This window comes from Ceratotherium simum, chromosome 13 (assembly GCF_057802395.1).
Source record: "Ceratotherium simum simum isolate JZ-2026a chromosome 13, ASM5780239v1, whole genome shotgun sequence".
Classification (NCBI taxonomy): Eukaryota; Metazoa; Chordata; class Mammalia; order Perissodactyla; family Rhinocerotidae; genus Ceratotherium; species Ceratotherium simum.
In genome coordinates, this window is record NC_141912.1 from 35,669,628 (window position 1) to 35,802,449 (window position 132,822).

Sequence of the window (132,822 nt, forward strand, 5' to 3'; positions counted from 1 at the left end):
GGGTGTGCCAGAATTAGGGGGAAGAAGGTTCCACGGGGGAAGAACAACCACAGCGTTTGGGAAGAGTGGGGAGGCCCACGCGGCTGCCATGAGAGAGGGAAAGAAAGGAAGGACGTGAGGCTGGGGAAAGCCCCGGGGCCGCCCCACAGGTCCCACAGGCCTCACCAGATTCCAGAGGGTTATTTTAAGTGTGATGAGAAACTGTGGAGGGTTTGAAGCAGGAGTGTGAAAGGATTCGATTTACATCTTCACAAGATTCCTCTGGCTGCTGCATGGGAACTGAGTGAGGGGGCAATGGAGCAGGACCACTTAGAAGGGCGTCTGAATACCCCAGGCCAGGGGTGATGGGGGTTTGCGCCCGGTGGGAAGGAGCAGTTGGATTCTGAGGCATCCTCAAGGTGAGCAACGGGAGGTACTGACACGTTGGAGGAGGGCGGGGGTGAGGGGTCAAGGTTGAGCCCAGGGTTCTGACCACGAGGATGGTGAGGCCTTCTATTGAGACAGGAGAGGAGCGGGGAGCAGGTGGTGCTGCATCTGCACGCACTAAGGTGGGGGTGCCTGGTGATGGGGTTCGAGAAATGCTGCCCGAAATATGGCACCTTTGCTCATTGACTATTTTAAGCTGAACGTGTTTGAGAAAACAGCAGAAGCAGGACGATCGCTCTGACCTTCCTCCCACCCTTCTCCCCTGAAACAGGTCATGACACCCTCTCGTGAGAGCTGCCCTCCTATTACCCAGAGGACAGGAGCCTCCTTCTCCCTGAAGACAAAGCGACAGCAGAAGAATCCTAACAAACGGGCCTCGGAGTTGCCCAGCTTACGGCACTTCCCTCACACTCGCTGACCTCATGTTTCCACTGAGTGTCCACGCTTCGTCAGCCCTGGCGTAAAAATACTCAGGGCTAACCGTTTCTGCGGCTCTTCATTTCCTTGTGAGGGCTCCCATGTCACGTAAAACTGACATGAAATAAATGTGTATGCTTTTCTCGTGTTAATCTGTCTTTGTCAGTTTCATTTTCCGGCCCAGCCAGGGACCCCGAGAGCGTCCAGGAAGACTTTTCCCTCCCCACACTGGCGGAGCTGGGGAGTAGGCAGGGGCCCCACAGGTCAAGTTCAGGTGCAAGAACGGGGCTGGAGATGCACGTTTGGGACTCAAAGCCACAAGACCTGGTGAGCGTCCCCAGGGAGCGAGCACAGTTGCAGAAGCAAAGGAACCTGTGGCCTGAGCCCTGGATGCACAGGCATCGCAGAGGTCATTAGAGGTCATTAGAGGTCATTAGAGGCACGCGTCATGCCCCACCTGCCTAGAGCTTTCCAGCGGCCCTCCGGCTGCATGCTGCCAGGTGCTGGTGATCGCGCCTCTGGGCCTCTCCACACTCACCCCCCAACACAACCCCCATCCCCCTGCACAGGACTCAGCCTCCTTCAGGGGCTTTTTCTTTCTTTTTTTTCCAAGGAACAGTGGCCCTGAGCTAACATCTGTTGCCAATCTTCCTTTTTTTTTTTTCTTTTTTCTCCCCAAAGCCCCAGGACATAGTTGTATATCCTAGTTGTAGGTCGTTCTAGTTCTTCTATGTGGGACACCACCTCAACATGGCTTGATGAGTGGTGAGTAGGTCTGCGCCCAGGATCCAAACCTGCAAACCCCAGGCCACCAAAGCGGAGCACAAACTTAACCACTATGCCACCGGGCCGGCCCCCTCCTTCAGTTTCTTAAACTTGCCAGACACCTAACCACCTCAGTGCCTTTGCACATGCTGTTCCCTTTGCCTAAAAAGCTCTTCCCCCCACTCTTCCCCTGACTTCTTCCTTTTTCTTTAGGTCTCATCACAAAGGCAGCTTCCTCAGAGAGGCCTTCCCTGACTCTCCGCTCTAATGTAGAAAAGCACACACGCATACACACACCATTATCCTCTTCCGTGGGACCCTGTTCTTTCCTTTCACAGCACTTATTCCAAACTATAATTGTTTATCTATGAGTGTGTTGATTTGAGAAATGTCTGTCCCTCTTCCCCCACTTGACCATAAGCTCCATGAGACAAGGAACATTACCTGTCTTTCACCCCTGTATACAGTGAGATACATGTTGAGTGATGAGTGACTGGGGAACAGAGACAAACACTGATTGATCTTGTGCTACGTTCTCAATCTTGTACCAGACCTTGTACCTACCCGATTGTGGTAGACATCATCACTGCCAACCAATATTTCCAGTTCTCATCCCCTTCTGGGCAAATAGGATTACATGTCCTCATCCTCTGAAGTTAGATGGGGTTGTAGAACTTGCTTTGGCCATTGCAAATGAGCAGAAAAGTGTGTCACTTCCAGGTGAAAGCATCTAAGAGCTGGTATGCAATTCTCCACATTCTCTTCCTCTGCCAAGAAAGCCTTGTGTGGAGGTGATGACGTCATAAGATGGCGGTCCCTCCATCATCTGCGGTCCCTGAGTAACTATGATGAGCAGAGCCCTCTCCCCCTGACCCGCAAGGATAGATATTGTGAGCAAGGAACAAAATCTTCGTGGTTTTAAGCCACCGAGAATTTGTGATCATTTGTTACACAGCATAACCTAGCCCACCTGTCTAATCCAGGGAGCTCAGTGGATTCTCCCAACAGCCCCATGATGTGCTCTTCATGTCCACTTCTCAGATTCATTCAACTATCATGTATTGATTGAGTCCCCAGTAGAAGGAGGTGCTGGCTACACAAAGAGGAATAAGATATGGCCAGTCCTTGGGAAGCTTGTGGTCTTGGATGCAGAAATGGCCAAGGAAGTGTAGTGTTGTGGAGGCACAGCGGAAGAAATACCAAGATAGAATCTTGACCTGATGGTACCCATTGTCCAAGCAGGTGCAGGTGGAGGTGCCAGAAGGGATGGCATCCCTGGCACAGGGACATGTAGGCAAAGGTCAAGGTGGAAGTAGAAAGGTCAAAACAGCATGGTGGAGAAATCAGTGGAATATAGATGTATTAGTTCAAGTATATGCTAAGTTGCCGTTACAGAGACTGCACAACATAATGGCTTAAACAAGATAGAAGTTGAGTTCTCCCACACCTACCAGTCCAGAGATGGGTGCTCCTAGGCTGTAATGTGGCTCTGCCATCCCTTAAACTTGGCTTCAATCTCTGAGTTCACGATGGCCACTCCAGCTCCTGCCATCACATCTGCATCCCAGCCAGAGGGAAGGGGAGAGTATTAAATGGAGTGCATGCCCATTCCTTTTAAAGATAGAATAGAGAATGGAGTGCGTGCCCGTTCCTTTAAAAGATAGAACAGGAAAGCACAAGTCTTCGCTCTCCCCTTCCAGCTGCTCCACCATCCAGTCATCCAAGCCAGCCTCATCCCCAACTCTTTCCCCTCAGTTACCCTCTACATCCAACCAAGTCTCTCCTCTCTAGTCCTCACCTCCCACCAGGCCCATGGCAGTCGCCTCCTAACAGGTCTTCCAGCCTCCAGACCAGGCCCTTCCAATCTATCACCTACAGAGCGACCATCCCAATTGGCAGCTCTGACCAGGTCACTCCCTCTTTAGAAGAAAGTCCAGGCCACTGGGCAGAGCCCACAAGACCCACAAGGCCCTCCTTCCCTCACCCTTGCCCACCTCTCCAGATTCATCTCCCACCCTGGAGTGCTCATCTCCATCTTCCCAATGTCCCTCCTGGTCTCCTTTTCCCAAATATCACATTGTTTGTCACCTCTATCCCTTCATGCATCCCTGAAATAGCCTTTCCCATCTCCACCTTGCAGACCCTTCTTCCTTTAGGGATCAGCTCAGGTGTTACTCCTTCAGGAAATGGACTCAGAGACCCTTGCGAGATCCAGGTGCAGGCACCCGCTCTCCACTGCTCCATTATTTCATAATTGTTTCTTCAAGCTAGCTGCTCCACATCTCTAGTGACCAGCAGTGGACCTGGGCACACAGTAGTGCCTGAAAAGCAATTGAATGGAGAAATGAATGGGGAGGCAGAGCCAATCGGAGTGTCTTAGAGAAGCAGTGTGGAGTGGCACCGGACTGCCTGGATTCAAATCTCAGCTGCACTGCCTCCTGGCTTTGTGCACCCAAGCAAGCTGTTTAACCTCTCTGAGCCTCAGTGTCTCCATCTGTAAAATGAGAACAAAAACAGTACTTCCCTCACATAGTTGTTACAAAGATGGAACGATTCAGTGCATGTTGAACCTAGAATAGTGCCTGGCACTGAGTTAGCCCTTCTCGTGATGAGGCCAAGGTCACTGAGGAAACTCTGATGGAAATGAGCAAGGAATAGCCTGAGCAGACTTGCATCTTAGAAGGACAGGAGGACACTTCCACTTCCAAGGAAAATGAAGTAGCAGGGACCAGATTTACCTTCCTTTCTGAAACAACCACCACAAAATGGATAAATACATGAAACCATGGTTCTCAAATATCGGACATTAAGCACAAATGACAGTGGTCCTGAGACACTGGAAACAAATGAGGTAAGCCCTACAATCATCCCCCGTAGTGTCCAGAGAGAGTGTCCAGGCTCTGGTGCAGGGAGAGGGGACCCAGGCAGAGCCCGGAGTCTCCCCTAATTGAGGAGACAGAGCTGGAGGCCAGGGAGGCCGGGGCAGGTAGAGTTCACAGGCCAGAGGCCAGAGAGGAGAGAGCTCAGCAGAGAGAAGCCCAGAGAGGCTCCCCTTAGAGGGCTCAGCTGAATGCTGATCAGATTCCACTAGGAAGCGAGCTGAGGCTGGTTACAGGGCACAATCACCGGGTCACACATGATCCACCAGCCAGAGCAGAAAACCCCATGGTTCACAGGGCACAGACTCGAGGGCTCGTAAAGGTTTTGCCTCACCAGTGGGGCAAAATGAGCACTGACTAAATGCTGCTCTGGTCCCATCTAACAAAGCTTGAAAGCAAGACCTGGAAGGATTGAACCATTTCCAAGTAACTTAACCACATTCTGGACAAGGCTCAAGAATGTTATGTACACAAAAATAACCAGTACCCTATGAAGTAAAATTCACAATATCTGGCATCCAATAAGAAATTACCAGGTATATAAAGAAAGAGGAAAATGTGGCCCATAATAAGTAGAAAAATCAATCAACTGAAACCAACCCAGAAAGGACACAGATGACAGAATCAGTAGACAAGGATATTCAAACAGTTATTATAACTGTATTCCATGTGTTCAAGAAGCTAGAGGAAAAATAGAACATTTAACTAGAGACATGAAAGATATAAAAGAGACCCAATCAAGCTTCCAGAGGTGAGAGCTACAGCGCTGGGATTAAAAATGTGCCGGATACAATTAGCAGCAGATTGGATGTCACAGAAGAAAAGGTTCATGAACTTGAAGACATAGCAATAGAAACTATACAAAATGAAACACAAAGAGAAAAAAGACCCAAAATAATAGAATAGAGCATCACTGACTTATTGGACAACTTTGAGGCCTAATATATGTGTATAGAAGTCGCTGAAGGAGAGAAGACAGAGGGGAGAACAGAGTTTTGAAGAAATAATGGCCAAAATTTTTCCAAATATAATGAAAACTGTAAACCCACGGATGCAAGAAGCTCAACAAAACCTGAGTACAAGAAACATGAAGAAACCACACACGGCACGTCATAATCAACTTGCTTAAAACAGTGATAAAGAGAAAACCTTAAAAGCAGCCAGACGAAAGAGACGTTATATACAAAGGGGCAAAGATAAGGAAATCCAAGGAGATTTCTCCTTGGAAACAATACAAGCCAGAGACAGGGAGCAACATCTTTCAAGCACTGAGATAAAGGCTGGAAGCTGGGAGAGGAGCGGGGAGACTGTGTCTGCCAGCCAGAGGCCAGAGGAGGAGAGGGCACGAAGTCCAGAGGCAGCAGTGAGCATGGAGGAGAGGGCAGAGAGAACGGTGGGGAGAGGTGGGAAGCAGGGACATCTAGGGGAAAGCACAGGTTTCTGGCTCGGGTGGCTGCTGATCATCAAAATGGGGACCATGTAAGAGGAACAAATTTAGTGGAAGACTCTAGGTTCCACCATGGGCGATTCTGAGTAGCCAGTGGGGAGTGCAGAAGGAGGTTTGAAGGCTGGCAGAGATATAAATTTGGCACTTATCTGATGATATATTAGTCGGGTTAGGAAAAGCTATAACTTAGAAACAAATAAATCCTGAAATCTCAGCATCTTAGCATAAAAGAAGTTTATTTCTTGTTCATACAAAGTTCATCGTGGGTTGGCAGAGGCTGTCCTCCAGCCAGTGACTCAGAGACCCAGGTGCCCTCCATCTTACGTGCCACCGTCTCAACACGTGACTTCCAAGCTTGCCCTAGCAGGAGAAGAGAGGCCGGAGGAGGTAGACCCGTGCCTCCATCCAGAAGTGACGAGCATAGTCACTCCCCACAGCTCACTGGCCAGAACTGGTCCCAGGACTTCAACCCAGCGGCAAGGGAGGCTGGGACATGGAGGCGGAGGGCACGGAATACTGGGAAAGCACTGAAGCCACGAGTTTAGATGAGAGAGGCCATGGAACTTTTGAGATGGAAGAAGGAAAGAGCGAATGGACACCGGCCTGGAGCCCCAGAGGGAGCCCTAGCATTTGAGAAGTGGGCAGAAGAAAAGAAGCCCAAAACCACAGAAGAGGGCGAGTCGTGTGGGGAAGGAGGAGAGGAGAGCATACTGTGCCGGAGGGTAAGGTGGATTCAAGGGCAGGCTCAGGTTCCCTCCTGATCTCCTGTGTTCTTACGATGATTTTGTAGTCTTGAAATCATCTTCAGTAGATATTATTATCTCCGTTTCACAGATGCAGAAATTGCAGTTCAGAGAGCTGAGTGACTCGGGTGGCCAAGTCACAGAGACCAAAGCCAGGGTTCTAACCCCAGACCCCTCAGTCAGCCGCTCTGCCTACCCCCCCACACCCGGTCTGTGGCCATCAGGTGTGGGCACAGCTGTGTGGATTGGATGCACAGGTGGGTCCCTCCCTCCAAGCTCGGCTCCCTGCTCTCCCCAGAGCTCAGAAGGGACAGTGTTTACCAGGGCCCTCTGAAAACCATGCTCCCCTTTCTAGGCTGATCAGGATGGTGGTGGGGAGGCTCTTTCTGGGGCCTCTCAAGTCTTGACACAAAGCCTCTTGACTCTCTGGGCCTCAGTTTCCTCCTCTGCTATTGTGTGTGTGAGAGGGGCCAGTGGATGGTCCTTGGGGTCCCGTCCAGCTTGGACATCTAGTTCTACGCTTTCTTCACTGACAAGCCCGTCTACCACACTGTAGCGGAGTGCAGGGGTGGCAGGCCCATCCTGGACTGGTCGCGTGCTCCCCAACAACCCCCACCATTTCTCCATCCTCTTCCACTGCCCCACGATATTAACAAGCCTCTTGCTCCCATCACAGCCAGCCAGGGCTGAGGAAACCGAAGGAAGGGCCTGATTTCCATACCCAAGCCCCTCCCCCACCCTTAGTGTGTGCACCGTTGCCATGGCAACTGGCCCCAAAAGACTTCTTTGCAGTCCCCTCCCCTTCTGTACTGCTGGAATGCTGCCTGCTTACCCAGGCTCTGAGGGCTCAGAGCTCAATCCCTCATTCTACGGATGAAAACACCGAGGCTGAGAGGGAAACCCACTTGCCCAAGGGCACACAGCGAGTTATTGGCAGAGATTTACTTAGAATCCAGGTCTCCTGATTCCAACTCCAGATGCCTGTCATCCTGTAAGGGAGGTGGGGGTCAGTTCCCTACCCAGTGCCCAGCGTGCTATATCCACGCTCTCCTCAGGCCTCTAGGGAAGGCCTTGGGAAGCTCCAAGGAAGAAATGACCCATTGGACTGGACAGAAACTCAGAGGTAGAGCTGAGCATGGATACAGCTAAATAGGTCCCTCTACTTCTCCAGTCCAGCCCCGTCCCCCCATTCATTCAATCAACACACATTTATTATACGCCTGCTGCCTGCCAGGTACGGTTCTAAGTCCAGGATTCAGCAGTGATCAGACAGACAGAAATCGCCAGCCCTGGTGGGCTGACATCCTGGAGGGAGGATGAAGATAATGAACAAGCCAGCATGGACGTACTATGATGTCCGGGCTGAATGGTATTCAGAAAGTGCTGGAGGGGCTGCTTGCTACTTGAGTTAAGGTAATCTGGAAGTTCTTTGAAACTTACCTGTGCCCTGTTCCACACCTTCAGGGCAGCTGGTGCCTTGACACCTGACTCCAACATGGTTGCCAACCAGTTGATGTGTTTTGGGAGAACGTGCCTTGGCCTAGAAGCCTGAGGCTTTAACGGTAGGTGGTGTAGGTGGCAGCTGGGAAGATGTTCTGGGGCAGTGGGCTCCCTAAAATGACGTGGGCAGCGGCCCTGCCTGTTCCCAGCGTGACCTGCAGGCTCAGAGAGTCCGATTTCAGATGACCAGGAAGGATTGCCCACCACTACTTGTCAGCACCGAAATAATGACTGAAATGCCGTTCCTGGTGCATAAAGACAGCCCTTCACCCCACAGTTAGAAAGAACATCGGGGCTGGCCCCATGGTGTAGCGGTTAAGTGCACTACGCTGCTGGCGGCCCGGGTTCGGATCCCAGGCGTGCACCGATGCACCGCTTGTCAGGCCATGCTGTGGCGGCGTCCCACATAAAAAAAAGTGGAGGAAGATAGGCACGGATGTTAGCTCAGAGCCGGTCTTCCTCAGCAAAAAAAGAGGAGGATTGGCATGGATGTTAGCTCAGGGCTGATCTTTCTCATAAAAAAAAAAAAAAAGAAAGAACATCAACTCACAAGTGCCCCTGAGAGCAGATACTAGGCGCCAAGCTCTGTGAGCAGACTCCTTCCTGGGAGGGGAGTGTAACTATTTATTATGGAAATTCTCAAACGTGTGTAACGGGAGAATAGTCTAAAGAACTCCCAGGTGCCGTGCGCAGCTCAAGAATCATCAACTCGTGGCTACTCTGGTTTCAGCTCCGTGGCTTCCTGCCCACTGCCACACTCGGAAGCAAGCAGGGGCTGGTTTCACAGGGACGGGGGAAGAACAGGGAGGCCCTCCCAGCCAAACTGGAGGAGGACTCCAGAAGTGTGGGCAAGGGAAGCCAACAAGGAGGGGTCTTGGGCAGGAAGTACCTGGCCAGACCCTGAGGTTAAGGAGGTCCCAGGGGAAGCTGCACTCAGAATGGGGGCTCCTGGTTCTGCTGATGGAGGAGAGGAGCCTGGCTAAGGGAGCCAAGCCCCATTTCCTGCCCCAACTCCACCTCTCTTTGTTTTCTTTCCCTCCTCTTTTCCCCCCTCACTCGCAATAAAAACATAATTACAGGCTTCGTAAAAAAAAAAAAAAAAAAAGGCAAATTATGGTGACATGCTTTAATTATCTGCCGAGCAATGGCGGGCTGAATTACACAGGCAGGGCCTTGGAGGTTACCTAAAAATAAAGCAAGAAGCCTCATTAGATGCTAATTGCTGCTTTTGCCAACTGAAGTGAGATTGTGGCGCTGAGTGCCATTCGGTGCCAGGGTGTGTGCAGGGAGGTCCAAGCCCTGGGAAGCTCAGAGCCAGGGCCAAGCCCTGCGGGGTGGCCAGGGCAGTGTGGGGCAGGCAGGGGGGCAGAGAGGAGCTCTAGGTGCCAAGGAGAGCACCTCAGTCTCCCCTCGATGTTCATTGGGCAGATGGAAACCCCAGGCTGGGAGGAGGGAGCAGCAGGCCCCAGTGAGACCATCAAAAAGAAAGAGTCCACAGCCTGTCCTCGGGCTGGAGAGGGGCCACACAGCCTCCTGGAAGCTAGGTATCTCCTGTGGGCTCCCGAGGACCTCTCCCTGGGCCTGGAGGCTGAGGTGGGGTGGGGCACCTGGCCTGGTGTAACAGGCCGCCTTTGCCTCTGCTCCAAGACCTGAGAAGGCAGGATGGGAGAAACAGACCATGGGACACTGGAACTCAGAACCAGCCCATCTGAGCTGGAAGGGACCTGAGCTCTTATACTCCTTCTGAAGCTGAGTCCCCAGGGTCCCAGGGGTTCCACAAAAGTGTCCTGTGTGCCCAGCCGGCCTGGTAGCAGCCTGGTCTTGGCTCTGAGCCCCAACAAGCTCTCGAGTGGGCATTGATCCCTCTGGGCTGCAGAAACCCCAGGCTCTGGTACCACGCCTGTCTCGTTCACCACGGCGCACCTGGACCTGGCCTGTGGCGGGTACTTAATACCTGTTGAACGAATGAGCACAGAAGGGAATCTGACAGGGGGGCCGATTTATCTAGTTTTTCCGGGACTTCCCTGGTTTTAGCACTGAAAGTCCTGCATCCTAGGAAGTCCGCCCCCTCCGGTCCCTGGTGACCCTAGGCCCGAACCCCACCCCTTCCCACCCCCCAAACACAATTCAGTCACACGCCTTGGCCTTTCAACAGGTTTAGGCGTGGTTCTCAAACTTGGCCTTGCATCCAGTGACCTGGACGGCCTATAAGAGGGACAGCGGGACCCCACGCCCAGAGCTTCCGGTTCAGCAGGTCTGGGATGGGGCCATAATTTGCTTTTCTAACGAGAGTTTCCAGGGATGCTGACGCTGATTTAAAGAAAGGTTCTGCTGCCAGAACAGTCTGAAAACCAGTGATCCACTTGGCCCCCAGGGCTGCACAGCAGGTCCCCTGGGGAGCTTGTAAAAGGACTCCAGCCGCCCCGCCAGCAGGCTTCAGACCCATCCTTCTGGGGTGGGGCCCAGTGCATGTACGATCTAAAGGGGGAGGGGATAGTATCTTTACTAGCCCAATCCTTTCACACCACCCTGAGGAGAGTGCAGTCCTAGGGACCGCCACTGGTAGCACCTCTGGGCGCTGGGAGGCCGAGGCCCAAGGGAGGGGTGAGCACAGGGCCTGTGGAGACCCCATCACCCCTCCTGCAAAGCAAAGGTCTCTGGAGACTGCCAGCTCTCTGTCCAGGGAGCCAGGGACACTGTCACGCCCCATCTTATTGAAATATACAATTCTGAAGATACTGAGCATCTGTCCACCTTTCCTGGGTCTCCCACATGAGCCCCCTTTCCTGGGTCTCCCACATGAGCCCTGGGAATTAATAATATGGGATGGAGAGCAAAGGTGAGCAGCCACCTGGCCCAGGAGGACCCACGGGTCTTCCCCTGCACACATCAGAGCAGGTCCCACCCAGGCCACCTGTGGGGTCCCACCCTGGCTTCACTGGCCTGTGCCTTCTAGATGCTGGGTGGCGCCCTCCCCCCCTCCCCACTGCTGCAGCAGGACTGACCTCTAAGAGTCCTGCTGGAGACTGCCCCCCTCTCCACCTCAGGCCCATGGAGCCCACACACCTCTCCTCTGTTCCCCAGACTCAGCTGCTTGGAATTCACACCCGCCTCCAGGCTTCCCCACTTAACCCACTCCACTCCCATTATTACCTTAAGACCCTCAGCATTTCTAGGCTGTTTGGCTCCCTGAGGGCTGTGTCTCCCCCATCAGTCTAGAAGCTCCCTGAGGGCAAGGCTGTGTTTCTCCCCTCGGACAGGGCAGTCTCTGAAGGTGGGGCTATGTCCCGTCCATCTGACTGGCAGCCCCCTGAGGGCAGGGCCAGGATGCCCCCTCCTACCTGCCCCTTCTCAGAGCCCCAGCAGGCTGGGCCAGGCCAAGCCTCAGGGCTGCCTGATGGGTCTAGGCCCCACTAAGAGGCGGCCCTTGCTCTGACCCTCAGCCACCTCATCTTCCCCCCAGGAGGCCTTGAAGGCTGAGGTGCCCCCCACCCGCTTTGAGCACCAAGGGGAGCAGAGGGGGCAGCAACCCCCTGGGAAAGAAGGTGATTCTCCCCCCTGGAACCTAGAAGGGGGGCTCCACAGATGTGGGGGCACCTGAGAAATTCCTGGGCTGAGCATCAAACCTTTGGGTTCCAGGCACGCCCTCTGCCTAGCCTTAGCCTTGGCCTTGGTGCAGCAACCACATTGAGAGAGAAGTGGGCCAGAGAGGGGACAAGGTGCCAGGCTGGGGGCACCATCAGAGGACTGGCTGCACTCCCCTCTGCATCCAGCTCCCCCACCACACACACACACACACACACACCCCCCGCCCCGGGAGCTTCTGGCTAACACCCTTGGTCTGACAACCTAGTCTTGCCCGATTAGACTGGGGCCCTGGGTACAGTCCATTCTGGGTGGCAGTCTTAGGGACCATCCTGCGAAAGCAAGACGATCAGGCAGACACCCCCTTCCCCCTCCCTCCCTTACACAGATACTTATCGGGCATAGAGTTGGTGCTGCACAGTTTCTCACAGACACTCCAGGGAGAACAGATTTCCCGAGCACACGTGTGTGCGAGACCAGCCCTCCTCCGAGGAGTAAGATGGGCTCACCGCGGGGGCACTAACGTGTAGCAGTAATGCCACAGGCTCACCTCTACACACACTCCCACACCGGGCCCCGCCTGGCCCCACCCAGGGTCCCTCCAGGCCCTCGGCCACCGTGCCCCACACCCCAGTCAGCTGGCTGTTGGGGGGGTGGGGGGCCTGGGGGCGGGCGGGGGCGGGGTAGGAAGGGGCAGCACAGGCCGCCTGGGCGCCAGCTGCTGCTGGTGGCCTCATTGTGTCACTGGCTCTATAATTTACCGCCACCCCCACCCCGGCAGGGCCCAGCCCCTAAGCTGCTCCCCACTCCCTATCTCCCCACCTGCCACGGAAGCCAGCTGCCATGAACACACACTCACACACTTGCTGCCGGCCGGGGACAGGCAGCCTCACGACGTGGGTGCAACATGGACTCACCCCCACTTGGGCTTAAACAGACACTCACACAAGACAAGCATGCACATGGAGGAGCCAGAGGCACACGGACATGGGCCAGACAGACATACGCACACACGGACCTGTGCTGTGCACCCGACCCACGTGGACACGCGCCACACACTGATCTCCAGGACAGACACGCATCATCTTAGCACCTGTGACCTGGAGACAGGACAGGCAGGAGAGGAAGGCTGTGGGTGCCGGAAGCCAGTTTCTCAAGAGGAGAATTTCCTGGCTGGACGGAGATGGGCGGGGGGGGGGGGGTCCCAGGTATGAGGGACATGAGCCAGAGGAGAGGCAAGGCAGAAATGGTAGCTTCCTTAGGGGCAGCAGGGCGGACAGAGACAGAATATCTTCTTTAGGGGACCACCAGAGGCTGATTTCTGGACTCTGCAGCAATGTTCTGGCGCCTCCCTACCCCAGGCCTCTCCATGCCCTTGGAGGAGCCTCCACCGCCCCCAAGTCTCCATCGGCCAGTTCCTCCTTCCCTCCAACTCCAGGCCCTCCAGCTGTGGGCTGAGCCTGGGGTCCCACCGCAGGACCCTCAGTGGATGTGGAGCCGGGGTGCAAAACCATGTGTTTATTTTTATTAGAAATGTTCTTGGTATAAAAACAATCATGCGCTACACATTGTCATCAGTAACCATCACCAGACACCCAGGCACTGAACTCCGTGTCATCGGCAGGAGGGGCAGGCGGGCAGGACACACGGCAGACGGGCGGGGGCAGGCGGGCAGGCTGCGGGCCACGGGGACACACACAGAGGCCACCAGGAGGACGCAGCACTTTGCAACACACTTGAGATTTTTGTTTTGGCTTTTTTGTGTTTTGATTTTTTTTTTTCCTTTTTTCTCTTTTGTGACATGTACGATTTGGTGAATTAGGAAAGGATGGCCGGGAAAGGGAGCAAAGGCTGGATGTAAGTGAAGGCGAGGAGGGGGCCGAGGACAGGAAGAAAAATGCACAAGAGGAGAGACCCAGGTGGATCACAAGAGAAAAACGGGAGAGACCTGGAGATGGAGACTGAGGGGAGGCAGAAGCAGAAAGAAGACGACGCAGAAAAAGCAGAGAGTGCAGAGGGACAGAGACACACAGAGAAAAAAGGCAGCGACACAAAGAAATGAGAAAATGAAGATGGGGATGGAGACAGACTGAGAGGTCACCAGTGGGGCAGGCAGAGACGGAGGGAGACAGAAAACCAGCACTTGGGCCCTCACACCCTGAGCCCCTGTGGTTTGGGGCTGGGAGGGGCCGTGGTCCAAGACGCGGGCTCCTGGGGTGGCGTGAAGCTACCCCGCCCCTCATCCTCCTCTGTCACCTGCCCAGCTTGCCCAGGCTGCCCAGCAGTGACCGCCGGGGCTCTGCTGTCCTCAGCACCAAGCCACGTCCGTGGGCGCCCACGGGCAGGCAGGACATCAGCTAGGCCCCTGGGAGTGGCCCTGGCCCGACATGCCATCCACAAGGGCCTCGGTTCCTCCTCCTCCTGGTCGGCTCCGGCGGCCCAGCTAGATTGCATGGTTGGTGTAGCTGACGTAGGTCTGTTTGGTGGCCAGCGCTGGAAGGAGAGAGACCAGGGGTACCCAGGAGTCAGGGGCTGGCTTCTTTAAATGCCCTGCCCATGGCATCGAGAACTAAGCAGTCCACATCCCCCCCAGACTGTGGGCGGGCCCCGCCCAGCCCACCCCACCCCACTGCTTCCTGCGCTGTTCCCCCCACTTCCCAACTGGGCCCAGCCTCCCAGCACCTCCTCCCCACCCCACACCTTTGCTCGGGCTGGGCTGCTGGCCTGGCGTGCCCTTCCCTCTCCACTTTGTCGCTCCAGATACGACCCCCACTTTGAGCACTCCCTCTCAACCCCTACCCGCTGTGAGGGTCTCCCCGCCACGGGGCCCCTGCCACCTCCTGACCCCACCACACCTTAAGAGAATCATTGTTATCTGTGATATAATTATATAACCTTCAAGTTTTATCAAAGGGAAGTTTTTCAGAAGTTCAACACATTCTGGAGGAGCTCTTCATTCATGAAGAGTAGACGTGAAATACACTAGACTGGCAGTCCGGGGGAAGGGAGAGGCGGATGGGGCCAGAGAGAACCAGAGGGGCCTCGCCAAGACTAGAAACTCCTCTCCCCATACCCAAGGGAAATGGAAGTCCTCCGGGCCCCTTCAGCTCTCCACACAGCTACCCTTCTCGTTTCTGGGTATCCCCCTCCCGCCTCAGCCTGAGCCTCCCTTATCTGCACCCATCATTCTGGCCTTCGCTCACCCACCACTGGGACCAGGGTTGCAGGTCTGGGTATCTCCCGTTTCCCTGCTACAGCCTCCCTGGGACCAGTCCCCCACCCACAGCTGGGTGACAGCATCAGCCCCCACGGGCAACATGAGTGTCCCCCCTCCACCTCCAACCCACCAGGGTTCAGACCTCACTGCAGCCTAGTGAGGTCAGATTAGCGTCACCCCCATTTGAAAAATGAGGGACTGAGGTGATAGGAGTGAGGAGCCCAGCCAGGTCCTTGGTTTTGTCTCTCCAGGGCCTGGGGGACAGCTCAGTGGAGAGTAATCAACAGCAGAACTGCTGCCTGAAGTGGAGGCTGGTCTGTTGGCGCAGAAAAAGGAGGCTGGATGGGAGAAAATCATGGTGCCGTTTGTCATAAAGCCGCCCTGACCCAGAGAAGGAGGCGCATCTGCCAGGCTGAGCCAGGGGCGCCTGGCCTGGAGAAGAGGCCATGAGGGGAGCAGTGTGGTGGGCTGCATGCTGTCCCCCTCAATCCTCTCTCCATTTCTGCTGGGCTCATAACTGCCAAGTTAAGGATTACATTTCCCGGGTTCCCTTGCAGCGAAGTGTGGCCCTGCGTGACGACATTCCTGCTAATGACATGTGAGGGGAAGGGCTGTGTGCAATTTCCATGTCATGTTAATTAAAATAGATTGTTTCTCCTGTACTTCCTCTCTTTTGCCTTCCGTGGGCAGAAAAGACATGGAGGGCAACCAGCCTCAGCCATGAGGACAATGACAACCCCCTAGGAGCTGACGGAGCAACAAGATGGAAGGAACCCAGGTCCCTGCTTCTGCCCAGCCACTGGGCACTATTCTATCAGAGACAAATAAACATCTGCCTGATTTGAGCCACTCTGTTCTGGGGCCCCTCCGTCACAGCAGTGTAACCGGAAGCCCAGTAATACAGGCAGGATTGCTGTGTCCAACTCTCAGGGGGTCCATCGAGCAAACTTGTTGGGGGTGGGGTGAGCAGAGGGGCACACTGGGAGACCAGTGGGAAGGCAGGAGGGTCAGTGCACAGTTGAGCTAAAGGAAGAACTTTCTCCTGGCCAGAGCTGAGCATGGAGTGGTAGCCTTATGTGGGAGCTGAGCTCCCTGCCAGCAGAAAGATTCAAGCAGATGATGAACAATCGCTTGGCTGGCACTGGCAGGGAACTCTCAAGTTTTAGGTGCCACTGGCTCAGGTGCTAATGGAAGGAAATGGTGCCCACAACTTCCTGGAAGAGAATAAGAGCACAGCACCTTACAGTGTAGAAACAAGTCCCACCTTCATCTCTAAAATGACCCATGTTGGGCCGGCCCCGTGGCTTAGCGGTTAAGTGCGTGTGCTCCGCTGCTGGCAGCCCGGGTTCGGATCCCAGGCGGGCACCGACGCACCAATTCTCCAGCCACGATGAGGCCGCATCCCACATACAGCAACTAGAAGGCTGTGCAACTATGACATACAACTATCTACTGGGGCTTTGGGGGGAAAAACATAAAATAAATAAAAATTAAAATGACCCATGTCCCTCCAGGGTGCTGGCTGACCACAAGGGCGGGTCAGCTTGATGGGGCAGCATCTAGGCGGGGCCGGACGGGGTGCACTTGGGGAAGGGAGCTGAGTGACTGGAGGCAGGGCCCCGGGGATGGCAGAGGTGCTGAAAGGGAGGTGAGGGGACACACTGATCAGCCCTGGAGACAGGAGCCCCAGACTCCCTCTGTGACCTCAGGCAGCTCCTTCCCTGCCCTGCTAGGCCTCAGTTTCCCCACCTGTAACACGAGAGGGGTGGTGTGGCCTTTTTTGCCTAGGCTTCTTCTCCTGAGGGGCTCCCCCAACCCCCACATCTCCACCCCACTCTGTCCCCCCTTCAGAAAAAGAGCCAGCAGCTGGCTCTGTGCGTCATGCACCTGCAGGCCAGGCTGGGGAGAATCAGTTCCCCAGGGCTCCATCACCCCCGGGGTGAACTGATAAAATTGAGTTTCCAAACCTGTAAAGCCGTCAGCAACTCTGGCTCAGAGATGAAGGAAAACCTCAGCTGGCAGCAAAATCTCCACTAACTGCAGGGAAATGGACACCTGAGGGCGGTTGCGGGGCCCCGAGGGCCGGTGAGGGGATGAGAGAAGGTGGTGGGGAGGTGAGGGACAGCTGGTGAGGGACCCCTGGTGTCCCTCTAAGACCAGAGCTGTCTCCTCTAGAAAATCCAATCCATGGGTTCCGGAACCGGGAAGCGCATTCAGCCCTCAGCTACAAGCCTGGGGCCCCAGAGCCCTTCAGCTGAGTCTCAGTCTCACCACCTGGAAAACGGGAGCAGTGAGTCTGCCCGGGGCCCCAGGAGCTAACTGTGAGGCTCAAAAGGAAGAGCTCTGGCCAGGAGTCAGGAGACTTGGGGTCCGGTCCTGCCCTCACAGTACAAGGGAGCTCAGCACCTGCCATGCGCTCCTTCCGACAAACTGAACCTCTCAGAGCCTCAATTCCCTCATCCGTAAGATGGGGTGACAGTAAACCCTTGGCTGGCTCTCAGCCACAGGGTAGATGGAAATACTCTTTAAACCCTGCAAAATGGTGGGCAAAGGGGCTGAAATGACTGCAGTGGTGGGGACAGGATGGGGACAGCGACACTCCAGGGGCATCCTCAGTAGAGGAGGAAGGGACCAGGGCATGTGGGTGGAGGGCCCCAAACCCATCCCTTGCTGATGACAGGCCCTTGCTGCTGGTTTCCAGTCTCCGCGGCCTCAGATAACAATTAGCCGGGCAGCGGCAGGCACGAGCTGACAGCCCCCATTTGTCGCCCCCGTGTCTCAGCGCCCAATCTGCCTCCAGTTGGGCCCCTGAATTATTTATTCTGTTGTTTGTTTAAAGATACGTGGCCTACCAGTGACAGAGTGAAAAATGTCCCTGCCTCACAGGAGTGACACCTCCCCATTCCTCCCACTCACACTCCCTCAGTCTGACTGTCCCCAGAATTAATCAGCTGGCTCCCGCCCAGCTCCTCCATAGTCCCTGTTGTCACCGAGCTGAGAGATGCTGGGGGCAAGGGACACTGGCCTCTGGCCCCCTCTGTGGGGGTCAGGGGGAGTGGGCAGCTCTCCTCCTTCCCCTGCAGGAAGCAGGGGGCTGGGGATGCTGCGTCTCCCCTCACCATGCCTCCACACCCCTGTCTGACAGGGGTGGGCCATTGTAGCCTGTCCCCAGGTGACCAGCCTGAGCAGAGGCAGAGGCAACAGTGTCAGTGAGGTGTCATCAGAGCTCTCTGTGGCCCCCTCTGGCCTGTGGCAGCACCATGAGTGTCAGCCTTTGGGGTCAGGGTGTCATCTCCAGTTAGACACTCGCCCACGGTCTAATGCCCCACTCGCTCTCACAAGCCCTGGAGCAGAGCTGGTTTGACAGACCCGCTCCTGCACCAGCAGAGTACAGCCTTGAGGGATGGGACACAGGAAAGTCAGGAGTGTGGGGCCAGAGCCCCAAGGTGGGGAGGCTGTACGAGGTGCTGCCCCCAGCCCAACACATCAGGGAGGGAAGGTCTCCTCTTTCTCCTGATCTCTTAGTGGATGACAAAGGGGCTCCTCGCAGGAGCCTGTGCTCTGGGCCTTCCTGCAGTCTAGCCTGTATCCCTCCTACTGCCATCGACAATGTTCACTCTGGCCCTTCCCCTAGTACTAGAGGGAAAAAGCAGAGTGCTAACTCCCAGGTCCCATCAGGATCTGAAACTCTCCTGGGGAAAGGGGCTCTTCTCCTCCTCACCCACCAATGGAAGCCCCGCAAGACTTTCAGAGAAGGGGGGGGGGGGCAGGAGGAGCTACCATTTAAACCACTTGGGCACTTCCAGGGTGTCCAGGGAGGGAGCCAAGGTCTTCAGTGATGGGGGTGACCACAGTGACCCTTTGATCTCTCCCCCACCTGGAGCAGCTGGACACAACATCCATGGAGGCCCACCCACAAGCGGAAGACTTCATGGCTCACCCCAGGGCAGAGGCCTCGGTCTATCCAAGGAGACATCAGGTAGTGGGGATACCCCAGCGGAGGTCAGATCTGGCCTTGCCACCTGCTGTTGGCTATGTGACCTGGGTGAGTCCCTTGCCCTTCTGAACCTCCCCTTCCTCATCTGTGTTACTGCCTTTCAAGGCTGCTGTGAGGATGACAACTGGTACATGGTAGGTGTGGCACAGTTAGGGGTCAAGAGATGGTCACCACTAGTACTGGTTCCCCTGAGGCCTAACCTGTCTCTCACATGCCCTGCCCCTCTCTCCTCCTCTTGGTCTCTTCTCCTCACACAGAGGGCTGGCTCCATGGGGACCAGGGAAGTTGGCAAAGATGGTGGCCCTGCTCCCTTGGGTGCACATTCCTTACCCCACCCTGAGGGACCTGTCCGGCCCAGGCCTGGACCTTGGGCCTGCCCCTCAGATGCCAAGGTGCCTGCCTCCTTCCCTCCCCTGTCCCCGATCCCCTCAAAGCATGACCCTCTACTGCTGAGGTCTCCTTGGACTATCCCTTGGGGACACCTGCCACCTGAAAACTGTGGCCTCTGGAGGCCCTCTACCCCACCACACCTACTCACTTACCCGACCTGGGAGCCCATGTCCTAAGTCCCCATCTCTCAGGGCCCTGCTAGGGGGTGGCCAGGCTGGCATCAGATAGCAGCAGCTTCCAGGTTACCAAAGGGCCAGAGAGCAGAGGCCCTACAGACAACCCCTTCTCCCAGAGGGCACAGGCTCAGATGTGGGCGCCAGGGCAGAGAGAGCCCAGGGTCTCCCGGCCACCTGCATGAACCAGGCCCCCCATGGCCTCACCCTAGGAGGGGAAGAGATCCCTGGAAGGGCATGGCTAGGGCGGGGTGGGGTGGGACCCCGCGGTTCTCTCCTGCCTAACCTGGTGCCTCAAGGGTCTCCTGGAACTGCCTCTGGGCGGGCACTCACCCGCAGCCTCAGGGTTCTCCCAGTGCTCCCCAGGACCTGGCTAGGGGTGGCGCATAGCCAGTATCTAGGATGGGGGCCTGGGAGGGCCCAGCTGGAGGTGGGCGGGGCCGGGCGGGCCCAGCGGGAGGGGCGGGCCAGGCACTCACCCGGGGCCTCGAGGTTCTCGCAGAGCTCGGACTTGGCCTCGCCATTGGGCCGGAAGCCGCCCTTCTGCGTGAACTTGTTGGACATAGTGGCAGCGGTGACGACGGCTTTGAGGCTGCGCTTGCGCTTGGGCACGTTCTGCTCCGGGTGGAAGAGGATGATGTAGACCTTGGGCATGTAGAGCATCCCCAGGGACACCGAGGCGCTCAGACTCACCGAGACCGTCAGCGTCGTTGTCTGGATGTACAGCTGGGAGCGGGCCGGGGGCGGGTCAGAGCAGGCTCCGCCCCCGCCGCGGGCCCTGACACCCCACCCCACCCCCCACCCCCCGCCAAGAGACAGACACAGGAGGACAGACCCCGGCTGCCCTGTGTCCCGCTGGCTTCCAGCAGAAGGGAGTCGTGATATAGAACTGGGGCTTTAGACCAGACAGCCCTCCACCAGGCCCCCCACTCAGTGACTGCCCCCCACATGCCACCCTGTGCAGAGCGGGCCGTTGGCACGGGAGCCACAGCGCCCAGCGCAATACGCGGTGGCAGCACAGTCAAGCTCATTTCATGCTCGCTCGCCAGCACTAACGGTGACAGATGTTTAGCAAAATGCAAGTCCATTAATCTGGGTGTCGGATAATCCATTCTTCAATGGTGGGGCCTTCTGGGCAGGGCCTGACAATTCCCACCGCCCTGCCTAGGATCCCCTCCTCCCCTCCTCCCTCCCTCCCCATCCGTCGGGCCTCAGCTGCCCCTCTGGCCGCCCTCAGCCAGGGCGGAGCCAGGGGAGACCCAGGCTGCGGCCCCCAGGTGCTCTGCCCCCTAAATCTGCTGTTTCTGGGTCCAGGTCCCCTCCCCTGAGGCCTGGCTGATGTGCCACCTCCTCCAGGAAGCTCTCCCTGACTCCCAGCTCTATCCAATCCCCACAGACCTCCCTCTTTCCCTGCACCCAGCCCAGTAGTGGACACGGGTCTGGACTTGCTTCCTGAGGTCACAGGGGCCCTAGCTTCATCTGGTAGCCCCCTGGAAAGGAGGAGCCAGGTCTTCCCATTCTCATATGCTCCCCACCTCCTGCCTCTTTCCACAAATGCCTCATGCCCTGGATCTGAAGGCTTTCATTCCAGCCACCCTTCCCCAAGTTTTCCTACCTTCGGGACAGGGACTGGAGAAGCTCTAAGGTCTGAGAGGAGAGAGGTGTGTGACCCTGGGGAAGTCTTGTCTGCTCTCTGGCCCTCAATTTTCTCATCAGTGCAATGGGATGACAGCACCCATCTCCCACAAACTGTGTGGCTGCCCAAGCACAGACTGTGAAGCCCCATGAAACTTGCACAGCACCATGCAGAAGGAGGCTGGGAGTGTGGAGAGGCTGTCTCACTGGCCACCATTCAGGAAAATGTCACAGGCCAGGGAAACAAGAGCCTGGTCCCCAGTGAGCACACACCCCTCTGAACACAGACAGTCATCCCCAGTCCTCACCCACGACCCACACTCTCACCCATGGGTACAGAGCTGCCTCCCAGCATGTAGACCAGGAAAGGCCATGATAGGCCAGTGGGAGGGTGCTGGCCACCCCTGACCCCCTGAGATAGGGCTGGTGGCCAGGGGGGAAGGCAGGGGACACAGGCTGCAGAGTATCATAGCAGACCCTAGGAGAACAGAGGGGAGGTCTGGGCTAATTAAGAACAGGGTTGGGGGGCTTGCCCCATGGCCTAGTGGTTAAGTTCAGTGTGCTCCACTTCAGCATCCGGGGTTTGGTTCCCGGGCGCAGACCTACACCACTCATCAGCAGCTATGTTTTGGCAGTGACCCACACACAAAATAGAGGACGACTGCCACAGATGTTAGCTCAGGGTGAATCTTCCTCAGCAAAAAACAATGAACAGGCTTGTTCCTGGATCTTCGCCCCCAGACTAGGAGTTCCTGGGGACAGGGCTGTCTCCCTCATTAGATTGGGGTTCCCTGAGGGCAGAGGCTGTCTCTCCTTTCACACTGGGGGTTCTTGGGGATAGGGGTTGTGTTTCCAGGTCAGACATCTATCTTAGGCCCTGACCCCTGTCTTGTTGATGGGGGGTGCCATTGGGCCCACATGGAGCTGGTGGGACGGGGATAGAGGCTCCCCTCTCTGGGCAGAGTGAGCCCTGCAGTGGACACAGCCCTGTGTTGGGGGCCAGGGGCCCGAGTTCCAGATTCCACTCTGCCCTGACCACGGTGGGATGCTGGGCCCCTCCACTAACAAAGGCAGAGTTGGCCCCATGAGCATGTGCACTTGGTTTAATGTCCTGCTGCTGACGTCTTGAATCCTGAATAATTTTGAACAAGGAGCCTTCGTTTCCATTTTGCACTGGGCCCTGAAAACTACGGGGCCAGCCCTGAGCACAGGCACGAGCACAGTCCTTGGTGTTCTGTTCTATTTTGGTTTTCAGCCTAGGAGTCCTTCTGCAAACAAAATACAAGGAGGGGTGTAAATAGATCAAATCTGAGCAAAGCTGCCCCCATGTGCTGGGGCCCCTCCCTCTCAGCACGAGCCCTGGGGGCTCCTCTAGCCATCCCCAGGCTGGGGGGGCCAGCCCTGTGCAAGCAGAAGTGGGGCTGTGCACCCAATCCCTCTCCTTGCCCCAGGGTCTGGAGTTCTCACCCCACCACTGGCTCAGGCATTGTTCTGGAGCCCCCATGTAAAGATGCACATCGTCACTGGGATGCGGTAGCCTGCTGATCCTACAGGAGACACAGTGGTCCCCTAGAAGCTCTAGGACCCAGCAGGCACCCCTACAGGGATGGGGCTCAGGCCCGAATGCGGGTCTTAAAGGCAGGCAGAGTGAGAGGCAGCTTTCAAGATGCCACCTCGCCTTGTCTCCCATCCCCCCATCTCCCAGCCTGGAGGTGCCTGACCCACCACCATTGCGGCTCCTCTCTTCAGTCAGGCCCTTGCTACACTCCTGTCCTCTGCGAGGAATCCTCATTAGCCTCACGAGCCACTGCTCTCCAGAGCAAAGGAGGTGTCAGGGCTGGGTTTGATGGGGGAGGACAGAGGTCACCTTGGGGGGCAGCAAAGGGAACAGAAAGGAGCTGCTGTGGAGGCAGGTGATGAATTTCCAGGTTTTGTGCTAGGCCTGGTGGGTTCAAGGTGAGAGGGCCCGTGGTGGGGGCACCAAGTAGTTCTGCCTGCTCTGTGCTTCTGCTCAGGCTGAGCATGGTGGGACTGAGATCCTCCGACTCTGCATAAACCAGACAAATGAACTTGCCCACAACCTGGCTGGCCTCTGCGGCCTCATCCCACCCAAGCCTGGCTGCCTAGTAACCCCACGCGGCGGGGAATCTGCACTTCGGACGGCTCAGGGTGACGCCACGGGGCTGCGGTGGTGAGTCCCGGAAATCCTGGCTCACGCTGGGAACCCATCCACCTGCTCACAGAGCGGCACAGACAGCTTCACTCTGCACCAGCGCCTGCACCCTGGGGGATGGCGCAGCTGAGCATGTGGAAGTGCGTGTGCACACACACCTGGGCACACATGCATGCCCGCAGATACACACCTATGTACATGTGCATATCTGCATTCACACACACCTGAACTCACTTACACCTGACTCAGACACACATGAGCTCACCCACACACCCCTTCCCGCACCTGCGGACACACACATGCATACACCTGGATGCATTCACTCATATGAACACACACGCATCTGCACACACCTGCACTTACACTGCTGGGCACACACACCTAATCTGCACACCCATACACACACCAGCAGGCATGAACCCCTCAGCACATACACCTGCCCATCCCCACTCGATGTGCACACATACACACACTGCCCATTCACTGCTGAACACGCACAGGAAGGCACACACACACTGTACACACGCACTTCTGGACACATCCGACAACTCCCCACAACAGCCCTACCCCACTCCATTCACACACACACACACCCGGCAGTCAGGCCTGCAGCTTCCACCGGAGCATTCTGTAGCTGTGACATGACACAGCACAGAGACAGCCCCAGGGTCACCTGCGACTGTAAGAAGCCTGGTGGTCTGAGCAGGCAGGGCCCTCAGAGCTCATCTCCTCCACCCCTCCTCACTCAGAAGCCCAGAGGGGAGAAGGGCATAACCCACGTTCCACACCATCAGGGGCAGAGCTGGGTCTTATCACCACATGCTGGTGCGAGGCCAGCCTGCTGTGTGACCCTGGGCAAGTCCTTGCCCCTCTCTGGGCCTCAGAAGAGACCTCTGAGGCTCCTTTTCATAATCAGTGCTGAGGGGAGCCTCCTAAAAAGGGAGAAATCAGAGGCAGCTGGGGTTGCCTGAGAGATGGGGGTGGCTGAAAGGGGGGGCTTGGCACCAGCACCTCAGGTTGGAGGGTCTGACACCCCGGGATGGCAGAGACCCACTGGGAAGCAGTGTGCTGGCAGGCAGCCAGAGGAAATTACGGGAAGGCAGAGCAAGGGGCCCACCCACCAGGCTGTGTGTACCTTTACTCCCTGAGGAGGCGTGGGAAGGGGCCTCCTGGTATCGTGGAGGGTAATTTCTCAAGCTGCCAGCTTCCCGGAGTGTGGGGCAGGCTCCCCTGCCGGCTTCGTGGGCACCCTGGGCCCTGGAGGTGTGGGGGCCTCTGCCTGCACCTGCCCTCAGCAGGGAGGGCCTCCGCAGGCCTGGTGGGGGCTGGAGACCCGGCTCACAGTGCCAGCTGTGCGCTGTGGCTGCTCAGGTGCACGGGGTGGCCTGCAGCCGGGCCCGATCTCAGACCTCAGGGCACTCACTGTCAGCCTCAAGATCTGCTTCTTGGAACTCCCTGCCCACAGGGCCACCACTGAAGACAGGCCACAGGCCTCCATTCAGAGTGGAGGGCACACCTCCTGCCCGTGAGGAGCTGTTGGAGAAGAGGTGGGCACCTACCAAGGAAGCCCAGGGCAGGGGAGGTGTCTCACACCTGCAGGGGGCAGTGTGGGCTGGGGTGGGGGCTCCTGAGTTAGACAGAGCAAAGTCCAGCCATGCCATCTACTGGCTGTGTGACCTCAGACAAGTCACTTTACCTCTCTGTGCCTCCCTGTCCCCATCTGTAAATAGGGATGGTGATATCTACCCTCTCCCACTGCTGTGGGGTCTGCTGGCTATCAGGTAAAGTGTCTGGCACATGACAAGCATCCCATCTGTGGGGGCTGTGGCCACAGCCTCACTGAAGCCAAGCATCCCTCGGAGCTCGCACTCGGGCTCACGGCTTTCAATGCCATCCACGGGCTGACGACTCCCCCAGTTACATCTCCAGCACAGCCCTCACCCCTGAACTCCAGACTCACAGTTCTTCCCCTCTACTGTCTTCCCCACCTGAGCACAGACACTTCTTCCTTCCAATCCTCACACCGAAACCCACAGAGTCACCCTGACTCTCCTCTGTGTTTCTCACTCCATGCACAATCCATCAGAAATCTGCCGGCCCCACTCCAGACACAGCAGAATCCCCTCCTCACCACTCCTGCTGCCAGCAGCCTCCTGTGGGATAGTTACGGTGACTCCGCACTGCCATCCTGCCCCGGCTCACCCTCCTGGGGCTCCACCCGGCAGCCAGAGGGACCCTTTTAAACCTACATCACAGGACGTCCCTCACGGTTCAGACCCCTGCAGTGGCCCCCTTCTCACCCTCGGTAAAAGCCAGCATGCTTCCCACAGCCCCTGGGTCCTACGCCATCTGCCCTGTCACCTCTCTGACCTCATCCCCACTACCCTCCTCCAGACCCCTCAGCTCCAGCCTCCTTACAGAGGGTGAACTGCTTTACACCCTCGTGTTGTGATTGTTACAACACGTGTAAGGACTTCAGGGGAAGGATCATGGCTCCAATCTACTGATGAAAAAACTGAGGCCGAGAGCCAGCCTGCTTGCTCAGGATCCCACAGGTAGACACGAAGCTCGGACCAGGAGCTGGGTTCCTCCGTCTCCACAATCCTCCCCGTCTCTGGCCTCTGTTTTCAGCGACTCCTAATCCTTCAAGATAACCCCACTACCACCACCAAGCACCCAGGCAGCACTGGGGCTGGGATGTGGGCAGAGTCACAGGGCCTTGTGGGTATGTCCAGACCCTCAGGCCAGGCCCACAGGATGTCCTGACAGAGCAGGCAGAAGGCGGCCCCTGTGCAGCCCCAGCCGTGCAGGGAAGAGCCCTCAGCTGACACGGCCAGGCCCCAGGCCCCTGGGCTTCGGGGCGGCTTGGGGCCAGGGAGAAAGGGAGCAAGTGCCCAATACATCTGCCACCGCAGGGACCCATGGGGATCCTGTGAGGGCAGAGAGAGGGGTGGACAGAGGAGCAAGGAGAAAGGACTGGACAGATGGGAAGATGGGCTGAGTAGCGAGAGACATAAGGGAAATGAGAGTCTAGAAAAGAAGGAAGCATGAAAGAGCGTGCAGCATCCTAGGCTGACGGAGAGGAGAGACGAAGGAGGGAGATGGGACAGAGAGAGAGAAAAGGGAGAGAAGGCAAGAAAAGAGAAAGGGAGGGAGACCAGAGAAAGCTCAGAACGTGGAGAAAAACTCGAGACAGAGAGAGAGGGCTGAAAGGCGGCATTTCCGGAGCAGGGTGAGAGGCCAGCCCCAGGAGGCTGCCCCGTCCTCACCCCGTCCACCACTCCCAGTCCCCGCCACTCACCTTGTCTGCTGACTGCGAGGTGCCGAAGAAGATGGGGATGAAGGCGAGCCAGACGATGCAGGTGGTGTACATGGTGAAGCCAATGGGCTTGGCCTCGTTGAAGGTCTCGGGCACACCGCGTGTCTTGATGGCGTACACAGTGCACGTGACCATGAGCAGCATGCTGTAGCCCAGCAGGCAGATGAGCGACAGGTCCGAGATGTCGCACTTGAGCACACCCCTGGCGAAGCGGGGGTCGAGCGTCCGCTGGTCCTGGAAGTCCACCACCGAGTGGGAGGGGTCCACCACAAACCACACGCAGATGCCCAGCAGCTGCAGGGAGATGAGGCTGAAGGTGATGGCCAGCTGCGAGGCGGGGCTGATGAAGCGCGGGGCGCTGACCGACCGCTTGCCCTGCTCGAAGATGCGGTAGATGCGGTTGGTCTTGGTGAGCAGGGCCGCGTAGCTGATGCTCATGCCCAGCCCCAGGAAGATGCGGCGCAGAGAGCAGGTGCCCAGATCGGGCTCAGCGATCATGAGGAAGGTGGTGGTGTAGCACAGGAAGATGCCCGCCAGCAGCACATAGCTCAGCTCGCGGCCCGAGGCCTTGACGATGGGCGTGTCATTGTAGCGCACGAAGGTGACCACCACGAAGAGCGTGGCAGCGATGCCCACCACGGCCAGGAAGAGGGGTAGCACGGCCCAGGGTGAGTCCCACTCAAGCTTGATGATGGGGATGGGCCGGCAGCCCGTGCGGTTCTCTGTGGGCCGCATGTCGTAGGGACACGTCTTACAGGTGTAGCGGTCCACCTGGTACTGGTACCCAGTGCAGGGCTCGCAGTGCCAGCAGCAGGGCATGCCCTTCACCGTCTTCTTCCGCTCGCCCGGCTGGCAGGGCAGGCTGCAGATGGAGCGGGGCAGCTGCTGCCCACTCCCCGGCCAGTGCATCCGCTCTATCTGGCAACAACAGCACAGAGGAGCGGGCCTCAGGACACGCCACCCAGTGCCCGGGACCACCCCGCTGACTGGCACCCTGTAGCCCCACGCCTGAATCACCAGTTGGACGGCTAAAGTCCAGCTGCCCGGGCCCCACCCGGACCTGCTGAATCCAAGAGCTGGATTTAAATAAGCTCCCCAGCACGACTCAGACACGGCTGACACATGGGGAATCCCAATCAAATCCAAAACTCTCAAGGGCTGTGTGGAGAAACTGAGCCCAGAGAACAGCAGTGACAACCTAGTCACACAGCAGAGAGAACTCAGAAGTCCTGACTCCCAGCCCCGTAAGGCCTTGCTCTTCACAGTGGTCCCCAGACCAGCAGCATCACCCAGGAGCTGGCTGGACATGCAAAATGTTAGCCCTACCCAAGACCTACTGACCCAGAATCTGAGCTTTCACAAGCACCCAGGCGACTCAAGTGCCCACTGGAATGGGGGATATGCTCCCTCTGGCTCAGCCCACGGGGCCTCCTCCAGGCGGCACAGGGAGTTGAGTTCAGCAGAGAGCAATGAACAGAGGTTTAATCAGAGGATGCTTAATGTGTGCCCAGGGGTTAGCGTTTACTTACATCTTGCTCTAAATTAGTGCTAGTCACAGTTACTGTCCCTGAAGACACGACTGCTGTGAGAAAAGGAACCACAGGAGTGTCGGCACGAACAACTGAATGTGTTACAAAATTCTGGCAAGTAAGCGAGAGGCCCAGGAGAGCTGCAGCCACCAGGAAAAGGGAGCTGACTACACTTGGGGCCAAATTCAGGCATCTGTTCTAAATAAAACGGCTCTTAGGAAGAGTTTATGTTTAGAGAGCACGGGCCTGGCCAGACTGGTGCCACCTTTGCACCAGGTGCTCACCTCTGGAGAAAGAATAACTGGTTGGTTCTGGGCTGGGTTTCAGAGCTGAGGAAAGGGGTGGGTGGGGAATCCAAAGATGGTCCCACAGTAGGAGGGAAAGAACCCTTAAGGAAGAAGCTTGTCCTGTGGCTCTGGGCATGACAGGATTGTGTGGTCCTCTGGAAGCCAAAGAGCACAGCAATGACCAGAGCCACCATCCTGCAGGAACAACGAGGCAGGACAATCCCTGTGTACCGGAGCTGTGAGACTGCAGGGGGACGCAGTGATGGTGAGTGTTCTGGAAAACTCTGTGGCTCCAGTGGAAAGAGCAGCAATGTGGTCAAATCTTGGGATCACAGTTCTGTTGCTAGCTGGCTGTGTGCTCTCGAGCAAATGCCTCGACCTCTCTGAGCCTTTGTTTTCCCACCTGATCTAATGATAGCAGATATGAAGCCGCTTTGCCCTTTGTTACTCATCGTGGCTTCCATTAGAAGTCATAATGGAAATGCCTTCTATTAAGGGCTTTGTGTTTGTCTCCCTGCTGCGTCTGCAGCCCCAGCACAGGGCTGGCCACGGTGGGGGCCCCATGAGTCTCTGTGGAATCTATAAAAGAAGTGGTGAAGTCCAGACAGGGGCCATGAGAAGCCGCCTCACTTTCAGACCCTAGAGGAAGGCAGTGGCAGGCAGGGTGGGACCTTGTCCTCGGCCCTTGAGCCTTGGCTGCTCTGTGACCCCACAGCACACCCCAAACTGAGCACTCAGGAGGAAGTGGGGAAGGTGTGATGGTTGAGGTCCAGTCCCTCCTCACCTCCTCCTGTCCCCCACTCCATGCTGGTAGAGGGGCCTGTATTACTGGGGAGGGGACCTTCAGGGTAGAGTCCACTGCCATGCCACACTCCCAAGCCAGGCCTTTACTTACCACATCTGTGGAATGGGGTAATAACAGTGCCTGCTCACAGGGCTGTGGTCCTCACAGTGAGGCCAGTGCTTACAACAGCAGCTGGACACAGCAGGTGCTCAGTGAGGATCAGCTGTGCTGCTACGAGTAACTGAGTCACTGCCCCACCCCCACTCCACCCACTGCACCAGGACGAGGCACGCCTCCATCTGGGTATTGTCCCACTTCACCAAGTGCTCCTACCCGCCCTGTTCTGTCTGTCTCCACTCAGCAACCCGAGGAGCATGACCACAGGAATGGGCTCTGCCCCCTGTGCGGTGTGGCCTTCGGAGCATCCCTCAGGCTGGGTTTTCCACGATATTTTCTCTGACTTAGAAGATTGTCGGGGCTAAATGAGATCATGGGTGGAAAGCGCTTTCAAGAGCTTGAGGGGCACACTGCAAGGAGAGATTCTTACAAGAGGGGACGGTGGGGACAGGATGCGATTCTGCCAGGATCCGGAACAAGGACAGCCGAGGCCCAACATGGACCTGGGCCCCCGGAGTCTCTCTGGTCCATCTTGATGTCACACTGTGCCCTCCCCAAGCACAGCTCACCCCTTCACTTTGCAAGGGACCAAGTCCATAGGCCCTTCCCTCCAAAACCATGGCTCTATTCACAGCTGGGGACACTGAGGGCCAGAGAGGGAAAGCCACCACATCCTGGGACAACCATGAGCTGGGAAAGTGTGGCTAGGAGGACCCAGAAGTCCCCCCCATAATACCCAGAAAAATGATGGCCTTCCAGTGTGGTTTGACGTGATGACAATCTCACTCTCAAACAGCTCCCCACCACCAGGCAGAACCCCACCATCTGACTGTGCCCTTCACCTCAAGACGTCGTCCTCCTTTGTCCAAACGCAGCCCTCCCTCCTCACCTTACTTCCCGCCACCCGCCAGGCCTTTGAGCATTTCTCTGCAGTGTAAATTCTTCTATCCAGAAGTTTTGGCCCTACGAGTGGGCAGCAGGCAGGAAGGCCCCAGGGCAAGGGCAAGGGCAGGGGCAGACAGGCAGCAGAAGTCCAGCTGCCCTGTTCTTCTGTTTGCGGGGGGCTCAGGACCCTTTGATGTCTGGGGTGGGGCATAGAAGGAAGCCCCAACTTGGCCCCAGCAAACCCGGGGGTCAGGGTGGTCAGCAGCTGCCTCCCCTGGCCCCCCTCCCAGGGGTTGGGATGGCGTGAGTGACTCTCCCCACCGCACCCCCCAGGCCCCGCCCTCCTGCCAGGCACTCACTCTGAGGTGCAGGTGGTCAGTCCAGGAGCCGATGACCTTGTACTCGGCAGAGCCGTTGCGCAACTGGTACTGGTAGATGTCGTAGCGCCCGGGCGCGTCTCCATTCTCATTGAAGGTCACGGGGTTCCCCGCAATGCCTGTGGGGCCGGTGGTGTCACACACTCAGTTTCTTTACTGAGCCTTTACCCAGAGGTGGGGAGGATTATGAGCCCAGGGCAGAGACACCTCCGGGGAGCCGCCTGCATAGAACCCCTTGGAGATGTCTGAAGAGATCCCCCCGACTCCCACCCCCCGGAACCCCAGGACCCCTCCCCTGGCTGCACAGCCCAGGACTCCTGGGCTGGGTGGCGGCCCGCACCGTGTGCCCACCTGAGAAGTTGACACTGCGGATGTACTTGAGCAGCTGGGTGCCATCCACAGGGTCCATGCGTGGGCAGAGCCCCACACGGCCTGGACACAGGTCGCGGTGCATGGCGTGCAGCGCGTGGCCCATGGCGTACACGGCATCGATCACAAACTGCACCTTCCCCTCCTGCTCGTATGCTGAGTCCTGCCCGATTCGCTCGCGGTCTGCCACAGAACACCCAGAGTGGGGCACCCATGAGGCCCACCATGCTCCAGACCGCGTGATGGGAACCAGAGCAGCCCCCGGGGCCCAGAGAGGTGGCACAGCTCGTCTGTGCCCACCTAGGTCTCCCAGCTCCTAGCCCAGTGCTGCTCTACCACCCTAGGGGATGGTCTTGTGGAGGCGCCTGGGGGACTGCCCCCAAGGTGAAGAGAAGGGCCCACTGCCTTGGCCACCATACCGCTGCTCCCCGTGCCCTCAAGGCCCCAGAACAGCCAGGGCAGGGCCCCTCATCACCATCGCCCTCGGGAGGCAGTGACGCAGGGGTCCCCTGTGGCTGTGGTGCCTGTCTGCCCTCCCCAGCCTGGCCTGGACTCATCACGGAAGCAGCTGTCTCTTGCACAGGCTGGGCGCTGTGTCTGTCAACAGGGGCAGCGGCACCCAGAGAGCTGCTCGCCCAGGGCAGCCACTCCAGCCAGAGGATGCTGCCCCCACAACAGGGTATAGGTTGGGAAACTGAGGCCCAGAGAGGGTGAGAAACTGGCCACAGTCCCTCAGGGTTCAGGACCCAGGCCTCCTGATGACCTCCATGGCCTCCCCTTGTCCCATCGTCTCCACCTACTCCTCTCCCACGTCACTGACGACCCCCCCACAACAGCCAGGGTGACTGAGCTTTGCAAAATGGGGAACTCACCTCTACCCACTTCTCATCGCAAACTGCAGTGGCTCCCCGGGACGCCGTGGGCTCGGGGCTCTGGCCTCCCATCCTCACCCCCTGGGCTCGGGGCACCCCAACCCCTCTGCTCTGGGGCCCTGTGCAAGCTGCTGGGCTGCCTGAGGCCCTGGTGTTCTCTGGGTATAAAGGGATCAAAATCCTAACTCATAGAGGGGCTGTAAGGCTTAAATGAGTTGAGGAACAGGAAACACTGGGCACAGAGGAGAGGACTGAGCCACGTTATTATTGTGCTAAGTGGTCAGAATGGGGGGTTTCTGAGGTGGGTGACAGAGGTCCCTGGGCCGGAGCAGGCCAGGAAGGCTTTCTGGAGGAAGAGGAGCTTCCTGGCCTGAGCCCTGGGTAATAATGATCACAAAGAATAAGGGCTGCTGACTTCTATTTAGCACCTACTCTGTGCCAGGCGTGGTTCTAAGCTCTTTATATGTATATTAACTCATTGAATTCTCACAAGGGTGCTCTGAGGTGAGGAATTATCCCCATTAGAGAGATGAAGACACTAAGGCACAGAAAAGCTCACTGGAGTTCCAGGACCATGCAGACTGGATCTGAACCCAGGCACTCTGGCTCCAAGCCTGTGCACCACACTACACCTGAGGGATGGTATGAGCCGGGGCCAGGATGGGGGGGTGGGGCGCGGCGGGTAGGATGGCAGGGGAGAGGAAGGGAGAGGCTGCACAGAGCGCTAGAGAAGCCCAGCTTCCCCTCCCAAGGCCACAGCCCCCGCACACAGCTTGACCTGCAGCCTCCCCCTCAAGGCCAAGGAAATCAACCCTCACAACAAACCGCCCCCCACCCCCCGCCCCTGCAACAGCTCCCTGCGAGAGGGCCAGTGCCACACCTTGCAGAGGTCATTTCCCAGCGGGCAGCAGGGTGAGTGGCTGCACCTGTGCCCAGCCGCGTGGCCACGGGCCTGAGCCTCTCATGTCTGTCACGCGGGGGCCAGGTTGAGGCCCCAGGAGTCTGCAGCTCACCCCCTGGGTTCCTGAATTTTTAGCCAGTGGATGGTCACTGTGCCCTGCCTGCCCAGGGAGCCCACGGAGCTGGCGGCACGTCTCATATCGCTGCCTCGGCCACCAAGACTCTGACCAAAGTCAGAACGGGGCTCCAGTTACCCCAGGGTCAGAGATCAAAGTTCACTGGTCCTCAGACTGGGTAGTTTGGGGGCAGATGTCCAGTTGGCTCTGGGGGCACTGTTGGTCCAGACAGAGCCCACAGCTTCTACGGTGAGGCCTCAGGGCTGGAGACCGGGTAGGCTTCCAGGCTGCCTACCGGCCTCTCCCGGCGGTCAGCTAACCCCCAGCTACCTGCTCTCACTGCCCTGCACTTGCACAGGAGTGTCTGGGCTCAACCCCCCGCTCCACCAACCGCTCTAGCTCTGTGACCTTGGACCTGTCACTTCCTCCCTCCAGCTTCAGTTTCCTCCTCTGCAAAATGAGGATAATGACGGCACCTACCTCGTAGGGTCAGACTAGGGTCCCTGTGAGGATTGCTGGGTTAATATTCACAACAGGTCATAAAGAGAGGCCTGGTGCTTGCCAAGCGCTTTGGAAGTTTGTTAAGCATGGAGGGCCCAAAGAGGTGTAAGCCTGGCCCTGCCCTGAGCTCCTGGACCAGCAGAGCCTTGCTCACAGGCAAAGCTATCTCTAGGCCAAGGCACAGAGATGGGGATGAACAGGAAAAGCAAATGCTCCAGCTACACCAGCCTGCCCTCTTGTCTGAGGCTTCTGATCATAAGGTTCTGAGAGCCAGGAGAGAAGCATAAGGGACAATCCTATCCCCAAAGGGCAACAGAGGGGGCCGGGACAGGGTCATCTGGAAAGCCCCAGCCCTGGACCCCACCCTCACTGCCCCCACCCCCCAGGTCCTGCCCTCTACAGGAGAAGAACCTAAAACACCCTCAACTCCCCTGCAGCTCCCATCACACCCTCGTTCCATATAAATGAGAAAGAGACTGAATTATTAATCAGGACGGAGTGGGAGGCTGCGGCCACAGCAGAGAGGAGGCAGCTCTGTCCCCAGGCCAAGGATACACCAGGCCGACAGACCCCGGCTGCACCTCTCAGCAGCTAAGCTGGCCCTCAGCCTCTCTCCCCTCCCTGCCTCCCTAGGGGTCCCTCCCCAGCGGTCTGGCTGAAGCATCCATTCCTGGGCTCTCACTGGGGTCACGAAGCTGCCTGCACCGACGCTGGAGTGCGGACGACGCCACAGGAGCACCCTCACCAGGGAAGCCCACCTCTGCCTGGGGAGCCCCCAAGGGAGGGGCTCTGGGGTCCTGTGTGCTGTCAGTGACCCTTGAGCACTGCCCCTCCAGAATCTCCACCCCAGAGTTATTACGGCACCAGCCAGAGACTTCTAGAGACTTCTCAACACACTTTCCTGTCCTTGATTTTTGTCTCAAGTCCAGCCGCAATTAGAGGAGAAAACGCTGTGAGGCGACCTGCAAAGAACTTTTATTTACAAGGGAGCACGAGGCCTTGAGTGTGCCTTCTACACACACACACACACGCACACACACCCCTCAAACCCCAGGGGCCTTTCCCCGAGCCCCAAAGGAAGCAACAATGACAGAGCCCAAGTGTGCTCACATGGCGGGGAGCAGGAATCACAAATTCAAGTTAAACGAGGACAGATGCTCTGTCTTAAATGTCTGAAGCTGCGCCCATCACTAGCGGGGGCGGGGGGCGGGGGGTCTCTGCACAGCAAATAACCCCGCAGCAGGGCCTGCGCATGCCAGGCATTTTCTCTTCCCGGAGGCTCTGGGGGGTAGGCTGCACTGGCCCCCGTCAGAGAGGAGGTAACTGGGGTTTGCAGGTGGTCGAGTGACAACCCCAGGGTCTCGCAGGCACCCTGGCACCCAGCAGGTGTTCATACATACCTGGGGACTGGCCTGGCTGGGAAGTGGCAGAGCTGGGATGTGAACCTGGATCTCGCTGGCTCCAAAAGAGTTTTCCCCGCCCTGAACTGTCCCTGCCCCTCTCCCCCCATCCAGCCCGACTTGCCTCCCTTCTTGTTCTCCGGGAGCCCAGGCCCTGCCCCAATTGTTTGGCCAGGCCCAGCCAGGAGTTAAGGATCCCTGTCTGCAGGGCTAGAGGAGGGGGGTGGCCGTGGAGGGAAGCTGGGTCAGAAAATCCCCTCTGGTGGGTGGGCGGACCCCCCCAGGCAGGGCCACCGCGTTCTGGGAGGAAGCAAGACGCACATTTCTGAGAGCTACTGGAGGAGATAAATTCCAGCCACATGGCGGCAATGACAGCAGCAACAGTTTGAAGATGTCCTAATTGTGTCCCGGGGCACAGTGAGCCAGAGATGCGCTTGGCTCTGCCACGGGTGACAGCCAGCCCGAGAACCATCAGCAAGGGGATTTTCTCCATCAAAACCCCGCAGCTGTGGTTACTACAGCGACTGCAGCCTTTGTGTGCAGGTTGTAAATTGTAATTGAAATGAGTTTTCAAGGTTGACATAATCAGAGTTCCTCCTTGTCTCCCGCCTCGCCTCTCCACAACGCACCCCGCCCAGCCGAGACCCTCCTGAGTTCTTCACTGTGTACACACACACACACACACTCTTGAGGCGGCTCCCACAAACAAAGGTATACAAAACCAACCATATACACACTCACGTTATTCTCACATCTACACATGTAGAGGAGAAACACGCAAACCTGCGTGCATTTATATACACGTCCATACACATCTCCGGTTCAAACATATACAAACACAAATGTACATATAAACGCACAATGTATACACACCTAGACACTTAGCATGACACGCACACAAGCATGCGGTCACTCGGATTTACCCGCTGTCAGGCGAGAAGCCGCACAGGCAGGTCCTGACAAGGATCTGCGTGTAAGGGTTTTATCTGGGAGGCAATGCCCGCAAGCACTTGTGGGGGAAGGGGAGTGGGACGGGGCAGGAGGCAGTAACCCCGGGCGGGTGTGGGGCTCAGTCCCCCTGGGGACCTCCAGCAGACTGCCTAGGGTCATCCCACCTGAGAGGACACGCACCCCAGCTCCCACCGGTCTTAGGCTGAGGGCTGCTCCCAGGGGTATGATCTCCACTGGCAAAGGCAGGGATGGTAAGCGCCGAGGGGACCCCGGGGCCCGGGCAGTGTCTGCATCCAAAGGTGCAGTCCACACGTGTAACCCCGCATAGGTGTGTGTACATACCACACACGTGCACACATATATAAACTTGCATTTACACACACACCAGTTTTCGTTCCTTGGCAAACTCCCAGGAAGAGGACCAGAGGTCCCAGGATCCCTCCAGGGAGAGCTGCCTGGTGTGGTGGCCCGGGCAAACACAGCTGGCCCTGACGCCTGGCTCTGCCACGGACCAGCTATAGGACCCAGTCAAGTAACTGCGTCTCCCAGAGCCTCGGTTTGCTCAGATGTAAATTCAGGAGAATAGTACTTACACGCTGAGGAGCCACTGGAGGATTCAAGGAGGGGCAGATGTCAAACACGCAGCATCTGACCTTGTACGTGCACGTGCTCCATAAGCCCCAGTTTTCCTCTGTTCCCTGACACTTCTCCGCTGCATAACTCTCCACTCCAGAGGCCTCCACAGCCCGGGGCCTCCCCCGGTCCTGTCTGCAGCCTGGCATGCACTGGCTCCCCCACCCCCATGAGATGAGCAGGGGATGCCCACCCCACGCAGACAGGCCAGGTCAGCTCGGCTGCCCACACACAGATGGGGAGGGAGCTGCCACGCTGCGCTCCCTGCCACTCCCCTTCTTTCTTGACTCCACCTGTGGTTGAGTCATTTTCTCCGTCACCTCCCTGAAACAAGCAGGGCTTTCTGAGGGTCCCCAAATCCTGCTCCCAAGGCCTCCACCACCCTGGGCCCTGCACAGCATTCCCAGAAGCCACATGACAGGCTCTCCCTGGCCTGGAGTCACACTCTTGTTCTTCAGACCCCTGTCACGGCCACTGCTGGCCCCTCCCCGTGAATTTTCAACCTCCATCAAGTCACCTGCTCTCCAGTCTGGGCTATCTCTAAACACAGCCTGGTCCCCTCCATCCCTGGGTCTGTTGCCCAAAACTCGGCCTCAGCTCTCCGCCAACCCCTGTCCCAGGGACCCCGGAGCCAGCCCGGGTGTCTTGGGGATTACTGGTTGGGGCAGATGAGGTCACTACTTGAGGGGCAAGGAAACCGAGGCACGGGGCGGGGTTGGGGTGGGGTGACCTGCCCTGGCGGAGGTGGTTCCTGACCCTCCCAAGGGTTTTTTTTCAGGGCCCGAGAGCTCCGTGGTGGTACAGCCCAGGGCTCCTCAACCTTGAGCCAGCCACAGGCCCCTTCCGAAGGAAATCAATTCTTGCAGACCCCCAAGAATATGACCCCAGGACGAAAAGACTGACATCAGCAGCTGAAGTCCTGGCTGTGACAGTGACTTCCAATTGCAAATCATCACAGCAGCAGAGCTGTGTCTTTGCCATCGGTAAAGACCACTTCGGGCTGGGCACCAAACGAAAATGCACAGTTGAAGAATCCTCGCAGAGCCCCGGGGTCCCTGAGAGTCTGACCTCAAGAATGTGTTCCCAGATGTCCACAGACCCCAGTTTGAAAAACGGAACACGTGCGCGGGGACCAGATGGGAGCAGCTTGAAACCCCACATTCCGCCTTTTGCAGGCCTGGCGAGTTTAGCATCTCTGAGCTTCACGTCCTCATCTGTAAAATGAGGCTGGCACCTGGGACCAGCAGAGAAGAGTAATACCTGCGGCAGAGGCCACGCTTGGCACCTGCACAGCCAGCTCCCAGGAAGGCTGTTCTCTGCCCTCGGCCCAGGAGCCTGGCTCAGCGCTCCCAGGCAGGGAGGGCCTGCCTGGGAGCAGGGTGGGACCAGGGCCGGGGCATGAAGAAGAGGCAGCTCTGGGGGCCTGAATCACAGTCAACTGTGGACGTCCCCTCTCCCCACCCCTCAGCCATGCTCCTTCCCCTTGCAGCAGCATCCCTCTACCGTATCCTTCCCATCAACACAGAAATATGCTGTAATTTCTCCCATTAAAACAAGCAAGTGGAGTCTCTGGACCCCACTTCTCCCCCAGCTAGCGTCCCTCTTTCTCTGTTTACAGCAAAACTTCTCCAAAGAGTTGTTCTGGTTCACTGCCATCAATTTCTCTCCTCTGTTTTTCTCCCGCGCAACTCCACTCTGGGTTTCACACCCACCTCTCCAAGGAGACTCGGCATCGCTAAGTCAGAGGGTCCATTCTCAGTCCTCATCGCCCTTGGCCCCCTGACAGCATGGACTCCTCCTCTCTACGCTCTCTCACTTCCGGGCACCACGCTCCAATTTTCCCCCTGCCTCCCTGGCTGCTCCTCCCCAGCGCCTCTTGGACAGTCAGTGTCCCCGGCTCAGTCCTCCGACCTCTAACTACACTCGCTCCCTTGCTGCCCCCAGCCCGTCTCATCTGTATGCTGACAACTCCCCAAGTTACAAGGTCGGCCAGCCCTCTCCCCTCACTCCAGCTCCCACTCCGCACGCCATGGGGACCTCAATGGGCATCTCACCCTCCACGTGTCCTAAACCGAACTCCTGACTCTCCTCCCCAGCCTGACCCTCCCATCCGCCATCTCAGTGCATGGCTAAGAACCTTGGAGTCATCCTTGATTTTCTGTCATCTTTTTCTCACCTCAAATGCTTCAGCAAACTCTGCGGCCACACTGCAAAACTTATACAGAATCCCACCCCTTCTCACCAGCTCCACAGCCACTGCCCTGCTCCCGGTTCCCATCACCACCCACCTGGACTACAGGACCAGCCTCCTAACTGGTCTCCAGCTCTGCCCTCAACCCCATCCCCTCTCTAGGCAGCAGCCAGAGTGAGCCTGTTAGAACATAAATCGGATCACGTCAATCCTCCTTCAAACTCTGCAATGGCTTTGTCTCATTCTGCGTAAAAGACTAAATCCTTACAAATTGCCTGCAAGGCCCACATGATCTGTGCCATCCCCACCCCACCCCTCTGACCTCATCTCCTACCTGTTGCTCTCTCTGCTTCAGCCACATGGGCCTCCTCACTGCTCCCCAGACTTGCCAGGTATGAGCCTCCTCAGGGCCTTTGCACATGCTGTGCCCTCTGCCTGGCTGCTCTTTCCCAGGTCTCCACATGCCTCGCTCTCTCACTGCCTTTAGGTCTTTGCTCAAGTATCACCTTCCCAGTGAGGACTTCTGATCTCCCGATTTTAAAGTGCACCCCCCCAGTCTCCCAGCACTCTCAATGTCCCTCCTAGAGGTATTCTGGATCTGCCCTCTCTGGACTCACTGTTAGGTCCTCTCTGAGGTCCACGGCTCTGACTCCTGGGACTACACCATCATACACCACCTTGTCTGCAAGGCTGGATTGTCTCCCACCTGCAGGGAAAGCTCCCCAGGGCAGGTCTGTCCCCCTCACAGAGTCCAGCACGGGGCCAGGTGCACAGTCAGCCTTTTAGTAAATACAGTTGAACAAGTGAGAAGCAGCACTGAGGGGAAGGACCCAGGATCCCTCTGGCCACCACGTGGCTGGTGGCTTGAGCAAATGCGAGCTCCTCTAATGGGCGACACAGCCTGGCACACGGTAGGCACTTCCAAATGTTGGTCTTCCTTCCTTCCCCAGGAAGAAGGCTCCCTCAGGTTCCTTCAAAAATCTGGAGGTGGAAAGATCTTTCAAAGCCAGGCTGGAATAGCCAGGAGGGCCCTAGGGCTAGGATACCAGCTGGCCCAAGGCAGGACATCTCTGGGGCCAGACGGCCTGGGTTCAAATCTCAGCTCTGCTACTTATTACCTTTGACTTTGGGCAAGTCTTTAATCTCTCTGTGCCTCAGTTTCCTCATCTGTAAAATGGGTTGCTGTGAAGATTAAATGGAAAACACTAGAACAGAGCTTGACAAGTAACAAATGCTCTATAAATATTAGCTATTATTATTATTGTTGTTGCTATTATTGCTGTTAGCACAGGCTGGGTGATCAGCGTCTCCCCACACATCCCTAGCTGCCTCACAGCTGCCCTCACTCTCAGAGCTCCCGGCCCCCGGGAGCGGCAGGCAGTAAATTTGTCCTACCTCCTCATAAACCAGCCTTCCTCCGCTCAGCCATCACCTGGCTGGCAGTGCTGTCAACAAGACGGATGCTACATCTGTTTTGTTTATGGCTTTAATTCTCAAACCCTGCTCTGCAGGCTCCCGGGGAGGGGGCGGGGAGAGGAGGAGGGAGGCGGGCGCTGCCCTCCCCCAGGCCTTGACAGCTGAGGAGGCACCTTGCTCAGTGACCCCTATCGCGCTCAGCTGTGGGGCAATCCTGGGCATTTGCAAGTGCTTCCTGCAATCTCCTCCATCCCTTCTCCAGGAAACCATGCGGGAGGTAGCCTGCTGGGGACGGGGCTCCAGCGGGATGTGAGTGGGTAATATGATTCCCATTTTACTGATGAGGAAACTGAGGCCTCAGGAGGTGAAGTGACCTGAGTGAGGTCACACAGCTAGGAAGTGGCAGCACCAGGATTCACACCCAGGTCTGCAGCAGTCTCATAGCTGCATGTTCGAGAAGGAACGGGGGCCCACGCACATCCCCTCACCCTCACCACTTCAAGACCCACCAGCCCAATCTCCAACTGCCAGCATCTGCCGCTCTCCTGAGACCTTGGTGACAGAAGCCCTCTGCGCCCGCCACTGGGCAGGCTGGAGGTGCTGAGGAATGAATGCCCTGCAGGAGCAGCCCCAGAGATCGACAGGAGTTGGTGTATTCATACCCCAGCTCCCTCACACCGCCAGTGGGATGACTGAAAGGCGTGCTCCTCTGTCCACAGGGCCCCCAGGGGGAGTAAAGCTCCAGCTGGTCACGGTGGTCACCTGCTCGGTATTGCACCCTTCATGGCTGCCTTCCCTCCAGTGTTTCCTGGGGTCCCCTCCCAAATAAACTACTTGCTCTCAAAGCCTTGTCTTGGGGGGCCCTCAACTTGAGACAGCCTGGAAGGATGGCATCTTCCCAAGTGTAAGACCCAGGAAGAGCAGGGCCTTCCCAGGCTCTCAGAAGGTCACCAGGCCCAGCCGCTGACCTGGGGCAGGAAGGAATGGCTTTGGCAAAGCAAAGGACGGGCGCAAATCTGTTGGCATCAATGGGCCAGAGTGGGCCAATCCCAGGCCACCAGTGTTGACGGGGCAGGCATCCGGGGAGAAGTGGGTGGGAAGCCAGGCTCTGGAGACACAGTGGGGGGAGGTGGAGAATACCGAGCTGGCTGAGGGCAAAAGAGAGGGGGTTCAAGGCATGGGAGGGAAGGAGCGGGAAAGGCAGGTGGGGCACCAGCTCTAGAGCCAGGCTGTGGGGTGTGAACCCAGCTCTGCAAAGTCTAGTGCCGTGATGTTCTCAAGCTGCCTCAGTGTCCTCTTCTGTAAAATGGGTGCAGCCCCCGTTTTACCGCCTATACCACCCACCCTGGGGATGGTGCCCCCCTCATCCGGTTCCTGCAGCTGACAGACAGAATCAGTACTGACAGACCTGGGCTGTTAATTACCTAATTGCCTGTAAGGCCCATTTCTCCCACCCCCTCTCTACATCAACAACCATTTCATCAGCACCCATCACAGGCATCATTTTTCAGCCAGCGTCTTCAAACACTCTCTCCAAACCTCACAACAACCCACTGAGATAGGGGATATCTTCCCTATTCTATAGACAAGCTTCTGAGACTCAGAGAGGTTAAGTGAGTTGTCCAAGGTCACACAGCAGCAAGAAGGCAGAGTCAGATCCAGACCCTGAGGTGAGTCCCTCCCCTGCCCCTCCCTCCCAGGTGCCTGGTCCAGAGCCAGCACTCCGTGGGGGCCACCCCAGCCCTCCTGGCCTGAGAGACCACCTCAGCTCACACCTGGGAAGGGCCATGGAGAAGCCAGAGCTGCCTCCCCCACCCAGGGTGCATCTCAGGTCCCACAAACACTCCCAGCAGCCCCCTTGCTCCTCACCTCACCCAGAGACGGACGGGCTCACCACACCTGACTTGGGGCCACACGAGGACTCTTAACCAGCCTCTGCTGGGGCTTCAGACGCAGCCAGAAGGGTCCAGGTTAGCTGTAAGGTGCTGTGCTCCACTCCTCCCCCTGACAAGCACCCCAGGCTCATTCCAGCCTCTGCTCCTCTGCTCACGCCCTCCCCCTGCCTGCAGTGCATGCCGTCCTCCCTCCCATCACCCCCTTCTCCCTCCGAGCCTGTGGCTCCCACACTTTGCTGCACAGTAGAACCACCTGGGGCGCTTTTAAAACTCGTGATGCCCAGGTTGCGCCCAGCACCAATTCAATCAGAATGTCTGGCGGTGGGAGTCAGGCATCAGTCGTTTTAAAAGATCCCCAGGTGATTCAATGTGAACAAGGTTCGGAACTACTGCTCCCGCCCAAGGTTCCCAGCTCTAAACATACAAAAGATCACCCAGGGAGCCTTCAAAACATCCACAGCCCAGGCCCCACCCCTGAGGTTCTGTTTAGTGGGCGTGGGGGTGGGTCCCTGGCAGCATTTTAAAAGCTCCCAGGTGATTCTAATGCACCGCCAGGCTGCAGAGCCCCCCTTTTACAGTTCACGATTTGCCTCCGAGACACCCCCTGGGCTGGCTCACCAGCAATCCCATTTCTCAGATGAGAAAGCAAAGGCTCAGGGAGGTCACAGGGCTCGCCACAGGCTCACAGTGAAGCCCTACACTCCTCTGAATCCTGCTCTGGCCCTCCCTCCTCCCCCTGCTCTGACGGTCGGCAGGTGGGCACGGTCGGCCCACACACCCACCTCAGGGCTGCTAGAGAGGCGGCCCTCTCCCCTGTTCGCCAGCCAGGGAGATGTCTGCGAATCCTGGCCCGAGGACTGGGAGTCTAGACAGAGCCTACAGGGACTGAGCAAGGCCTTCTCCCCGCCGGCCCCTCCCAGACCAAGGGGCGATGCCAGAAAGCCTCTCGCCCTTGGCAGGCTAGACACCGGGACCCAGAGGCCCCACTTATCCAACTTTCCCCCACTTCCGGTCTCACCCATCCCCATCCCCAAGCCACGCCTGGTGACCTAGAATCAGGGTGAACATACAGTTTTCCACCCCCACTTGGGCCCTTCTGAGAATTAAAGGGGATGCTCTCAATAACTACATCAGGAGAAGAGGAGTGAGCATGGTACACGGTCACCCTACCCAGGAGGGCTCAGCATCCCATGCCCAGGCGCGTTTGCACTTCTGACACTCTGTTGTGATTATTGCCTGATGAAGGCATTTGCTGTGCAGCCTTGGGCAAGTCGCTTGGCCTCTCTGACTCTCCATGTCCTCCTCTATAATATGGGGATCATAAAAGTCCCTAGAGCTGTTGTGAAGGTAAAATGAGATGACTTTAAAGTGTCCAGAACACAGTAGACGCATAACAAACAGCGGCATTTATGGTTATCAGCTCACCCAGGAACACAAGCCCCCACATAAGACAAACACATACCTTCTCCCTCAGACATACTGCCTCTTGCACATACAGTCACACACACTGCCACCTACACCCACATATGAATTTGCCCTGGCCACCAGGGGATACCCACAGCCCTAAGTGGCCACAAGTCCCAGCGGCCCCTGACCACCAGGGGGCAGCATGCTCTCCACCACCCACCCACCTCATCATGCTCCCTCCTCCCCTGGCCCTAGTGGACCACCTCACTGGCCAGGATTCCATGCAGCATGTCCCTGCGGCTAGTTCAGTGGCCCCTTGCTCATCTGGCCCTCTGCCACCTGCACCAATCAGTCCAGGAGGATATAAGGGGGAGTTCGTCATCCTTGCATAGGCACCTCTCAGGCTGAGGGGCACCCAATGTCTCTGAGGACGGGTCCTGCCGCAGAGCTGCCCAGACCAAGAGCACACAAGGATCCACACCCGAATGTGTCCGAATGTGGATGCACCAAGATGACTGCCATAAGGGCTGAGGGCCTAGAGCTCAGGCCTGGGTTCAAATCCTGTCTACCACCTTCCCCCTGTGGGAACTCAGTTCCCTTTACTTAGCTTCTCTGAGCCTCTGTCTTCTGATCTGTAAAGTGGACCCATCGGCCCATCCTTCCATGCTCATTCCCTGTTCTTCTCAGGACTCTGCTCAAAGGCTACCTTTGCAGGGAGGCCATCCTCTTTCTTATCTGTTTCATTTGTTCCTACTGCACATTTTCCTTCTGACATACTCAGTATTTACTTATTTATGTTGTTTCCTCATTAGGATAAGGAGATTTTTGACTTTTGCTCACTGCTATATGCACCGTGCTGAGAAGTGGACCAGGCACGTCCCTGGTGTCAAACTGGTGTTTGCTGAGTGACTGAAGGAACCCCGAGGGGTGAGAGATGGCTCTGTAAGGCGTTCAGACAGGCGAGCTTCAGGACTCACAGGGCAGCTGGGGTCAGGTCAGTTTGTGGGCTCAACTTAGGCACGTCCAGAGGAACCCCAAGGTGGCCATAGGCCGGACGGCTCCTCTGCGGAGACCCAGGAACCCCGTCCCCCACTCGGCCGCGTCACCGAGGGTCCAGACAGCACAGCACCTTCCTCGACCCTAAGCCCTACCACTCCCAAGACCTCTGGAGTGGGACCGAATGGGCCCTGGTCCCGCCCCTTCATGCCCCGCCCCTAGGCCCCCCAAACTCCGCCCCCAGGCGCAGGCCCATCTCCCCGCCGGCCGCCTGGACCCCCCAGAGACTCCTGCCCCTGCAATGCCGGCTGGTAGACCCCCTTCCTCAGCGCTCTCAGCCCTCCCCCCAAGCCCCGCCCCCTCGGAGCCCTCCTGGCCCCGCCCCCAAGGCCGCGTCCAGGCTCCGCTGGCCCGCGCGCACGTGCTCACTGGTGCACTTCCTGACGTGGCTGCCCTTCTTGAGCGCGTGGCGGCTCAGCTTGCAGTGGAAGTTGTCCTCCCAGAACTCGGCAAACCAGATGTTGCGCCGGTTGTTGTCCAGCGTGCGACTGGAGAAGTAGCGGTCAAAGCCTGGCGGGGAACCAGGACATCAGGGCCTCACGCCCCGGCCTTCCCCAGCCGCCCCCAGCCCTTCCTGCTGCCCCCAGGCTTCGAGATGCTTCCCAGGCGGAGAGAGGAGCACATCCTCTGATCCAGGGCTCAGCCAGAAAAAGAAAACATGGAGCATTTCATTTCATTCAGAATGAAAAGGGCTGTCGTAAGTCCCAGGGGGGAGCATGTGTAATCTTACAGCTGCGGCCCTTATGGAGAAGTACACGAGGAGGACGCTGCCCTCGCCTTTTAACCACCCAAATGCTAACATCGGGCCTCTTCGAGAATGAGCCACCTGGGGGTCCTGAGATTAGAGCAGAGAGGCTGAGGGGGATGCCCAAACCTAGAAGCACCCTGAGCTCTCTGGTTCTGAAGAGGAGACTGGACCAGAGAGGGCAGGGGATGATCCAGGTCACACAGCAAGACCAGGACCTGGATCTTCTCCCTTCAAGTCCATAACTTCCCCATCACTGACAGACGCAGCCTCCTCCTCCCTGTGCTCCGCGGGACTCGCCAAGTCTGCTCTAAGCCCAGAAAACCCCGTCCCAGGGTGGGCAGGCTGGCAGGTGAACAACGCCTTCTCCCTCCTCCCAATGCCCCTTCTGCAAGGAAGACTGTCCCGTGTAATGTGCACAGTTGACTGAGCTGCTGGGGCTGGGCCAGAAGGCCTGCAAGTTCAATGGGGCCGACACCTAGTGGTGAGCTTCCCGCCCATGGCAGGGTCCAGCTGGAGACTAAATGACTGTCAGAGTGTAGGAGAAAGGCTGGCATTTGGGGGGCCTGGCCTAGAGCGAGGTCTCTCACCTTTGGCACTATCGACACTTTGGGCCTGATCAGTCTTCGCTGTAGGGGGCTGCCCTGTGCATTGCAGGATGCTGAGCAGCGTCCTTGGCCTCAACCCACTAGATGCCAGTAGCATCTCTCCACGTCGTGACAACCAAAAATGTCTCCAGACATTGCCAAATGTCCCTTGGGAGTCAAAATCACCCCCAGATGAGAACCACTGCTCTACAGGCTTCTCTAATGTCCCAGAGAGAAAAGGGACTTGTCAGGCAAGTCCTGGGTTCAAATCCCAGCTCTGCCTCTTAATAGCCACTGTATGTCACTTAATCTCTCTGAGCCTTAATGTATTTGTCTACTAAATGTGGTTGCCGGGAACACTAAATGAGCTGTCTGTAAGGGGCCTGGCATGTGTATGGTGCCAATAGCCCAGTCATTGTTACTTTGTGTTTATTATGGGTTGAAGCTGAGAGGGGTGGTGTGGAAACTTCTGTTGCCTGTGCTCCCTCTGCCTCAGGGTGAATACAGGACACTGCTGTGTGACCTTGAGCAAGTCCCTGCCCTGCTCAGGCCTCAGTCTCTTGGAAAGTTCGGTGGAGGCAGAAGTCTGCAGGCCTTCCCAGCTCCATCAGCGCTGGATTCTATTGAACGGAGCGAGACAGGGTTGAAGGCCCTGGGAGCCTGCCTCCCCCAAGGTGAGATCGGTGAGGGCCTGCCAAATCGAGCCATTTAATGGGAACTTCACGCCTCCCGCACAGCGAGGTTCCGGCCAGAGCAGTCTGTTCTGGCCCTAGAAGAAGGGAAGCGGGGCAGGGCAGGCCCAACCCCAACACCACTCAGGGCTTGCCAGACACAGGCAGGCTCTGCAGGGAGGCCCCTGCCCTCTGGCACTGCACCCGCTTCTTGTAGCTCCCAGCCCCCTTCTGGCAGAGGACTCGCTGCAGACAGAGCGAGGGCCTAGCTCCTCTGCCCCAGATGGGAGAGGGGATGGGAGGGGATGAAGGAGAGTCCTTGATAAATGAGCCTCATGTACAAGCCACATGCCTCCCACACCCAAAATATCTGAGAAGGGAGGAAGAAAGGGCCTGAATCTGGATTCAAAACCTGCTGGGTTGAGTGCGGCCATAAGGGCCTCCAGGCCACAACCTGAGCACAAAGAGGCTGTGGGCCCAGAAAGAGGAGACAGGCTGTAGGAAGACGAGGAGTGGGAGAGGAAGGGGGGTGTGCAGTAAGTAGGACCCGTCAGGGATGACGCTGATAGTGGTGGTGGGTGTCGTCCAGGCCTGCTGGACCTACCTCGGACGGACATCCTCTTGGGGAGGATAGTGACAGCGCCCTCGGCCACCTCCTCCAGGTGCAGCACAGGTGCGATCTTGGAGCCCCAGCTGTCCGAGCCCATCCAGAAGAAGTGGCCCGTCTGGTTGGCCTTCCGTGCCGCCTCCAGCACACGCCTGTGGGGACACACACCAGCCCAGCCCAGCCGTGTCTGCCCACACCACTGCCCCCACCCCGGCCACACCTGCTCAGGGGCCCTTGGCTGACCCCTCCCAGGCCCACACCTGCCCCCCTCACAGCCCGTGCCTGTACCTTAGGCTGTGTCTGGATCCCCCACTGCTGGCCCACATGAGCCCAGGGCCCACAGCTGCCCCAGCACCCACGCCTCTACCTCCAGGCCCATGGTCCCCCCACCCCTGGCCCACAGCTGCCCATATTGCCCACGGCTACCCCTCCCCCATACCTGTACCCCTAGTTCCTGCCTGTCCCCTGGGCTCACGCCTGCCTATAAGCCCAGTGTGCTCCCCTAGACCCACTCCTATCCCCTAGGGCCACATCTGTCCCTGCAAAGACCACACCTGTGTTCCTAGGTCCGCACCTGCCCCATGTCTGACTCAGGCCCCCAGAACTACACCTGGCCTGCCGATGTCTTCACAAGCTCATGCCACCCCGGCCCTAAGCCCACAGCCACATCCCATGGCCCCTTGGCACCTTTATATCCACTGTCACACACATACCCCCTTACCCCTCTGCCCTCGCTCCCCTGCCAGCAGTGCCCTCTCCACCCCACCTCCTTCTGGGCCAGAAGTCCAGGTTCTTCAAAGAGCTGTTCCCCACACCCTGCCCGTATGGATGAAAGGCTGTGTGGCAGCCAGGTGCTTACCCGGCTCCCCAGTCCTACTGTGACACTGGTTTTAATCAAATCAGGGACCCTGGAGCCTGGCACAGGGCCGAGCCCACAGGAGGCACTCAGTCAATACTTAAGGAATGCACAAACTAAGTTCTAGGGCGAGACTAGAGCGTAGAGGAGGCAAGCAACCTACTCACAATCACACAGCAAGTGAGAGGCCAGGATATTAGAAAATGGCCAGGCCCCTCCCATGGGCCAGGGCCAGCAGACCCCGGGCTTGGGGGTGGCTGCTGGGCCTGGGCAGGAGGCGGCCAGCTGGGGCAGGACAGCCCGGGGCTGCCAGGGAGAAACATGTTTCCAGGCCCCAGAGCCTGCACCTTCCCTCCTCCATCATCTCCTGACTCTCACATTCCAGGACCCCCAACCAGCTGCAGCCCCCCCCAGGGCACACTGATCGCAGGTGGGGCTGCTCTCAGAACCCACGCCGCAGCCCTATTAATACCCGGCTGCATCCGACCAGCCAGAGATGACCAGAGCTCCCCGTCCTCCATCCCGCAGAGTCACCTGGGTTATTTTTACCTCTGTTTGCTTCTGAAAATGCATGTGGATTTCCAGAAACGCCCCCCACCTCCCACCACACTTCCTGCAGCCGCTTGGGGAGTCAGGCTAAGGCCCTTCCCCCTCCCCCAGGGCCTCTTCTCTGGGACACTGGACCCAGCACCTTCGTCCTCCCCTCCCGGCTCAGGGTCCATCTGAGCTGAACAGGAGGCCTGGAGTGGGCGCATATCTGGGTGGGGTGGGGACCTGACTAATGCTGGGCTTCGGGCGGTGGGGGGTGTGCAGGGACTGGTGACTAAATTGAGCAAAGAGAACCCAGAAGGAGCCCCTCCAGCCCCAGGAGCTGGCTGACATGTGGCAACAGGAACATCCAGAGCCAGAATTTAGGGGACTGTAAGCTTCGAGGGGTCAGGAGTAGCCTCTGCGCTCAGCTCAGAGGGGTCAGATGGACTCTAAGGACTCCCCCTCCCTGGTCTTTCTCAGCCTGAGACACATCCATTAGAGCTGGTCCTTTTGGCTTTGGAGGCCTAAGGATCTTCCAGAACCTGCCCCTCTGTCCCTGCTGGGACCTGGCAATGTCTCCTGGGGGGAAATCTGTTTTGCTGCAACTCAGGAGTCCAGGATGGGGTCTTTACCAAGTGAGAAAAGGTGTTGGAAAGAATGGGACCCAGAGTGGACGCTGGTTAGTGATGGGGAGGGAGCCATGTAGGGGGAGCAGACAGGCAGCCTTGGCTGGCCCAGTGGGCAGGGGAGGCTTGAGGGCACCCCAGGCTCTGACAGCTCAGACCACATCTGCTGTCTCACCCTCCTCTGCAAATGCAGGGCTGTGTCTCCCTCAGACTGGGGCATCTCGAGGCCTGGCCCACCTTGCCCTGACATCCAGTCTCAGATGGTAGCAAGGGAAAAGGCAGAAAGAAGGCAAGTGGGTTACAAGGGGCACTTGGGGTCATCTTTTAAGTGCATCCAAGTTTCTGACTCAGCCCCCAGGGGCAGACGTGCAGAGGTGGGCTGGCCCAGGGTTTCTGCACTGCAGGGTCCTGGCACCCAGAGGCCACCTGCTCCCACTCTGCAGATGCAGAGACTGAGGCCCAGGGAGGGGACAATACTGCCCACAGTGAGTGTGTGCCCAAGCCAGGACTAAAACCACAGCCCAGGCCTCTTCCCACTACTCTGAGCTCTCCAAAGAAGGGCAGGAGGGGCTGCATTGAGCACCTACTGCATGCCAGACTCTGCTCTAATGCACATTCCTGCATTCAATTCTCAAACAACACTATTAGGCAGGCATTATTAGCTCCTTTTTTTCAAGCAGAAAAGAGAGGCCCAGAGAGGTTGAGAAACTTGCTTCAGGTCACACAGCTAGTAGGAAAAAGAGCAGGGTTAGAACCTAGGTGCTCTGGCCCCAAGCCCATGGTCTTAGCCCCTTTGTTAAAGCACCTGCTCACCATCCCTGATTGGTAGAATGGATGCAGGAAACGGAGGGGTAAGGAGAGGGGTGCCCATTAGCAGTAGCCTGTGCCCTAGGCTGAGGGGTCTCCCAGCCCACACACTCACTCATCCAGCTCACCTCTCTGGATCCCAGGATGGGGGTCAGCTTGTCTAGGAGGGTCTCCAGCAAGACCAGTGGCTCTCCCCACGCCTGGCTCCCAACCCCCGCCGCTGCCGCCTGCCCTCACCTGATGTCATCCTCATTAGCAAAGATGATGACAGCCCTGGCGTTCGAGGTCTCCAGGAGGCGCCGGATGATCTTGTCAAACTCCCCGGTCTTAGGCTCCCGCGGTATCTTCACCGACTGGGCGATGCACACGCCCCCTGCAGGAAGGGCACCAGTCAGCCTGGAGCCGGCAGAGGAGCCGGTTCTCTCCTCCTCACCTCCAACACACACTCACTCCAGGAGATCGAGGCTGGGGGCTGCCTGAGGTCCCCCAGCCTGAGTCCTAGCCCCTGGATCCTGATCTCTGAGCATGGGCTGTGCAGTCAGAACAGCCACAGTGCAAATTTTCATTCTACCACTCACTAGCTGGGTGACCCTGGACATGTCACTTAAGTCTTCTGTGCCTCAGTTTCCCCATATATAAAAGAGGCTGCTAGCAAAAGGCAACACGGCATCATGTTTAGGAGCTAGACTGCCTAGGTTCAAATCTTGGCTCTGCTCCTTACTGCTGTGTGACCTCAGGGCAGTTACTATACCTCTCTGTGCCTCAAATACATCATCTATAAAGTGAAGGTAATAATACTACCTACTTCATAGGGTTGTTATAAAGCTAAGCGAGTTAAAGCATATAAGTACAATAATATCTGGCACATAGTAAGGGCTTAGTAAGTGTTGGTTATTTCATTGTAACCACCTCATAAGGTTTTTGGGAGGAGTAAGTCTGAGATGAGAGCAAATTGTCCACCCTGGGCCATTAGTGCCCCCATACCCACACCCACCTCCCGGGGCTCTTGTCCCCAGGCCTTTGCTCATCAGCAGGCCCCTTCGTGAGAGGAGCACACGTGGCTGCTGACTCTACCACGCATCCCAGGCAGCGACACTGCAAAGCCACCTACAGGGATCATCCAGGTCTTCCCAGCTTCCTTTCCAGGCACCTACAGGCCCCTTGGGGTGTAGGCTCGCCAGCTCCCACCATATGCCCAGGCCCAGCAGGGTACCTTGACACACACCCCCCATCTTATTCGTGGTCAGATTTCTGGCAGGGAGCCCAAGAGAGCCCGGGAAGGCCATTCTAATGGGAGGGCTTCAGCTGGAGTGACCAGAGGAGCTGATTGGGGTCAGGGGGCTTTGGGGGCCCTCCTGTCTCTCCTTCTTCTCTGGCCCACCGTCTACCTGCCTGAGTCCTGGACGAGGGGACAGAGACCAGGCCTCCTGCCTCTTGAGCTCACTGCCCTGTAGAAGCCCGGCCCCAAGCCTGTGGGAGCATCCAGGATGCCGTCCATACACCGTGGGGCCAGGGTTCACACCCAGAAACCCTGGGAGCACGTCAGCCTTCACCCAGCCAGTTCCTGGCCTCAGAAGTGTCTCTCGGTGCTGGCGGGGGAAGGCGTCATTCACGTATTTAAATCCCACTGGTCTCCTGGTACAAAAGCATTGCAGGCCACTGTTGCTATCATCAACCGAATTTGACAGATGAGGAAACTGAGGCTCAGAGAAGAGAAGTGGCTTGCCCAAAGCCACGCAGTTCCCTGCCTCACTGGGGTACAGAGTGGGGAGCCTCCAGGGAGTAAGGCCCCCAGGGCCCCTGGTGGCAGAGCCAGGGCTCAGTTGATGGAAAAGCATGAGGGATTATTCTTAATGAAGCCAGCGCCTTTATCTAAGACTGTCACCTCCTCTGGGTCCCACTCAAGGGTCTCAGCCCAGCCCCACCCCAAACAGGATCCCAGCCAATGCCTTAAACCATCCGCCTTGGCTGGGCACCCCTATGCCTCCAAATGGCCTCTCGGCCCAGGCCAGGGCCACCAGAGGCTTCTGCACCTTAGATCATATACCTCTGGGTGGGAGTCTGGGGTGCAAGGGGCTCAGGGTGCAGGGAGATGCACCCCACCCACCAGTCCCCCTGAGAAAGTTGCCAACACCCAGCTCCACCCAAGGAGGGGCCTCTACCCGCAGGCGGAGTGGTGCCACCAGGGAAGGCTGCCCACAGGCAGTGACAGTGAGCTGAGTCTTAGAAGAAGGAGGTGTAAGCAGCCAGGTGGTGGGGCATTTTGGGGAGAATAAGATACGCTCACTAGAAGGGGGGCTGCTCTGTGCCAGGCATCTGCCAAGCTTGGGGCCAGGCAACACACACGCACTCTCACATTCCTGCCCCGGGAAGCAGATCCCCTGGTTCTCTGGAGCAGGCATGGCAGCCGTGCCCTCTGCCCCTACCCTGACCAGCACCCACTCCCTTACTTTCTGCCTCTTCCAGGCAGGCCAAGCTCCTCAAGTCTCTCCCAAGACACCCACAGAAGTCCCAAGCACTGGAAAAAAGCACGTTACCAGGAGTTCATAGGGAAAGGACAGAAGGAGGGAGGGTCCTTGGGCAAGACTGGGCCCCTCCAGGCCCGAGTTGCAGAGAGCCAAGGGGACCCAGCCTGCTGCCCACAGCGCACTAAGGCGGCCGGGCAGGCCCTCAGCTCCCAGCTAAACCCTCCATATGGTTCCTTTCCAGTTAGAAAGTGGGCCAATCGCCATGTTTCTGCCCCCATCTGGGGAGACAGATGGACAAGAGGAGGAGGCTGGACGCGGGGGGGGGGGGGGGGGGGTGAGGAGGAGCCGCATGGCTCCGGGAGGAGGGGGCCCAGGGGCAGAGGGGAGGGAGGCAGGCGATGGGAGGTAACTGTTCTCCAACAGGGTGAAACTCTGAGATTAAGTAAGATTTCTGGGCGATGCTCCCCTAAGAGGTTCCTTGAGATGGGCCCGCCTGACACCCCAGGCACATCTTGCATGCGTGGTTTCGCTGGTGGAAGAAGAATCAGGTGACCGCAGCTCCGTCAGCTAGAGGATGAGCGAGTCACAGGTACTTGAGATGAGGGCGTGGCCTGAGCAGGAGGTGATAAGCAATGATCTTTTTTTTGAGGAAGATCAACCCTGAGCTAACATCTGTTGCCAATCCTCCTCTTTTTGCTGAGGAAGATTGGCCCTGGGCTAACATCCATGCCCATCTTCCTCTACTTTATATGGGACGCCACCACAGCATGGCTTGACAAGCCGTGCGTCGGTCCACGCCCGGGATCTGAGCCTGCGAACCCTGGGACGCCGAAGCAGAGCACGCACACTCAACCACTACGCCACCGGGCCAGCCCCAGCATGTGATATTCTTACAACCACAAGGTGGGGGGGCTGGAGGGGAGTTGGGGGTTTATGCAGAGCTCAATAACACTAATGAACATTGATGGAGCGTCCAATGCATGTTGAATATTATTCTGCAAATTTTACATGGATTCACTCATCTGAGGTCAGTATTATCAGTATGGCTCCAATATAGAGATGAGGAAACTGAGGCACCAGGAGTTTAAGTGGCTTTCCCAAGGTCACGCAGATAGGGGCAGAGCGGGGGTTTGAAGGCAGGCCGTCTGGCTCCCGCGGCCACCCCTTCAGCCAGTCCAGTGTGTCATGACTGAGGCCACATGGGGAAAGGGTTGGGCTCTGGGAGCATCGGGGGCCCGTGAGCATGGGCATGTCTGGGCTCAGCGCCTGCCCTGGAGTAAGCGCCCACCCTGGTGTCACTGTCCCCAGGGTGAGAAACCAAGTGCCCACGGGGCCCCTTTGCATCCCTGCCCGATGGTCAGCATCGCTGCTGGGGGACCCCAGAGCACTCACCAGGGGCTCTCCTGGGGTGACACAAGCTCCCAAGAGTGAGTGGCACAGCGTCTGCCTCAACTGCCCTCCTGGCCCCCTGCCACGGCCAGAGAGGACTGGAATGGCCCGAGAGGACCCAGCGTTTACTGAGCACCCACTGCATGCCTGGCGCTCAATGAACCCTCACACACCTGGGGGCAGGTGCTAATAGCCCCATCTTACAGATGAGGAAACTGAGGCTCAGAGGTGCTAAGTGGCCTGACAGAGGTCACACAGCCAGTGAGTGGAACTATAAGCCGGGGCTGCACCCAGAGCCTCTCTCGGGCAGAGAAAGGGAAGGCCTGGGCACTGGGTCTCTGTTAACGCCCATCTTGTGCAGCCCCTCCCACCCCTAGAAAGACCCCTAGTCGCACACCAAGCCCACCAGCCCTCCCAGATCCAGGCCCTGCCGCTGCAGCTCTGTCACTGTGGGGATGGTGGCTAACACTCCCTGGGACGCCCTCTCCAAGCCTCTCCCCCAGGGAGGGGGCACTTCTCCGCACCTACTCCTTTCCCCCACAGTCTCTCTCATTGGATAAAATAAGAATCCATGAGTCCACACTGATAGTCACATAACCGAATTAAACCTGAGTAGCAAGGAGCCCACTCCCTAACTCTGGGCAGAGGATGGAACCCTCCACTGCCCCCAGGCTCCAGGCGCAGGCTCATAAGAAGGGAGGGGGCGTGGGGGAGTCTGGGGTTCCCCACGGCCCCTGACACCCTCCTGGGTCCCCTTTGGCAGGCCCCTCACTCCACACCCCTGGCGAGCCCCCAGCCCCCTGGTGAGCCCCCAGCTGTCTGGTGCCTGCTTCATGCCTCACTGCCCACCAGGCCAGTGCCTCCACTCGCGGGGCAAGAGGCAGGAAGCCACAGCCACTTGCTAAGAACATTTGAGCACACGGGCGGTAGGGACCTCAGAAACCTCCTGGCCCAAGCTGGACTGAGAGAAAGGAGACTGAGGCCAAAGAGGGCAGTGCTTTGCCCAGGGGCACGGAGCAGCTGGGGCAGAGCCCACCTCCAGATGAGGCCCCCGCCACTGCGCCAGGGCGTTTAGAATCCAGGCCAGCTCTCTGCTTCCCACCTGCTTGTCACATTGTAAGCTGAGCCAACCAAACTAAACCCCGCAGTGAGTGCCGGGGCATCCCCACACCTCCCTGGACCCCACCAACCCGCCCACCTCTCCCAGCTCTCCAACTCCCACTCTGGCCCTGCAGGAGTGCCCAGCCCACCCCTAGTGGCCCCGAGGCTGCCCATCTCCACACCTGTGCTGTCCCGCCTGTCTAAACTGACTGGTCCTTGGTCATCCCTCAAGGCCCTGCCTCTGCTACAAGAAAGCTGGGCCATCTGATGGAGGAGTGTCCATTAGAGCGCTCTGGAGACCACGCTGATGTCTAGTGAAGCTGAGCGTGCCAAGTGCCCACGGGCCAGCGCGGCCCCTTCCTCATCCCTGCCCAGAGAGGCCCGCACACGGGCACCAGGAGACGAGCGTGAAGCCGCGCACCGCAGCGCTGACTGAAACAGCAAAACAACGGAAGCAACCTAAATATTTTCCCACAGAGGAATGGATGAACTGTGGTGTGTTCGTACAATGTAGTTAAGAGTAATAAAACAGCTCTCATGGATCAGCATGACCGGATCCTGAAAACTTAAAGCTGACTGAGAAAGCAAACGCAGCATGATCCGTCCCATTTATGTAGAATTTAAAGACCACATACGATAAGGTTTATTATATGTGGACACACGTATATCTGAGCAAAAGTGGCATGAAGGCAGGAGACTTTGTCTGTTGCATTCATTGGATTCTCCCCAGTGCTTAGAACAGCGCCTGGCACACAGCAGGTGCTCAATAAATGCTCGTTGAATGGCTAAACAAGGACAAGAAGGGAACCGCCACGTTCAGAGTCGTGGTTACTCAAGGGAGGGAAGGAGAGGAACACGACTGAGGAGGGCTCCATGGACAGGCTTCCGGGCAATCCACATATTATTTCTGTAAAAACTAATCACAAGCAAATATGACAAAATGTGAATGCTTGGTGAATCTGGACCCAGAACCCAGGCCAGAGAGAACTTTCAGACATGAGTGACAGCGAAGGGATTCCAGTCCTCACACACCAGGGCACACCCAAGCCTCCCCCGCTCCCACCCCATGCATCTGTGAAATGGGGCCACGCGGCTACACCCGGCCCAGGGGCATCCACAGTGCACCAGAGGGGAGGCACGAGGGGAGCCCGTCCGCCGCTGCCCTTTTCCTCCCAGCCGTCTGGCTCCTGGAATCCTATCTCCCCCTGGCGCAGGGTTTCAGCCCACCCCTGGTGCGAGCTGGAACCCTGTGCCTCCCCCTGGGCTCCAGGCTCCTGCCCTGACTTGAATGTGATATAGAGACTCCACCAGTGAAACTTGATCTCCGTCTCCTGCTGTATTTGTGGTCTCTGCGCCCTTTCCATTTGTGGTCTGGTGACCTTTCCCGATGTCCAGCCGATGTGTGTGTGTCAGTGTCTGCCTCCAACTGCACCCACCCAGGCAGGGCTGGGTCTGCGTGTTCGTTTGTTCATTCATTTATTCATTCATTCATTCGAGAAGTGCCCTGCTCAGTTCCTGGCACAATAAGTCCTTAAGAAACGATAGCAAGTAGGACCCCTTCCTTGGGAGCTCAGAGTCTAGCTATGGAAGCAAGACCAGAAGGCAGAGCAGTTGGCCCGAGGAGAAGCGCGAGAGGACAGTGCTCCTGGCCAGCGGGAGCACACCAGGGGCAGAGGAAGGTCCCCGGGGGCCAGCCCCATTGCGCACTTCCCCAGACACCACACATTCAACAACAGCCCTGCCCCATCTACCACCGCTTTTCCTTCCCTGGTCAGCAAACGTTTACTGCCCACCTATGATGCGCCTGCACGGTTCAGATGCTGGGATGCGGCCATGAGGACAGAGCCCTGCTCCCACGCAGCTCACATCACCAGGCAGGAGTGATGGAGAACATCTGGGAGTCAGGGCAGCGGAGGAAACTAGCAGGGTGACGTGAAGGAGGGCGGCTTGGGACTGCAGCCCCTCTCTCCACCCGGTTTCGTCCCACAGGACAGGAGGCTCAGGCCGGGCCGCGCAGCTGAAGGCAGATTTGGACGCTGCTCTGACTTGTCTCTAGGAGCTGCTGCCTTGCCTAAGAGCCAGGAACTGGAAACACTTTGGACTTGTAAATCCCACCCTCCAGTGAGGGCTAACTGCCAAAATGACCTCGCTTCTCTGTCCCCACTGCCTGGGACTGTCTGCCCCTGGCTCCCTCCATCAGCACAGATAATCTGGGGAGCCTGCTGGAGGGCTGGCACACAGACACCTGCAGGCACTAAGGGACACCAGGGGGAGTCGGTCAGCCCGGTCTCCGGCTGGAGGTGTCTCCCTAACGCAGCCCGGTGGGCCTGGGTTTATACAGTGCGGGATCAGTGCACTGTGCTCAGCTTCCTCCTCCTCCCAGCTCCTCCCTGTCGTCCCCCCCCCACCCCGGGCGGCTCTCCCCACTCCACCTGTGTAAACAAGCCCTCCCCACCCCCTCCAGGAAGCTCCCAGATCCCCCGTCTCCACATCGCCCCCACTTGTGGGCTGTGCCCACCCTGGTGGCCCAGGCAGGCAGAAAGAAAAGGCCTCACACCTGAGCAGCATGCTTTTGGCCGCACCCACCCCCATGTAGGGCCGTCAGGCGACCTGGACTCCCTTGTTCCCGCCCTGAGCTCCCAGCCACATCCTCCAGGCTCGGGCATCCCTCTCACCTCCTTCCTTCATTCCCTCACTCACCAGGAGACCTGCCCTTGCTGGCCCCTGAGGCAGGGTTGGGCCCTGCTGGGAAGGGGCCAGCCCGCAGGTAATGGGGCGGGCAGAGAATGGCCCAGCCTCTCTGGGCCAGGTGTCCAGGATGGGGCGCTGCATCCACAGCCCCCCGGGGAACTCCAGCGCCAGCGCCCAGGGCCTGGGCTCGCACTCCACAACCCAGGCTGCTCAGTCTGCCCAAGCAGCACCCGGAACCCTGGGCTCCAGACCTGGGAGGAGAAAATCCTCCTCCAGAGCTTCCAGCAATTTCCCTGCCACCAAACCATGCAGGGGCACAGCGAGGCCTGTCCTCTCACAGTCCGAGCAAGCAGCTGCAGGTGCCAGGGGGGCTGCAGACATGGGCTCCTCTCTTTCTCTTGCCTTTTTTTTTGGCCTTTTAAATTTAAAAAGGGAGAAAACAATGAAAAGACAAATTCTGGGAAATCAAGTGGAAAAATCTACATTAGGGCAAAATGTGAAGGCAGCAAATTGCAACGTGGAGAGAAAAGGGGGAGTTACACAACCCAAGGGGGGTTGCAGGCTCCCCCAGGTTCCCGGGAAAGAGGGAGGTGGGGGAAGGCACAAGGGAGGTGGGGAGTTACCCTGGACCATATGGCCTGTCACATATATGCACACGCACAAACACACACACACACACGCACACACGCACGCATGCACACGGGCCTTCCCTCCTTTCCTCTCCTCCAAGAGCCAGGCCCTCTCCCCAAATCAGCTCAGGAAAGGGAGCTCCTCAGAGGGGTCAGTGACTATAAGGTACTACTCTTGTTTTCAACTGGGAACGAAGCCCCTGCCCAAATAAATGGAGAGGTCTTGGTGGATTCCAGGCCACAGCCAGAAGAGTGTTTCGAGGTCGAGACCCTGAGTGAATGCCCCCTAACCTGAGGCTGTTCCAGGGCGAGCAGGGCTGGGGGGGACAGTAAGGGGTGGGCCCTGATTCCAACCAGCTCTGGGTCCAGCTGGGCCTGGGGCTCCACAGGGGGCAATTCAGGCCTGGTTCACAGCCACCATCCCCTCTGGCTCCTGCTCCCAGCCCTGCTCCCCACCAGCCAGTCTCCTCCACGCCAGCCTCTTTCTAAAGCACAAATCCACCTGACAGACACATGGCTCCCTGCCTACAATCCTCAGTGGCTCCCCGTGTGTGTGTGTGTGTGTGTGTGTGTGTGTGTGTGTGTGTGTGTGTGAGAGAGATACTTGAGGCCTACATCTCCTCAGGTCTGTCACATCCAGCCTCACCCGGTCTCTACCAGGATCCACCATCCACCACATCTGCTGCCCCAACAGGCCTGTGCGGAGGCTGCGCCCTTAGCCAGGAGTGCCCCCACCTGGGGCTGGTGAGTGACGCTCTGCCGCCCTTCCCTCGCTGGGCCTCAGTTATCTCCTTGGTGTCTGTCTCTCTGTGCGTGGCCTCACGGGGCCCAGCACGCACGCTGCACCTGTTCGGGACAGGCAGGGATCCACACTTGCTGGATGAATGAGCCACTGAGTGCTGACCGACAGGGACGGAAGGGGCCGCGTGGCAGGAGCTGCTGGATGGGCGTGGGGGCAGAGGCTCTGCAGGAATCAAGGGTGGGCACCTGCTCACACCCTCCCACCTCCTCTGGGAGCCTCCCTGACCCCCGCAGCCCACTGGGACCTCCCCTCTGAGCCACCACCTGGTCACACTGGGTGCCAGATGGCCGTGTGCACAGGCACTGGGCACCCATTTGCTCCTGGCACCTATTCTGTGCCAGGCTCTGGGCCACGAAGATAATCCACGCACAGCGTCTGTGCCTGCAGGCCTGGCCCGAGCGCCACACTCACTCGTGGGCTGTGCGGCACGCATACCTGGCATCTGTCTGTCCTGCCTTCTGCTGGGATTTACTTCACCTAGATGCAAATTCCTTGCTATGAGCACTCAGGAAATAGGCATGCAAAAGAAGAACAAGGGATGAAAAGTGTCAGATAGCTGTGCAAATTGGCAGGGCCCCAAAGGCCCAGGGCCTGAAGACAGCTGGGCGTGGAGTCAACGTTCACTCTCCCCGCTGCCACCGGGGTGACTCCAGCCTGCGGGAGGCAGTGGCCCCCTGGTGAGAGGTGTGGCTGGAGCCAGGAAGATCCAGGTACTAAGGGACAATGTGGGGGAGACAGTCACCCTGGTTTCCCGCCTGGAGGCATCTCCCTGATGCACCCATCAAAGGTGTGTGCAAAGCATGAATATCACACCTGCGTTCAGCCTCCCCTCCCCTCCACCTGAGGCAGAGGAGAGGATGCTGGCTCCATCACTCCCCAGCTGTGTGTTTTTGGATAAGTTACTTAGTCCCTCTGAGCATCAGGCTTCCCATCTGTAAAATGGGAAGGACTAAAAGAAACTCCACCTGGTGCAGTTGGAGTGAAGGTCAAACGCCATGGTGTTTGTGAAGGCCTGGGTCTGCTTCCCGGAGCCAGCTGGGGAGTGGGCAAGGCCTCATGGGAGTGGGGGGTGCTGCTGAGGTAGGAGGGCAGGAGCTGGGAGGACAGGGGCCTCATCACCCAGCTCGGGTCAGCACTCTGGGCTGGTGAGGTATGCTCTGGGGACCAGGGACACCAGGCTAACCCGAGAACTGTTCCTGGCAATAGGGGGCAGGGCAGAACCCGGGGCCTTAGCCTGGAGGCCCAGGGACTGTCCAAGGCAGGACGCACATCCTTTCTTTCCCGAACACTCTCAGCGCCCACCCCCACACTTCCAGCCCTGCAAACACACACGCATCCATGGTGACACACACCCTCACACACAATCTCACGGTCACAAACCCTCACACAGAGACACAGCCCCACCCACCACCCACAGCCCCACCCCATCACAGGCATGAAACTGGCAACAACCTCATACAGACTCACAGCCACAAGGACACACACACAGCCACACGCAGGCACCGACACACAGTCACACCTCACACAAGCTCACATAGTAACCACACAGCCCCACACAACCACACTCACCACACCCAACCTCCCACAGTCACGTCCTACACATAGTCATTCAGCCACAAACCCATGCACACAAGTCATGGAAAGCCCCACTTGTCATGTGTGCACACAACTCTAACTTCAGACAACTACCCAGCCACACAGCCACACACATGACACACACACGATACACACACAGCCACACATCACCCCACACAGCCTCACACATGACATACACACAGCCACACACACCCCACACAGCCGCACACATAGCCACACACACCCCACACAGCCACACACACACACCACACAGCCTCGTACAACCACACCCTCTGCCCGACCACACCCACTCCAGCAGCCCCACAGTGAGCCATCACCACACCCCCTCACAGCCCCACGTCTCAGACTCACACCTGTGCACAAGGCACCCCCCCAGGCCCGTCCTCCTCTGAACTGAGAAAGGCCTCCTTGCGGAGTCGCCCCAGCAAATGCCCCAGTTTACCTGAAACCCCTTCACACTAAGGCCCCCCGAGGCCCCCTGCGGGCCAGCACCACCAGCACCTCACCGGTCATCCACACCTCCCAGGAGCCAGGCCAGCCTGGGCCTCACCTCAACACTGTTAACACCTCCCCTTTGTCCTGGTCCTGGTCCAGAGGCAGGCCTGGCTGGAAGTGCTGACTGGGGTGGTTAGTGCCTGGATGGAGAGGTCTGGCACCTTCTGTCATCCAATAACTACTTACAGAGCAGCCTCAGTGGCCCCAAGGAGGTGAAGTCCTGTCTTTCCCCTGAAACCCTCTCCCTCCGCCACCAGGCCCTCCACTCACGCCCAGCCCTGCCCCTGGGGGGAACTGGGCTGGATCCACAGGTGCAGGGGGTACAGGCCTCAGAAAGCTGGCCTCCGGTGACTCAGATGGCTGAGTCTGGGCACAGGCGGGGCCCTGTCCCATGTCAATCACCTACTTGCTTCAAAGCCAAGTCACTTGGCCTCTCTGACCCTCCATTTCTGCAGTGTAAATGGGGATGGCATTAGCCCTACCCTCGACACTGCAGGGTTGTGAGGACTAAAGGGATCCCTGTGGACAGGCCCAGCCCCTGGGGGCATATTTTCGGGAGGGGAGGATGCAGGGTTTGGGGGACCAGTCAGGCAGCTGTGGGGCTCAGTGCCTCTGAGCTGAGACTGCTGTCCTCTCCCCAGGAGGCTGCTGGGCAGTGGCAGCGGCAGCCGTGTTCAGAGCTGCATTATTCATGCCACTCAGCTCTGAGCAGAGGGAAATTTGCTGAGTGATCGACCTAATATCTTAACACAAACCCATTTAGGCAAAACACCTTTGAAGCGAAAAAGATGGAAAAAAAACATAGAAAAGGAAACCAAGGTGTTGGGAGGCAGGTGGTGGCCAGAGGGGACTGAAGGGAGCAGGCACAGAGAGATGGCTGGTTCCTGGCCGCCCCCACCCCGGGGAGACCCCTGCTCCAGCCCAGCCCCCCAGGACGCCCCAGCCCCTACTCTCAGTGGCCATGCCCAGCATTCTCCGACTGAGGGAATCCTACCCGTTTCTCAGATTTGGTTCAGAGAAGGGGAGTCTGCCCAAAGCGCACACAGCAAGTCAGGGGCCAGCGGACAGCCAGGCCCAGGACTGCTGAGAGCTATTCCGAGTCCTCTGCCGAGGCTTACAGAACAAGACCCCAGCCCTCTTCCCCATCTGCCCCCAGCTCCAGTGACACACCTGAGGGGGAGGTCACAGAGCAGCTTTCCGGCCCCTCCCTCAGCCCCACGCTCTACCAGCGCAGGACCACTTCCTCCAGCTCAACATGGACTTTCCCACCGTTGACCCTTCGCTGGTCCCTCTGCCAGAAACATTCTTCCTGCTTCTCCACCTGCCCAACCCACCCACCTTCTCCCCCTCTTCCCCCAGGTGCTCCCCCAGTCGGAACTCAGGACTGCCCACTTTGCTCTGTGGGCACCTGCCATCCTCTGCCTGTGCTGTGGTCAGTTTTATAACTCTCCTGCTTCAGGGCAGGAGGGCTGGAGCCAGGTTCCTGAGTTCAGATCCCAGCTCTGCCACTTCTTAGCTGTGTGACTTTGGACAAGCCACTTAACCTCTCTGGGCCTCGTCTACTCATAATAGAGTGTGAAGAATGAGTTAACACACATAAGGTGCTTAAAACAGTGCCTGGCACATAGACACTCAATGGGGGTTTGCTATTAGTACACTACTATTGTCAGTTTCCTCCATCAGCCCAGGAGCCCCTTCAAGGGGAAACTGTGTCTTGCTCATCTCTAACTCCCCAGTTTCCAGCAGAGTCCAGGCAGACAGTAGGTGTTCAATCAACATTGGTGAACTGAGCCTAATTTCCAGCAATGTTGTCTGCCTGGCCTCTTCCCCCCAGGTCCCCTGCAAAGAGGAGCCCGCACTGGGCATCTGGCGGAGACCCCCGTGTGGGGCAGAGGCACGGAGAAGATGACCTGTGGCCCCCCACAGCAGGAACAGAGCTCAGTTGAGCAGGGAGGGGTGGGCTTAGGGCCAACAACCAGGTTTGGCCGGAAAGAACAGGCGGCTGCAGGCCGGAATGAAATATTTAGGAGCCCACATCCCAAGGAAGTGGAAACTGACAAGCAAAATGAAATGTTGGGCTGTAATTACCCAGGCAGGCCAAGCGTGTCTCCCGCCAGCGGCGGGCTCAGCCCCCCAGCCTGCCACCAGCAGGCACTGGGTAATGAGGTCCTCCTGGACCCTCCCTGCACCAGCCCTCGCCCCTCTTTTTTGGGCCAGGGCCAGGGAGGGATGGCAAAGAGCTCGGCTCTTCCAAGCTGACCCTTCGGGTGGTAGAACAACAGGACATGCAGGGAACCAGCAGCCTGGGTCCAGCCTCGGCACAGGATGCATTTGGGGCCACCCCTTCACCCCACCAGGCCTCAGCTTCCTCAGCCAGAAAATGGGGCTGCTGCCCCACTCCTGGGAGGGAGGACCCAGACGGGGGACATGAGTGTGCCCCATAAATTGGCCTTGGTGGAGGACGGCAGCGAGGGTGCTGGCCTCCCACAGGGAGGACAGCAGCAGACGCCAGCCTGACGCAGCCTGCCATGAGAGGCTACCTGAGGCGCTGGGCTGCCTGGGACTCGGGTCGGTAGGTCAGGGTTGAGGCTCAGATGTGGGCCCTGAGCTGGAGACGTGCTCACCTCACCCCAAAAACACTGCCCCAGGCTCTCCCAATGCTGTCGAGGAAAGGCCTGGGGACCCGCAGCCTGGGGGCCTGCTTGGCCAGATCTGGGCATGGAGAGACAGGGCCCTGGGGGGAGGGAAAGGGGCCGCAGGCCTGGATCCCGGGAGTAGCCTCAGGTGGGCCTGAGGGGGGCACCCAGGGGCAGGGGACGGGGGAGGGTGCCCAGCAGACCTCTGTGCTTCCTGCCCTCCAGAGCTGGGGAGGGGAGGCTACCATCTGCTAGTTTCTCTCAGCAGGCATTTGGGGTGGGACAAGTGTGCACGGTGTGGAACTGCCCCCTGTGGCAGTACAACGGACATCCTGGGAATCTGGGCACTAAATGTCAGTAGGGACCCAAGTCATTGCGATATTTATACTAACATTTAAAGGCCCCCAGGTGGGACCGCCCAGAGCTGAGAGCTCCTTTCTGATCTAAACCAGAGCCCAGAGAGGGGCCATGATCTGCCCAAGGCAGTCCAAGATGCGCCACCCACCCGCATGCTGCCCCGGCCCCTCTCCAGCCTGGCTCTGTGCCGCTGGGCAGGTCCAGCTGACCCCTCAGGCCCTAACCCACGGTGTACCCCCACTCCTGTCGACACCATCTTACCAGGCCAGAGCCCCACGCCTGCACACAAACCTCAGCCTGCCCCCCCAACTCTCCACCAAAACTCCAGTCACCCTGTCACTCCCCTCCCTCACACCTTCAGTGGAAGGGAATTCACCTCCCTCGGGGCAAATTCCAAACTCTTCAGCCCAGTCCTGAGGCCCTGCAGCCTCATCTCCCACCGCTCCCCACTTCCAACAGCACCTGCAGTTTCCAACACACACCAGGGTGTTCCCAGCTCGGGGCCTTTGCTCAGACTGTTCCCTCCGCCTTTATGCCCAATTCCCCTTCCCAGACTCCTCTTCAAGTTAGCTCCTGTCCGTCAGTGAGGATTCAGCTCCGGGCCCCTCCTCCAGGAAGCCTTTGTGGGTGACCCCAGGCTCCCTCTCCCCCGAGTGCCTGTAACCATCCCAGTGTCCATCCCAGTGTCCATCACTGCCCTTAGCACAGTGAAAGGAAATTATTGGACTAGATGCGTCTGTGCCCAACTGCCTCTGAGCTCCAGGGAGATGGCCCCTGCTGGTCCCACTGCTGGGCACGGAGCATTCATTGATTCAGCAATGATTTCCCAAGCACCCCCAGTCCCAGGCGCTGTCCTAGACACTGTGAGTACAGCCATGAATAGGACAGACAAGAATCCTGCCCTCAGGGAGCTGACATCCACCTGTGAAGTAGACGATCCACGCTGAGGAATGAAAGAACGAATGAACGCATGAACGAACAGACTAATTAATTAATTAAGAGCTGGCCTATTGTCCAGAAGCTCTCCTGGCCCCATCTCCAGTGCCTGTCCCTCCGCATTCCTCTTCCTGTCTTCCCCCACTCACTCCCCTGCCCTATCCTTTGTCTCCTCCCTCCTTCCCTCTCTCTCTCTCTCTCTCTCTCTCTCTCACACACACTGCTCCCCCATTATTCCATGGCCCCTCGTGTTCATGCAGCACTCCTCAGTTGAATAGTTTTTCTTTTTTGTGTGTGTGAGGAAGACTGGCCCTGAGCTAACATCTGTTACCAATCCTCCTCTTTTTGCTTGAGGAAGACTGGCCCTGAGCTAACATCTATGGCAGTCTTCCTCTATTTTGTATGTGGGTCACCGCCACAGCGTGGCTGATGAGTGGAGTAGGTCCATGCCCGGGATCTGAACCCATGAACCCGGGGCCGCTGGAGCGGAGCACGCAAACCCAACCATTGCGCCACCGGGCCAGCCCCCTCAGTTGAATAATTTTTGCATAGGTTCTCTCATCAGCTCCTCCCAAGCAGGCCACATCTTAGATATTACGACCATTGTACAGATAAGGAAACTGAGCCCCACAAGTCAGAGCCTAGTCCCGGCTGCCTCCACCTCCCCTTTCCCCAGCCCCTCTTCTCTGCCTTCATCTCTCTCTCCCTCCTTCTGGGATGACTGGCAAGTTGCCTCCTCTCTCTGAGCCTGTTTCTTTATCTGTAAAATGGGGCAGGCAGGCCCTGGGAGATGGTACATGGGGCCTGTGCTTCCCCCTCCCCTCCACCCCTCTGCAGTTCCTACTGTGTCCCCCTCCAGTTTCATTCTCTTCCCTCCTTCCTCTCTCCTCTTGCTTGTCACTGTGTCCTCCTTCCCCCCCATCCCAAGGCCTCCCTCGGGACCAAGACGCCTGCAAGATGGTCATTAGCTTCCCTTCTGGCTCATTAAAAATGAGAATTTGCATAGAATATCCATATGATCATTCTGTCTACAGCAAAATGGGGCACAGATAGGATGCACCATGCAAGTTGGGAGAAAAGAAGACGGTCACGCTGGGAGCAGGGAAAACCCCCATCCAGGAAGAAGCCAAGGGCTCACCCTTGGGGTCTGAGGCCTCAGAGGCAGCCTTTCACCCTCTCCAGCTCTTTCTCAGCCTTTCTGATGGCTAATTCCCCTCTTTTTGTCATTCTTACAATAACAAGCAAGGTAGGGACTACAATTATCCCCATTTTACAGATGGAGAAACTGAGAGCCAAAGAGGAGCAGTATGGCTTGTCCAAAGACACACAGCAAGTCCGTGGCAATCCTGGGAGGGCCCAGCCTGCTCCTGGTGGCCCGCTGCTCTCTCAGGATTGCTGCCCCTCCTCACTCTCAGAAGGACTGCGGCATGAAGAACCGAATTCAGTCAGCAGCTCCCCACCCAGAGCACCCTCCTGCTCCCTGGGGAAGGCCCACCCGTTCTTCAGGGCTCTCCTCACATTCCCCCTCCTCCAGGAAGCGCCCCTCCCCCATTCCCGCCTGGCCTCCCCCCCCCCCCCCCCAGACAACAGTTTAGCCAGATGCAGAGATTTTTGGAGACAACTGCTTCCAAACCTCTCATCCCAGCTATATAATTGCATTCAGACCTGCCTCATCCCAAAAAGGATTCGCAGCGGTGCCCAGAAATAAACATACTTGGCCCAAAAAGAAATTGATAACAAAATCCAGGGGAAAGGACCTGCACTTTACAGATGAGGCTCCGTTCGGCAGCCACAGACTGCCCCGAGAACTAGCCAACTGGCCATTTGTTGGAGCCAACAGGGCTTCCCGAATGCCTGGCCTCAGGGCGGCTGCCGCTCTCCGTGGTGCTGAAGCCAGGAGCGCCTGGGCCGCGCGCCCCTGCCCTCCGCCCACAGGCAACCCGGGAGCAGGTCCTGTGAGCTGGGGATTCAAAACACATCCCAAATCTGTCCCTTCTCACCACCCCAGCCCCTGGTCCAAGCCATGGACAATGGCGGTAGCCTCCTCATTGGCCTTCCTGCCTCAGCCCCACAGTCTATTCCCCACACAACAGCCAGAGGGATCTAGCTCAAGTCAGTTCACGTTCCTCCTCTGCTCACAAGCCTCCAGTGGCTCCCATCTCACTCAGAGCAAAAGCCAAAGTCCTCACAAGACCCCACGCGCTCTGTCCCTCCTCTTCTGCTTCCCTCCCCCTCATTCATCTGCTCCTGCCTCTTGGCTATTCCCTAAATGCCAGGCAGCCTCCCACCGCAGGGCCTTTGCACTCTCTGGTTCCTCTGCCCGGGGCACTCTTCCCATAGATCTCCACATGGCTCACTCCCTCACTGCATTCGGGGCTGTGCCTGAACATCATCTCTGCAGAAAGGCCTTCCCTAACCCCTTTGTATGAAATAGTCTCCTCTACCTGCCCCACTCTGCCCACGTTCCCTGCTTTATTCTTCTTCACAGTGATGCCCATCAGCTCCGAGCAGAAATTATAGTACATAGCAACATATTTACTGGTTTACTGTAAGCTGCGTCTGGCTCTCTCCCCAAATGTGAACAGGCAGGGCCAGGGATCTTCATCTGTTTAGTCCACTGCTGTATCCCCAGTGTCCTGGTTCAGTGCCTGGCACACAGTAGGTGCTCAATAAATATTTATTTATCAAATGAATGAATTACTGTGCAGAGGTGAGAGATGAAAGAGCTGAAGAGCAGAAGAAAGAAATGCCCCCACTCCCCTCCTCACCAGCCACATCCCACGGAGCAGGCTCTGTGTGGCTTGGAGGCCTGGACTCTGTCCTTCTGAGTCCCTGAAAACCCCAGGAACTGGAGGAGAGCCAGCACTGAAGGAGTGACCACCAGGGGCTGCATCCCTCCCCTCTCCGGGGCCTGTTATGCCCACTTCTAGACAGGGCCCCTCATAGGCTCACACACGGCTACACATGACCTGGTACTCCTGTCACACACACTCACACACACTCCATCACAGGAGCCGCTCCATCTCTTCCTTCCCTGGCCCTGAGAGAACCTCTGCCCTCTGTGGGGGGCAGTCCTCCTAGGTCCGTCTATCTGACTGACCCACCAGGGCATCCCTGGAGAAGGCTAGGTGAAAGGAATCAAGTCCCTCATCGAAAGGGGGGCTCCATCTTCCCTCCCTCGAGTTCCAGAGCAGGGAGTTTTGGAGCGGCACAGACCTGAGTGCCAACCCCAGCTCTGCCACTGACCAGCTAGGAGGGCCTGGGCAAGCACTCAGGCAGCCTGGGCCACCATCACCTCCCCTGTAAAATGAGGACAATTCTCAGGGCTGCCATGCAGGGGCCGAGGCTGGGGCAAGGGCCTGGCAGCTTCTGTGAGGACGGTTACTGAGACGTTCCTAGAAATGCGTATATTAAAACAAAAGAAGGGGGCTGGCCCGTGGCGTACTGGCTAAGTCTGGTGCATTCCACTTTGGTGGCCCAGGTTTGCAGGTTCGCATCCCAGGCACAGACCTACACCACTCGTCAGCCACGTTGTGGTGGCAACCCACATATGAAGTAGAGGAAGGTTGGAACAGATGTTAGCTCAGGGATAATCTTCCTCAGCAAAAAAAAAAGGGGGGTGCGGGGGGTTGTTCAGTGCTCTTCACACAGGCTAGGTAGGCCAGGCTGGCTGAGGGGCCAGCACAGGAGGCAGAGCCTGGGAAGAGGACTGGGTGGGCGGACACAGAGAATAACAAGGGGAAGATGGCTGCAGGCATCTGTCAGTGTGTCCGTGTACATGAGCCCATAGAAGAAGGCACACGGCTCCTTCCTGGTCTTACAAAGGAAGAACTGGAGGCTCAGAGAGGGGAAGTGACTTGCAGAGGTCACATAGGAGTAGGGGATGGGGCTGAGACAGGGACGGCACCCAGAACACTCAGCAGCCCCATACCACCCTGAAGCAGGACGCCTTGGGGTGGAGAGGGAGGAGAACAGTGAGCTCACAAGTCCTTCCAGAGCTGCAGGGAATAAGGGGGTGGCCTTGCTTTAGCTACATCTCCAAGGAGCTCAGAGTGGGGGACTTGGGTGTTGGGAACCCCACTTCAGACAAGAAAACAGGCTGAAGTCCAGTAGTCAGCAAACGGAAAGATGGCTTCCTGGAGGTCAAGGCCCAAACCTGCTGGGGGAGGGGCAGGAAAGGTCAACAGCCCTCACCACGTGCTCTTTAACAAAGGGGAGGAGATCGAGAGGGATTCCCATCCACCCATGGGAGACTGGGAGGACAGAACCCAATGTGCACCCGGTGAAGAGGTTCAGGTACGGGAGGAGAAAGGAACAAGGGCAAGAAAATGAACTTGAAGAAAATGGGGTTCAAACCAGGTGTAAAGATTTATTTGTCAAAAGGATCAGAGGTAAAGAAACCAAAGAGGCCAAAGGGGCTGAGGAAACAGATTGCTGTGGACGGGGCTACTTTGTGGGCTCAGGTCTGGGCCCAAGAACGTAGACACACTGGAAGCCAGAGGCCAACCCCACGGTACCTGGACCCCATGTGACAAGGACAGATAGAAAAGCCAAGAGAGGTGGGTGAGGGATGCAAAGACCCACATGACTGGGGACCTCAGAGGTCCCCTGACCCATCACCTTCACATTGGTGAGGAAGCTGAGGCTCAGAGAGGGAAAGTGACCAGCCCAGGGTCACACAGCCACCCAGAGACAGAGCCCGGACTAGAACTGGGCCCTGACTCCCAGCCCAGGGCCCCCTGCCCCACTCCCCTCCTCTGGTTAATAACAATGACAACTGACACCGTTGGCAGCTTAGCAGACTGTGCTAAGTGCTCTACACGTGTTAACTCACTTAAGGTTCACAGCAACCTATACGGGATACTATTAATATCCCCATTGCACAAGGTGGAAACTGAAGCCCAGAGACGTCAAGGGACTCCTCAAGGTGGCACAGTTCATGATGGCAGAGCCGGCATCCAGGCTCTTAAGCACCCTACTCTACTGTGTCATCCAGAGGACAGGATTCAAAAGGCCACCAAGGGGCTGCAACCAGCAAAGGGGAATTTTTTTAAACGCCAAAGAAATCTTCAAACATGTTCCACAAAGGAGGCCAGTGAAAGGAAATGCTGCTTCCTGTCCAAGAGGGAAGGGACGCAAATTCAGGGCAAAAAGGGCTCGGTGTCTAATGTCTTCCTCCTGTCATCCCGTCAAGCTTAGAGGGGAACTCGGGTGGCAGCGTGTCCCTGTCGTGATAGGCCGGGGCGAGCACATCAGAGACGAGTCGGAGAGAGCGGGAGGGCCCAATGACACCTATCCCAGGGGACTCACAAAACCGAGAGATGTCAGCGCCCTGCCACAGGCCCGAGCGGCAGAGAAATCAGAGCAGTCAAGTGAGGTCCCCGAGGCGGGCCAGGCAGGCGCGGGCTTCATCTTCATAGCAGGACAGAGACTGACCTGGCAGTCACGGAGCAATCACATTAACGCCAGCACCTTGCCAATCTCCAAGTGCTTTCCAGGAGACCCAGCCGGTGCGTGGTGGGCCTCGTGGCTCGGTAGGGAGCACCGACGCCAGGTCCACTTAATTTCCACCCACGGTAGAGTGACGGGTGGCAGACCAGGGGAGCAGAAGAAGCAATTCATCTCAAGTTCAAGGAGACCTGGTTGATAAGCTGGAATGGGGGAGTCTGGCCACGGTGGGGCCCACTTTCTTCCTGCGTCCTTGGAGAACACACGGTCAGCAGGCAGGGCGTGGTGGCCCCAAGTGCCGGGTCCCTGGGGTGTGACTCCAGGAAGCAACTGGCCGGAGGGTCCAGAGGTCTCCCCCTGAGAAGATGCTACAAGCCACCCCACGCTCATATACACCAAGCTAAAGCCAGTGGCAGGACCCTCCCTGCTCGCAGCTCCCCACCCCTTCGGCTAATTTCAACCACACTCCATCTGACTGGGGGCGAGAAGGCTGCGTGCTCCAAGCTCTGTCCTCATACAATTGGCCCTCATCATCCCTGAACCAAAAGACCAAGCCCTGCAGTGCCCCCATTTGACAGCCGCTCCTTGAGGCCTTGAGAGATGTTTCGTTTTCCAGCCCTCCTCTGAGAGAAGCATCCTAAATAAGTAGTTTTCAGTGAACGTCTGATGGTGTTTTCAGAAGGAGCCCAAATTGTGGAGAACAAGCCATGACGAGCCTTTGCTTACAAGAAGAAAGCCTGGAGTTAGGGCCGCGGGCTGTGAGGACACAGCCTGTCGGATGTCAGAGCTGGACACTGGAGACGAGCTGACGCACGCACACCTGTCACAGATGGAAAAGGAGGCCCCAGAGGGGCAGTGGCGTGCCCAAGAGCACAGGGCTGGTCGTCTGTTCATTCATTTGTTCATCCTACAAACGTCTATTGAGGCCCTGCTACGTGCAAGGGAGGGAGAGGGGCACAGAGCCGAGAGGGTCCTGTCCCTCCCCAGCCTTAAGGGGCCGAGTCAAGTGGAAGAAGCAGAGGGAAGGTTCAACAGGCACTGGGGCTTCCCAGGTGGGAGCCCTGGGGAAGGTCACCCCCAGGTGAGCACCTGCCTGCAGGGTGGGGGTGGGGGGAGCAGATGAGGGAAGCCTGCAGGGAGGAAGGGCAGAGAAGCCCCCCAGGCCCTGAGCGAGCTGGATGGGGCAGGGGGAGATGGCGTGTGCTGACACACTCCCTCGGGCAAGCAGGCACAACCCCAGTGCCAAAACTTTTAAAATACAGGTTTGGCCTAAAAGAAACTCTGCTCAGCTCCATCTCACATTGGTCCCGGTCCTGTGGCCACTAGGACCAGGCCAGGCCCCTCACGGGGGTCCCATCTGCCTTGTTCACTCCCACCTCCAGGCTCTTGCTCATGCTGTTCCCCCGCCTGGCATGCCCTTTCCTTCCTTTCCACTTGCCCAGGTGCCCCTCCCCCAAGCCCTGCTGGGCCGGGCTCCCCTGCAGCCCTGGAGTGTGTCTCTTTGCTTCAACAGACGCAGCATCACATCCTCCATTCGCTTCTTCAGGCAAACTCTACCGAGCACCTACTGCATGCAGAGCAGGGTGCCAAGTCTGGCTTTACACCATCCTCCCCACGCCCACTGAGCGCCCCCCGAGGGCAGGGCCACGGCCTGTCTCCTCTCCTCACATCGGGACCAGGTGCCCAGCAGGTGTGAATTATATCTGTGAAGCCCAGGCCCACGGGGAGACTTGGCGGAGTCTGGAAGCCTGAGCCTCTCCCCTCCTGCCCTCTGGGGCAGGCACACCTCAGGAGGAAGCGTCCTCGAGGCCGACACTGCAGCGGGAAATGGGAGGAAGCCGGACCCCACACTGCAGCCCGACGCAGCTACAGACAGACCAGTTCTCACGTCCCTGCCTCTGCCTCCCAGAAAGAGCTTCTGTCCTCCGTGAGTCAGGAGAGGGTGGGGGACAGCGGGGAGCTCAGTGGGGAGCAGGAGGGGTCCCAGGGCAGCCTGACCCAACCCCGGATGCCTATGCTCTGTCAGCCTCATTTGCCCCTCTGGAGGCTGGGAGAGCAACCTCTCAGGCCCAGGGCTGGGAGGAGGGCTAAAGAAGTGAGTAGCTGGGGGCTGGATTTTGTGATCAACCATCCATTCAAAAGGCATTTATTGAGCAACTACTGTGTGCCCAGAGCTGTGCTAGATGCTGGGGATGCAGCAGAGAACAAAACAGGCAAAAAATCTCTGCCCTCATGGACAATAAACAAATAAAACTTTGCTTGTCGAGTGCTAGAAAGAACAACAGCCAGGTACAGGGAGTGGAGAACGATGGGCTGGGGAAGGGGCTATTTTAGATTGGGTGGTCAGAGAGGTCTCTCTGAAGAGGGGACACCTGGGAGGACAGCTGAATGCATTGAGGATGTGGGCTGCATGGATATCCAGGGAAAGAGCTTTCCAGGCAGAGGGACCAGCCAGTGCAAAGGCCCTGAGGTAGACTCATGCCTGGAGTGTTAGAGGAGCAGTGAGGAGGCTGGTGTGGCTGGAGCAGAGAGATGGAGAGGAGAGCGGAAGGAGATAAGGTCAGGGAGGTGAGGGGCAGGCAGCAGAAAGGGGAGCAGTCACTCTAAATGTCCACCCTTAGGGTTTCTGGATCCTGGGGGTGCCCTGGGGCAAACTTCTCCTCTCTGGTCTCCCACAACAATGAGCAGTGCCAGCCCCTCCGAGTGGCACAGCTCCTTCCAGCTGGCCAAGCTCTTCCTTCATCCCCCCAGAGCCTCCAGGAGGCGAGTGCTCCATTTACAACCAGAGAAGCTGGGCCCAGAGATGTCACATAGCCGGCGGGATGAGGAGGCGCCGCAGCCTTGGGCCTCCAGCTGCCGGCCTGCCAGTCGCTGCCCTGTCGCTGCACAGACAGGGGCCATCTGAATGCAAGTCCGACGCTCAGCCCTGGGAGCTGGAGCTGGAGGTCAGACCAGCCACAGCCTGACTCACCAGCGTCTCCGGAATACTAATGGGGGACACAGGGACACAGCGGGGAGATGAGGCTTCAGAAGGTCCCACTGTGCATGGGATAGGACGTCCTCCAAGAAGCAGGCCTGAGCCCCCACGCCCCTTCCTGCCATCTTGTTCCCACCCTAGCTGCACAGGCCTGGATGACCCAGGGGTGCTGGAATCACCCACCCAGGAGGGCCTGAGCCAAACTCCCTGGGTGACCTCATGGAGAGGCCCCTGCCAGGAGCTCCTGCCACATGCACCAGAGATGGGGAGACCATCTGCTAGATTCAAATTCCACCCCTGCTACTTTCCAGCTGTGTGGCCTCAGGGGAGTTACTTAACCTCTCTGAGCCTCGGTTTTGCCATCTGTATAATGAAGTTGTCTTGAGAGCTAAATGAGTCAACATGTATGAAGCACATAAAGTAGGGTCTGGTCCACAGAAGGGCTCCATATATGTTACCTACTAATGTCATCCCTGCATCCATTCTCCCATCACCCACACAGGAGCACTTCTGTGTGACCTCAGGCAGGCCCCTTAACTTCCCTGAGCCCTGGGTTTTCTTATCTGTGAAATGGAGCACAAGTTCAGGTAAACTGAGGCTCACCTGGGGCCCCATGGATATGGAAAGGCTGTGGGGATATAAAAGTTCATGCTCCAGACCCCAACCCTGGGAGTGCCCAGGACCAGGGTGGGAGGGCAGGCCATGTCTGTGCCTCTCCCTTGTGCCCATCTCTCCTCTGCGGGTGACTCACCCACACTATCTCCGGAGCCCAGGAAGGCCTGCTCTGCATGCCTAATCCAGCCTCCGTGTGCTCCTCACCTTTCCCTCGGGCAGCGTCGGCCTGGCAGGGGGAAGGGGTCCTGGCTGCAGCCACACGCACGCACACACGCATGCACACAGATGGGGCGATGCACCAGGCACCTCACACAAGCACACACCCACGCACAGGCCTGTGCACGGACACCCCTACTGAGGCAGGCCCGCCAGTTACATGTCTAGAAAGTCACATACGTGCACCCTTCCCCATACAAACACACGTGTCCTGCCCTGGCCGCCTTGGGAACTCACCTCGCTGCCCCCACCTCACCACCAGACCAGCTGTCCTGTAGGAACCAGGCTGGCCTGGGCTCCTGTGGTCTGGTCCCTAGCCCTGTCCCTGGACGCAGCACGCAGCCTCAGTGAGGGCACAGCATGGCCCCCCAGGCCTTCCAGCACTCCCCGGGCCTCCCCAGGAGTGGCCGGGCACCAGGGAGGGCAGGGGCCCAGGCAGCTGGACCCCCGATAATAACCCTCCAATGTGCGTTCCTGAGTCCCACCTCCAGGGGCCAGGTGTTTCATTCCGACAACAACCAGTTTTATCTTCATTTCCAGATGAAGAAACCAAAACCAAGAGAGGCTGAGTGACTGTCCCAGGATCACACAGCCTCTAAGCGGCTGAGCGGAGAACCTGCCCATTAACCATGCTGCCACCTGTGTGATGCGAGCTGGGGGAGACAGAGATGTGGGGGAGAAGGGCCTGGGTCTGACCCTGGCTCCAAGTCCTGCTCCAACACCTCGTTGTGTGAGCCCGGTTAAGCCACCTCACCCCTCTGAGCCACAGTTCTCTCATCTGTAAAATGGGGACAGAAACACCAAGCCCACAGGGTTGTCACCAGGATTCCTGATAGTGCAGGGGGCGCTGAGGGGGTTCCTGGCACAGGGCAGGGCTCGGTCAAGGGCCACAGGATTGCCCAGGGCACAAGCCACACGACTGAGTAAATGGGGTGAGGGGGATAGCGCTGATGCGGGCTAGGACATTCGGTGCCAGGGCCTCCTTTAAGCCCTATGCCAATGGTCAGTGCTGGGTACTACCCGGGAGCTGCCCACCCGCAGGACAGAGCTGGGTTCCAGTCCCAGCTCCTCCACATTCTGCCTGCCCGGCCTTGGGAAAGTGGCCTACCTTCTCTGGCCTCAGTTTCCCCATCTATAAAATGGGCATAATTATGCTCCCCTGCAGGACCACGAGCCCAGCACACAGTAGGCACCCAGGACCTGCTGGCCGAGCTCTCGCCAGGGCCCTGATGTGCATCCTCAGCCTGGCGAGCGTACCCTCCCCTCTGCCCCGCTCCCCAGCGCTCCTCTGAGCAACTCACAGATGATTTATACTTCAGAGGACGAATCAATACAATATACGGCCAAAGACATCTTTAATCTCTCGCAGGGATTAGGCGACAAGGTACAGCGGCCTCTTTCTACCAGTCGCTGAATTCTGATTTCAATTTGGCCAGCTGGAGCGCGGCTTTCTCTCTCCCTTTCTTTTCACTCACCTAAAGACGGTCCTCCAAATGAAATTTCAGTGAGCGGGCGGGGCGGAGAGACCCAGCTGCCATACACAAGGGCCCCCAGGGCTGCCACCCTGCACAGAGTGACAGCAGGAGGGTCTGGGGACGTGGGAGGTCTGGCTGGCGGGAGGCCAGTCTCTCGAGATGGGATGGAGTGCAGGGGGCAGGGGCAATGGCAGGAGCACCCCGAGCTGGAGGTCTGGCAGAGTAGCTTTTCTCTTATTTTCTAGAAGTCCTTTTAAAAAATCTTGAGTAGACTTTATTTTTTCTAACTATCCAATGCCTGATTAGATGCCTGTGGAAAAGTCAAACAACAGTCTTAGCTTCAGCCAAAACGCAACGCCCAGACCTCACCCCATCCCGTGCCTCTCCTGCTCTCAACATGTCAGCACATGTCCCTCCAGGCCGTGTGTGTGTGTGTCACTGTCATACCCCCATCCCTTGCGCAGGCCTGGTCCATGTGGGTCTCAGTTAATGTGGTGGGAAATGGGCAGAAGTGACAAGAATGCAGAAGCAGTTAAGACCTTAATCCTGGAGCCAGACGCCTGGGTTCAAATCCCTTCTCCGCCTCTAACTTGCTGTGTGACCACATGCCAGTTATTTGGCCTCTCTGTGCCTCAGCTCCCTCCCCTGTAAAACCGGGGCCCCTCCCTCATAGGGTAGGGAGGATTACCCAGGACAACAGGTGTGAAACAGACGCTCGGGGGGCATGTGCGGGGCACACAGGGAGGCTAGGTAAGTACTGGTGGTGGCTTCCAGGGCCCTCATGGCAGGGACTGAACACTAAGATTCTGGACCTTCTGTCCCTGCGCCCATCCAGCACCTTTGTCCCCAAATCCTGCAGAGGTGGCCCCGTAAACAGAAAGGCATTGGGCTTGTTTGGGGAAGGAGTCAGGCCACTGGGGAGGAGAGGAACCGGCAGCGCAGGGCGGGTGGGGCGGGCCCAGAGAGAGGTGCCCACGTCTGAGCAAAGGAGGAAAGGAGAGGCGGGCAGCCAGAGGGAGGGGCTGGCACCGGGGGTCTGACCCTGCCACCGGGGCCCCAGGGAGCTGCGGCCCACCTGCCTGGAGGTAGCAGTGGGGTCCTGTCCACCCTGTGCTTCCCTCTGCCAGGACCCCACTGCTAGAGTGGGGAGGGCCTGGAGCCGCAGCCATCAGTCTGCGCTGCCCCACCTCCCGGCCCGGCCGCCCTCTCCACCAGGTCACAAGCACCTGGGTGGCTTCAGCTGTACAATTAAAGGGGCTTATCCAAGATTTATAGCAGGATTATGCCTGCAGGGTGTTGCCAACGCCAGCCTCTGGACACTCTGTGCTCCTTAGGAAAAGCAATTAGAGTCCCAGGGTTATGTGGGTATAAATTTACAGACGCCATCCCCCAAGGCCGAGGGCACCACGGTGAGTTACTTAGAGACAGGGCCTTAGGAGAGGGGGCACGGGGGCCCCTCTGCAGGGAGCTGGGTCTGCCAGGAGGGGAAGAGCTTCCTTGCTCCCCACCACACCCCACGCACGACAGGCACCATCCCTCAGCCCCACGGCCCTCACTGAGCCGTCCCTCTTGGCAAGGTTCACCCAACCCAGGTGGAGCCCCCAACCCAGTGGCCAGCCTGCTGCCCTGGACGCCCCAGGTACCAGGTACCACAGTGGTGCCACGGCCCTGCACAAGCTGCTCTCCCTCAGCGCGGCCATCAGGACTGACCTACTCAGAGGCCCAGGCTTCGGGCCCCCGTTACATTAGCCTCCGATTGCTTGCTGCTACCTAAAAGCTTTACCACCTGAGCTTCTGAGGACAGCAGTCAAGGGAAGGCAGTGAGCTTACCGGGGGAAAGGTGGCATGTGGTGAGTGGGGACCTCGAGGAGAGCACATCGCTTTCCCACAGTGCCTCAAATCCACCCCAGGGCGCCTCCGGCACTGAAGCCCAAGCCAGCGCAGCCCCGCCCCTCACCCCCACCAGACTGCCCAATTTGAGGGACTCAAACAGGGTCTTGCTCCATGAACCTGCTGGCTGGCCCCCTGGCTCCTAGGTCACTGAGACCCCCTGAAACAAGGCCACCTCTATCCCTCCCCCGTCCTCTCCTCTCTGCCTGAGAACAGCAGCTGTTCCACTGGCTCCCACGCCAGGGACATTGACTGTTCCTCTGTCTGCCTGGCCACGTCTGCAAAAGTCCTTCACCTCCACCCCTGCTCCCAGGAGTCACCCAGTGACTTGGCGAGGCCACGGGCTGGTCCCCAGTGCTCAGGGGAGAGACTGAGGCCCACGAGGGGAATGGCTTGTTCCCCGAGCAGGACCCTGCTGGCGGGCGCCGGACTCACCGTCCTCCCGGGACTTCTGGATGAAGGCCTCCACGCCACTCTCGCCGTAGCTGCCCTCCGAGGCCAGCGTGGAGACGTAGTTCCACTTGAGAGCACGGACGATGTCCACCATGGCCTGGGCCTGGTACGTGTCCGAGGGCACCACGCGGGAGAAGAAGTCATAGCGGCTGTTGTCACTCAGGTCGGGGGCTGTGGAGGCGTAGCTGATCTGGGGGATCTGGAGGCGAGAGGGGCCGTGATGGGGGCGGCTGGCACCCCCACCCGCCCAGCCAGCACCACACCCCTACACACCAACCTCCTTCTGGTCCCCACAGCCTTGGGACAGCCCCAGCCCTGCCCACGGGCACCGCCTCCTCGCGTCCTGGGGGAGACCCTGTGACATGGACTGCACAGGTCCTCGCCCACTTGACAGAGGGGGAAACTGAGACCCAGAGAGGGTGGGCAAATGGCTGGTTAGCCCTGCCCCTAGCTCCAGCCTGGGGTCCCAATGGCCCCCACCTCCACTCAGTTCTCCCCTGATCCTGGCACTCTCCAGCCCTCCCCACACCTAGCAGGAGTGAGGCTGGCATCAGGCTGAGAAAAACTGGCCCTCCTCCTCCAGAAAGTCTCCCGGCCAGCCTCACCTGGGTCCTGTGGCTGGTGGTCCCCCAACAACACACATGTACACACCACAGAGTCATGGGGGTTACACATACATACATACACACACACACACACACCAGGAGCCTCTGGGTGCCTCGGTTTACATAAAGAGCTGGAAGACCCCCCCAGGGAATCTCCCCAGGTGGATGAGATGGTTGGGCCTGGAGATGGAATGGGGATGAGGGTGTCAAGAGGGGCCCTGAGGGGTCAGCTGGCCCATCTTCTTCCCCAGGCAGCCCCTCATATTACTATCCCCCAGGACCTGTCCCCACAGCTCCCCTTGGGCTCAGGCTCTTTCCTCCTGCCCAGCTCAGAGGAGACAGAGCCTGGGTTCCAGCTCCTCTCAGCCCCTGCCCACCCCACAGATAGAGTTCCAGGAGGCCAGGGTTGGGGGGGCCTCCAGGAAGTCCCTCTTTCACAGCCTGGGACACAGGACCCAGAGAGGCCTCAGCGGCAGACTGCAGGCCTCCCACCCCCAGCCTCAGCTCTCCCAGCTCTCCAAGCACAGAGCACCTTCCTGCCGCCACGGCCCCCACCAGGGGCCTCCCTAGGCACAGGCGAGACACGAGCCCTTAAGCTGCCCTTCCTCCTGGCTGACATCCAACCATCCCCAAAGGACATGGAAGGGGCCGTGTGGACCCTCCTGCACCTTCCCCTCCTCCCTGGCCCACACTCACCACATCCCCAGTGCCGTCCTCACAGGGTCCCTGCGCTGCCCCCGGCTCCCTGGGGCTGGTCAGTCCCATGCTCTCCATTCCCTGCCTTGGGCCACATGAACGCGTGCCCTTCCTGTGTGCCCTCTGCCCTGTTCTCCGTTGTCCAGGGTGACACGGTGAAGGGGTGTGCATATTGATCTGGGCCAATGTCAAATCTAAGATTTTATGCCCTAAGGATCACTAAGATTCAGTTCTGGCCAAAAAACCTCGTGGCCAGATGTCAGTCTCTGTGGCAACCGAGGGTGGGAAATGTTCCAGGGTCAAGAGGTTTGGGGGTGCCCCCTGGACAAGTGGTTCCCCACCTGGCCTTGTCTAGGATGTCCCTATCCCCAGGGACAGCGAGCGTCCACCTTCCACTGAGGACACCCATTAGGAAAAGGGCATGGCCCACCTCAGCCCCTGTGATGCCCCCCAGTGCCCCTCACTGCCTCCCCTCACTGAACTCACTCATGGGAAAGGCCCACGTCCCTGGACCCTCAGAGGTGAGGATAGGGGTGGGGGAAACAGATGATTGTTTTTCTGGATTTGCTGAGCAACTATGGGTTAACTCCTAAGCCCTCTCGTCGTAGTTCCTGTGGTCTTTATAAAATGGTAGGCACTGCATTATTCCCTGTGGCACCATTGTAACCCGGTGAAAAAGCTATGGTCATATAAGGAATACTACACAGCTGAGAAAAAGAACAAGGCAGCTTTCCATGCACTGCTCTGGATGGCTCTCCAAGATGTTGTAGGGTAAAAACAACAGCCACAAAGAAGCAAGGTGTAGATCTACCTGCGAGCAGCACCCTGCTTATCATACGAGGGGGCGGAATATACTCACACAGCTCTGAAACAAAACGGCCAAGTTGCCTCCGGGGAAGGAACCAGGTGGCTGGGGGCGCGGTTGGAGGGGACCTTTCATCTTACACCCTTTGTACATTTTGCCGGTAGAACCATGCAAACATAGCACCTGCTCAGAAAACAAAACCCCATTTGAATCTTCGTGAGCTCACGTGTCCCCTGTCTGCCCGTGTCAGCAGTGTCCAAAGACGAGCCAGTCCTCTGCGCTCTGGAGAGCACTTAGCACAACAGCACCCGCTAAAATGTGGACACTGGTGGACACTGATATTTGACGATTAATTTCCAAAATATTGTGATTTTTAATATCTGATAATGGTGTTGTAGTTGGCGTTGGTTGGCTGGTTTTTGAGGATCCCTGTCTCTCAGAGCTGGGCTCCCCAGCCTCAGCACTATCAACACTGTGGGGGGATAATTCTCCGTTGGGGGCTGTCCTGTGCACTGTAGGATGTTTAGCAGCATCTCCGTCCCCTACACTAGATGCCAGTAGCACCCCCCTCCCCCAGCTGTGACACCAAAAACATCTCTAGACATTGCCAAATGTCCCGGCGGCAGGGAGGCAAAACTGTCCCCAGCTGAGACCCACTGTTTTAGAGATACGCACTGAAATATGCAGGGATGAAGCGATAGGATGACGTGTGGGATTTGCTTCGCAAGAATCGCGCTGGGAGCGTGTGGAAGAAGAATGACATTCACCAAGAGCAGACAACCGCTGCGTGGCGAGCACGTGGGGGCTCGCTGCTCTGTTTGTTGTCCTCTTGTACATGTCTGAAATGGCCGTGTTTTTAAAATTTTTTAACAATAAAACAAAACAAAATAAATGCCACCCCCGGGTCATCCCCCTGAGCAGAAGAGCCCCGAACCCGGAGCTGGAGCTGGAGGAGGTTGGGGGGGTCGCCGGCCAGCGCCGCCCGGCGCCGCCTGCTTCCCAGCAGGTCCTGAGAGAAGATGGTTCTGCGTGTTCGCTTGCTGGCTCACCTCTCCACCCGGTCCTCCGCAACGAGTGCTCATCACACACCCGGGAATCCACTCTCCTCCTCATTAGAAGAAGCTTTTCTCCTACTTCTGATGTTTTCTCCCAGCACAGCGCCCGGGTCAAAAGGGCCCGTGCACAGCAGAGGGGCAGGAGGCCCAGGGAGGTCTCAAGGCTGGAGGCAGACGGGGGGATGGAGCGGCTCACACAGGCGACTTCTCGCTCATCCCTCACTCCTCCTTCCACGCCACCTCCCTGCCTCCCCTCCTGTTCAGGCCCTCAGCGTGGGCAGGGACAACGGATGGACAGATGGATGTCCGGTATTGGGACCAGAGCCCTCCCCCAGTGACCCACTCTTCCAACTCAGGCCCCACCCCTGCCCCACGGCACGCCCCCATTCCCGTAAAGGTAGGAGGGCCGAGCGTGGGGTTCCTGCAGGGTATGCATGTCAGCCTGCAGGAATGCCCCACACCCCTGATTTCAGGAGCCCAGGAGGGGCCCCTGTTCTGCCCCCAACAATTCCTGAGACCCTGGAACAGGAACTCAGCCCTGAGATGGGGTGGGGGACAGCCTCCTGAACAGGGTCCAGGGTATAAGCCAGCATCCTCTTATCCTCTTACATGTCCCCTCTGCCAGCCTCTCCTACCCTGACCCTGCAGGCTCCCTCCTCATCCCCAGGCCCTCCCGGTTTCCCAGGCGGATGGTTTCAAGCAGAGATTTGGGAGCTAAACTGCTCAGGTTCAAATCCTATGTTTGCTCCCCACCAGCTGGGAAACCCTGGGCAAGTTACTTCACCTCTCTGATCCTCAGTTTCCTCGGCTGCAAAATGGGAATAATTACCATCCCTTTCTCACAAGGTTGTGACGGTCACATGTGGGAATTCATGTGAAGCGCTCAGGGTAATGACTCAGAAGGCTAGCTCTTCTGCGACCTGTCATCCCTCCCTCTACACGCTCTCTCACCGGGGCTCTCCTCTTGGCCCCCTCTGACTTTTTTACCTCCTAGGACCGTCCCCTGTGCCTCCCCTCCCGTCCCCAGCTCTCCCTGTCATCCCCTACTTACTGCTGTGCTCAGTGGGTACGCCTCCTCCCGGGAATGCTGACAGGCTCCCCAAGGCTCTCCTCCTTCCCGGTGCCCCCCCAGCCTGGAGTGGAGGGGGGAGAGGCAGGGACCGCCCTGGGTGACTGTGACATCCTGGCCTGACTGGGGCCCTGAGGTCTCTTGAGCTCTGTCTCCACCGCCCAGCCAGAGCGGGAGGGGGACACGCCACTAACATTCTCCTCAGAGGACGTGCCTCTCCTCTCACCACAGCAGCCCAGGAGGGGAGGGAGGCAGCCGTGCCCACCCCACTGCCAGCTCCTCCACCGCTCCGCCTCCCCCTCTCCCTCCCTCCTACCGTCACCCAGCATTTTGAGCACTAACCGTGTACCGGGCACTGTCCTAGGTGCTGGGGACAACACACCTCCCGTCACGCCCTCATGGGGCAAGAGTCAGCCAGAAGCCAGATCCCAGCAGCACCTGACCCACCAGAAGGGTCTTACTCTAGGTCCATCTGTCTGTCCTTTTCTCTTCTCTCTGTCCTCCTCTGCCCACAGAGCCCAGGACCTCATCTCCCTACATCCAAATCTCTGTGTGGCAAATGTCGCCTCCTTCAGGCAGCCCTCCCTGAGCCCTCGTCTTCCAGAGAGCCTGCTCAGACCCCCCCACAGCACCGAGTCAGGCTCCAGGGGCACCAGGCACGAACTCTCAGTGTTGGGACGCTTGGTCTACTTGTCAATTCAACAGGCATTCTAAAGCACCCCCACGTGCCAGGCAAGGCCACAGGGGGAGATGAGAAGGGGAAATGGATTCATCCCACCCCTGAACACTAGTCGACACCCACTGCATCCTGGGAGGGGGCCCCAGAGTGACACGCAGTGTGTCTGCAGCTGGCACCCAGCAGAGCCTCTCACTCACAGAAGAGTGAGTGACTGAAGGGGGAGGGAGCGCATGAATAAACCTCTCTCTCTCTCTCTGGCTTCTGGAGTGACAAGGAGGGCCATTGCCACAGAGGGAAGACAAAAGCTGCTTCTGGGCTTGAGCAACAAGGAAGATGAATGCCGAGTGCATCTGTGTGTACACGTGCACATGCACACACACGCACACACAGCACACGCACACATGTACACATAGTATGAGCACACACACACAGCACGCACGTGCACACACACAAACACGAGCCCTGGAGCATGTGTCCTGAGCACACGAGTGCACAGCACAGTCATTCATTTCTTCCTCCTACCAACAGTCACCCAGCGCCAACGGGCTGCCAGTTGAGGTTCTGAGTGCTAGGGAGAGACAGGCGGACACTCCACCCTTGTGGGGCTCCCGGTCCAGACAGAGGCAGGCGATGGAGGGTGACACCAAGCTGTTAGACGGGGGTGAGGGTCCAGGAGAAACAAGAAAGGAGGAGCAGGGGACTGTGAGAGAGATGGGCTCCCCTTCCCTCCTTCTCCCTAATGCTCCGCACACGAGCTTCCAGCACACTGGAGCCAGCCTGCCCGGGATTGTAGGACCCAGCTTTGCCACCCAGCTGTGCAACCTTAGGCAAGTGAGTGGCCTCTCTGGTCCTCAGTTTCCTCCCCTATAAAGTAGTCACAGTAACAACAGAGAGGCCTGCATTACAAGGGGCCCTCGGCAAATACTTGATACAGTCATGTGCGGCATTACGACGTGTCGGTCAACGATGGACCGTGCATATGACAGTGGTTCCATAAGATGAGTACCATACAGCCTAGGTGCAGAGTAGGCTACACCGTCCAGGTTTGTGTAAGTACACTCTGTGATGTTCACACAACGACGCAATCACCTAACGACGCATTTCTCAGAACGCACCCCCATCATTAAGCGATGGACGACTGTAATATTATTAGAGAGAGAGGCAAAGCTAGGGCCATTGTGCCCATTTTGCAGACGAGGAAACTGAGGCTCAGCGAGATGAAAGTGCCCTCTGAGCATCTGAGTCAGGAGATATCAGAAACAAAGTACAGACCAAGCCGCTCTGCCTCCCTGTCCCCCATCCCCAGTCCTGGCCTCGGGCCCTGCCCACCCTCCCAGCTGACACTGATCTTTCTGTTCTGCCCACAAGCCAGGCCAGACAACCACAGATTGAGGCTGGGATTCTGCAGCCACCACTGGCCGCCAGTCCAGGCCAGGGCCCAGGCAGACCTCAGGACCTCCACCGGCCCACCGAGGCCCCTCTCTCCTGGGGAGCAGGAGACCCCGCATGGGGCAGGCAGGTCCTGGGGTTGGCTGCCTGCTCCTTGCTCTCTTGATCCTGGCTGCTTGAGGCCTCGACCGCCCACCTGGCTCTCAGCATCAGCTGCTTCCCTCACAGATAAAAGGCAGCCAGGCTTAGGTACACGAACGCTGCATGGGCAGGAACGTGTGGTGCAGAGAGCCGGTGAGAGGAGAGAAGGCCGCTTCCCGAGGCTCAGGGGCACCGTCAGGCACCCCTCGCCCCCCTGAGCCATGCACCCTCTCCCAAGGGGCCTTTGCTCAGAGACACAGTGCGCAGAAGCAGCAAGAGGTGCTGCCAGCCGCCCCTCCTCCCTCTAGGGGCCTCAGGAGGGGCCCTCAGGTGGGGCAGGGGTGCATCTCACTGAGAGCTGGGCGCACAGCAGGCGCTCCACACCCCACCCAGAGCACAGAGCGCCCCTCTCAGGCAGGTGCTGAGGACACAGATTTCCATCACCCGCCTTCAGAGCACCAGCCTGGTGGGGGGGCGGGAAAAGGGGCGCCTCAGAGAGAAATGCCTCCAGTGGAGATTCACTAGGGCCTCGCAGTGGGGAGAGTCACACTGCAGGCCCTGAGGAGAGAGCAGGGGCTGGCAGCATGCGACAGGGTGTAGACGGACTGAAGAGGGGAAATGGGGTGGGGCAAAGAGGGGGACACAGGGACGGGGGTTCAGGGCAGCCGGGAAGGGCAGCCATGGTAAGAGACTGGGGATACGGCAGGGGGTGCAGGGAGACACAAGAGGAGCAGTGGGCCGGATACAGCACATGTGGGGGCACCGACAGCCTCCCGCCCTCAGCCCTGACCAGGCCCACCTCCAACAGGGACCCCAGTGCTCAAGAACAGAAGGCAAGAGTGACCCTACAGCTCAGGACAGCCCCAAGGAGGCCTCACACAGCCATACCCCCATGGAGATGTCCCCCCACCACCAGTCACCAAAGAAAAGAGAAGGACACGGCCTGGGGGAGATGGGGGTGGGAGGGGCGCACTGCGCAGGGGGCTGGCTGGCATCTGGGTGGTCTCTGGAAAAACTAGGATAGGTCCCAGACAGGAGGACCGGCTGCTGCCTACCCCAGGGCTTCCTCCAGGGCCACACGCTGGGGCCTTCCCCCACACCCACTGGGCCATTTGGGGGCCGCTGGCCACTTCCCTGGAGACCCTCTGGGAATTCAGGTCTGGCCAGCCTGGGTCGCTCACTTCAGGACGCCCTCATTAATCAGATCTCATTGCTCTGCAGACACAGCCCAGCCACCAACTCCGCTCTCTGAGTATCCCGTCACTCGGGGGCCAGCAGCCTGTGCCCCAGTGCAATCAATCAGCCCGCCCAGCCCACCCTGGGCGACCCCTGATGTGGCCTTCTGCCAGGGAGCTGAGTCTGCAGATCTCAGCACAGCACACTCAACCTCCCCAGCTCTGCACACACCCCCAGGCTAGGAGACTGGGCAGCCCTGGCCCTCCCCTGCCCCCTTCACACAGGCCCCTTCCTCCCACACCATGGCCTGCAGCATTTCCCCACTGTGACTAAGAAGTGAACACCAAGGTCCTTGAGGTGGCAAATGCTCTTAAAAGACGGTAAGATTTGCCCACAAGCCCACAAGGTCCCTCCATGTCGCTGCTCCTCCAGCCTCCCACCGCCATACTCTCCCAGCCCACCATACTCCTCAGAAACTCTGCTGGTTCATTCATTAATGATTCACTGAGCACCTACTTTGGGCCGGGCACAACCTCTGGCACTGAGGTGGACACACAGTGACGAACCCCTGCCTTCTTGGAGCCGCCATTCTATTGGGAGAGAGAACCAATAGTAAATGAATATGCACATAACTGATGCTGGGCTGGTCCTCAGAGCCGTCCAGACATTTCCAGCTCCTGCCTTCCTGGCATGGGGTAAGATTCAACTCCCTGCCCCTTGTGGTTGGCTGGGGCAGAGGACATGTTCTGGCCAACAAGCTGGGAGCAGAAAATGCTATCACTTCGGGGCCAGAGCAGTTAATTGTGCAGGGTACATGTTCCCTCTGCTACCGTGACCAGCAATGTTCCAGAACAGCCTAGGTCCCCGAGGAGACGGGGCAGAGCACTCAGCCAACCCATGCAGACATGTAACGCAGTAAGAACTAGGTTTATGTATTTTAAGCCACAGAGATCTGGGGGCTGTTTGTTCTGGAAGCATCACCTCACCAGTGCTAACAGACACATGTGGCACAAGCATTATGCTCTAGCTCCGGGAGAGGCAGGAATGAGTCTTATTCATCTCCACCTCCTGAACCTGGATGTGTCAGGGTCACACTCATCACAGGCTGGGTTGGGCTGAATTGAATTAAATTCACACAAACACACACAGACATGCAACCACCATCAGCATCACGAGAACTAGCATTTCTTGAGTGCTTTCTATGTGCCAAGAACTGTCCCAAGTGGTTTTATACGCCTTAACACCTTGAATCTTACAATAACCATACAAAGCAGACGCTCTTATTCTCCCCATCTTCCCAAAACTGAGGCACAGAGAGGTTAAGTAACTTGCCCAAGGTCACACAGCTAGTGAGTGGCTAAGCCAGGAGTTGAACCCAGCGGGACTAGCTCCAGAGCCCACGCTACCACCTGTCATGTAAAACCTCAGCCTCCCCCTTACACAAGTGGACCTACACATACATGTGCATGTGCACACACACGCAGGATCCGAGGGTGATGCCGACAGCCTCCAGTGACAAGCAGGGCCGCCCACATCTCCTGTGCGGCAGGGGCCTCAGGCAGCAGCGGGGAGAGCCGGCCCTACTTCCCCTCTGTGCGCAGCCCCTGCCTCCACTCCCGGCTGTCACGCTATGGGCTGAAGTGGCCCATCTGTCTCCCACACAAAGGATTAGGCAGGGGTGGGGGCCAGGGGCCTCAGAGGGTTGTGTAAATGGCTCTGCTCTGAGCAACAGCTAATTTCTAAACATAATTATTAATTTCATGCTTATCATATGCAAACCTCTGTCTCCCAGACGAGATGAAATTGATTTAATTAGAAATTCCATCATCAAGCCTTTTGGATCCAAGCTTTTAATTAGGATCACCACTTCACCCAAGGCTTCCAGAGAGTGGGCTCATGGCCCCAACTTCTCTCCCCAAGGCCCAGGCACAGCCAGGATGTGTGGGCACCTCCACTGCCGCCAGAGCCCCACTGGCCAGGTCAGGGCCCCTCGCCAGGACCCTATCCATCACCTCCCACCCCCTCAGCACGGCCCCACACTCACAAGTGGCCTCTTTTTTCTCCTAGCATCATAATGGGGAAAGAGCCTAGGAAAAGCTCGGATCATCTTGCAGCCAGAAGGACTAGGGAGTTTAAGGTGGGCAAGGGACAGGAAAGGTAACAGGCTTCCCCTCTCCCGGCAACATTCACATACCAGCCTTCCTGTGGGATCCCCTGCCGGGTGCTAATAACATGCCCTTTACAGCTCAGCTCAGGGACAGCCTGTCAAAACTACCAACAACACTTGGCATTTTAACAAAGCATTTTCAACCACATTACCTCTGACTTCATCTCCAACCACTGTCACCTCGGCCTCGCACACGTGGCTCCAGCCACACTGGCCTCCTCGCTATACCTTGAACACACCAGGCACACTCTGCCTCAGGGCCTTTGCATAAGCCAGTCCCTCTGCCTGGATGCTCTTCCCCCAGATACGTTATGTGGCTCGCTCCCTCACATCCTTCCCTTCAAGACTGCTCAAACGTCACCTTCTCAGGAAGGCCTTCCCCGACCCCCCTATTTAATACCAATCCTGCTTCCCTCCTCTGAACCCCCTCTCCACCTCCCCTGATTTGATTTCCGCCATAACAATGATCACTTTCTAACACGCTCTGTATTTACTTACTTATTTCATTTATTATCCACCTCCCCCTAAAATGCCAGCTCCACAAATCCAGGGACCTTTCTTTACTCCTGTGTCCTCAGACACCTAGCACAGCCCTTGGCACAGGGAAGGTGCTCAGTGGACAAAGGCCGCTTCATTCCGTCCACACGACCAGCCTGAGGGCACGCTCCACAGTGTCGTGAGCACCTTAGATGAGTGAGGAAACCAAGGCTCAGAGCCTTGGGGCCTTGCCAAGGTCACAGAGCCGGTCAGCGGCCAGTCCCGGTTCCCATGTGGTCTGACACTCGGCCTGGGCAAGCCAATGGCATTGCTCTGCGGTACACGGGCAGCTCCTCCGCAGCGCCACACGTGGAAGATGCTCGGGGGTCTCTTTCCTCCCTCCCTCCATGTCCTCACCCTGTCCACTGATTTCACAGTGACACCCCAGAAGGCAATCACTTGGGGGCCATCCCACGCCCACCTCTGTCTCCCCCTCCCTGGGCCCGCCGGCCTCTTGTCAGGAGAGCAAGCGGACACTTGGATTAATTTCCAGGCCTGTTCTGAATTATATTTTCCAGGAGAGAACCAGACAGATGCAGGCAACAGGGCTTTGTACAAATACTTCCCCAGAAAGCACTTTATTCAGTCCCTTGTCTCACCCTTTTAAACATTATGTGTTTTCTTAGGAGCCCAGGGAGAAAAGGGGGGCAGATAAGGCAGGGAGACTGGAGAAGAACAGAGGGCGCAGAGGGGAGAGCCTCGGCTGGGCTGACAACGGCGACGCTCTGTTCTGACGAGGCTCGGGCTCGGAGAGTCACGGCAGAGGAGCCGGCGAGTGGCGGGGGCGGGGTGCCAGGGCCAGAGCAAACAAGAGCCTCAAATCAGCCCTTGTCCTATTTCATAAGCGAAATGTAGATCGATAAATTACACTCACTTCTGCAGGGCTTACATGCTGATTCCGTAACCTCGTCAAGAGCGATACATGTGGGAGGAGGCGGGGGACGGAGGAGCCCAGAGGCCTGGGAGGAGGGCCGGGGCCCTGGGGGAGCCCCATGGGACCGCAGCACCTGTGCCCCCTTTTCCAAGAAGGGCTCAGTGCTCAAGTTCCTGGAGGTGAGAAGCAGGCTGCCACTCCATCTGCCCACCGCCTCGATGTGTGACTGCAGGCAAGTCACCTCCCCTCTGAGCCTCAGTCTCCTCATCTGTCAACTGGGCACAGTGGTGAGAATGTGAGCTCTGTCAACCTCACTGAGACTCAGGAAGGGTGGACATTAAAGCTTGGACAGAGAGAAGCAAACGCCCAGCAGGCTGGGAGCCGTTAACACGCCTGTTACACGTACCAGGTGCGCAGTTAGCTAACACAGACGCACCTTTTGTTCATCCTCACCACGGCCCTGAGGTCGGAACCTTAGCCCCGATTTACAAGAGAAGCTGCAGCTCAGAAAGCCGAGGAGCACACCCGGAGTCACCCAGCGTTGGGCTGGGAATTGCACCCAGGCCCATCTGACGCAAAGCTGGGCTTTCTCTGTGCCACCACACTGCCTCTGGGCCAGGAGCCGGCAGTGCTGGGCGCTAGCTCATGTCCAAGTGTCCAGGGGGCAGGGGGCTCGGGACCAGGGCAGGGGGCTCGGGACCAGCCCAGGGTGGCTACAGTACCCCAGGGGGCCAAGCTGAGGGTGTGGCTGAGCAGGGGCTGGGGACATGTCACCGGCAGGGCCAGGCATCCTTACGAACCGGGCCGGGGGTGGCAGCAGGCAAGAGGCTGCTCAGGTGTGAGTGGTACTAGGAGGCCGAGTAGCTGCCATGTGATGAACACCTAGTCTACGCGGAGCACCTCCCAGCGATGATCTCATTCAATCCTCACATGATAACTCCATGGAGTGAACACTATCACCTTCATCTTTCAGATGAGAAAACCGAGGCCCCAGAAAATCCGGAAACAAACGCACACAGCAAGTGGCAAAGCAGGATTTAAACCCAGGTCTGCCTGACTCCAGCACCTGAGGGATCTCACCCCTGTGCCCCACACAGCTCGCATGCCACGCTCATTCCCAGCCTCCTGCCCTTTGCCCACACCATCCCCGCACCCGGGAAGCAGCCAGGATGGTGAGTTTAGAGTCCTTGCTCCACGCCTTTCCCCACCACATCCCTTGAGCATGCCGCTTCACATCTCTGAGCCTCAGTTTCTACCTCTGTGCAATGGGTGACCCCGGCCCACGGGGCTTACATGGTAAAGACAGAGGGAGGGGCCTCTACAACATGGGTGTGACATCCAAAAGCCTCTTCCACAGAACCCGCTGACCCGCCCACAAGCTGCGGGAGGCGGGGGCCAGGCTGGGAGGACCTCAGTGAGTGGGCGCACCTGGGGCGGCCGTAATTCTGCCCTGTCATGCGGACCACCACAGACACAGTGCCAGCGACGGAGGCGTGGCCAGGCTGAGAGGAAATTAACCACAGTGTCTGCCCATTGCTCTCCCCAGTCAAGTTAATGTGCTGCGCCGGGTGTAATCTACGGCTCTGTATTAATATGATATGATATAATGGGATGTATTAACACTATTGAACACGTGAGCCGATAAAAGCCACATCGCCATCACTCCATGTAATTATATCACAGCCAGGGCCAGAGCCAGGCTGGCAGGGGAGGCCCCCCTGGAGCTCTGGGGCTTCCGCTGGGGAAAGGGGGCCTGACCCCTGGTGGGGAAGCAAAGCCAGCTCTGAAGGAAGGTGCAGCCAAGCAGGCAAACCAGGTGACCCTCGGGCCTTGGAGCCAGGCTGTGGTTTGGGGGCTCTCGGCACTTGACCCCTGGTGACATTTGACCATGTGGTCCCTCCGCTTGGCTGCCCGGCTCCTTGCTCTCCCCATGCCCTCCTTCCTCTCAGGCAGCCCCTCCTCAGCCTGCATGGCTGGTCCTGAACACTGGTGACCCCAGGGCTCAGTCCTCCATCCCCTGGATCTCCACTCACTCCCAGGCCACCTAGAGCCTGATGACGCACCCCTGAACTCCAGGCTCCCACCCACTGCCCGCTCCCCTTGGCTGTCTAATGGGGCCCCCACATCCTCCCGAAGTCTTTCCCAGCCAGCTAACCACTGCTCAGGCCAGTGTCGGACACGTCCTTGACTCCTCTCTCACGCCCCAAACCTGATTTATCAGCAAATACTATTGGCTCTACCCTGAGAAGAGATCCAGAATTCGAGCACGGCTCACCTCCTCTGCCACTACCACCCTGAGCCACAGCTCTGGCATCTCTGGCCCGGACTATTGCAGCAGCCTCCTCGCCGGTCCCCCACCTCCCACACTTACCACCCATCCTCGTCCACAGACAGTCCATTCCCCACCTGGCAGCCAGAGGGACCCATTTAAAACCCAAGTTAGCTGGTGTCCCTCCTCTCTTCAAGAGGCTCCCATCTCAACCAGAGTGAAAGCCAGTGTCTTTCAATGGCTCACTGGGCCCTACACAATCTGCCCCCTTAGCCTCCTGACCTCACCTCCCACTACCTCCCCCTCACTCACTCTCCTCCAGCCACTCCGGCCTCATGCGCTTCCTCCCAACACACTAGGCAGGAGCCCACCTCAGGGCCTTTGCACTGGCTGTTCCCACTTAGTGCGCCTGTGAGACTATACCTTTCATTCATGTGTCCTCTTGATTGTCTCCCCACTGGAATGTCAGTTCCAGGGGACAAGCGGTTTTTATCTCCTTACTCACTGCCACAGCCCCAGGACTTCGGACAGTGCCTGGTGCCAAAGCCCTCATTTTGCAGGCTCTGCAAGTAAATGTGACTGACCAGTGAGGGAATGGATGAAGCAGAGCAGCAGTGTGGTTTTACATGATCCTCACAAATGAGTTTCTCCACAAGATTCGGTTGGGAAAATACATCTGCTTCTAAAGAAAGAGACTGAAAACTACTGCCTGGTCCAGATGAGGAAACTGAGGAATGGATAGGCCAAGCTGCCAAGACCACAGGGCAGGCTGGTGGCCAGCCACTCCTGGAGTTCACCTCTCCCCTGCCCACCCCCTGACCCAGCACTGCCCCAGGTGGGGCTCCAGGACGGAGCTGCTGCTGCACACCCAGCCTGCGGGGCTTCCTCCACCCTCCAAGGGCTTCTCCAGTCCTGGCTGCCCCACTGCTGTCCTCAGGCACTGGTAGCCCCTCGCTCTGATCCAGCCCTCATCAGCACCCTCAGGAAGGGGCCCACGTGCGGGTACACTCAGGGTGGTGTTCCCCCGCAGGGTTCCCTCTTGGGAGACGCTTGCTGTGGAAGCCCCATCTCCACCTGCAAAATCAGGGAGGGTTTCTGGCCCCTGGCAAGGGTGGAGGTGATATGGGCCTCCCGACCCATCATGCATTCATCCAAAATATGTTTTCTGAGCTCTCACTATGCGCCCGGCACCATGGTAGGCACTGGGGGTGCCTGACACCTGAAGGATGGGTAGACAATACACAGGTGAAGAGGGAAGGGAAGAGCATCCTGGACAGCAGTGGCAGCAGGTGCAAAGGCCCTGCAGCCGAGAGCCCATGGCAGGTTCAGAACTGAAAGGCAAAAACATGGAGAGGATGGGAGAGTACAGCATGAGACAAGGCTGTGCAGGAAACAGATCAGGGGGCGAGATAGGAGCCCAGGGGAGCAGTGGGAAGGCTACTGCACTTGCTGAGAGGGGAGGGCGGCCTGGGCCAGGAGTGTCTGTGGAGATGGAGAGAAGTGTGACCCTCCCCACAAGCCCTCCAGCTCCCAAATGTCCCCCTCCTTGCGGCAAACACTTGGAAGCCCTTCCCTAAACCCTGAGCCACCAAAAACCAAAGGAAGGGTCTGGAGCCAGGACACAGGCAAACAAGCTCTCCAGGGCCAGCTGCCCATTCCTTCAAGATAACCGGGCTCCTGGGGCTCCTCCAGTTCCCCTGTGACATCGGCAGGGCGAGAAAGGGGCCAGGGACCAGCACAGGGCAGGAGGAGAAGCCACCCGCCTGTGACCTCCATTGCCCTCACCCTCCACAGCCCTGTAAGCTTGCCCTGACAGGAAAAGCTGAATTCTAGTCTGTCACCAACTCATCCTGTGCCCTCAAACTAGACCCTTGTCCTTCCTGCACCCCAGGTTTCTCCCTAATAACCACAAAAACAACAATAACTAGAGTACTAGCTCGCCCTTACCAAGCACTCACTCCGAGCAGGCCCTGTTCACAGCGCGGCATGTGTATCCATCCATTTAGTCCTCACCAGAGACCTGTCACAGACACGGGTACCAGCACTTAGCTCATCTCACAGGTGAGGGAACCGGGGTCTGGAGAAGTTCAGTGACTTGTCCAGAGATACGCATCTCGTAAGTGGCCGGGTTGGGATTTGAACCCTCGCAGCTGAGCTCGGCCTGCCATCACGTTCCACTGCCCCCCATGGAAATACGGATTAGACTGAATCCCCTCGGAGACCCCCCCGCTCTGTGCAGCCACCTCCCGTGATTCCCAGCCCAGGGAGTCGGCCTCCCGCCTGGAAGGCCCCCGCTTCTCCCGAAGGGCAGGCAGCGGGTATGATCAGGGTGGGCCCCTCCCCAGACACTGCTACTTCTGCGCACCTTCTGCAGAAACCTCCAGATGTCCCGTTCAGTTCAGCGACCACATTCCGTCTGCCCACAGCGTGCCAGGGACTGGGGTGTGGTGGGGACAGGACGGTATCGACTGCTCTACGCAGTCCTACAGCAGTCCCAGTGGGAGGGGCCCCATCACCACTGAGGTGACCTGCTCATTAAGGCCCCTGTCCCGGCTCCTTCTCTCTTTCCCACTCCTCCTCCACTGGGCTGTCCTGCGGTCACCTCCCAGGAAAACCTCCTGCGATCCTCATCTCAGGTCTGCTCCGGGGGACCGACCACAACAGTGCCTTCTACCATCACCCCACTTAATTTACTCCTAAGAACACCCTTCAAGGTACATATTATTATCTGCGTTTTATAGGCGAGGGCTTGGAGAGAAGTCGTCCACCCTCAATCGCTCAGCTACTATTTGAAACTGGGCCCACTAATGCCAGAGGCAGAAATCCTTCCCCCCTGCCACCCGGCCCCCCTTGGAGCCCACGGCGAGACGGCCAGCATGTCTGGGTCCTGTCCAGACAATGAGGGGACCGGCAGGAGATGCCCACAGGCTCCCCCTACCCCAGCAGGGCAGGGGCAGAAAACGTGTCCATTTTCCTGGCGATCTGAGCTGACACTCTCTCTGAGAGGGAAGCCCCGAGCCCCTTCCACCCTGTCCCACCACGCAGGCCCCTGCCCCAGAATCTCCATGAAAGCCAGCGAGTTGACAAAGCTCTGCCCATGAACCCAGGCCTCAGCGGGCCCCACTGGGGCAGCCTCTGGTGACAGAGCCTGGGTCCTGTCTAGGTGCCAGCAGACGGCAGGCATCTGCAGGGTAAATTCAGAGGAGCCGAAGCTCGGCCTGAGTCCACCAAGCCTCTCCCAGCACCTGTTGCAGGGTCCAAATTCCCCATCACAGGGATCAAAAATTTGTTTCTGCTCAAACCCACCCATGTTACTGGGAAGAGGGAGCCTCGAACCATAGACTCTTAGATGAGGAGGGTGGGACTGCCCCCCAATGGTGTCCCTGACAGGGGCCTCTGGCCTCTGCTCGCCCACCTCCTATGACGGGCAGCTCACCACTTCATGCAGTAGCCCGTTCCAGCTCCAGTGCCTGCCGGGCTCTCCCGCACTCTGAGCTGAAATCTGCCTCCCCTCACTTTCACGTGCTCCTAAGTCTGTTCTCTGGAGCCACGGAGACCCAGCCTGTGCCCACCGCTGAAAGACCCCGAGGCCCCTTGACTCTCTACTACATTTACACCCCGAACTGCAGCCCTGCTCGGGCGCCCGGCCTGTTCTCCTTCCCTTGGTGGTCCAGGCCTGCACGTGTGCACAAAAGGACATCCGAGGGACACAATGGGTCACACCCAGGCAGAAGCACCACTTAAAACACGAGTCAGGTCACATCGCTCCCTGCCCCAAACCCTCCTCACTTCGAAGGAGAGCCCAGGCCTGCGTGGGCCCTGCTGCCTCACTGACCCCAGCTCTTACCAGCCCCCGACACACTTCCCTCCACCACACTGGCGTCCTTAAACCATCCCTGAGCACCCGAGCACGGTCCGCCTCATAGCCTTTGCACATGCAGTGCCCCCCGCCTGGCCGGCCTTTCCCCTCAGGGCACAGAGCGGACTCTTCCACTCCAGTCATGTCTGATCAGGCGCCACCTTCTCAGAGGGGATGTCACCGCGAGCTCATCTAAGGCAGCCCCACCCCATGCCCCGTCCCCGACCCATGGCCCTTCTCACTCTGACTTTATAATATATCTCAAATCTTTGAATACGTGTCTGGCTCGGCCTTTTGGCTGAGCCTCACAGGACTGGCCGCCCTGACAGCCTGTGAGCCACAGGGGCTGAGGCCCCTGGGCATTAGAGATCAAGATGGTGCCCTCCCCTGGCCCAGGCTGCTGGGCATTAGAGGTCAAGATGGTGCCCTCCCCTGGCCCAGGCTGCCGGGCCATCTGTCCTGCCTGGCAGCTCTCCTTCCCCAGCCCCTTCCTCCAGCTCAGGCCTGGAGATGGGGAAGACAGCAGGAGGGGCCCAGGGTGGAGAGTCAGGAGCCCACTGGGAATGGCCTCTCTCCAGGGGAACCCTGTGCCCCACAGGCTGCAAGGAACCAAGCGGAGACAGGCCTCCCCACAGTCACCCTGGGGGCTGCCAAGGCCAGGTGGACAGCTCTGGATAATCCAGTTTCATGCTCCAGAGTATCCGCTGATAGCGGCAGGGGCCAAGGAGGAAGAAACACACACCCACGGACACACACCCAGGACCCGGCCCTGCCAGGACCTGCAGGCTCAGAGACAGTCCACCAAATCAAAGGACACACACACATGCGTGTGCCACAGGGATGTCCCGGAAAGGCTCACACACACAGCCCTCACACACACACACAGGCACACACTCAAGTGATCACTGCCCCCACTCCACGTACACCAGGTACACAGACACGCATACACGCACACACACAGAGAAGTACATCTGAGTCACACACACGAAAACACTTAGACACCCAGCGTGCTCTGAGACAGGCAAGCACACCCAGGGACACTGTGCACAAGGAATACCTGAGACACCCCCCCACACCAGGAACACAGCTCACACAGGTGCGCCCAGGAGGCACTCCTTGAGTCCCACACAGACATTCCTGGACACACAAGCACACACACACTCGCAGTGGCTCACGGTGATAATTATGCCCGACTGTATGCACGCGCACGCGCGCACACACACACACACAGGTACAGTCAGAACCGGCAGTGGCAGCATTACCAGTGCATTTCGGGGAGCACAAAAGCGTCCACAACCCCCTGAAGGTCACTGCCCTGCCCAGCTGCCCATCAAGCAGCTGGAACCCTGAATGCCCCCGAGTGAGCAGGGGAGTGCCGACCTGCTATCCCCATTAACACCTGGCAGGGGGCAGTTTTTCTGTGGCCAGTGAGGGATCCAGCCTGGCAGGGGCAGAGCTCAAGGTGGGCGAGAACTGATGGGCAGAGAAAGGGTCAGAACAGGCAGTGGCCAGACAGCCGTGGGGGTGGAGGACTGAGGGACCAGGCACCAGCCTGGAGCAGCCCAGAGGCGGTGTGCCCGCCTGCCACCCTCGCCAGCCTGTCCTGCTCCCTTGGATACCACGGGTGGGGGCTGCAGTTGGCAGCCCTGCCCCCTGCACCTGCCCGCCCAGGTAATTGGCACTGCTGGGGTGAGGGTGTCCTGGTCAGCCCCCCCACTCCATTTCCTAGTTTCCAGATCTTCCATGAAGCTGCAGGGACACAAGGACCCCCAACAAGAAACGGGAGCCTTGCCCGGAGACCCTGTTGCATGTAGAACTGTAGAAGAAAGTGTGGGTAGGATCGTTCCCTATGAGCTGAGCACCGCTCCAGCCCTGGGAGGAGAGAGCAGCGTCTGTAATTTGTTTTAATAATCCTGCTGAACTGGGAGAAAATTAACAAATGAGAAACCAGCTCGAAATTAATCAAACTTCTCCCTGTCCCTCCCCCACCTTCTGTCTTAATGAAGGTTATTTATCCAACGAGCAATAAAACATGGAACTAAATTAAACAGGCCCTTTCTTTTCGCCCTCTCATCCGCCCTAGGAGGCGGTGTCTCCCAGCTTACAGCTCTATAAGCTTCACAAGGAGGACCACAGCAGATCCAGGATTCCCGGATGCCGTCAGAGGGCTTTCCCAGAAGGAGCCCCCCCGTTAGCACACTCCCAGCTTGGGTCTCACTGCCAGCTCTCTGCCAAAAATATGAACAGCAGTTAAGTCAACCAGCCTCCCGAGGAGGTGCCTATAGTTGAGCCTTGTCTGATGGGGGGCGGGGCACTCACCAGGCTCCCTGTAGGGGATGGAAGGCTGGCTGTGGAAGGTAGGGAGTATGAGTGTCCCCCTAAATAAGGACACTTTGGGGCCCACAGCAGGTTCCAGCTGGAAGTACCATCCTGGCCCCAACCTCTTGGTGGGAAGGGACCGGAGGGGGCGCAGGGCACAGGGGAAGCTGAGAAAGGCCTCCCTGTGAGGCCATGACTCAGTCTCCCCAGCCCACGGCACAAGCACCAACGGTCACCACGTCACCCTCAGGCCAAGGACGCATCCCACACGCTCCACTTCCTCTGGTTTGTTGGGCATCTGCCTTCCCAAATTTCTCTTCCCTGCAGCTTTGAAGCCATTTATGTTTCAGCTAGGGCCATGTTTTGGAGTCATGGTTTCCTAAATAACTAGTTTCAGGGTTCCCCTCAACCATTCCCTTTGGTCTTCCCTCTGGCTTTGAAAATTATAGTTATAATTGCCTTCCATTTACAGCTTTCACATACATTCTCCCATTTAAACCTCACATCAACCCAGTAAGGGAGACATTTGTCAGGATGCTCACCTCATGGGTGAGGAACAGGCTCAGACAGAGCCCTGCGCAAGGCCCATTGGGCAGCGGCTGAGGGTCCCAGCCCTGGTGGGCGGGGGTTTGGGGACCAGGGGTGCGGGGCAAGGTGCGGGGAAGGACAAGGCTCCGCAGAATTGCCAGGTCCCCTTGGAAGCCTCCTCAGGGGCTTTCTGTGAAGGAGGGCTGGGGGTTGATTGCCCCCTGAGGGAGGGGAGGGGAGAGGATGGGGAGGAGGGAAGGGAAGGGAGGGGAGGAGGGAGGGAGGGAGGGAGGGTTATTACAAAAAACTCCACCATGCCCACCGACAAGGAACAGCTGACAGTGCTACAAATCCAGTCTACACAGGGCAGCCAGAGAGCACCTTTTAAACCATAAATCTGCTCCCGTCCCTCTCTGCTTAAAACCCTCCAAAGGCTGCCCACTGCACCTAAGTGAACAGTCGAACTCTGTCGGATCGGAGTCCCTGCCGATCCAGCCCCTGCCCCCTCTTCCCCTCCTCTCTGAGCAGCATCCTGTTGTTCCTCAGATGGGCCGAGAATGTTCCTGGGCCTCCGCACTGGCCATGGCCTCCACCCAGAACACCATCCCTTCCTTACTTGCCTGGATCTGTATTCAAATGTCCCTCCCCAACGGCCTTGCTTAAAGGAGCCCTTGCTTAAAGGAGCCCTTCCCTTCCTCCATCGCTCTCGAAACCCCTGACCCTGGGCGGTTTCCCTCCATAGCATGTGTCACCACTTGAATTATTGTTTCTCTTGTTTACTGTCTTTCTCGTCCTCTGGAAAGTCAGCTCCATGTGGGCAAGGATGGTATGTGCTTTTGTTCGCTGCTGTATTCCTAACCTAGCCCAACATCTGACTCACTATCTATTGCATTGGCGAATGAATGAATGAATGAATGAATGACACTGTGCTTAAGGCCATCATTCAGGTGATCACCTCCAGTCTGAACTGTTCCATCAGTCTCCTCATCATTCTCTCAGCCTCAAGCCTCGGCTTGCAACCAACCCTCCACTCCACACCCAAAGGAATATTTCTAACACCCAAGTCCAGGGCACCGTCCTGCAGGATCATGTCCACACTCTCGGCATAAGCCCCATAACCCTCTGCAGTCCCCTCTCCACTTATCCACCACCCGACCCTCCTCCACGCCACAAGCCCCTGCATCCATACTTGCCCTTTCCACTTAGAGGGCTGTAATGGCTCCCTCTCTGCCTGCAGGACACCAGCCACCTCCTCCAGGCAGCCACCCCATGCATGCCCCATCAGAACTGACCTCTCCCTCCTCTGAGCCCCCATAGACCCTTGCCTGCACCTCCACCACAGCCCTCCCACACCCCAACTTAAGCTGTGACAAATCACATCCGTATCACACCTCCCCATCCAGCAAGGACCCAGATTTATTCACTCTGGCAATCTCTCTCGTCCCCACCACCTGCTCCAGTATCTTGCACAAACTTGGAGCTCCATAAATATTTGCTGAATCGAATGGAACCAGTTCAAACACAGCCCAGAGAGAGTGCCCATTAAGAGGGGCCTTTCTTCCAGGTTGCTGGTATTTCAGGCTGGTCTGAGAACAAACAGACCTTTAAGTGTCACACAGGAGCAGCTGGCCCCACATTCTTCTAACCTCTCCTTGGGGGTTGCTTGGGAAGAAACCGATTCACTGGGGTTGAGAGGTGGCCAGGGCCTTGTTAAAATGGCAATGCGCTGCCTCTGGCCCAGCCACCAGCCCATAACAGCAGCTCCTGGCCCACCCAGCAGCTTGTGTGTGTGAGCACGCCTGTGGCCACCCCCATGGGTGAGGACAGCAGGCACAACACAGCCACCGCTGAATTATTTATTCCATACATTGTTAGCACAGTAGAGAGAGCAACCGTGTCTCCAGGCTTCAATTAAAATATCAAGGCATCTGCACCGTCTGCCCCGCCACATGCCCAGCTCCCACCCAAACTGGCAGGATGGCACCTCCTGGGAAGCCATAAGCAGCCCCAAAGCCAACGCTGCTGCCCCTCCCCCGCCTCCCAACAGCGAAGCCCTATTTCAGGACCAAGGACAGTAGCCTTCCGGTCCCAGGCTCTTCTAGGCGTCTGCAGTGAACTTCAACCCAGAGGCTGCCCTGGAGACACCCTGCAAACCTTTCAGAGCTCTAAAAGACCATTTAGTAAATCGATGACCTGAAAGAGCCTTGCTGGCTTCCCAAAGGAGCCCTGGGACAAGTCTTGCTGGGTTTGAGCCTAACTCCAATCCTCCACCAGCTCCCAGAGCCCCAAAACACTTTACAGCACATGGGTTGAAGGCTCTCACCAGCTCTTCTCCAGGCTCCATCACGAACTCTGGGCCCGTCACACCACCTCCCTGGGCTCCATTTTTTTCACTTGGAAAATGCAAATGACGATGGCAAGGCTGTTATCTCCAGGGACTGTCACAATCAATGGAAAGCGACTTTGAAAAGGTAAAAATGAGGTACAAATATTGGCCACACCAGAAGAGGGTTTTAATTTCACACGAGTGGGTTTCTGGGGCCTTCCCACCCCTACCCCAACCTGGAAATCCCTGATTCTGGGGCACAGATCCAGGCTGAAGAAAGAGCTGGCAGATCTTTCAGGAGCTGGCTGGGTCACAAGCTAACTAGGTCACCCACAAGATTTAATTCAACAACCCCCGGACTAGAATATGAGGCCGAGTGAAATCAAAGTGGGCGAGCTGAAAAAGAGCAAGAAATTCCAAACACATGCTGCTGAGAACTGTGGAATGAGCAGAGGCTCTGGGACAGGCAGCGCTGCAGGCCTCTGCTGCTGTCTAGACAAGCCTCAGTTTCCCTACCTATAGAATGGGGCCAGTGACACTGACTCACATTAGATAAGCCATCTGAAACTCCCAATACAGAGCCAGGCACGGAAATCCAACCATTTGTTTTATTAAGCACTTGCTATGTTCCAGGCCAGGAAATAGAGCCGTGAAGAAGAGGGACACACCCTGCCTTATAGCGCTGACACCCAGTGACCTGTGTTGTCATCCATCAGGATGGCGGGAGAGGCGGCATTCAAGATGGGCCTTGAAGCACAGGTGGAATTTCCAAAGCAAACACAGGTGGTAAGAAGGTATAATCCCTTTGGGGAAATGCTCAACAGCGCCTCCTAAAGCTAATTCATGCAGCCTATGAGCTGGCAATTCTATAGGTGTGTGTATGTGTATATATCAGAAGTGAGTGCTTATGTCCATTAAAAGACATGTAAACAAATGTTCAGAGTAGCTTTATTCATCATAGCCCAGCACGGGGTTCAGCGCAAACGTCCAGCAGCAGCAAAATGGGTAAATCAATGATGAACTACGCAAACAATGACACTGGAACAGTACAGAGCAATGAAAAAGAGCCAACTACCAATATACCCAACCACATGGATGACTCGCACAGAGAGTGTGAGTGAGAGAAGCCAGACACAGACCTTCCGTACGATTCCGTGTATATGAAGCTCACCAACAGGCAGAACCGATCTATGCTGTGAGAAGTCAGGCTACCGATCAGCCTTGAGGAGGGAGGGGTATTGACTAGGAGGTCACGAGGGAATGTCCTGGGGCACTGAAAATGTTCTGTCTCTTGATGCTCACACAGGTACATGCATTTATAAAAGCTCATTGAGTAGTACCCCTGAAATTTGTGCATATTACTGTGTATAAGTTATACTTCAATTTTTTTAATGTAAAGGAAAGAAACAGTGGACAGAGCATTCTTCAGGGGCTGAGGGAACATCAGAAGCAGAGGCCAGCAGATTGGAAGCTGGGGGTTTACAGAGTGGCCAGGGGAATGGGAGCAGGAGTGCAGGGCCGGAGGGAGGGCCTGCAGTAGAGTGGGCGAGGTGGGATGCCAAGGCAATGCCACCTCGGGAGCCCCAGGGGCTCCTGCCTCCTTCCTCCAGGCCCCTCCTGCCACACATCCCACCTAGACACAGAAATGGTACAGGTGATGTCATCACCCCTCCCTGCCAGCCTGGCCCCCTGCCCACCCCTCCCTCAGGCACCACACCAGACTGAAATCCCTGAGCTTCATTTCCAGGGTTTTGGGGGCTTCCATCCTGAGCAAGAATAAAGTGAAGCCACAATTCCCCAGCCCCACATCTGCGGTTCAGCTGAGCACATCTCTCCAGGCCCCCGCATCCCACGCCCACAGCATCACCGAGGACACCTGGTTCTGCCTCCTACGCTCCACCTGCCACGCCCACCTTCCCACCTGCCTGCACAGGGAGCTCACCTGAGCACCTGTCTCTCGCAGGAGAACTGCCATAGGTAGGACCCGCCCACCTCCTGCTTCCACTACCCGGCAGCCGAGCCTTCACTGTCACGTCTCCTCATGGAGGGAGAGCCCACTGGAAATGCACAGATATGGCCAAGGAAGCAGCCGGGAAACCTCACACCCCACCAGCCACCAGTGAGACGTGGCACATAAAGATGACAGGACCCCCCAGTGGGTGATTACGTAGCCATTAAACAGCATGTTTCAAAGACTATTTAAGGACATTGGAAAATGCTCCCAACTGCGGTCTGGTGGGCAGGAGCCAGCCACATAACCACATACACGTTAGGTCTCAACTTCATAAAGGACACAGGAGAAGGGCCAGAAGGAAATACACGAACGTATCGTGTGCCACCCAGGATGGCGGGATGGACGGGCAGTTTTCACCTGCTCTTGATGCTCTTCTGTTTTCTTCCAAATCTGCAATGAACATGCTGGCTTTTATAACAGTACCAAGAGGAAGGAGTCAGGAACATCAGGCCACACTCACACACAGGGACCCAAGGCTGACTGTCCCATGCTCCACGGGGCAGGGGGAGGACTAACACGATTCCAGCCTGCAAACCACCTTCACACCACCCACGGGCTCCTGCCCTAAGAGCCGCTGGACTCAAACGATCGACCTGCCCATGTGTGTAGAGGGCCAGGCACGGGGCCAGGCGTCTGGCCCTGGTTCTAAGCCTGGCTCTGATTCTGACTAGCTAGGTGGCCTCCCTCACATTAATTTCTCTGAGCCTCAGTTTCCTCATCTGTAAAACATGGCATGTGTCCTGACCACTTTGTGGGACTGTTGTGTGGAATGATCAAGAAGTGACTGTGAAAGACTGTAAATTGTGAATGGTTGTGATTGGCCCCTGAATTCTCCACCAGGCCCTGTGGGCCCACCACAGTCGCTAAGAAAAGCTCAGAAGCTACCTCAGGCAGGCACCTGAAAGTCCCGGAAACCCTGGAACATACTCGTATGCTGAACTTCAAGCTGTATGCAAAATATACATATTTTCAACTGAACTGGAAACCAAATGAAAGCTAAGGAAAAAAGCTACTTCCTCATTCAATAGCAAAATCTGGGGCCTGTAGTAGATCCTCAATAAACATCGCCAACTGAATACAACTATACAGACTGGAACATTCAATCTCTCATGAATTCGGGAAACACTCATTGTTGAATCAGGTACCTGCTGCCTAATTTCCAGCCTCTGTGCCTGATTTCTTTTAGGAACAGAGATTTTTTTTTCCACATTGTTACTTCTCTGTTAAAAACATTTTGAGGGGCCAGCCCAGCGGCACAGCGGTTAAGTACGCACACTCCGCTTCAGCGGCCAGGAGTTCGCAGGTTTGGATCCTGGGAGCGCACCGAGGCACCACTTGCACATGGCTGTGGCGGTGTCCCACATAAAGTAGAGGAAGATGGACATGGATGTTAGCCCAGGACCAGTCTTCCTCAGCAAAAAAGAGGAGGATTGGCGTCAGATGTTAGCTCAGGGCTGGTCTTCCTTACAAAAAAAAAAAAAAAAATTTTTGAGTCATCCCTTTCGATTCTGTGGAGACCCACAAAAGAAATAGATGACATAGTCCCTAACCTCAGGATTTCTCTCTCTCTCCCTGTCTCTCAATTGATGAGGAGACTAAAGGAGGTAAAAGCTCTTGACTACAGGGAGCTGCAATCAGAGGCAGGTGAAGGCTGGAATGGGCTGGGAGGGTCCCAGAGGAGGAGGAGGCTTGAAGCTGAACATGAAGAACGGGGAAGCATGGGTAGGGTTTCAACAAGGGGAGCCATGTCTCTTTCAAAGGGAGTTTGGTGAATTATGCAAAATTAATATAATAAATATGTACAATGCGCTCTCTCAGCTCACTGTGTACCTTGGGGCATGAGAAATGAGGCAGTGGATTCCCTGATACTTAAAACCATGTTCACAGGGAAAACAAAAAGAATAGTTTCAAGCTCCCCAAAAGAAGAGTTTTAAGGCTCTCCAGAAGAAGTGGGAAAGTTCCTTCCTCACTACCCTCAAAAAGTATCCAGTGAAATTAGGTCTGGATGCATTTGGCAGATGGGAAGACTGAGGGGCAGACAGTCTAAATGATTGTGCCAAGGTCCCAAGGCTGGTTAGAAAAGAAAAAAGGGCACTCCTGGGAGCGAGAGGTGCTTGACAAGGCCTGGAGAGAGGTGTGAGCATAACTGCAGGCCTGGAACAGAAGCACTCCTGGAGGAGCCGAAGGAGACAAAGGACCAGCCCAGCTCCACCCCTGAGCAGACGCAGGACCCAATGAGTCACCACCCCTCAGCCTCATCTGTGAAGTGGACACAGAAGGCACCATGGGGTCCAAGGGACAGCCGAGTATGGGCATGAAAAGGTTTTGCTGGGATTAGTCACATCAGATATGGGTAGGGTGGGAGTGGGGGGGCAGACGGACAGCCGAGGCTGGCCAGTGGTGGTCACCCACCAAGCCAGCTTTCGGCACCTTCCCTGCACATGCACAGGAGGGAGCCCTCCCCACCCCCCCACCGGCTCCCCCAGGGCCGCCTGCTCTGCTGGACCTGCCCAGAGGCCTGGGACCGCTCCTGCCAACTCCCACCCCACATAGACTCCCAGTGAAGGGGGGCCTACACACCCCTCCGGGCAGCTCCTGAGCTGAGGGCTGGGGTACTGGGTCCAGCTCTGCCCTGCTCCCTGTGATCCGCCACACGAGGCTGCACAGGGACCAGGTCAGGATCGGCCACAGGGCCTCCTCCCAGTCCCCGCCCGGCTGGCAGCAGAGGTGGAGGCCCAGCCACAGGGCACCACCGAGTCCCACCCTCACCTCTCGCTGGCAGGAGGGCAAGACATTACAAACACACTTGCCCGTTGACCCAGTACTCTGTTTGTAGAAATTTACCCTACAGAGCCATGCAAGGCGGCCAGTGAACGAAGTCGTCCATCACTGCTCCGTCTGTAAAAGCACAAGATCAAAACCACCTAAGTGTCCATCCTGAGGAGCCCGGAAGCAGGGGGTACTGCGTGGACACACCTGGCCTTACGCGCTGACAGGGAGCAATCCCCAAGAACGCCATGAGGCCCCCAAGCGGGTGCTACGGTAGTGTGAAAATGGTGGGGGAGAACACCCATGTGCACACATTCCCTGAGACACTGGGGGACGGTGCCCCGCAGTGAGAGTTCTTTGGAGGGGCACACAGGGAGCAGCAGCCCCCTCCAGGGCGAGGCTGGGGCTGGGGCAGGTCCCCTGGTACCTTTGAATACCCATGGGGATGGATTATGCATTCGAACAATAACACTGTAGTTGAAAAGAATGCCACCCCTAGGGTGTCCCAGGTCCCCCAGGGCCACTGGATGAAAGGCCCATTCAAGAAAGAGAAGCCTGTTTAAAGGAGACCCTCTCAGGTGCCCTCACACACACCTTCCCCACCCCTCCTCCTGAAATGCTTGAGAGAGAAGCCAGGACTCAAGGCCAGAAGAGCCCAACACAGGGTTGGGGGCGCCGGGGCCTGGCCCTGGGAGGTCAGAGGACGGGGTCCTGGTGCAGGCTGACTGGCAGGCCCAGCGGGTGTGGGGCAAAGGAGGGCAGGTGAGGGGCCACTTTCCTCTTGTTGGGTTTGTTGTACTTTCCTAATTGATTTTATGTCTGTGTCACCAGGACACTTAGGACCATCTTAGAAACCACTTAAGCAATTTAAAATAATCAAAGTACTTCTAAGGCACTTAACATTTCCTCACACTTCAGGCTTCCCATAAGCCCTTCCAGCTGCAGCCTGAGGCCTCACCGTCAGGAGCTACTGCTAGGGGGGAGGCAGACGCCTGTGCCGGGCCCAGCTCCTGCAGGTCACCCCAGCATCCCCGAGGCGGGACAGCCGACCCCACACAGGAGCACACCAGGTGCTCCTGCTGGTGTGCATGCGCTCCCTCTCTCTCTCTCTCTCTCTCTCACCACCTGTCCTTTGGACTCATGTTCCCTCTGCCAGGAGTGCCCTCCCCTGCCAGTCAGCAAGCCCCTCACCCTAGCTAACTGTGTCCTGGCCATTGAGTCTCAGCTAGTTGTCCTCCTACAGGAAGCCTTCCCTGACACCCCCCTACCCCAGGCTGGCTAAAGGGCCCCTCTTACGCACTCACAGGGCACCTCGCCCACCCCCATTAGAGCACTCGCCTCACCGTCATGAAATCACTGCCCCTTCAACTCCTGAGCGCGGGGTCCTCGGCCCGTGCTCCAGGTTTCCGAAGCAGGGCATGGTCTGCACAAAGCAGGGGTCCGTGAAGTTTGTTGAGCAAAACAACAAATCCAAGCATGACTTCACAGATGGAGTCCAGAGGCACATCCCTCCTCTGGACGCCACCAGAGACCAGCCAGGCTGCAGCCACCCTGGGCCACCACAGGCCTCAGAAGCGCCACACTGCACCCCGGGGGAGGTAAGGGCCAGCCCTGACTGAGTCCTCACCATTATCGTCATCCCCATTTTACAGATGAGAATGCCCCAGCTCAGAGAGATGCAGCAACTTGCCCAAAGTCACACAGCGAGTATGTGGCAGAGCCAGGAGGGGCACCTCCAAATGCAGGTCCAGGAAGCCCCCAAGAGCTTGATGAAACAAGACCCCGAGAGTCTCCTTAAGCAGGGCTGGCTTAGGCCCAGGAACCCATGAAAACCTGTGCTTTAACGGCCCCCGGGGGATTCCAATAGGAGGCAGGTTTGGAAACCAGCACCCCTGCACAGAAGTTGGAGAGTAACATGGCAGACTCTGGGAAAGTTCAGGAGGCTTATTCCCCACAAGCCTGCAATGCTGCTGCTGGGTGTGACCTGTGAGAAACTCTCCAGGAGTACAAGGAGACACTGGCAAGGATGATCACACAGCATCGTCGGTAAAACTAGAAGGACCGTCGGGCACCTTGCCTAGGTGACCACACAGAATGAACAAGTAAATGCACAGGGCACTGTCACAGCGGAGAGCTACACGGCAAAGAAAAGGAACAAAGCAAACCATGTAGCAACGTGACACTGAGCAAGCTGCAGAACACACACAGTACGACCCCGTTTTTATCAAGCTTAAAACATGCAAGACAAAACTAAGTATTATTTAGGGATATATATATATATATACACACACAAAGTGCATGGGAATTAAATGAATTAAAAACACCCCATAGAGGACAGGGCACGGCCGCCTGTGAGGAGGAAGAGGGGCGGGGCGAGGAGGCATGTGCAGGGGACTCTGATTGTATTTACAATGTTTTCTTTCTTAAAATGAAAAATTGTAATGCTATGAGGTCAAAATATCAATATTTGACCAAGCCAGGTGGTGGGTCCAGGGCAGTTTATTGTGTTATTCTCCATAATTTTCCATATGCTTGAAATAGTTCATTATTAAAATATATGATGCCTCACGAAAGAGAGAAACCCCTTCCTGTCAGACCCACATTGAAGATGCCATTCATCTTTAATACAATAAAAGGCTCCTTCATGAAAGCTGTGTGCACCCCGCTTCCCGCTGGTCTCCCCTCAGAACAGAGCTGCCCCTGGAAGCCACGCCCCCTCACACGCCCCACCCCAGTCCTAAACCTGATATCTCCTGGGGGAGGTCTCTGGCCTGGAATTCATTCCTAAGGGGGAAGCTTTGCCCTCTCTGGCTGCTCTGTGGTGGGGGCCACACTGGGTTCCCTGACAGCTTCCAGAACCTGAGCTGGAAGGAGGGAGGCGCTCTGAGCATCGGGGAGAAAGCTGCACGGAACACAAATGCTCCCAGGGGCCTCCACAGACCGAGACTAATGCTGCTGGTCCCAGGGGATGGGGGATGGAGAACGAGGGAAGTGCTGCCTCTCTGTCCTCCACAGCCCTGACACAGACCCCACAGGACCATCAGGGCCCCTCTCTGCACTTGCCCAGGCGGGAGTGGTGCTCAGTGGGCTCCTCCCTGCAGGACATTTCAGCTGTGATGAGTTTTAAATTCCCCCCCACACCAGGCCCCTGGGGACAGCTGGCGAGTGGGCAGCGGCCTCACTGCACCTGCGCTGGGCCAGGGGCAGGGCCTTGCAGAGCTTCCTGCCTCCCGGGTCACCCTGGAGCACCTCTCAGCAGACCCTGGGAAGAAACTGAGGCCTGGGGAGGACTCAGGTCCAGGAAGAGGGAATGAAAGGAGGGGACGGAGAAGACTCCAGCCTCCTCCTCACACGCGAGCACACGTCACAACAGCTACTGTTTCTTGAGCACCTACTACGCGCCAGGCCCTGCACTAGTCACTTCACGTTGTCCCGTTAATACTCTCAACCACCCTACCCATGTTACAGATCTGGACACTGGGCTCAGAGAGGTTACGGGACCTGCCCAAGGTCACGGAGCCAGTAGGTGGCAGAGCAGGGACTTTCCCTTTTGAAGCAGGTTCATGCCCCTGCGACTGGCCTGGTCCCCCACAGCCTGGAAGTGTCACCCCACAGTCACCCCACAGGCAAGCAAAGCGGGGCCCAGAGCAGCATCAAGACTTGTCCGTGGCCAGGCCACACTCTCAAAGGGAAATTCTGGGGCTCTGTGGGGGTACCCTGAGCCAGGGGAGGGGCCTGTGAGGTTTGGGTGCCCCCCAGGAAGTGCTCAGTACTGACATGACCTCGGCCACAATCAAGGTGTGAGGTGGGTGGGGGCCAGAGTGGGCGCAAGGCTGGGGCACGCCTGACCAGGAACTGGTGTGCTTGTTGGCCACTTCTGATACCGGCTCCAGACAAGGTTGACATAAGGGAAGCCATATTATAGAAAAGAAAATCTCTATTGTAACTTTGAACGACCTCTGACAAACCAACCCAGCTGGATCTGCACCCTCCAGGAGATCTAACTGCTATGTAGATTTTACAACCCCTGGTTGTACACGTACCTCCCAGCTGCGATAAGATGATAACTTCGTTTTTTTTATTTCCTTAGGAATGTCATGACCCCCAAACAGAGAGTCTATGCTGATAGCCATCATCAATGAAGACTGAAAGATCTGGTGTGGCACTCCTGTCTGTAATACCAGAAGGTCAACATTCCTAACCCCCACCCCAATAACACAATGGCCTATATAACTGCTGTAAGATATCGTGCCCCCTTAAGATAGTTCTTTTGGACATGAGTTGGCCATCTTCCCTCTTGCTTGCAAGCTCTAATTAAAAGTCCATTTTCTCCTACCACCTTGCCTCTTGACTATTGGCACGTCTTGCAGTGAGCAGAAGGCCCCACATTGGGCGGTAACACTTCCACCTCCCTGCCTGAACCCCGGGCCCCAGGAAGACGTCACCTAGAGAAAGGCCCAGACAGAGCCAGAGAGTCCGAAAGGGACCAGGGAGAAGAGAGAGATGGGGGAGGACATGAGAGGAAACAGAAAAGCCACAGAGTCAGACAGAATGAGGCAGGGGCTGGGGACAGATACAGAGAGAGAGGGCACAGACTCAGGGTGTCCCTGCTCCCCTCCCCCAACACAGCCCGGGGCCACGACTCTCTGGCAGCCCCAGAACCGAGAAGCCAGGCCTGAGCCTGCATCTCATCACCGTGCCCAGCCCAGACCCCCCACCCCAGCCAGCGGCAAGAGCACAGGTGAACTGGAATATTAAGTAGAATTTGCCTTCTTTTCATTTCCAACATGTCCGGGTCATAAAAATGCTGGTTCAATAAATTGGGAGGAAACTGCAAAGCACACAGTTCATTCCGGGCTGGGCGGGGGGAGATGCCGCTAGCTTGACCCTTCTCACCGTGTGAGCCCCACCCCAGCGGCAGACACGGCCCCCACGCAGTACCACACCTGGTCCCAAGGCTGGCAGGCTCCCTGATTTGTCTGTCTGTCTGTCTGTCTGTCTGTCTCCGGGCAAGGCACTGGGGTGGGGGATGACCAAGAGAGGTACAGCCCAGTCCTGCCCTCAACCTGCTCCTGGGCTTCAGGGAGATCCACGAGCGCCACACAAGAGACCCTACGTACCCCAGGATCATTTCAGCCCTGGAGGGTCAGGAAAGTCTTCCATTTTGAGTCAGGGCTTGAAGGAGGAGTCCGACTCTGCCTACTCGACATCAAGAAGGGCATTCCAGGAGGAGGGCATGGCCCGGGCAAAGGCCCGGAGGCAGGTTTTGGAAAGCAGGGCACATGATCAAGGGGCAGGCAGGGTCCCAGCAGGCTGGAGTGCAATGGAAAGGCGACCGGAAAGGCCACTGGTGGCTGTGGCCATACCGTGGCCAGCCTGACCACCAGGGAGTAGGCTCAGTGCTCCTTCTGCAGGACAGGCTACTGAGCAGAGGAGTGGGGTCAGCCCACCTGATCCAAGGCCCTCATTCACAGAGAGCAGAAACGGAAGCCCTGAGAGGCCCAGTGACGTGCCCAAGGTCACCAGAATCCTGCTGACCCTCCTCCCACAACACCCTTTGCAGCAAGAAGGAGCAGGATGTGGGTTTTGGAGCCTGTTTGGTCCTCCTCTTCCTGCCCCCAGGGCTGTCTGGGTCTTCCCTCTTGAGCTCCTGGGTCAAGTCAACGACCAAGCACAGTCCTGCCCCAGGGCCTGTGCGCTTGCCGTTCCCTCTAGCTGGAACACTCGTCCTCCAGATGTCCACAGAACAACCCCCTTCACTCTATTCAGGTTTATGCACACAAGTCCACCTCCCGTCCAACTTGGCACCCCCACCCCACGGCTCTCCAGCCACTTCCCTGCTTTGTCCTGCAGGAACTGCTCCCCCTGACATTGTGGGTTTATGTGCTTTACCTGTTCACCGCCTGCCTTCCCCTTCAAACACAGAAGCCCACAAGGCAAGGCCTCCGTCTGTTTAGTTTCCTGCTTTAGGAAGCTGCTTAGAGCAGCAGTTCTTCTCCTAGGCTGCTCCTGGGTCTCATCTAAGGAGCCCAGCCCCCATCTCAGATCGATTACATCTGAATTGTAATTGTAATTGGGGGTGGGCGCGGGGACCAGGATTTTGAAATCTCCCCGGGGTGACTGCCATGTGCAGCCAGGTGGAGAACCTCTGCCTAGCAATGCCGGGCTCGGAGGAGGTGTTCAATAGAGATTCAGTGAATGAATGAGTGAGGGAGTGAATGAGTGAACTTGCACAGATAGGCAAATGAGGTCCAGATGGGAAGAAGAGCACCAGAAGCCAGCAGTCTTGAACTTGAGCCTCCCCAGGCCCAGCCTCACCTCAGCCCCTCCACAGTGTGACACACCCCGCCCAGGGGCCCTGTGAGCTCCCACCTGGTCTCAGGAGCCCACCGGGCCTCCCTCGGGGCACCTCCAGGAAGTGTCCCCAGAGGCCCCCGAAGGCCTCCACTCGCTCCTTTTAATTCTGCAATAATGAGCCTGTTCGCCATCCAGTCACCAGAGCTGACACCCTCCTGCTTCCACCCCCAAACCCCCTGAATTCTGAGAGGCTCGGCAACCCCAGGGTGCTCCTCGGGGGACGTGGGCTTGAGAGGCTGCGGGGTGGGCAGGGTGCTCCCTGGAGAAGCCAAGTGGGACTGGAATAGCGGAATACCCAGGAGGACTCGGAGCACCTGGTGCACGGCCAGCCGAGCCTCCGGCAGGTGCCCAGCTACAGACCCGGCCCCAGGTCTCGCCCGCCGCTGGAGGTCCAGGAACCGAAGGCCCCCGGGCAACTGCGATGAGCTTGAGGAGCACTGGAGCAACACAACTTCTCCCAGCAGCCCCAGCGGCAGGGAAGGACTCCCCCAGAGCACAGAGAGAATTGGTGGCGGTGTAGTCAGGGGGCTCCGAGCCTCCCCTCGGGGTCCCCCTTCTCCCGCCTCCCTCTCCCGTCTCTGTTCAGGCTCCAGCCTGAGCCTGGGTCTTGAGGCCCCCTTCTCAGACTCCCACCGCAAAGGGACACCTAGGGCTTGGGGAAAGAGACGCTATGAAAGAAGAGGGAAGGCTGTGCAGTCCTTACCTGGGAGAGCAGCCCCGACGGTCACCCTCAGGGTGACTTCCAGCTCCTCCTCCACTCCTTTCCCCTTCCCGCAGGTGCCCAGCACCTCACACTGGAATGTCAAATCTGTCCTGGTAACACCAGCGTCCCCTGGGCACCAACCGAAGGCCTTGTGCACATCGTCGCTTCTGCCAGATGAGTATCATCACACCCACCTTACAGATGAGTAAACTGAGGCTCAGAGAGGCCACACAGTATTAGGCCAGGTCTCAAACACAAGCCTATCTGATGGCTAAGAGCCAGGAGAGCAGAGTAGCGAAAGGGTAGATTCAGGGCCAAACAGCCTGGGTTCCTATACTGGCTCCTCCACTTACTAACTGTGTGACCTGGGGCAAGTTGCTTAGCCTCTCTGTGCCTCAGGTCTCCATCCATAAAATGGGGATAGCAATTGCACACCTACGCCCAGGCGTTGCTGTGAGGATTAGGCAGCCCCTGGCTCTGGACATGGGCTACGTAAATGCTGTGATTCTTCCACCTCAGCCACCTCTTCGGGGGGGGGGCGGGGGTCCCTCATTCACCCCTGAACATTTATTGAGAAGTCCTCATGGGACAAACCTCTAGTAACAGCCTACCACGGTACTTGGGGATACCCTTTAACAGGGAGCAAAGCCTTAGGGGAAAGGAATTCCATAAGTCAGTGAGGAGCTGGAGGTGTTTTGGGAGAAGAAACGCACCCAGGTGGCCCAGGGTCACCAAAGTGGTGGCACGGGTGGGCGCTGGCTTGACCCAACAGTAAGGTAGCCCAGCCACACTCATCCCCAGAGCCAGGAGCTCATGCAGGGCTTTGCCCACCATGGCCACCCTACTGTTGCCAAGAGTCTGGGGGACACGGAGGCTGCAGAGGCCTCACTCTCCATGAATCCACTCGGCCAAGATTTCCCGCAGGCCTGGGTGGGCCTGGCATCAGCTGGGGCTCCTATAGGTGCCCCCAGGGCTCAGCCGATGGCCTCTGTCTCCTCTACTCGGTCCAAGTTCCGAGGTCGTAGCTCGAGAGTAGCCCCAGACAATACGTAAATGAACGGACATGGCTGTGTTCTGAGAAAACTTTAAGGACACTAAAATTTGAATGTCATATAATATTCCTCTGTCACAATATATTATTATTCTTTTGATTTTTTTTCAACCACGTAAAACACAAAGACCATTCTTAGCTCACGGGCCCTACAAAAAGAGGCGGCGGGCCAGAGGGGAAGCCAACAGCAACCAGGAAAACAAAGAAACATGGACAAGACCACAAATTGTGACGAGCACCGTGAAGGGAAGGAGAGGGAAATGAGAGAGAATAAGGGGGGCGGTCAGCTTCTCTGAAGAGAGTGCATTTAAGCTTAAGGTTGAATAAGAAGGATCCAGCCTCAAAGAGTTGGGGGAGAACATTCCAGACAGAAGGGACAGTAGGTGCAAAGGCCCTGTGGTGGGAATACAGCACGGTGTCTTCAAAGAACATAAAGAAAACAGTCTGACGGGTGTGGAATGCACCCAGGAGAGACGAAAGGATGTGGTCAGGGGTGCCAGGTAGCACAGGGCTCTCTGCCAGGCAGGAGTTTAGGAGTTTGTATTTTAATCTAAGGGCAATGGGAAGCCAACAAAAAGTTTAAGCAGCGGGGTGAGCATATTTGATTTGGCTTCCAGAAAGATCGTGCTGGCCGCTGAGCAAAGGTGTGGCTGTGGTGAGGCCCATTTGGAGGCAGGGAGAGGAGGGAGACAGTGTTGGGGAGAGACCGGGGTGGGAGCAGCGAGGAGTGGTCAGCTCCAGGTCCTCCTGAAAGGAGAGCCTGCAGGGTTTGCTGACAGAGGAAAGGGGGCAGTCAAAAATGCCGCCGAGCGTCTTGGTCTGGGTGCCTGGAGGAAAGAGCTGTCTCAAGGAAGGCGGACAGAATGTGGGAGAACCGGTGGACTCTCTCGCAAGTTCCTCCTAGTTGTGCAGTGCAAACACTTTGAAGACACAAAAGCCACAACCTCAACAGAACATCTGGCGTTAGCCAAGACATAGAGTATGCCCAGGGGCCCTGGGCCAGGCGCTGGGGAGCAGCCAAGCCACGCACCAGGCCGGCAGCCTTCTCTAGAAGCCGCCACCAACTTTCGCAGCATTGACAGCCCCGCGCGGGTCAAGAGACCCTATGGCCAGGCTGGAGGCTGTGCACAGAGGCTAACACTGCTCACCAGCATCCCCATCTCAGCCTCTCCTGGGAAGCTGGGGCACTGCCCACCGGCCCGCTGGCTGGCATCCCCTCCACCCTCTCTCCTGCCTGCCCCCTCCTACCCCTACTCCACCCCACTCCTCCTTCCCTGGCCCCCCTGTTGTGACAGCACAAAAACTCTCAGTATCCAACAGTTAAGTTGGCTGCTCAGTCTCAACTCGGCAGGAAGACATGGAGGCCCTGCAGATGGTGGGGCCTCTCCAAGGATCAGCCTCAAAGGTCACCGTCTGTCACTGCCCACCCGCTCCGGCCTCTTCCGCATCAATGGAGCCCCTTATGCCAACTGAAGCCCGGTTACAAGCTGTGCAATGACATTTCCTACGGGCTGACTGTGTGCCAGGCTCCGTGCTAGGCCTTTTCTGGACATCAACTCTTAATTCCCACACCTGGCCTAGGAGACCACTATCAACCCCATTTTACAAATGAGGAAACTGAGGCACAAACAGGCTAAACAATTTGCCAAGGTGGCAAAGGCTGTCTGGCTCCAGCATCCAAATTCTTAACCACCACACTGTGCCGTCTCCTCTTCCTCAAGCCTCAAGTTTCTTCTCCACTGCAAAATGAATGAGGTACTCAATGAAATGATTTCTGGATCCTTCTGAGCTCTTGCAGGTCCAGGATTTGAAAACTGCTTCCTTGCAGGGCACTTGGTATGTCCCTTCTCTCCCCTACAATGGCTGCTCTCAGGAAAAGGTGTTATTGGCTCATTCACACTAGGGTGTAAATGACTGATATGGCAGGTAGATATGGTGGATATGGTGAGGTAACACTGGAGAAGCAGAGACTCAGACCCAGGCCTGGATGGCTCCAGAACCTAGGCTGTCCCCACAGCATAGCATCGTACAGGCCGCATCCTCTGGGTTTAGGATCTCCAAAAGGTATTCTTGACATCCATCAATATCCCCTGTCCTAAGAGAATGGAGCCAAAATGGAGATGAAGGAAGGGGGTGCGAGCAGGGACGCGAGGGATATAAACTGTCAGACCCATGACGTCCCAAAGCCAGGGCTTCTGGTCCCCAGTGGAGGTCTCGGTTCAAGTGCCACTTCCAACCCAGTCTATTCAGGCAGGCCGTCTGGAAAGAGCCCAGGCTAGGGGCTGGGGAGCTGCCTTCCAGCCCTGCCCTGCCACTTCATCAGGGCTGTTCCCACCCCTGTGGGACGGGGAGTTGGCCCCTCCCAGCTCTGACAGCTGTGAGTTTGCTCACACCCGGCTGTGACTGTTCCCCGTTAGCAGCGTCCAGGCAGGTAACCACCCCTAGTGCCCCCACATCCAGAGCGCTTCTCCGAGCTGCGCACAGGAGAGCCACCTCTTGGAGGAAGGAGAGCTGTAATCACAGCCTCTGGTGGGAGTGCCCAGCAGGCCCGCTAATAGCCTTGGTGGGGGCGGAGCGGGGCTGGGGCCGCAGGGGCGCCCTCTGAAATAGACACCCGCAACGCAGCTCCCCCGGACCCCCAAGGTGCCCTTGCCTCATCCTCTCCTGCCTGAAGCTCCTGCTCCTTTCCGCTCTCCCCAAAGTTCAACCTTTTTGCCTCTGTAAATGGCTTTCAAGTTTCTCGCCCAGCCTCTCATTTCTATCAGTTTAATTATTGAGGAGCCCTCTTGTCGCCAGCCTGGAACATTAACGCTGTTAAAAGGGACCCGGGGAATGCAGACCACAGCCATCTGTCTCGCCCTGGCTCTCTCCGCAGCTGCCGCCACCTCCCGCCCCTTCCCTTTCCCAACGTGCCCCCTCTGTCCCCCATCCTCCTCTCCTCCCCAGGCCTCTACCTCCCAGTCCCACCTCACTGTCTGCGCAGCAGGGGGGCCTCCTGACCCCACCCACTCACCTCTCTGGAATCTGAGGAGGCACAGAGGAAACTGAGGCCACGGCCACATTCATGTGACCAGATGGGCAGAGGAAAAGGAACAGAAAGGAACAGCTGGGAGCCCCGAGACTGGGGAGGCACTTTGGCCCCTGGGCCCCTTGCCCCGTCCTGGGAGAGGTGAGCACAGAAGTCACAGCCCACTCCTGGTGGGGCACGGGGCACTTCATCCCAAAATGTCCACGTTTCCAAGAACACACGTTAAGGCCCAGCACTGAGAGTGGCTTCCTTAGAGCCTTTGCCACGTGTCAAGTGACGCGGCTCAACTCCTCCATCTCTCCCACCTCCCTGTAAAGAGTGCAGGGGCTCCCCTCTGGGAGATGGGGGGAGGGACCCTCACCGATGTCACAGCCCCAAGGGCCCGATCAGACTGTTTTAGCATCTTTCTGAAACACCCAGTCACAAAAGGTATTGAATAAAAGGCTCAGATAAGGGGGCTGCAGGAGCCCCACCGTTGTCGGGCCTTCTCAGAGGCTGGGGGTCTGTGCCCCACCCAGACAGGCTGACAAGGAATCCGAGGCTTGTCCCCTCTGCTGGATGGCCCAGTCGCCTCACCTCCCAGGCCTGGTCAGGCAGGCTGATGTCATGACTCAGCTAGCCAAGCCATCACTAGGCCCTGGCCTGGGACGGCCGAACGCTGCGCTCTGCCCCCTCCCGGGTCTCCACTCCTCACTGCAAATTGGGCAGGCCGAAGGACTGGACCAGGCTACCCATGCCCAAACCACCCCACGATGGAGTGACCACGAGCAGCACAGCTCCCCAGGGACTGTTCCAACTGTCCACTCCAAGGGCAAAGTTTCCTTCAAGTCTCCTGCCTCATCCTAATTTTGCATTCTTCATAATGCATTTACTTGGTTTAAGATTAAAATAGTGTTTTCATCCAGACCTTCAAGTAAAACCAACACTCCAGGAAAAAGGCCCAAAGGCAAGGACCACAGGGCACACGTGGCCCAGAGCAGTGCTGGCAAAGTTCCAACCCCCACGCCACTCTGTGACAGGACCACTCCAGCCCCCTTTCTTCCCCCCACCCCCCCACCCCTGTGCCCCAACACAGGGACCTTCTGCACCATCCATCCCCACTTCTACCCCGGCCCCCCCACCACAGAACTGCCCCCAAGTACTGATGCATCATGTGATTGGGCAAATGGGTTCCAGAAAGGGTCCAGCGAGAGAGGTCCAGCCTCAGCACTTCCCACCCCGTGGGGCCAAGCAGCCTCTGAGTCCACTCACTAACTCCGGAGACTGAGGAGGGAAGGGGCCCACTCCCAAGGCTGAGAATCTGACCCCAGAGTGAAGGAGGGACCCAGCGGCTTCCTCTGTGCGCCCCTCCTCCTCACTCTATTCTCTCTCTCTTCCCCCCCTCTTTCTCTCTCTCTCACACACACACACACACACACACACACACACACACACACACACACACACACACACAGCAAAGAGGGAGGCTCCAAGAGAGGAGCAGGCACACCATTATTGGTAAAATGCTTGTAATGTTTTTCTCTCTACCCGGTAGCTTTCGGTTGTTTTAGCAGCTTAGCGAAGCACTTGGCTCCAATTGAATTGCAAATCAGCAGCTCTTGCCCCAGGAAGAGAGGAAGGGAGGCGGCAAGGAGGGGGTGGGGAGGGATTCCAGAAGGAAAGGGAGAAAGGTGCGCAGAGAAAAGGGTAGAAGGAAGGAAAAGAGCGGGGCAAGCTTGGCTCAGGGCCCAGGGCACCAGAAACAGGGGCCGCCTGCTCCCTCCAGGCCTTTTTCCCAACCTCAGCTACATCCTCTGTGGGCTCAGTAGCCGAACGCCCCATCCAAAAAATCAGGACACATTTTCTAGCCATAATCTTGGGGTGCAGTGGGAGGGCCACAGAGGGGCTTTCTCAACTACCCAGAAGAAAAACGTAGCTTTCTTGGGAACTGCAATTATTTGAAAACAATGTCAAAACAGAAGTCTGGCTTTTTCTCCCTGGCAATCTCCAACATTCATATATTTCCATTCTATCTGTCTGTCTGTCTTTTAATCTGTCTACCTTTCTATCTACCTATATTTCTATCTATCCATCTGTCTGTCTTTTTATATCCGTCTGCCTATCTCCTCCTCCCCTCTGTTGCTCGCCAGCACTTCCTTCTCCCGTCTTGGTTCAGAATTCCCCGCAGAGGAGCGGAGCTGCTCAACGGGCTGCCGGTGGCAGGTACGGTTTCAGCACCACGGGCAGCACCACGTACTGGGTCCCTCCCCAACGCCTTCACTCTGCTGAGTCTAAGCTCTGAGCACAGCACCGCCCCCAAATGCTCAGATTCTGCTCCCAGGGAAAAACCCCCTCGGAGTCAGCACGAGAAGAGGAGAAAGGAGCTGGCCAGGCTGGCACCCCGCGTGTGGAGGGCCGGGGCCATTGGCGGAAGATCACCTCTGGGCCAACCAGCAGGCACTAACCTTGAAGAGGCGAAGGATGTTGGCCACCATGATGGAGACGGAGCTCCCTGAAGCACCGATGACACCCACCACGCGTTCAGGCTTGGTGATGATGGGCGGGCCACCGTTGCCACAGCGGACCTCTGTGCCGTCCTTCTCGATGAGCGCCTGCACAAAGGTCAGAGACTGCTCGAGGGCATGGGTGTCCCTGGAGCAGGTGTCCAGAATGCGGGCGCCCAGCGTGATGTTGGGCAGCAGGTCCGGGTCATTGTTGATGCGATCCAGAGCAAAGAGCATGGCCTCCAGGCGGTGGATGCCCTTTTCTTTCTTAAGTTCTCCGCAGGCCTTGCCCTCTGAGCCCCGGCCGTGCACTGGGAACAGGCCTCCCAGTGTGATGTCCCCGTCTATGCGGATGGAATTCATGTGGGGGTGGCCCTTGGGCTTCCCCAGGGAGGAAGGCACCCAGGGGCCATAAAGGCTAAGGAGCAGGCAAAGGGGCAGCCGGGCCCACCACCAACCCCAGCCTCTCTTCCCAGGCATCTCAGAAATCCCTAGAGACCCATGAACGGCAGGCCTCACTCCTAGCCTTGGCAGGCCCCTGGCCCCATGGCCTGGGTGAGCGTGGGCAGAGCAGCCCACACAAGTCTCTCCAGGGCAGCTTCAGCAGCGGGGTGGCTGAGGGCAGCCAACAGGGTGAACCATGCTGGTGCTCCCCGCCTCTCAGGCAATGCTCAGTTGCCAGCACAATCCATGCCGACAGGTGGCAGGGCGTGGCCAGGGCACGGCAAAGCTCTAGTCTTGGTCCCCACGTCCTGCAGGCCTGCTCTTGGTGGATGACTGTGAAAAGAGGAGCGTGCTCCTCGCTTGGCGTAGCCTGGCATCAAGGAGAAAACAGCTCCAAGGCTCTTCTCCTACCACCTTAGAAGGGAGAGAGAGAGAGAGAGAGTCAAACAGAAGCCCAAAGAAGATGTTAGCTATTCTGATCTCTCATCAGGAGCCGGAGAGGAGAAGCTGGAGGGTACGGCCAAAGACCCCACAAATCTAAACTTGGTTTCCTCCTGGCTGCTGCTCAACTTTGGTTTAAATGAGAGAGCTTAAGGCAGAAATTAGGTCACATTTGAAAATGTCTTAAGGCCTGTACCCACTGCCATCCAGCGCCTGGGGATCAGAGAGCACACTCCCCAGGGAACAGCCTGGAACTGGCTTGGGAGGAGGAAGTGTCTTCCTAACACTCGCCCACTTGAAGGAGTAGCAAGAAACCAGTTGCACTGGGACCAACCCCATTTTAGAGATGAGGAAACTGAGGCCCTGAGCAGGAGTCACACAGGTGGTGAGCAGAACACCGCCTAGAACCCAGCTTCCCAGCTCCCAGCTCTGGAACCAGAGACACTTAGGCTCTTTGGGGACTCAGAGCCAAAGAAAGCTCACGAGGCCCCCTGGAGAAGCAAGGAGGCTGGGAGCTGCTCACTGTGAAGGCCAGGGAGAAGCTGGGGCTATAGGGGCTCAGGATTCTCCTCCTTCATCGGGGAGGGCAAGGTGGACCCTCCGTGTCACATTTCCACCCCGGCTGCCCAGCGACCCCGGGCAGAGGATAACCCAGCGGCTCCTGAATGAGGAGCCAGCCTCCTTTTCGCCCGCTGGGCCACCCTCCCTCTTCCTCTTGCTCCCCACCTTTATCTCCATTGCTCCATTGCTCCTTCTCTGTCCCCACTTCCTCGCTCTCGGGTGGGGCTCGGCTTATAGCCTGAGCTCCCCCACGATATTGTGATCATCATCACCATTATTGTTGTTGTGATTAAATGTTTATTTGCAAGGGTAGAGGAGAGAACATGGCTCTTCCTCATCCTCACTGCGTATCTGGGCTAATTTCCCCTGGGACTCCTTCCCGCGCCCCAGCCTCCCTGCTCAAAGCCAGCAGCTTCCCTCCCCTGGACTTAGGAGGCCACAGCGAGAGGGGCTGGAAGCTGAGTCAGGGCTTGGCCGGGGAGCCCACCCGGAGGCCCCCAGCCCCACGGTCTCGTCAGTGAAGACCAGCAAGCCACTTGCTGGTTCTGTGCCTCAGTTTCCTCAGCCGTCTGGAAGAGGGGCTTGTGGCTGGTTTGGGAGGTTTCCCTGGAGACGTGGTCCTCCACCAAGGCCAAGCAGTGGTCCCAGAGCCACCCCGCCCCCCTTGGAATCCCCCTGTAGAGGCCCTGACTGCTCCGACTCTGGGGAAAGGGGGGGGAGGGGAGGGGCTGGCGCCCCAGGGTCCAGCCTCGGCTCCTGGGCTTCTCCAGCAAGCCCCTTCTGGACCCTCGCCTCACATCTCACCCCCTCATCAAAACGCTCCCTCCCCATTAGCTCCGCAGAGGCCAAGAATATGGCTATGACTCCTCCTCAGCCCCATTCTGCAGGTGAACCAGTAGCCCAGAGGCATCACATAACCCTCCCAACACAGCAAGTCAGGATGGGTCAGGACCCAAAGCCAGCACCAGTCCCACTGAGGGAGCCCTGGAGGACCCCGGGAAAGCTTCCTAATACCACCCTCACCCCTGAAGCCAGAACCCAGCGCCTGACCAAGGGCTGGGGGTCAGTGCTGTGGAGAGAGCTTAAGAGCTGTTCCAACACAGGGGAGGCGAGTGGCTACTGAATGCAACTGTCATCATCACTCACACCTTCGTGAGTTTATCAGATCTCCTTCCCGGGCAGCTGTGGGGAGGAAGGGGATGTGGGTACCAGATGCTGATGCCAGTACTACTAGGCAATTCCGAAGAGAGAAACTGGAGGAGCCTTAGACAGATCCACAGTCCTGCTGCCGTCCTGCTGGAGGCGAGCATGTCCCCTAGAGAGTCCTCAGTTTCAAAATCTGTAAAATGGGTGGGTTGGAATAAGATCCAGTCTGGGGGCCGTCCTGTCACAGCAGGGCCATTTTCAGTTGTCACAATGATGGGAGGGAGTCACCTACTAGCCTACGTCCAGGCAGGGGTCAGACATGCCGTGGGTAGGACAGGATGTACAAGGAAACAGTCTTGTCCAAATGCCAACAGTGCCCCATGGAGAAATAGCAGCAAATGACAACATATTGCCATGTGCCAGGCCTCGTCCTAGTGCTTTGCTTACGGTTTCTCAGGTCATGCTCACATCGCCAGGAGCTAGGTGGTATTTTTATTCCTATCTCACAGACGAGGACGCTGAGGCACCAAACCTTGGACAGTGACATATAGCCAGGGACAGAGCTGTGCAGGCTGTCCCCGCCCTGACCACTCTGCCACGCTGGCACGAAGGGTCTCCCAGGCCCTGCCCAGTTCTCATCCTGGGGCCCAGGCTTGGTTTTCCTGAACTTCGGATGGAGGGATTTGGGGCATCATGACAGCCGTGTGCCAAGGCCGCAGGAGGGCAGACCCAGGTTGGGAGGCCCATGCACAGCAGCTTCTGACAGTCGGGCCCTGCTCAGACTCCCAGATCCCTCATGACGGCTCAACACGGGCTTGTCCTTGAAACCTGAGCACCTCTGGGCCGAGCAGTGTGCACACGCAGGCACATGTATACACACACACACACACACACACACACACACAGTCACACGAGAAGGACAGGGGCCACATAGGGGAAGGAGGCCTCAATGGGGAGAAAGGCAAATACTTGCAGCATTAGAATCCAGACCCCGGGGACCCAGGCCCTGCCCCAAGCTGGTCAGACTGCCCACAAGGCCTCCCTCCAGGGGACTGGGTCCCAGCCCGACTACAGCGGGTCCCGCTCCACCCGCAGCCCTACCAGGCCTGCCTTTTCTGAGCTTCTCCCAAGAGCTGGGCAAATGCTGCCTCTTTTAGCCTCCCCTCCTTCCTTTGATCATGTAACAGGAACAAGGGAAAAGTAAAAATACCGAGTGAAAGGAGCCACCAAGAGCAGAGGCTGGGGGTGGGGCGGGAGGGGAGTGCAGGCTGATCCTCCCTTCCCCCACGGGGCTGCCTGCAGGGGAGGGCAGGGCCAGCTGGGGTGGGGGGGCCTGGAGCCCTCAGACCAGCCCCCCCAAGTCCAAGACAGACAGGAAAGCTCAAACCTGGGACAGTTAGGGGACCCCTCCCCAGCTGAAGTCACCAGGATGGCTGCAGGGCCAAGTCAGCGTGCCCCCCAGGTGGATGTCTTCTCCCTGTCCTTCTCTCTCCCTTCCCCACCTCTCTCCTCAGCCCCTGCATTCACTTCCCTCGCTGGGCCTTGCTGGATTCTTCAGCTCCAGGGGAGGACAGAGCTAGGCAGGGAGGGATGAGAACCAGAAAGAAGAGCATGCAGTCACCTCCACACAGCAATAGTTCACTGGCCAGCAGGATTTTCTAGAACATTCTCTTCAATGAAAGCGGAGGTGAGGGGAGCCGGGGGGATGGAAGTCTGCCCTTTCCACCCCAGCCCAGCCACGCCCACCGTCTGAGGGCCTCTCTGAAATCTGAGGGCCTGCCTAGATGAAGTCCCCAAACCTGCCTCAGTGGCCCTTTCCAAGGCCTAACAAGCAGGAGATCGTGCTTTTCTTATGTCTGACCGAAGTCCTTCCCTCTGCACCAGGGCCTGAGCCAGAAAGAACCACAAACCACAAAACAACAACCAGAGCCAAAGAGAGATTGACTAGACTCTGATTTAGTTTTCACAGATCTTCTTTTCATTCTCCCGATACTAAGGAAATAGAATTCTCCCAAACACCAAAGCAAAGGGCAGAGTCAGAGGGAAGGACCCTGCTCTCCACTCCCAGGGGTGGGGCCCTCACCAGATGGCTCACTCCAGCTTCCAGCCCTCTGACTCGCAGGGCCTGGCTCCTCCGCAGGCCAGCCCCTCAGGGTTCCGTGAGGAGGCCTGGGCTGCCCCCATCCCCCCGTCCCCCTCTTCCTGGAGCCTCCTGTCGCGCTGTCCTGCTGGCAGCCCCTTCCTCCAGCTTTCCCCTGTTCCCTCCAGCATTATTTCATGTCTATTCACCTTTGCCTCCGCTGGCCCGGCGCAGCCCAGGTGCTCAGAAGAGCGGGGGACTGTGAATGGATGAGTGGAGTCTGTTTTGAATCTCCTGAGCTGTTTAGACGCCTCATCGCCCACATCTCACGTTTCCACGGAGGGAGGGGCCAGCCGCTCAGCTCCCCACAGAGGGAAGTGAGGGAGAACCTGAGGCCTCTCCCCACCTTCCTATAAGTCCCCACACCCATGGGAGCCCTTGTGGCCCCGAGATGCTGCACTGCAGGTCTCCTCTGTGGCCCCCTCCCTCACATTCCCCTGGGGCCCCCGCACTGGCTGGGCAGATGTGGTTTGCTGGACAATCTCCTCCTAAATGGACAGGCCTAGACCCAGGGAGCAGGTCACCAGAAGCAGTGCCCACCCCAGCTGCCCCAGCGACAAAGTGCATCCTTTGACTTCCAACTGGATGACTGTGGGTCCATGGGGACAGGGGATGACCAATGAGCTCCCTCAAACCCTCCCCCAGCACAACCTCCTCCCTACTTGGACCACAACAACTTGAAGGGATCGTGCCATACTCATCACGATATCTCTGCATCCCCCCTGGCACACTGCCCTCATCCCCCCTCAGCATGTCTGGAAGTGAACGAACGAGGCAATGTGAGTGAATGATTCCTGGGTGCTCTGCCCTTCTCTCCCAGGTCATCTGTTTCTGTACTAATAGAACCAGCAGCCCTGCTCCCAGGCACCACCCCCAGCCCGGGCCATGTTCTAAGAGCAAGGAGGAGAGCGCAGGTGGGGTCTGGGCCCAGGACCCCTTCACTTCCCCCAGCTGCTCTCGCTCCCCAGCCTGGGTCGGAACCCTCCCAAGTTCAGAAACCCCGGACCTCACTTCACAAGCCATCCCCACTCCCCCCGTTCCTCCAAAACCACAAGAGCCAGATTCAGAAGAGATGGGTTTTGTGCTGTGCATGTGGTGGGGACTGGAGAAATACGTGCGGAAGGAATGAAGGGAAGGAGGGAGGAAAAGAGGGAGAGAGGAAGTAATTCCTTAGCTTAATGCCAGTGGAAACTAAGGAGGAGAAAACTTTAAATCAATCATGCTATGATTCCCTCCAGCCTCCTCCCTGGGACACTCACCCTTCAAGTAGCAACTGAGAGCCTTCCTCCTCCAGGAAGCCTGCCATGATTATTCCAGTTCCCATTATTTCCTTCCTCCACAATCAATGCCGTAAAGCCCCCCTCTCTCTCTGTTATTTGACACTGATGAGCCTGGGAGGACATTAAGGGCCTGCGTGGACAGCACCGCCCTCATCTCTGTATCCCTGTGCCTAGCCCAAGGCTCAGAACACAGGAGAGTCTCAAGAAATGACCAGACAGAGCCGGGTCCCTGCCCAGAGCCAGCATGGCAGCCACCTCCACCGAGGCAGAGCTGCAGCAGCATCCCCGGTCCACGGAGTGGGACTCAGACCTTGCACTGAATTCTTACGGCCCTCTTGTGTAGTCAGCATAGAATACAATCCCTCTGCCACGACCATTCAGTTATTCAATGTGTTATTCAAACCTGTGCTGAGCACCCACTGTGTGCCAGGCTCTGCTCCGGGCACTGGGGAAATGGCTGACAGGGAAACAGACACAGACACCTGCCCTGTGGAGTCAACATCCCAGTGCGAGGGGCACAGGAGAGACCATAAATACACTACACACGGATGTGCGGTACTTCATGGAATCGAGGGGCTATCAAGAAAAATAAGGCAAGTAAGGAGACGAGGAATGACCCAGAAGGGCTTTTTCAGAAAAAGACAGGGAAGGCTTCTCTGAGGAGGTGGCATTTGAGCAGAGATTAAAAACTGTGAAGGCATGGGGCCGGCCCAGTGGCACAAGTGCTTAAGTGTGCGCGCTCCACTTCGGTGGCCCGGGGTTCACAGGTTTGGATCCTGGGCGCGCACCGACGCACCACTTGTCGAGCCATGCTGTGGTGGTGTCACATATAAAGTAGAGGAAGATGGGCACGAATGTTAGCCCAGGGCCAATCTTCCTCAGCAAAAAAAGAGGAGGATTGGCATTGGATGTTAGCTCAGGGCTGATCCTCTTCACAGAAAAAAAAAAAAAAATACAGTGAAGGTGTGAGCCATGTATCTGGGAGAAAAGCAACCCAGGTAGAGAGAACAGCAAGTACAAAGGCCCTGAGGTGGGCACGTGCTTGGCGTTCATTGCTCAAGGAATAGCAAGAAGGCCAGCCTGACTGGAGGGCAGTGGGAAGGAGGAGAGGCAGGAGAGCAAGTCAGAGAGAGCACTGAGCATGAGATCAAGCAGGACCTGTGGGCCCCAGCGTGGACAGAGAAATGAGGGCCCACTGGAGGGATATGAGCAGAGTGACAGGCAGGGACTCATGACAAGAGAAACCTGAGGCTCAAAGGGCAGCCACCTGCTAAGGCCACAATGGCTCACATCAGTTGGAGGGCAAAGCAAGCACATCTCATCGGCCCTTGGTCCCAGTTCAGTCCAGACAATGCCCAGCCCTGACCTTCCCACTCTCCCAAAGCCAGGGGGCCAGCTGCCAAGCTCAGGCTAGCCCAGATCTCCTCTGACCCTCAGCCCCTCCTACCCACCGCAACTCACCCCACCCCCACAGGCCACCACCACCCCCAGTTTTCCAGCACAAGACCCAAGTGGGCAAGTGTCTTTGTTTGCAGCTGCTGCTATTGTGGGCTTCGCTGCAATGCTCGTCTTCCTCTCTCCTCCTTCCTGTTTCCACTCCTGACATCAGAGCTCCCCAACCCCAGCACTGCCCAGGAACGCTGGGGCCCACTGGCTTAGCAAGCCAACAGCCAACTCTACCATCTTGCACAGCCGTGGACACGACGACAGCTGTGGGTTAGACTTCCATCCCTAGCGCATACTGAGGCCAGGCACAGAGAAGGGGCAGTGACATCTGAGAAGCAATCACCCGCCAGAAACTTAAGAATCCAGGTCAAGTCTCCGATCTTTATTTCTATATTCAAATCTAAAAATAACCCTGTAGCAACAACAGTGTCTTTACTAGAAGGCACGGCCCCAACAGAAAACAGGTCCAGGGGCTAGTTTCTGCCCCCCCCAGGAGCAGAAGGGTGGCTGGGAGGACTGAGTGAGGGGGACAGGGCAGGACCAAACCTCCTGGTCCTGAAGTGGGTGGCCCAGCCTGGGACACGCGGCTGGCTGAGCTCTCCTGGGACTCGCCATCACCAGCCAACAGGCAGCCAGTGCTTTCTCCAGGGGAACAGGGAGGTTTAACTAGACACCATAGCCAGCTCGTCCGTGTGGCTTGGCCCCAAAATGGCCTGGGCCGTCATTACGGGCTGGCATTTCCCAATTACCGCAGATAATATCTACCTTAATTGAATGGGGTCCAGATAATGCCATTATGCAGTACATTCTCCAATTTATTTAATATACGTGTGTACACATACATTTCTGCCTCGCTGCTGCCACGAGGTTGCTAAACAGTGAGGTTAATAATAAAACATTTCGACGGGAGTCATCGGCTTTAATTTAAGAGGTGATTTTTACTATCCCTGTGGTGCCCGTTTTTTCCAAGGAGCCAAGAGAAACCCCGGACAGGCTGGAAGAGGCTCCCTCAGGCCTGCAGGCGAGGAGGTGGGCAAGGAGGCAGGGCAGCGGGCAGGGCCACGGGGTGGGCTTCATCTTTTCTAAGCAAGTTCCCTCTCAGAAGCAGGCTCAGGCAGGCAAAGAGAGGTGGAGGGGAGTGGGGGGAACCAAGGCAGAAGCCCCCAGAGCTGACTCCAGGACCAGTGGGAGAAGGAAGCTTGCTGGGAATGCAGAGCGGCTGGGAGGCAGCAGGGAGAAGGTGGGAGAGAGGCAGAGCGAGACAGAGGGAGGCCGGAGACAGTACTCAGCCGGAAAGAAACAGAGCTCCCCGGAGCAAGGGAAACGCAGCCTGCACTCTGCAAGGGTGCGAGATCTCTAAATTAATTTTTGATAGTCCCCTGCTATCTAGGGCAGAGTTGACACAAAAACGAGCCCTCCCTGCTCTTTCCAGGAGCTGGCAGCAGGCAGAAAGCTGGTGTCCTCTGCTCCAGGCCCACTGTCCACCAGGGGCAGCCCCTCGGCCTCCTCCCTCAGGTCGGCCTGGACAGCCGGCAGCTCTTCTGCCAGCCCCAGCGAGCAGCGCCAGAGCCCAGAAGCCAGCACCCCGCATGCCTTCTCCAGGCGGCAGAGGCAGCTACCACTCTACAGAAGCGAGATAACCTTCCAGCCAGCAGCCAGTGGGCCCAGCTGCCCAGGCTGCCAGCGGGGCCTGCCCACTGGAAAGTGGGGTTCCAGGCCGAGCAGAGGAGGACAGCAGGGGTGGGCAGATGTCTTGGGGGGTTGGTAATTAGGGGCCGCGGCTCCACAGTTGTCTAGGGGAGAGGATGTGCCTATTGGCTGTAATTATAAAGCTCAGAAGCCCGTGGGTCCCGGTCCCATCTTTTCCTGCCAGCTGTCCCCCTGCAGTGGGGCGGGTCTGGGTGTAGCCAAGCATCCTGGAGATTGGGCTGGGGACCCCTCAGGAAGGGTGGGGGCGGCAGAGCCCTTCTGGCCTGGCCCACCCCCTGAGCCCTCTGGCTAGCACACTGCTCACTCACACCTCACACGCCGGCTCTCTCACCTACCTCCTGCCTGCCAGCCGCCGTGCAAGGCGCTCCCTCCTGGAGACATCACGCCTCCAACAGAATGAAGCCGCCCAGATGCAGGTGGAGGGAGGAGGGAGGAGGGAGGAGCGGCCTCCGGCCCACGCTAGGCTACTGAGGCTGAGAAAGCAGCTCAACTCCTGACATGCTCCCACTCCCACCCCCCTGCCCCCCCCACCTGCTGGGGACCTGGTCTATGTGACATGCTGCCTGCCCCCCACCATCCCATACATTTCTCTCCTGAAATCCACCATGGGTAGAGCATTTCTTTGGGATAAGCATTGCTATCTTCCTCTCTGGGTTTCTCTTAAATGTAAATGTCCCCGGGGGAGGGGGTAGCCCTTGAAGTGACTAAGACCTCAGGGAGGGATGACTTTTTGGCATTTTTGTCCCTGAGAGGTGTGAAGGTCTTGACAGGTAGGGGAGAGTTTATGAATAAAAGGATAGAAGCTGGGGGGAGGTGAAGACAGTGGTCACCGGATTCACAAGTGGCAGGCAGGCCCATCCAGCCTAGCAGAGGCTCACAGGCACCATCCCCAAAGGCCCCCACCCCACCTTAAGGACAGGTCTCTGACTATGGGCTGGAGAGGCCCTCCAGGAAGTGGTCCTCTGGGGCCAGGGAGAGGGACAAGGGCTCTGACCCCCACTCTCCATTGTGTCCAGGCCATGTTCAGAGGCCCTGGCCAGTAGCCCCCAGGGCCTGCCCAGGAGAGGGGACAAGCCCTCTGCCTGGTGGGTGACCACACCCAGGAGCCTCCAGCCTCTGCAGGAACTCTCTCTGCCACCTCAGGAAAGGTCCTCAGGAAAGGCTCCTGCAGGTCCTCGGCTCTTCAGGGAAGTTCTCCCACCACCTAGGCCCTGAGGCCTCTGAGGAGCTGAGCACCGACACCCAGAGCCTGAGGCCCAGCGCCCCATGTGGATCCAGGGGGAAAGCCGGGCAGACCCAAGCACATCCTGGGGGAGTGGGGATGGGAATTAGAACATTCTTCAGTTCCACCACGCTGGGCCCAGGGATGGGAATAGGGTACCCCGTATGGAGACTCAGAGCGCCGGCTGCCCTGCCTGCCCTGAGCCCCTACTGTCACCCCAGGATGGAGGGGGGGAGGGACTGTGATGGGAACACACACACACACTACTCCCTCCCCCATCACAGAGCGCTCTCTGCCAGACTGACAGAGGAACAGACAGACTAACCACCGCTCCAACAGACACGTGGCTTAGACACCCCACTAGGCAAGCCCCGCTCAGTCCCACACAGCAGCTTCCTCCCGCACCAGGGGCAAGGATGGTGAGGGAGGAAAGAAGCAAAGAGGCTCCTCCAAAAACGACCGCAAGTCTCAAGGCGGGGGTGTCACTCGTGGCCTGGGGGCAGGGGGCGCTCGTACGCTCCGGCCTCAAGACTCCCTGCCGCCGCCACGGCCGCCCGGTTTCAGCACAAACAGCCTCAGACCGCCCCGGTGCGGGGGCGCCTCTCTCAGCCGCGGCCTCCACCTCCCAGCCCCGCCCCCGCGCGGGGAGGGGGCGCTTCCAGCTCGCGGGCGCCGGGGAAGCCCGACCCCGGAGGGGACCCCCGATACACACACACACACACACACACACACACACACACACACCGCCGGCCGCCTAGGGGCACCGGTTCATCAGGGTCCCGGAGAGGGTCGGTCCTGAGTGTTCGAGGAGCACCTAACCCTGAAGTCTCGGGGCCACGGGGAGACCCCAGACCCTGAGGTTCTGTCCCAACCCGCCGCGGCCGCGAGCAAGCGGGCGCCCGGCTCCGGCCGGTGGCGAAGGCGGCACTGGGGCGGCCACGGGAGCGGGACGCAGTGCCGGGGACAGGAGCCGAGGCGCGCGAGGCTGGCGCTGCCCTCCTGCCGGGGGACGGTGGGGAAGGGGTGCAAATCATGCCCCGCGCCCCCGCCTGCCCTGCCTCTCCGCAGAGGGGGCGCGCTAGTGCCGCCGCCCCCACCTGAGAGCTGGCACGACCCCCCATCCGGTGGAACCTGACATAACCCCCATACACAGAGACACTTTCCCCCAGGCCCGCTGCCCCATTCCCTCCCTTGGGGGTGTTTGGAAAGCCAGCCCCAGCCCCGAGGGAAGACCCTCCAGCGCTGGTCCCGTGCCCTCCAGCCCCGAGGGCTCGGGTCTGCCGGCCCTCCTCCGGGCAGCCCTGAGCGCGGGAGCTCATCAGAGGCCAGCTCCCCGAGCCCCGGTGTCCCCGCCGCAGCCCGCGCCCCAGAGGCCGGAGGGCACGGTCCCCTCTGCCCGTTCCCCGCAGCTACAACTTACCGCGCGCCGACGAGGTCTGAGCCGCGGCGAGGGGTCGGTTGCGCGCGCGCCTGCCCCGGGGGCGCAGGGTGGCGGCGGCCGGAGGCTCGGTTCTCGCGGCGCCCAGAGCCCGGGCCGCGGCGGGCGGCGCTGACGCTGCGGACCGAGCCGGGCGCGGAGCCGCCCGGAGTCCGGGACGCAGCGGAGACGAGCGGCCGGCTGCCCGGCCAGAGCCGCCGCCAAGCGCGCGGCGTTCGGCTGCTGCTCCAGCGAGAGCGAGCGAGCGAGCTAGGCGGCGGCGGCCAGCCCCGCTCCGGCCGCCGCAGAGCCCAGCGTCCGAGCCGGAGCGAGCGGGCGAGGCGGCTCCGGGGAGCGGGGTCCGGCCGAGGGCTCCGGGCCGGGAAGCGAGTGGAGCGGGAGCCGACCAGCCAGCGCAGCCGGCCGAGATGCGGGCGCCCGGCGGCGTCGCGGCAGCAGCAGCAGCAGGAAAAAAATGAGAGCGAGCGAGAGAGCGCGCTGGAGAGCGAGCGAGAGACAGGGAGAGCAGGGAAGACGCGGAGAGGGGAGGCTGCGGGAGGGGGCGGGAGCGCCCGGGAGCACGAGGGGGCGAGGGGACCGCAGCCGCTCAGCCCCGGCGCCCGCTGCCGCTGCAGCACTCGGGGCGGCGCGAGTCCAGCCGCGCAAGTTTGCGCTGCAAGTGCGGCCAGAGCGCGCGGAGCTTCCGCTGGCCTTTTAAAGAGAGAGCACCTGGGAGCCCACCCCCGACCCCGCACCTCCACAGCCGGAAGGCTGGGGCTCTCGAAGCGCCCCGCCACCCCTCCACACCCGCCATCTGCTCCCCGTCCCACCGCGCCCCACCGGCGCCCTCTCCTGGAAGCCCCCTTCTTCCGCGCTTCAACCCCCCCGCCACGGGGCGAGTGTCAGCTCATTGACCCAGAGGACGTGGCAGGGACCCCTCCTGACCCCAAAGATGGAGGGTCAGAAAACATAGCCGCCCGACACATACCCTGAAAAGTACAGCAAAGCACAGCGCTGCAAAAGGGTTGCACTCCCCACACCCCCGTGCGTCACTAAAACCCCCACCCGCAGGGCCTCTTCTCAACATCCTCACGCACCTGGCGTGTGCCCCCATGTGGCACGATCATTTGCACACCCCACTGCTCCTGGTTTGAGCAGATGACACGCGGGGAAACTGAGGCCCAGTGAGGAGATTCCACTTGCCCCTGGTCACACAGCCTGTCAGGGGGCCCCTTTCCACTGAGGCCCACTCCACCCCAGAAGCCCACCAGGCTAAGGGGACCCCCACCCCATGGCCCAGATCCCGCTGGTCTCCCTCCAGCACTGGTTTGCAAAGTGTAACAGGTGGCCTGGCTGGCAGGCTGGAGCCAGCCTGGGGAAACATCCCTCAGCCAGTGAGGAGCTGGAGCCCCAGCTCTCCTCCTCCCCAGGGGGGCTGTGAAAACTCCCAGGAGAGAGCTGGACTTAGAGGCAGGCAGGGGAGGAAGAGAGGGAGGGAGCCAGGCAGCCCTCTTAGGATTGCAAGAGCATCTCTCCCAGACTGCAGAAGCGCCTTCAATTAGAGCTGTGACGTGTGACTGTCCTTGTCCCAGGGAGGGTGCTCAGCACAATGCCAGGGAGCTGGGGGGATAGAGTGGTGGCCAGTGGCCTCCCTCCCCATCAGTACCTCAGGCCTCCTGGCCAACTTGCGGAGTGCCACCCTGTGCTCCACTGCAACCAGGCCTAGGGGGACTTAGCCCCCCTCACAGCCAACCCCTAGTTTCCACAGATGGCCCCCTTCTAGGTCAGGGGAATGTCTGGGGGTGCTGGGAACAGCAGTGTCTGTCCTTTCTCCCTCCACGCCCTTATCCAACACCTCTGCCCCTTCCCAAAGACCCTCTGAGGTGCCCCTCCTCCAGAATTCCAGAGCATACCAGGCAGGAAGCATATCTTGTTCACTTGGCACCATGCCAGGCCTATAGTGGGAGCTCAGCGACTGTTTGATGAATGAATAAATGTTAGCAAAGCATAAACTCCTTGCTGTCACATGTAATGGCCCCAAATACATGTCTCATTTACCCAGTCAGACTGAAGTCTCTGATGGAAGGGCCTAGATCATGCATTTATTCATGCCTTTTTTTTACGCAACCGGCACTGATGGAAATCCTGCTCCATTCCCAG

General features: G+C 57.8%; 1 protein-coding gene across 3 annotated transcripts; it reads right to left on the reverse strand.

Annotated features, from left to right (window-relative positions):
- Positions 1-13,265: 13,265 nt before the first annotated feature.
- On the reverse strand, positions 13,266-119,677 carry GRM4 (glutamate metabotropic receptor 4). 3 transcript variants are annotated; one of them, XM_087438472.1, is made up of 10 exons: positions 118,817-119,677; positions 77,939-78,155; positions 50,020-50,155; positions 46,960-47,114; positions 44,722-44,862; positions 30,997-31,197; positions 30,628-30,764; positions 26,649-27,584; positions 20,019-20,154; positions 14,076-14,255 (listed from the first exon to the last, which is right to left on the reverse strand). In XM_087438472.1, exons 1-10 carry the CDS (start codon positions 119,333-119,335, stop codon positions 14,206-14,208), a joined length of 2,628 nt encoding a protein of 875 aa, XP_087294598.1. In that variant the 5' UTR covers positions 119,336-119,677; the 3' UTR covers positions 14,076-14,205. The 3 variants fall into 3 exon arrangements, with proteins under 3 accessions (XP_087294597.1, XP_087294598.1, XP_004424312.1); XM_004424255.3 differs by having other exon boundaries at positions 20,019-20,265; XM_087438471.1 differs by lacking the exon at positions 20,019-20,154 and having other exon boundaries at positions 13,266-14,255.
- Positions 119,678-132,822: the final 13,145 nt, after the last annotated feature.

What these genes read in the sequence shown, in the direction of transcription:
- GRM4 (XM_087438471.1), bottom strand. Translation starts at nt 119,335, where the DNA reads ATGCCTGGGAAGAGAGGCTGGGGTTGGTGGTGGGCCCGGCTGCCCCTT. An exon ending in ACATCCTTCGCCTCTTCAAG is followed by an intron (nt 78,156 to 118,816) that starts GTTAGTGCCTGC and finishes TCTCGCCTCCAG; the next exon opens with ATCCCCCAGATCAGCTACGC. An exon ending in CAAGAGGATGTCCGTCCGAG is followed by an intron (nt 44,863 to 46,959) that starts GTAGGTCCAGCA and finishes GTTCCCCGCCAG; the next exon opens with GCTTTGACCGCTACTTCTCC.